Here is a 144,179-nt window from a genome sequence, read left to right as displayed (position 1 = left end):
CATGGCATGTGGGATCTTAGTTCCCCGACTAGGAATCGAACCTGCATCCCCTGTGTTACAAGGCAGATTCTTAACCACTAGATCACTAGCGGAGTGCCCAGGGTATTACATTTAGGTCTTTAATCCATTTTGAATTTATTTTTGCCTATGGTGTAAGATGATGCTTCAACATCATTCTTTTGTATGTGGATATCCAGTTTTCCCCGCACCGTTTGTTGAAGAGACAGTTTCTCATTGAGGGTTCTTGGTATCTTTGTCAAAGATCATTTGACCATATGCAAGGACTTATTCCTGCCCTGCAGTTCATTTTTTAATTCACTGAGGTGTCTATCATGATTACGTGACTTCTTTGTTCAGTTCAGTCACTCAGTCATGTCCGACTCTTTGTGACCCCCATGGACTGCAGCATACCAGTCTTCCCTGTCCATCGCCAATTCCTGGAACTTGCTCAAACTTATGTCCATTGAATCAGTGTTGCCATCCAACCATCTCATCTTCTGTCTTCTCCTCCTGCCTTCAATCTTGTATAGACTTCTTTGTATAGAGGCTAAATAGATGCCTGGCCTCTTGTATCAGTCTACCCTGAGTAGAAGTGCTCTACTATTTACTAAGTGTGTGATGCTAGACAATTTACCTTGCCTGTGCCTCACTTCTTTATCTGTAAAATAGGGATAATGGTAGAGTACCTCCCTCAGGATGGGATTGTGAAAATTAAATAAAATAAAGCCTGTAAGAAAATGTCTGATACATAGAAACTACTCAATAAATCTTAGCTATTATTATCTCTTAAATTTGCTTCTCTCATAATTTTACTAGAACACATTCAACAGAGTTATAGTTCCCTAAGGATCTTCAGATCATAGCAATGCCCTCAATTCTAGATACCAATACTATTCATGCCTCCTGTGCATTTTCATGATGCACCAACATTCAGGGGCTTTTTTTTTTTTTTTGGTTCACTGTGTGGCATGTGGTATCTAGTTCCCCAACTAGGGATCAAACACATGCTCCCCCACAGTGGAAGTGTAGAGTCTTAACCACTGGATAGCCAGGGAAGTCCCTTTCTTTCATTATTTTTTTTATTTTTTGGTGTGCCACACAACATGTGGGATCTTAGTTCCCCAACCAAAGATCAAACCCACATCCCCTCTGCATTAAAAGCATGGAGTCTTAACCATTGGACTACCAGGGAACTCTCCATTTTTGTTTTTTTGTGAATTCCACAGGACCACTTTTCTTGCAGCCTTCTACCTGTCCCATACTTTCCCTGAATATAGGAAATAAAGAATGATCAATATTGGAAAAATATAAAAGAAGGTAAAGGTCTCTGTGGCTTCTTAAAGTTGGTGTTCAGTGTGTATTGATCCATGTGCCTAAAATAGATCTGAAAAGGATCAGAGATTTTTCTTCCTATTCTGTGTCCACTGTGAAGTCATGGAGGTGAGGTCCCAGGTGGGAGGGGTAGAGGGGAACCGAAGCCCTTTGGTACAGCTGAGCTTGAAATTGAAAGGAAGCTGCCACAAAAATCTGCCTGGTAGTTAGGAAGCTGCACTGGCCACTTCCTTACCTCACTGATAACTGCTGCGTGAATATGGAGGGAACAAATTTAGGTTAAACGAATGTATTAACCGTGCTAGCAGCAAAACAAGTCAGAGCAAAGAGGAAAGTCACATAAATCTAAGCAAAGGTGAGAGTTAACACTGGTTCCCTCCCGTGTGGTTTGGCACAGCTGGAGTTAACTGGGTCTCTCTACCTTCCATTCTTTTCAGATTAGTTCTTTCTGTTAGAACCAACGTGCTTTCCATTATCTTTTGATCTCGTTCCCTTTCCATATTGAAGATCTCTGAAAATCCAGAGGTATAAATGTTGTTTATAAAAAATTTTCTTGTCCCAATATCAATGTAAATTAACCAGCTGTGCCTTTGATATCACTGTCAGCTAATCTCAATATTAGAAAACTCAGTTTTAATTAAATTGATAGCTATCTTTGATTTACATTATTTCATCCCAGAAGTCAAAGTGTCAACAGTGGATATTAAACATTAAGAAAAACTTTTTTTTCTTATTATACTTAATACAGTACATATCAGTATGTGATTATCAAATATATTAGAAGGTTAATACTTTTTAAAATGGAAACGGAAATGGAAGCCCACTCCAGTATTCTTGCCTGGAAAATTCCAAGGACAGGGGAGCCTGGCAGGCTAAAGTCCGTGGGGTTGCAAAGAGTCGGACATGACTGAGCGTACAGGACTCTTTTTTACAACCTTGGAACATAATGATTGCATTGTCAGAGAAAACGTTCGTGGATATTTTAAAAGACTCTAAATATAATTGAATATTGTTTTTGAAATGGGTGAAACTTCCGGATTATTCTAGAGACTAGCAAGGCAAGATGTTTTCTTCACTTTTCAAAAGTTTTTCTTATAGAAATAAAGAACGTATATCCTTTATGAGAACTTTGAGAAAGTCATGTTTAATATCCCATCTAAAGGGAGCTTTGGAGCTGGTTGGTTCCACAAATTCTTTGTTTTTTTCTTTCAATATTTGTTTATTTATTTGGTTACACTGGGCCTTAGTTTCGGCATGCAAACTCTTAGTTGCAGTATGTGGGATCTATTCCCTGACCAGGGATAGAACCTGTACCCACTGCCTTGGGAGTGTGGAGTCTCAGCCACTGGACTGCCAGGGAAGTCCCCACAAATTCTTTTAGTCATAATGTATGTCCTTCTCAGCATGTCCTGTCCACCCCCATCCTTCATCACTAATATATACTGGAGGTAGTTTTTCAAACTCCTGCTTTCTTTGTCCACATCAAAAACCTCTGTCCCCAGATAAAAGCCGGTGAGATGAAATGGAATGTGAAACCAGCTTGGACTGTGCCTCTTGTGAACTCTGTGACTTTGGGCAATTACTTCATCTCTCTGACCTTTCATTTCCTCCTTCATGGGATGATTCAAACTTCATGAAGTTTGTTGTGAGGATTAAATACAATAATACAGAGTGCTTACTAAGTCTATGTTCTTATTATGAGCATCTCTTCATTAAATTCAGCACCTCTGATGTCTATGTCAGTCTGATGAAATGCTTGTGAATGAATTCCTCTTTATTTTCAACATTTTCTTTTGTTCCTTTATTGCTCACTTACTATGGACCAGATACAATGATAGCTTCTGGTGATCCATGAATGAATAAGAGACAGACAATTCAAGATGCCGTTAGAGCAATAAATTAGGAGTTTGGGATTAACATATATATACTACTATATATGTACAAGGATCTGTTGTACAGCACATGGAACTATACTCAATATCTTGTAATAACCTATAATGGAAAAAAATCTGAAAAAGTATATATATACACACACACACATATAACTGAATCACTTTGCTGTACACTTGAAACAGACACAAAATTGTCAATTAACTGTACCTCAATTTTTAAAAAGTGCCCTCAGAGCCTCCCAGCTGGCGATAGTAGTAAAGAACCTGCCTGCCAATGAAGGAGACATGAGATGTGTGTTTGATCTCTGGGATGGGAAGATCTCTTGGAGGAGGGCATGGCAACACACTCCAGTATTCATGCCTGGAGAATCCCAGGGACAGAGGAACCTGAAGGGCTACAATCCATAGGGTTGCAAAGAGTCAGACACGACTGAAGCAATTTAGCACACACACACACTTTCAGAGCAGTAGAGGAGACAAATAAATGCTATAAAAGCCCCAGAATGGAAAGACAGAGAGTAAAAGAATTCTTTTTAAAAGAGAAAATGCTTGAGCTGCACATAAAGGGGAGAGAATGGGCAGCTCATGGTGTCTCCTTGGGCTTCTTCCTTATGAAGAGAGTGCTCAAGTTATCCAGGAATTTCTGGGCTTCAGTTGAAACCCTGCCTTCTGATGGCCTCCTTTCTCTGAAAACCTTCTGTAAGGGCTTCCCTTCCAGGTGGCTCAGCTGTAGAGTCTGCCGGCAATGCAGAAGACCTGGGTTTGATCCCTGGATTAGGAAGATCCCCTGGAGAAGGGAATGGCAACCCACTCCAGTGTTCTTGCCTGGAAAATCCCATGGACAGAGGAGCCTGGTGGGCTACAGTCCATGGGGTCACAAAGAGTCAGACGTGACTGAGCATGAGCACTTCTATAATAGGACTGCAACACAGAAAGGATAAGTTTCTCCTCTTCATGGGGAAATAAAGAAAGAAAACTGTTGTCATTCTCTCCATACATTTCTCCATTCGTCTAAGTGTGCAACAAACATTTGTGTCAGTGAAGTACTAGGCCCTGTGCTAGATGCTGGGGATTCAAAGAGACAAGAAACTCAGTCTAGAGAGAGAGAGAGAGAAGTTAGGTTGTTGCTCAGTTGTGTGCAATTCTTTGCAATCCCATGGACTGTAGCTTCCCAGGCTCCTCCATCCATGGAATTTTCCAGGCAAGAGTACTGGAGTGGCTTGCTATTTCCTTCTCCAGGGGATCTTCCCAACCCAGGATTCGAACCTGGGTCTCCCACTTGCAGGCAGACACTTTACCCTCTGAGCCAGAGAGAGAGAGAGAGAGAGAGAGAGAGAGAAAATCAAAATGGTAGTCTGTCTATAAGAGCTCTATTGGAAGTGTACTCGGGGGCGGGGGGAGCAGTGCTGGGGTGATCTGTTTTCCCAGTTTATCTGCTACTGTGCCATTTTGACACTGTAAGTCCTACATCCTAAGAAGCTGCTCAGTCCTGGACAAACTGGGACAACTGGTCAACCAAGCTCCTAGCCACAGAATAGGGCCCCTGATGCAGCCTGGGGTAGGGCTGGGAGCATAGTCACGTTAGAATTTGATGACGAGCATAAACTTAATGAAATACTAGATGAACGAGGACACAGGGAACATTTGTGAAGGGAATGAATTTAGCACGTAGGAACCAGATGACACTGAATTATGCTCAGGAAAACCCCGGCAATGTGCAAACAGTCCACGTGAAACCATCCCCAGTACGTTTATTAACCATAAAATTTATTTTTTAAGCTGAATCTGAATAATTGATAGCAAAATCTAAGTTTCCTGATTTCTTTTTTCCAGTTGCTCGTGCCCTGTGAATGCTAGGTCAGTTCAATCGTATTCGACTCTTTGCGACCCCATGGACTGTAGCCCTCCAGGCTCCTCTGTCCATGGGATTCTCCACGCAAGAATACTGGAGTGGGTTGCCATGCCCTCCTCCAGGGGTCTTCCTGACCCAGGGATCGAACCTTCATCTCCTGCAGCTCCTGTATCAGGCAGATTCTTCACCGCTGAGCCACTGGGGGCAGAACTTCATAAATTCAACCCCACTGTTTGTTCATCCCTGTGCCTCTCTCTGCTCCCCTCATCCAATTTGTGTTCCCATAAAATGCAATGTTCACATCTCACTTCTCAGCAAAAATATGAGATGTGTTGAGTGAATTCACATTAATAATATTTTAGCTAACAACACTGCAAAGAGCTCCACAGACCATTTACCAAGGAAACTAAATTATTTCAAATGCTTGTGTCAAAATAAATGAACCAAGGCTTTTCTGATGTAGCAGCCTAACATTTTATTGTGGGTATAATAAACACAGCTCCCCCCTCTCCAAAATTCAGCAATTCTTTATTAGGTTCTTTCTTCATTAGGGCAAATAAAACATGTTCTCCTATGGATTTTTCCATAACTTCTAGTGGAGGAATAGGGCATCTCTTTACTAAAGTAATTTAGACTAACATGAAGCTCTTTTCTAATAATAAAAAAGTGTCTTTAGAATAACTTAGAATTATTGCAAATGATAAGCAGAATTTATTAAGGTTATGAATCAAAGAGAAATGTTGTGTTGTTGTTGTAATTAAAGAAAAAAACCTTTAGAGGTTAATCTTTTCCCCCATATTTTGGCTTAGTGATTGAGTTCGGGTTTTTTTTTCCCCCCTCTCCTAATAGGTTCTCTTTGGTTCCAAGGTATTCCCAGCTGCTGAGAGTCACAAATTCTGCCTGAATAGCAGGGTGACCTTTTCAGAGAGCAGCCAATGTTTGTAAGCTCAAGTACAAAGAATACCAAGTTTACTGACTCTATCCTAGAGGAAGAAGAAAGCTCGTTCAAACCAGCTCTCTATCACCCCCTACTCCCATCCCTACCAGTCTTCCAACTCCTGCATCTTCATCCTGCCTGACCTTACTGGACCAGTAGAGCAGCCAGCTCCAGGGATGCCATAATTCACTCAGGCTCTTTGATGTCTTTAAAATTCTGTCTCAGTTTCCACTTGTCTTTTTTGGGCAAAGAAGCAGCATCTGGCACCTCCACTCTGTGGAATGTGGCTGTCTGCTCCTGGGAAAGGGGATCAAGAAGTAGCCATCCTGGGTTAGGAAGGCAGGTGACCTGGGTTATGCCTGTCCACTGCCAGTCTAGTCTCCCAGGTTACTTTTGGTCTGTATCTGGCCAGATGTCCTCAATTCCCCAGGCCTGAATACACTTAACCTTGCTTCTCCAAACTGCTTTGCATTCCTCACCCACCCCTAGATCCTCTCCATTCTCAGCTCCTAAAAAAAAAAAAAAGAAAGAAATCACAGACACTGCAGTTATCACACATCTTTTGACTGTTCATCACAGCTTTGCATGCTCCTTTCAAATTGTCTCTTCCTTTCTTCCCCTTCTTTTTAACCTCCCAATTCTGCTTTTTGGCAAACAACCAAAGATTTCTCTGTGCAACTTAAAAGAAATATTACAAGACAAACCTTCTCTCGGTAGAGAGCAATGGAATGATTTGCATACATAATCTCTTCCTGTGTCTCCTGCTAGCTAGCATGGGCCTTTTCGTCTCCAATCCTCATGGTCTAACAAAAGAATACATTACAGCACTACTGATGGAACATTACCCTGACAATCTTCTGAGGCACTGGGAGTTTTAATGGAAACCAAAGAGAAGTCAAGATTAGACAATTTCTTGTAAATGTATTTCTTTTTTCCTATATGCCCTCTCACGTATTATCAATTTTCTGACCTTCTTATTATTCAGTTTCCTAGCTGCCAAATAACACATCTAAAGCTGCTTTTGAGCCAATCTCTCATCAATGGAACTGTACTTGCTGTTAGAGAATTAAACTATTGGCAAATTGGTTATAAGGTGTTTAGGCTTATGATTTAAAGATTTAGTTAAATTAATAAACGATAGCAATTTCAAGGACTGAATGGATGCCCTTACTTAATATTTTGCCTCCTTCCGATTTCGTTGAGATGGGAAAAGTGAAAATGAAGGTGTCTATATAGTGCCATCTAGTGGCATACATGTTTAAAAGGTCTGGAGAAGGAAATGGCAACCCACTCCAGTGTTCTTGCCTGGAGAATCCCAGGGACGGGGGAGCCTGGTGGGCTGCCATCTATGGGGTCGCACAGAGTCGGACACGGCTGAAGCGACTTAGCAGCAGCAGCAGGAGCCTGGAGGGCTACAGTGCATGGAGTGGCAAAGAGTCGGACACGACTGAGCAACTAACACACACTTTCATTGAGGGACTGTTTAAATGAACCTAGAAAACAATTGCTGCTATTAGTATTAGGGTCTGATTTTTAGAAACTCCACACTTGATTCTAGTTTTGTTTTACCTCCTTTGGGGATATCCAATCATGGGGGCCCTTTTTGGCGTCATTGAGAAAGTTTTAATCGGCTTAGTGGAGAGCCAGAAAAACTCTGGAAATCCACAGGAACTGCTGCTCCACTGCTGTTTAAACTTTCTTGCCACTCCACTTCTGATTGCAAAACAGATTCTGCTGAGAAGAGAAAAATGTTAATAATCTAAGAAAACAGCAATGATCATACCACTGAAAATACAAAGATGCTCTTCTCTTCCAACTCTCCTCACTTAAACCTATTGTTCTTAAATGCTAACTATGTGAATATATACAAAGGTTTAATCAGTTATATTTATGAAAGAGATACGCTTTTACGCAGATAAGACCAGAGTTTGAAAAGCTGGCCTCCGCTAGCAAAGTTCAAAATTAATAAATATATTGAAAGAAACATATATAGAAAGAAAGTAAAAATTAGAAAAATGAAGCCAAATTAGAAACTATGGTCTAATTAATTTGTGTTTCCAAGCATCTGCATGCCCTTTTGAAGACTGATCTTGCATTTGGAATTGAGGCGGGCTTTGGTTTGTGGGCTTCTTCCAAGACCAGAATTCTGTCTTGACCCAAAGTACTTCTGGCTTTCTCAGAGGGCTCTCCTCTGGTACCAGCACTGAGAAGCTGATCAAATCTGCATGTGTCAGTCATCACGTGCTTCTTAGCTGCTGACCGAGGTTGGTTCTTACCATGCTGACCTCAGAGACCTCAGATGTGTTTCTCAGGCCCTCTTCCTGTTGTGCTTGCTTTCTTTCTGTCTTGATCTTGTGGATAAACTGACGAACACGAATGTAAACTGAAATATAAGACAAGCTGTGCAAGTCTAAAATGTTTTGAATAGGAGGTACTTGAACGGATGACTCAGCCCTCATAGAATGTCTGCTGAGATGCATATCTGTTGAATCAGGGTCAAGATCCCTAATTTCCCCAAATATCCCATTATCGGGGCATTTCTTCTTAAAGAAGTTCGGTCTACATCTCATTGTTCCCTGACATTTACAAAAGGACATCTTTGGTCTTAATCTTTTATTTTTTTATTAATTTATTTTTAATTGGAGGACAATTGCTTGACAATGTTGTGTTGGTTTCTGCCATACATCAACATGAATCAGCCAGAGTTTGTACATATGTCCCTTCTCTCTTGAATCTCCCTCCCACCTCCCACTTAATCTTTTCTTCATTGACGTACTGTTAACTGTGAAAATGAATATGACGAAAATGAATGTTTCAGGATAGAGGCTTTTAGAACACGGATTTTACTATCATTTTGCCATGTTAATTAGAAAGAGCTTAACTAAATGAGGTACACCTGTCTAAATTAGTTTTCAGTTAAAAAGGACTCAAAACCTCTGTTCTGAATTTTGGCTAAACTACTATCAAATTTGCCTTTTCAGAAACAGGATGCTGGTCTCTTGATCTCTGTGGTTTTAGAATCCCTCTACTCCCCTAACTCAAAGGTTCCCCTTTGTTGATGGCATTAGCAGCAGTCTCATAATTGCTGGTTAGAATTGACATGCGGTGAAGTTGAAGTGGTTGTTGGGCAAGTTGCTGTTAAAGAGTTTTAAATTAAATACCAGTTTGGTATCTGGTGTTCTTTGAAAGGGCCAACCTTCCACAGCAGGAATTTTAGTGTAAGAATGCCAAGCCATGCTCACTTTTTGTCTCCCTTCCAACTCTCTCCAGTGGTGCCAAGTTTATTATGGGTTAGAAACTGAGCAGGATCAAGGGCTTCGTTTCTAAAATGTAATCATTTAATGTGCATATAATTTTATGAGGGCAGTTGAATTATTTCATAATTACATAACCAGAACATGGCACATGCAAAGTTGTGATGAATGCCCTATCTTACAACCCTAAATATACCTCCCCATCCTCCACCCCCACCACCCCTGCTTCAGAAGTCTTAATCAAATCACATAGGGAGATTCAATTAAACTAATACTAGTCTGTGTTGGCATCTCTTTCTCTTCTCTCTGTGGGCATTAACTCAGAGTTTTCCTGGGCATATAGGAAGAAAAGCCTTCCTCCTGTGTCCTTTTGGTTTCTCTTAGTGCTTGAACTTTCCGGTAACCTATTAGACACTATTTTATGCTGCTCTTAAAAGTAGAATCATGAGGGACTTCCCTGATGGTCCAGTGGTTGAGACGCCCCCTGTCAATGCAGAGGGTGTGGGTTCAATCCCCGGTCAGGGAACTAACATCTCATAGGCCGATGGGTGCAGTCAAAAGGCTGAAAAAAAAGTTAAATCCTGAGACTCAGTAGTAAGATGCTCCTCTAGGAATCTCTCTCTCTCTCATGTGACTGGAGGAGACATAGATGCTAAGCTGTGGGCTTCATGCCCTCCCTGTGAAATAACTTTTCTCATGGAAACTGTTTGGAACACAGTACTGGGGCCCTGATCTGTTTCTGGCACGTAATTTTATTAATGAAAAAAAAAATAGCACCTAAAACAAATTCTTGCTTGCAGTAGTAGAAGATATCTACTGAAGAGAGTGAGCTGGTTTAACCAGGAACTAGAGCCATTCTCATTACAACGAACTTAGGACTGGCAGCAACTATAAGGTTGTTCCGGTTTCGTAAAACTAGAAACAAGTTGTGTTAGTTGCTCAGTCGTGTCTGACTGTTTGCAACCCCATGGACTGTCGCTCACCAGGCTCCTCTGTCCATGGGATTCTCCAGGCAAGAATACTGGAGTGGGTTGCCATGCCCTTCTCCAGGGGATCTTCCCTACCCAGGGATCAAACCTGGGTCTCCCACATGGCAGGCAGATTCTTTACTATCTGAGCCACCAGGGATCAGTTCAGTTCAGTCACTCAGTCATGTCTGACTCTTTGCGACCCCATGGAGTGCAGCATGCCAGGCTTCCCTGTCCATCACCAACTCCCGGAATTTACTCAAACTCATGTCCACTGAGTTGATGATACCATCCAACCATCTCATCCTCTGTCACCCCCTTCTCCTCCTGCCTTCAATCTTTCCCAGCATTAGGGTCTTTTCAAATGAGTCAGTTCTTCGCATCAGGTGGCCAAAGTATTGGAGTTTCAGCTTCAGCATCAGTCCTTCCAATGAATATTCAGGACTGATTTCCTTTAGGATGGACTGGTTGGATCTTCTTGCAGTCCAAGGGACTCTCGAGAGTCTTCTCCAACACCACAGTTCAAAAGCATCAATTCTTTGGCGCTCAGCTTTCTTTATGGTCCAACTCTGACATCCATACATGACCACTGGAAAAACCATAGCTTTGACTAGATGGACCTTTGTCAGCAAAGTAATGTCTCTGCTTTTTAATACACTGTCTAGCTTGGTCATAGCTTTTCTTCCAAGGAGCAAGCATCTTTTAATTTCTTGGCTGTAGTCACCATCTGCAGTGATTTTGGAGCCCCCACAAAAATAAAGTTTGTCACTGTTTCCATTGCTTCCCCATCTATTTGCCATGAAGTGATGGGACCAGATGCCATGATCTTAATTTTCTGAATATTGGGTTTTAAGCCAACTTTTTCACTCTCCTCTTTCACTTTCATCAAGAGGTTCTTTATTTCTTCTTTGCTTTCTGCCATAAGGGTGGTGTCATCTGCATATCTGAGGTTATTGATATTTCTCTCTGCAATCTTGATTCCAGCTTGTGCTTCATCCAGCCCTGCATTTCTCATGATGTGCTCTGCATATAAGTTAAATAATCAGGGTGACAGTAAACAGCCTTGATGTTCTCCTTTCCCGATTTGGAACCAGTCTGTTGTTCCATGTCCAGTTCTAACTGTTGCTTCCTGACCTGCATACAGGTTTCTCAAGAGGCAGGTCAGGTGGTCTGGTATTCCCATCTCTTTCAGAATTTTCCACAGTTGATTGTGATCCACACAGTCAAAGGCTTTGGCATAGTCAATAAAGCAGAAGTAGATGTTTTTCTGGAACTCTCTTGCTTTTTCAATGATCCAACAGATGTTGGCAATAATCTCTGGTTCCTCTGCCTTTTCTAAATCCAACTTGAACATCTGCAAGTTCACAGTTCATGTACTGTTGAAGCCTAGTTTGGAGAATTTTGAGCATTACTTTGCTGGCATGTAAGATGAGTCCAATTGTGTGGTAGTTTGAACATTCTTTGGTGCTGCCTTTCTTTGGGATTGAAATGAAAATTGACCTTTTCCAGTCCTGTGGCCACTGCTGAGTTTTCCAGATTTGCTGGCATATTGAGTGCAGCACTTTCACAGCATCATCTTTTAGGATTTGAAATAGCTCAACTGGAATTCTGTCACCCCCACTAGCTTTGTTTGTAGTCATGCTTCCTAAGGCCCACTTGACTTCCAGGGATAGTAATGGTTTATTATTTATTTATTTGTTTGTTTGTTTTTGGCTTTGGGGGGCCTTCATTCCTGTGCGTAGACTTTCTCCAATTACAGTGAGCGGGGTCTACTCTAGCTGTGGTGTGAGGGCTTCTCATTGTACTGGCTTCTCTTGTTGCAGAGCACAAGCTCTAGAGCTCTCAGGCTCCGTAGTTGTGGTGCACGGGCTTAGTTGCCCAGCGGCACGTGGGATCTTCCTGGACCAGGAATCAAACCCGTGTCCCCTGTGTTAGCAGGCAGAGTCTTATCCAGTGGACCACTGCTGCTGCTGCTGCTAAGTCGCTTCAGTTGTATCCAACTCTGTGCGACCCCATAGACAGCAGCCCACCAGGCTCCCCGTCCCTGGGATTCTCCAGGCAAGAACACTGGAGTGGGTTGCCATTGCCTTCTCCAATGCATGAAAGTGAAAAGTGAAAGTGAAGTCGCTCAGTCGTGTCCGACTCTTAGCGACCCCATGGACTGCAGCCTACCAGGCCCCTCTGTCCATGGGATTTTCCAGGCAAGAGTACTGGAGTGGGTTGCCATTGTCTTCTCCGAGTGGAACACTAAAGAAGTCCTATTAAGCATGTCTGTGATTCCAAACATATATTTCTAGAATGTCTAGGTTTCTTATTAAAATTTCCTGGGTTTTATGGACATAATTAGGAAATAAAAGGACATTTCATCTTACTAGACAGCTTCCTACTCTGAGAGCTCTCAGGAACCCATGACCCCATGTTATAGTTCTTATCCACAGGGGGAATTTTATGCTTCAGGTCCTAAAGAGAGGGCTTCCCTGGTGGCTTATTGGTAAAGAATCTGCCTGCCAATGCAGGAGACGTGGATTTGATCCTTGCGTCAGAAGATTCCCTGAAAAAGAAAATGGCAACTCACTCTAATATTCTTGCCTGGAAATCCTGTGAACAAAGGAACATGGCAGGCCACAGTCCATGGGGTCTCGAAGAGACAGACATGACTCGGCGATTAAAACTACAAGTAAAGAGAGGGTGATGGATGGATAGGGAGGAACATAAACAGATATTTGTATCTTCACGGCACTAGACTAGAACCCAGTGTCTATGGTTGTATTGTCTTAAGAGACAATTTAGCTATGTATTTTTAAAAAGGGGGGAGACAGGGGGATTCCTGTATGTTGGGGACAGGAGTAAGGCAGATGTGTGGGCAGGAACTGAGAAGGAAGGACAGATATGATGGGCTCCACTGGGAAAGCCATCCAAGCCTGCTTTAGACATCAGTCTCTGCTGGAAGAGACCTCGGTGTGAGGCAGTATAAATGCTGCTGACAACCTGGGCCTGAGGACTCGGGCACCAGGAGTCTACATGAGGTGCCTACGCTGACTGTACGTAATGCTGGGGAACTAGACAATCCGCAAATGGATCCACCTGTCTGGGAACAAGAGCTGTCTGAGGGCTTGCTACCACCTGTGTACAAATTACAGTGCTGTAAAATAGCTCAAAGACACTGAAAGGCCCAGGGACCCAGTGATATGAACTAATTCACCTAGTTTCTCATTGGTGTCACCCAGATCTTTTTGGTCCATTTCAACATCTTTCACAATTTTTTCCTACACTGGCAATCATGGAAATAAGAGATTGTTTTCTGATGCTCCCCTGAAGCCTATTCATCCTTCAATTCGTTTACAAATAACTCAATTTAGAAGTTTATTCTGATCTTCTCAATTGATTGTAGCTCTCTCTTATATTAATAGCTCCACAATTCCTTTGTCTCTTTCTCTCTGTTTTTCTTAAATATATATATTTTTAATTTTTTTATTTGGCTACACCGACTCTTAGCTGTGGTGCTTAGGATCTTTAGTTGCAGAATGTGAAATCTTAGTTGCGGCTGTGGGATCTAGTTCCCAGGCAGTCAGTCAGTCAGTTCAGTCGCTCAGTCGTGTCCACCTCTTTGCCACCCCATGAATCACAGCACGCGGAACAGGGATCAAACTTAGGACCCCCTGCATGCGAGGGAGGTGGTGGAGTCTTAGCCACTGGACCACCAAAGAAGTCCCTCCCTTATTTCTTTTTTACGGCAATATTTCATTTTACCATCCGTAAATGAAAAAATTAAACCTTTGGAGTGTGGGCTTTATAATGATTTAAATGAACAGAAGTTCTTCATGGTCATCCCTATGAGAAGATGAGAAGATTTTACTATGATTTCCTCCAGTGAAATTAGAAGTTTAGAAAAGTTTTTCCATAAAAAATGTGAATAAAAGTTTTTTTTTTTAAGATTTTTAAGAATACCTTTTATTTTTTGAAGTTCAGGTTAGATCCTGATCATCAGTTAATCATTTATGGATTGGTATTACCTCAAAATCATTTTCAGGTCATTCGGTATATAAACAGAGTTTAAACACTGCCTTCAAAACTAGAAACTGGGACCCAGTTTCTAGTTTGCAATCTCAAACTGGGATTGCACTGGGACCCAGAAGCAGTTGGCATCCTTGCATAAAAGACACTGGGTACCAATCATTTATTCACTAAAGGGGTCTAGAATCCCAGATTAAATTATTCACAGTTTTGATTCAATTAGCTTTTGATTCAGTACCTGTGTCTTTAATGACAAAGTTATTCCAGAAAAAGTTGAGCCCTGGAAAAGTTTACCTAGCTGAGATTCCCCTCAAGGGTTGATGTGAGTCACACAGTACTTACACTGGCAAATAAAACCACAGTGCATGTCTGCTCCCTGCGGATTTTAATTTGCAGCAACAATAAGCTGCAAGTAATGGGCCTTAGGTTAAATGGTTGAATATAAAGTTCAAATCAGAATTAAAACATCTTGTCTTGAAAAAGATGAGGTAAATGTCAGAGGCCAAATGTTCTGAGCAGCCTTACAAAAATGACAGCCCCCACCACAATCTAGATAGGGGCGTCCCAGGTGGCTCAGTGGTAAAGAATCTGCTTGCCAATGCAGAACACGCAGGTTCGATCCCTGGGTCAGAAAGATCCCCTGGAGAAGGAAATAGCAACCCACTCCAGCATTCTTGCCTGGAAAATTGCACAGACAGAGGAGCCTGGTGGGCAATAGTCCATGGGGTTCCAAAGAGTGGGACACAACTGAGCGACTGAGCACCAGCATCTTCTAGATAACCTGGGTTTATCTCCCCCCACAGATTATCTTCGTATGAATCTTTTCACTTGAATTAGTTCTTTCAATCCAGTTTGTACCTTGCACTCACAATCCCAGGAGAAAGGGACAGCAAATATGACCAGGAGAAAAAATTAAATTGTCAAAGCATGAATTTGCCAATCAATTTCTCCCCTTGGGGGTACACTTGCATCTCCAATACAGTGATCCCTGCCTTTCTCCCTTTTATTTTTTCATGCTTATGTTGTTGTACTTATTCATTCATATTTATTTAGTCATTCCTTCAACCAACGAATACCTGTTGGTGAATCAAGGTATAGAATAGAATCTAGGCTGTTTCTTAGTGGAGATGCTATTGGCATTTTGGAAGAGAAAGATCTTTTTTTTTATTTATTTGGCTGCACTGGATATTTGTTATGGCACACAGGATCTTTAGTTAGAGGATCTAGTTCCCTGACTAGGGATTGAACCTGGGCCCCTGCAGTAGGCACTCAGAGTCTTAACCACTGGACTGTCAGGGAAGTCCCTGGGGGAGATAAACCTCTGAGATAATTCTTGTGCTGGACTGCCCCATAAACTGCAAAACATTTGTCATCTCTCGGCTCCATCCACAAAGCAGTTTGTTCTCACTCCCTGAATATCCTAACCCCACTTCCCTTTCCAAACATTGCAGAAGAACCTGGGTATGATGTCTCATGGGAGGGGATCAGGATGAAGAAGACAAGGTCATGGTCCTCAAGAAGTTGGCAACCTCATAGAAAAACAGATGAGTAAATACGGTACAGCATGACACGTGATATGAGAAAAGTAAACACAGACCAGTGGCTCCCAGAGATATTCAAGAAGGCTTCCCAGAGGACAAAATGTTTGAGCCATGTCTTGAAACCAAATAAAATGCTCGAGAACAAATAAAAATGAGCTAGATGATTTCTAGGCATCACAAGAGGTCCAAAGATCATGCCAGAATTCAGAAAAGTGCTTTGAAAGAGCTACGAGCAAATTCGTCGTGACTGGTGCATGGAATTGGAGTTGGAGAGGGCGTGACTAGTAGGAGGTGTGATTGCAAGGAGGGTGTCCCAGGCTAGGCTCCAATACTTAGACTTTATCATGGGAGTGACATCATTAGATCTGAATTTCAGAAAGGTCACCCTGGAAAGGACTCTGGGATATAGATTAGACGAAATAAGACTGGAAACAAGGAAAATCTTTTTTTTTTTTTTTTTTTTTTGAGGCTGCTGGAGTAATTCAGGAGAGAAACGAAAGGTACTTAATGGATTTCGGTGAATACATCTATGGATACAGTAAGGGCTGCCAACACCCTCCAGCCAAAGACCACCAGGTACATATGTTTAGTTGAACAAGTTGGTTTTATTACTCACTGCAAAGGAATGTGAACGCTCACCATGAGGAACCAAGGGGTGTTTGCATAAGAGCATGTTAGAAGGAACCTATTTATTGGATTTGAGCTTTATTGGATTAATTGGGTAATTTGGGGGAGAGTGTAGGAAATGAGGGGTTTACTCACTACCAAAAAGTGGGGGCAATTCTATGCTTTGGGTATCTTAATAAATTATATCAGGAGGGTGGACTAGAGGGAAGATTGTAAGGAGGTAGTAGTCACTCTCATTAGCTGGAGGATGGTGATGATGGGTATCTTGTGTATTGCAGGGACCTTACTTTTGTCTCATTTTATTATGGTTTCCACTGTGTGAAGACTTCAAATGTTTGGCTGTGAGGGCAGATAAACAAGGTAATAGTTCAGTGGCATTAGTTGGGGTGAGTTTTGTTTGTTTTTTGAAGAAAGATACTTGATCAATAAGCCGAGGAGAACTGCTCAGTAGAGAGTGAATTGTGAAGGAGGGACAATAATGCAATGAGAATCCAGCAGACATTAGAGATCACACGTTTTCATTTATGAATTATACATAATTATTTAATTTCTTCTAGTAACACCCATCAGTCAAGATAAAGGGCAGTGGAGGACACCTGCTAGTTACTTCTTTAGTATTATTTCCCTCTTTCTAGTAGCTACTGATTTCTAGTTGGGATCCATGAGATTCTAGGGAAACTAATTCCCTTTCCAGCACCAATATGGAAACACAGAACAGAGTTTAAGATTATCAGTTTATCTGAATTACCTGGCCAGAGTGACTGGCTCATTAGTGGGCACACAACCTAGGACTTTTACCATGAATGCTGGGACACATATTTGTTTTTTCCCTGCTGGATATGATGGAAAAAAAGATTATTTCAAAATTTTAGAATTGTAAGGCTTAAGAGTACATCATGAGAAACGCTGGGCTGGAAGAAGTACAAGCTGGAATCAAGATTGCCAGGAGAAATATCAATAATCTCAGATATGCAGATGACACCACCCTTATGGCAGAAAGTGAAGAGGAACTAAAAAGCCTCTTGATGAAAGTGAAAGTGGAGAGTGAAAAAGTTGGCTTAAAGCTCAACATTCAGAAAATGAAGATCATGGCATCTGGTTCCATCACTTCATGGGAAAGAGATGGGAAAAGAGTGGAAACAGTGTCAGACTTTATTTTTGGGGGGTCCAAAATCACTTGAGATGGTGACTGCAGCCATGAAATTAAAAGACGCTTACTCCTTGGAAGGAAAGTTATGACCAACCTAGATAGCATATTCAAAAGCAGAGACATTACTTTGCCAACAAAGGTCCATCTAGTCAAGGCTATGGTTTTTCATGTGGTCATGTATGGATGTGAGAGTTGGACTGTGAAGAAGGCTGAGCGCTGACGAATTGATGCTTTTGAACTGTGGTGTTGGAGAAGACTCTTGCGAGTCCCTTGGACTGCAAGGAGATCCAACCAGTCCATTCTGAAGGAGATCAGCCCTGGGATTTCTTTGGAAGGAATGATGCTAAAGCTGAAACTCCAGTACTTTGGCCACCTCATGCGAAGAGTTGACTCATTGGAAAAGACTCTGATGCTGGGAGGGATTGGGGGCAGGACGAGAAGGGGACGACAGAGGATGAGATGGCTGGATGGCATAACTGACTTGATGGATGTGAGTTTGAGTGAACTCCAGGAATTGGTGATGGACAGGGAGGCCTGGCATGCTTCAATTCATGGGGTTGCAAAGAGTCAGACACGACTGAGCAACTGAACTGAACTGAACCACTGAACATGTACAAGTGGGATAAAATAGATCACATACCAAGGAGCAGGAACAAGCATGACATCTGAATTCTCAGGAGCACTGCTGCACACCAGAAGGTGATGGAGCGGTGCCTGGCCTGAGAACAAAGGCAACCCCAAGGAAGGCAACCTGAAATGACAAAGAGAAGCTTGATGTTGCTCACATCATTTGCACTCTAAGATGAAGCCATGTTGGAAGGCAGTTTTACCTTCGGTCTTCTCAGTTCAGATACTCTTCATTATTTACACAAGTGTGTGTTCATCTTCCTGTTACTTGTTATCTTGTCTCCAGCATAACTAAGGTAAGGAGTGAAGAAGGCTGAGGTGTAGGTTGACCCAGGATTACCACTGAGTTTGAGGCAGGCATGTGCCCCAAGAATTCAGGGAATTAAAAGTCATGGCAAGGGACTTCTTGGTGGTCCATTGGTTAAGCATCTGCCTTGCAGTGCTGGGGATGCTGGTTGAAAGATCCCCAAGTGCTGCAACTAAGATCCTACACAACCAAATAAATAAATACTAAAAAAAAATTTAAGAATGAAAGAAATGAAACACATTTTCTTAAATGAAAATATTTAAGAAAGAATAATAAATGAATGTAGACTCCATAGCCTTAAAAATATCTGGTCTTCCTCCACTAAAATTTTCCTTTTCTCTGTCTTCTTAGGGCCAAAGTCCATATTTCTCATGCTATTATCTAATTTAATTAAAGTCAAATAAAAACTATAAGTATTGCAGCATTAAATTTTGTGAGAATACAGGAGTCTAGTTTCCTGTTTCTAGTCCTTGGGTGTTAACATACCCACAGGGGCTTCCCAGGTGGCCCTAGTGGTAAAGAACCCACCTGCTTCGGCAGGGGATGTAAAAGGCACAGGTTCGATCCCTGGGTCAGGAGGGCATGGCAACCGACTCCAGTATTCTTGCCTGGAGAATCCTACAGATAGAGTAGCCTGTACAGCTACAGTCCATGGGGTCGAAAAGAGTCAAATGTGACTGAAGCGACTAAGCACGAAAACACACACACACACAGCACTCACCCATTCACTTATTCAACTTTTAAAAAGCAAGACAAGGCAAAATGCAAGAACGAGCTCAAGTGAATTTTACAGATGGCAAGTGCAATGGGATTTGAGAGGAAGTAGAAGGCAATCTGTGCAGTTCAGCTAATGTGGGGTGATTAGAGGAAATTCCCTAGGGCTCCCTTTTCTCTCATGTAATCCGTTAGCATGACAGGGGGCAGCAGGCTTAGTCTGTTTCTGATGTGATGGATGAGGAATCTTTTACTGGCTCTGTGACCTTGAGCAAGTCACTTAACCCCTTAGAGCATCATCTTTTTTATTATAAACCTTTTGATTGTAAGTCCCTACTTCTTTCTCAGGGTTTATTGCTGAGAAGCAAAATCATAATCAGAGACAAAGGATGTTAAAGTAACTTCCAAACATGAAAAACACCAAAGAAAAGTAGGCAATGATGATGATAATGAATGGTGGACCTCAGCTGGTCTAGAGGTACCATGACTATGATACTATTCACTATGTTTTGCTTTGTTTTTGTCTTTGGTCAAAAATCTAAGTATCTAATGGTGGCAGTTTTAGAAGACTTAAAAAGAACAAAGCCGTGAAGAAGAAATTGCTACACAAGTTGTAACATGTACCTCTCTGTCATCTCCATTTGGGGACAGGTCCATTGGGCAACGATGTAAATTTTTAGGAAGTGCTTATTCAGCTGCATTTTATCCACAAACCTAAAACTGGGATCAGGAAACAGATGGACACTGACAATGACCTTTTCTGTTTGGGACCAAAGAAAGCTTCCATTCAAATGAAGTTGTTCACATGGCTCTGCTCTTGTAAACTTCATAAGTTAATTTCTTCTTGCTCAGTTAAAGGCTGAGCAAATTAGGAGCCAATTGCCAACACCAGCAAGGATCCAAATCCACATGCACATTGAAGGTAAAGCAGTCATAAGGTCTATAGGGGAAATGAGGTCCTTAAGACCCTGGCTGTCTTCCTCCTTCTTTAACTTAGGCCAAGATAATTTCTCTGAGTCTTACTTCGGTTTTCTGAACTATGTGTTTCAGTCTGTTCTCTTGCTTTCTCCTCTGGTCCTGTGCCGGTCTTCTTGTCCACTCCTGATCTGCTTACAGTAGAGGGCAATTGTGCAGCTGCCTTTAATATCCCCCTTTCAGAGCCCTCACTTAACATTGTGCTTAAAGGCAGGAAGGAGCTTCCCAGGTGGTGCTAGTGTTTAAGAATCCATCTGCCAATGCAACAGATGCGGGTTTGATCCCTGGGTCGGGAAGATCCCCTAGAGTAGGAAGTGGTAACCCACTCCAGTATTCTTGCCTGGAGATTCCCGTGGACAGAGGAGCCTGATGGGCTACAGTCCATGAGGTTGCAAAGAGTCAGACACAACTGAGCAACTGAGCACAAAAGCAGGAAGTTTCCAAGGCTTGGTCTTCCTTCCATCTGAGAACCAGGATGGGTCACTCAGGGGGTTTAGGGAGGACCGTGCCGCATAGCGTGAGTGAGCTATAGAAGAAAAAACCCACATTCTGGACATGGAAGACATGCCAGAATTCTGGTTTCTTTGGGATTTCAGAATAACAACCTCAGAAAGGGAGGGCCACCGACTATTACAAGTTCCAGTCCTCTCTGCTTCTAGAGGTAACCAAGCAGCTACATTCAGGTTCAAAACAAAGAAATTCTTGAGGGATATTGTGTAACCTTATTACATTATAGCCTGATATCAATTTCTCAGTGGTTTCAGTGGGTAGAGATATGCTTTAGGCTTTGTTGATCACCCTTTTAAATCTCTCAGAAAATTAAGATATGCAATTGAAACCCTCAGAATAAGAACCAGCCAGCATTCAAAAGTGCAAACAACAGAGCCTGCATTGTCTAGTTTAAGCCTAAAAGGAATGTATTAAGATGTTGGGCAACTTATAATTTCTGAGAGAACCTTTATAATCAGGTTTATAGGCTACAGGGCCTGTAATAATTAGGCTACTGGGTTATCCAGTGAAGGCTGTATCTCTCTTGCTTCTGGACAGAGGAAAGGAAGCTTGTTCTTTTGCACTGTCAGTGCTGAATATGCAACTCAAGTTCTAGGACCTTCACCCTTTTACCTTTGAAATCTGAATGCTTTTTCTTTTTAAACTTTATTTCCATTTCTTTACTTTTTAGAAAAGATATTAATTTTTTATTTTTCAGTAATTATAGATTCCCAGGAAGCTGCAAAAATAGCTCAGGGAAGTCCCTTATACCCTTCACCCAGTCCCCCCCACCCACCCCCGCCAATAACTACATTTTATAGAACTATGCTGTGCTGTGCTTAGTCCCTCAGTCATGTCTGACTCTATGACCCCATGGATTGTAGCCCACCAGGTTCCTCTGTCCTTAGGGATCTCCGAGCAAGAATACTGGAATGGGTTGCCATGCCCTCCTCCAGGGGATCTTCCCAACCCAGGGATTGAACCCAGGTCTCTCTCATTGCAGGAGGATTCTTTACTAGCTGAGCTACCAGAAAAGCCCTTATATAACTATAGACTTGTGCACAGGTCTGTGCAAATGTATAGACTTTTTACTGTCTGAGCCACCAAGGAAGTCCAAGAATACTGGAGTGGGTAGCCTAACCCTTCTCCAGGGGATCTTCCTGACCCAGGAATTGAACCAGGGTCTCCTGCATTGCAGGTGGATTCTTTACTAACTGAGCTACCAGGAAAGCCCTTATATAACTATAGCACAAACCAAATAAGGAAACTCACTTGGTACCATCCATGGCCCTTATTCAGATTTTATCACTTTTATGTGTGAATTCATTTATGTATACGTGTGTGAATGTGTCTGTGTGTACCGGTCTGTGCAAATGTATAGATTCGTATAACCGTCACTGGAATCAAGGTACAAAACTGATCCATCACCATAGAAATTTTCTTTGTGCTATCCTTTCATAGTTATACCTACTTCTTCCTGTGGCTAACCCCTGGCAACTATGAATCTGTCTTCATCTCTATGTTTTCATCATTTCAAGAATGTTAAGTAAATGCAGTCATGTATGATATTTTAAGATTGACTTTTTTTCACTCTTCTCACTCATCTTATTGCCCTTCAGATCTATTTAGATTATTGTGTTAGTTAAGAATGAAAAGTTAGTTCCTTTCCATTGTTGAATAGTATACCAGGGTATGGATATACCATAGCTTGGGATATACCATAGCTTATTGAACAATTCACCCACTGAAAGATATTGTGGTTGTTTCTGGTTTGGAACTTTTACAAATAAAGTTGCTTTGAATATTCACGTAGTTTCCCTGATCAACTTTTAAACCAAGGTCTTCCTCACATTGACCCACTGACCCATTGGAGGTAGATCTGCTTGATAGAACCCAGACCAGAGTTTGTGCCCAAGGTTCCTAACAGACCTGCCTTATCATCATTAATCCCTATTGGTCATTTAGTACGATTAGTATAATTTCAAATATATACAGATCAGATCAGATCAGATCAGTCACTCAGTTGTGTCCGACTCTTTGCAACCCCATGAATCACAGCACACCAGGCCTCCCTGTCCATCACCAACTCCTGGAGTTCACTGAGACTCACGTCCATCGAGTCAGTGATGCCATCCAGCCATCTCATCCTCTGTCGTCCCCTTCTCCTCCTGCCCCCAATCCCTCCCAGCATCAGAGTCTTTTCCAATGAGTCAACCTTCGCATGAGGTGGCCAAAGTACTGGAGTTTCAGCTTCAGCCTCAGTCCTTCCAAAGAAATCCCAGGGCTGATCTCCTTCAGAATGGACTGGTTGGATCTTGCAGTCCAAGGGACTCTCAAGAGTCTTCTCCAATACCACAGTTCAAAAGCATCAATTCTTCGGTGCTCAATGATTTTAACGTATACAAACTAGAAATATATAGAGATTTTAACATACACAATAATTATGTACACATACAATTTCTAACATACACAAAGTAGACAGAAATATAAAATGAATACCCATGATCATCAATGAACTTCAACAATATCGTGATTCTGCCATGTCTTTCACTCATATCTCTACCCGCTCTCCCTACAAACACTCAATTATTTTGAAACAAATCCCCAAGCTATAATTTTATCTGTGAATATTTCAATATGTATCTCCAAAAATGAAGAACTTTGAAAAAACATAGCTAAAATGTCATTATTCCAATGTCATACTCTGGGTTCCTCCAGAAACTCGTAATATACCACAGACTTGAATGCAAATAGTCTGAGAGGAGGAGCCCCAGTAGGGAAAAGGAGGAAGTATAACGAAAAAGGGAAGGCTGTAAGTTAAACATGGATAGAAAGCTGCTCTGGTAAGCATTAACTCCTCAGCACCTGAGACAGTCAAGGGCTGGCCAAGACTTCAGCAGGCAGAGAAAGCCCTCAGGGAAGAAATGCAGATGCTGACAGCAAAATTCTGGAGAGCATGCACCTTACTAGTAAAGGTGAGTGAGTATGGGACCTGGGAACTTATCCTACATAGGCATAAAAACAATTAACAAGTAATCAGCCAGTGTTCAGATTTCCCCTAGTGTCTCATCATTTTTAGCATCTTACGTGTTCAAATTATGATCCAAATCAAGTTCATACATTGTAACTGATTTATACAATTTGTTTGAAAATTCAGACTAACTAATTTAAAAGATTTCTTTATTTTTGGCTGTGTTGGATCTTTGTTGCTGCGTGCAGGCTTTCTCTAGTTGCAGTGAGCAGGGGCTACTCTCGTCGCAGGGCATGGGCTTCTCACTGCGGTGGCTTCTCTTGCTGCAGAGGTCAGGCTCTAGGACACTCGGGCTTCATTGGTGCTGCTTGTGGGCGCTAGAGCTCTGGCTCAGCAGTTGTGGTGCTTGAGCTTAGTTGCTCCGCAGCACGTGGGGCCTTCCCAGATCGGGGATGGGACCTGTGTCTCCTGTGTTGCTAGGCAAACTCTTAATCACCTACACCACCAGGGAAGCCCCTGAGTTATACAATTTTTAAGTCAATTTTCCTCTTTTTATTTTGAAAACTTTAAATCAACAAATTTGGAGGAGTTTTACTGTGAACAACAGTAAACATTTTTAATATACTTCCCTTATCACATATCATCCTTCATCTTTTTCTCCAAATTATATTTCTTGATACATAGTAAATAGCAGGCATTAATTTACACTTAAATATGTTGGCATAAAACATTGCTAAAGTTCATATTGTTTACTATTTTTTTTCCTCTTGAGGTAACTTTTAAACAATGAAATGCACAAATTTTAAGTGCCTATCTGTTGTCTTGACAATGCATACAATTTTGTAATCCACAGCCCTGTAAAGATACAAAATATTATTTTTTACCAACTTGGAAAGTTTTCTTGTACCCTTTCCCAGACAATATCTATCCCTAATTCCTCAAAGGCAGACACCCTAACCTAATGTTGTTTATAATGTTTTCTTATTTTTCCTTCTAATGTTTGTAGGATCTAGAGTGATGACTTCACTTTCATTCTTGATACTGGTAATTGGGGTTCTTATTGAGAGACAATTACCCATGGGTCTCTGTTACCTGAAAACTAGGTTTACTTCTTGGTGGATATTGAGTCAAAAGACACAACCAAGCCAACGAGTGGGAGAAAGAAGAATTTATTACTTGCACCAAGTAAGGAGAATACCAGGGATTGCCCCCGAAGCACTGTCTCCCTAAATAGCAAAATTGCCAAGGGTACATGTATATTCAACAAAGGGATTGGGATGGCATATTCATATTCCTGAAGGGGCTTGAGCAGAGGAGAATTCAGCATAGAACTGGGGCAGCGGTTAAGAGAGTCCAAGTTTGGCTGACTGAAGCAGTCAGGAGGATCAGAAAAGGTCAGCCTTTGTCATTCCCTAGGTTCCAGTTGATCTGGTGGTTGAAGGCTGGAGGGAGCTTGAATTCTGCAAAGGAGCTCAAGAATGCCTCAGGCTGCTGCTGCTGCTGCTGCTAAGTTGCTTCAGTCTTGTCTGACTCTCTGTGACCCCATAGACGGCAGCCCACCAGGCTCCCCCGTCCCTGCAATTCTCCAGGCAAGAACACTGGAGTGGGTTGCCATTTCCTTCTCTATGCCTCAGGCTAGTCATTACCATTAACTGGTAGTCTTTATAAGTGATTTATTATCTCTGCTATTTTCACTTCTCTTGCCTGATATTAGTCATTTAGGCCTGCATTCTTTCGTTCCTTAAAATAATCACTGAGCCCTGTTGAAGGATGAGCACTGTGCAGGCTTAGATCACAGAATGGCTTAGGCCCCAAATGGCTTCTCTTGTGTCAAAAAAGCCTTACCTGGTTCTCTGTCTCCAGGAACCCCTACCCTATCTACTTATATGTCTTCATGTTTCTGCACATCTTGTGAGGAGGACACTGACAGCCTTTGTCCTCCACTGTCTTCTCAAGGTTGTTGTGTTGGTATAGCAAACAGCCTTGGTAAATAGCCATGGTGGCTTTCTCTGGAGCAGAGGACACAATTTTTTTACTATTTAGTATAATAAAGGCAATTTCTGTTTCAGGAGTAAAAACAGACAGGTCTACTTGCAATATATTTTAAAATACTGTTTTCCTTAGCTTGGAGTTCCTTAGCTGGGATGCTGACTCACTAACATTTGCAATATCTACCTGGGCCACTGTGTCATTCTTGACGGATTTGGGGGCCAAAGTGAAACCGTGTACCTCTGATTGGGAGTTGAAGCCACTCACCAGGACCTGAACCCAGCCGAAACCCAGACTGAGATTGAAACCCACAGTCTTTTAACTGAGACCACACCAGGTCTCAGGACTTAATGAAACTCAGGTTCTTGATGTCTCATTGCAAAAAGAATTCGGTGAGAGACAAAGTGATAGGTAAGAAGTGGATTTATTTAGAGACAGACACGCTATACAAACTGAGTGTAGGCCATCTCAGAAGGCAAGAGTGGCCCTGAAATATGGCATGGTTAATTTTTATGGGGGCTTCCCTGGTGGCTCAGACAGTAAAGAATCCGCCTACAATGCAGGAGACCTGGGTTGGGAAGATTCCCTGGAGGAGGGCATGCCAACCTATTCCAGTATTCTTGCCTGGAGACTTCCATGGACAGAGGACCCTTGCAGGCTACAGTCCGTGAGGTTGCAAAGAGTTGGACATGACTGAAGTGACTTAGCACAGCTTACAATCCTTCTACTCATTAGCCTGTGAAATTACCCAGCCTATAAAAATGTGCTGTATACTGTGCTTAGTCACTCAGTTGTGTCCAACACTTTGCAACCTCATGTACTGTAGCCCACCAGGCTCCCCTATCCATGGACTTCTCCAAGCAAGAATACTGGAGTGGATTGCTATGCCCTCCTCCAGGGGATCTTCCCAACCCAGGGGGCGAACCTGCATCTCTTATGTCTTCTGTGTTGACAGGAGGGTTCTTTACCACTAGCACCACATAGGAAGCCCATCATGGTGGGTATGTCACTTAGCTTATGCTGCTGCTGCTGCTGCTAAGTCGCTTCAGCCGTGTCCGACTCTGTGCGACCCCATAGATGGCAGCCCACCAGGCTCCCCGTCCCTGGGATTCTCCAGGCAAGAACACTGGAGTGGGTTGCCATTTCCTTCTCCAATGCATGAAAGTGAAAAGTGAAAGTGAAGTCGCTCAGTCGTGTCCGACTCTTAGTGACCCCATGGACTGCAGCCTACCAGGCTCCTCGGTCCATGGGATTTTCCAGGCAAGAGTACTGGAGTGGGGTGCCATTGCCTTCTCCGTAGCTTATGCTAATGTATTACTGCTGCCGCTGCTAAGTCGCTTCAGTCGTGTCCGACTCTGTGCGACCCCAGAGACGGCAGCCCACCAGGCTCCCCCGTCCCTGGGATTCTCCAGGCAAGAACACTGGAGTGGGTTGCCATTTCCTTCTCCAATGCATGAAAGTGAAAAGTGAAAGTGAAGTCGCTCAGTCATGTCCGACTCTTAGCGACCTCATGGACTGCAGCCTACCAGGCTCCTCCGTCCGTGAGATTTTCCAGGCAAGAGTATTGGAGTGGGGTGCCATTTACAATGAGTACATATTGAGGTTCAAGGTCCATCAAAAGTTAGATCTTCCACTATCTTGAATCTAGTTGGTTCTAACTAGTTTTTACCATGTCCTGTGGCTTTGTCATTCTTTTTTTTTTTTTTGGTTGTCCTGGGTCTTCATTGCTGCACACAGGTTTTCTCTAGTTACAGCAAGTGGGGGCTACCGTCTAGTTGCAGTGCACGGGCCTCACATCGCTGTGGCTTCTCTTGTTGGGAGCACAGGCTCTAGGCACATGAGCTTCAGTAGTTGCAGCTTTGGGGCTCTAGAGCATGGGCTTAGTAGTTGTGGCACACGAGCTTAGTTGCTCCATGGCACGTGGAATCTTCTTGGACCAGGGATCAAACCCATGTCGCCTGCACTGGCAGATGGATTCTTACACACTGTACCACCAGGAAGTTTACTGTCTCATTCTTTGAAAGGTTGTGCCCTGCTTCCTTCCCTCCCATTTCAAAAGGAAGTGATGCAAACATAAAGCTCATTCCATTTGCTGTGCCATGAACAATAAAGTCTTATCTCTGGCCTAGGAATCCCATTAAGTGTGCCAGCAACCCTGAAACTGTGATAAGCTAACTAGTTAGCTTTCTAAGTACGGTATAATTTCAAGCCTTTGAAATTCTTGTCAGTTCTCAAATTTTACTTTTTTCTGGATAACTAACTCTGGGTAGGAGTTGGTCAATTTTGCTAATCTTTTCAAAGAGTAATTTTCAGCTTGCTACTTTTCTTTACTTTTTTATGTTTAATTGAATTCTGATATTATTATTTTCTTCCCTTTCCTCACTTTGAATTCACATTGCTTTTCTTTTTCTAGCTTCTAAATATGGAACCATAAGTGACTGATTTTTTTTTTTAATTTTTAATTGGAGGATAATTGCTTTACATTGTTGTTGGTTTTTTCCATAAAACGTGAATCAGCCATAAGTATACACGTGTCCCCTCCCTCTTGAACCTCCTTCCCACTCCCCACCCCACGCCACCCTATAGATTGTTATAGAGCACCAGCTTGAGCTCCCTGGGTTATACGACAACTTCCCACTAGCTATCTGTTTCACACATGGAAATGCATATGTTTCAATGCTACTCTCTCACTTTGTCCCACTCTCTCCTTCCCCTGCTCTGTCCAGAAGTCTGTTCTCTAGGTGCTTGATTTTTGGTTGCTCTTCTTTACTAACATAAGTATTAAAAGCTATAAATTTCTGTATATGAGCACTACTTTAGCTGCATCATACAAATGATATGTTGTATTTTTATTTTTGTTGTTCTGTTTAGTTACTGAGTTGTATCTGACTCTTTTGCCACCCCATGGACTGTAGCCCACCGGTCTCCTCTGTCCATGGGATTCTCCAGGCAAGAATACTGCAGTGGGTTGCCATTTCCTTCTCCAGGGGATCTTTCCAACCCGTGATCAAACCCAGATCTCTTGCATTAGAAGCAGATTCCTTTTTTATATGAGCTGAGTAATATTCTGCTCAGTATATATGTTCCACAGAGAAGGCAATGGCACCCCACTCCAGTACTCTTGCCTGGAAAATCCCATGGACGGAGAAGCCTGGTAGGCTGCAGTCCATGGGGTTGCTAAGAGTCCGGCACGACTGAGCGACTTCACTTTCACTTTTCACTTTCATGCATTGGAGAAGGAAATGGCAATCCACTCCAGTATTCTTGCCTGGAGAATCCCAGGGACAGAGGAGCCTAGTGGGCTGCCGTCTCTGGGGTCGCACAGAGTCGGACACGACTGAAGCAACTTAGCAGCAACAGCAACAGCATATATGTTCCACACATCTATATCCATTCATCTGTTGATGGACATCTAGGTTGCTGCCATGTCCTAGCTATCGTAAATAGTGCTGCTATGAACATTGGGGGTCCATGTGTCTTTTTCAATTATAGTTTTCTCAGGGTATACGCCCAGTAGTGGGATTTCTGGGTCATGTTGTAGTTTTATAACTAGTTTTTTAAGGGATCTCCATACTGTTCTCCATAGTTGCTGTATCAATTTACATTCCTATCAACAGTGCAAGAGAGTTCTCTTTTGTCCACATCCTCTTCAGCATTTATTGTTTGTAAATTTTGTGATGATGGCCATTCTGACTGGTGTGAGGTGATACCTCATTGTAGTTTTGATTTGCATTTCTCTAATAATTAGTGATATTGAGCATCTTTTTATCTGCTTATTGGCCATCTATATGTCTTCTTTGGAGAAATATCTGTTTAGGTCTTCTGCCCATTTTTAAATTGGGATGTTTGTTTTTCTGATATTGAACCATTTGAGCTATTTATATGTTTTGGAGATTAATCCTTTGTCAGTTGTTTCATTTGCAATTATTTTCTCCCATTCGGAAGAATCAATATTGTGAAAATGACTATACTACCCAAAGCAATCTACAGATTCAGTGCAATCCCTATCAAACTACCAATGGTATTTTTCATGGAACTAGAACAACAACAACAACAAAATCACAATTTGTATGGAAACAAACAAAAAAAAGCCCTGAATAGCCAATGTAATCTTGACAAAGAAAAATGGAGCTGGAAGAATCAACCTTTCTGACTTAAGACTATACAACAAAGCTACAGTCATCAAGACAATATCAAGACACCAAGACACAAAAACAGAAATACAGACCAATCGAACAAGATATAAAGTCCAGCGATAAACCCAAAAACTATGGGCACTGTATCTTTGACAAAGGAGGCAAGAATATACAATGGAGAGAAGACAGCCTCTTCAATAAGTGGTACTGGGAAAACTGTATCCAGTTTCCTAAGACCATACCCAAAAATAAACACAAAATAGATTAAAGACTTAAATTTAAGGCCCCAAACTACAAAGCTCTCAGAAGAAAACATAGGCAGTACACTATTTGACATAAATCACTGCAAGAGCTTCTTTGACACCTCCTGGAGTAATGGAAATAAAAACAAAAATAAACAGTGGGATCTAATGAAACTTAAAAGTTTTTGCATAGCAAAGGAAATGATAACCAAGATTGAACTGCTTTTTTTTTTAACATTAAACTGATGGCCATGATAACTCATTCTTGAACAAAGCTGATCTAACACATGTATTTTCTGCTCAAAGCATCTTTACAGACTTCTTGGGCTTAGGAACACTTCAGCACTCCATTTGGGGGGCGCGGAGCACTTTAAAGAGCAAAATCATCCATAAAAAGCACAAGAATGCAAAAAACATGGCAATATATAAAGACACCTGTTTGCATCCTGAGAGTTAAAACAGGAAGGCAGAGCTTTGTCTTGTCTGATCCCATCTGGAACGTGCTGAGAACACCTGCAATAGGTGACTCAGAGCTTCCGCTGCCCTGAATCCCTGAATGTGTGTATCCCTGAATGACCGGGAAAGCTCTGAGTACTGATTTAGGGGTTACACATAAATTTTAGCCCATTGGTGAATTCACAAATACGAAAGCTGTGAAAACTGAGAGTTGACTATATTTCCTTGAACATTTTCTGTTTTTTATGTTCTTCCTTCCTTCCTAAAATTTTGTTTCCAATTGGCAGTATTCCCATTGAAGATCTTTAGCATCTCTTGTGGGCCAGTTCTTCTCTTACTTTTACTTCTTACAGTTACTTCTCTTACTTTTTGTTTCTCTAAAAATATCTTCATCTGCCTTCATTATTGAGGGACAATGTCCGGGTTAACAGTTTTCTTTCTTCTGCTCTTTAAAGATACTGACCTACTGTCATTGTCATAGGTGGCGCTGTGGTAAAGAAGCTGCCTGCCGATGCAGGAGACAGGAGAGATGCTGGTTCGATCCCTGGGTCAGAAAGATCTCCTGGAGAAGGGAATGGTAACCCGCCTGGGAAATTCCATGGACAGAGGAGCTGGTCGGGCTATAGTCCATAGGGTCACAAAGAGTGGAACACAACTGAGGCGACTTAGGACACACACACATCATCTTCATGGTTTATGGTGTGAAATCCACGGTGATTCAAGTCATTCTTCCTTTTATATAATACTACATCTTTCTTGGAGTGCTTTCTCTTCATCTTTGGTTTTCAGCTATTGGACTATGATGTTTCTGGGTATAGCTATCTTTGAATTTATTCTGCCTAGGTTCTGCTGAGCTTCTTTCAATCTGTAAATGTATATTTCTCACAATGTTAGTTTTCCTTTAATATTTGATGATTCTTAGTTTTGTGCTCATCTGTGCACAAAAGAGATTAGAACAATATTGTTTGTGGAGGAAGCGCTGTCTGTTGTGGGGAGGAATAAGACCTGTAGCCACATCTGAATACCTGTCTTGCTTTAGGGGTATGAGGAAAGGATGGGTCATGTTGCTGAACAGGAAGAGCTAGTAGGTAGTGTTGAGGTATAAGTTTCCTGATTACTCCAGGTTTCACCTTCTGCATGGCCACTGTCCTCTCTTTTAAACTGAGGGCCCTATATTCTACCTGGAGGCAAATATCCCAGCTGTGCTCATTGAAGAGGGAGGCTAAGGAAGATTCAGTTAGCTTATCTGCTCCTGCTGTGATAGTCCAGTTAATCACTTTTCGGCTTAGTATGAATTTCTTTCTGCTCCTGACAGCCACCCTGGATGTGGAACACTTTCGGCACTGCTGTTGTCTTTTGTAGCAGTCCTGTCTTGTTGTTTTGGGGCTGTTACTACTTTCTACTGTCCAATCCAGCCTCCTATCCATCTTTCAGAGAATCCTCCTAAGTTCTGGACCATCAAGAGCCAACGTTCTTATTTTCCAACGCACTCACTTGTGAATTTTAAAATTCAATTTTAAAGATGCTTTTCCTGCCAGGTCTAGAGATTTGTGGCATGCAGTATGTGCCCAGCCTGCATTTTAAATCCAACCTGTTTTTCTTCTCCTCCTCCCCAATCCCCTCTCCTCCTCTTCCTCTTCCTCCCACTCCCTCTTCCTCCTCCTCCCACTCCCTCTTCTTAAAGAAACAGTGGTGATAATCTGATTTAATCACATAGTTAGGCAAAGAAGGAACACAAGCAAATCTAAGTTAAGGTGGGCTGAGAAACGAGCACTACAAATTCTCGTAGTAAAGGGGGAATAGAGTTTGTCCTGATTATAAAAGAATGCTAAGCTTGACAAATCCATAGATTTGATTTCTCACAATTTTTGTTGCCTCATGTAGGCTGTGAAATGGTCTTGAATTTCTCCAGTATTTGCCTTGAATTTTTGGGTTTATTGGTGGACTCTGCTTTCAAGCTTTTATATTTCTAAAGTTATATTCAAACACTGCCATCTTGTGGGTCATTTCTTGGGTCTCCCAATCCCACCTCTCAAACTCGCTCATGCAAATATATTCATCCAGAAGGTTTCAGGGATATCAACGTTTGTTAGGCCCACTAATAGCAGTACTGAGATATATATGAAGTCATTAAACTTCATAAGGCCTTTATGAAGGAGGTACTGCTAAGCCCGTCAGAGGTGAGGAAACTGAGGCCTAGAGTGGTTGTATAATTTGCCTTAGGTCTCAAAGCTGGTAATAAGAGAAGTAAATTTTTATATTCAGACAGTTTGCCTTCAGGACCTTTGCTTGTACTGCACCCACATATAAAACTAATAAATCTAAAAACAACCCAGTGTGACACAGTAATATGAATAAGCTATAAAACTAGTAGAGAAGAGAGGATAACTGTTGGGAAAGGGCATCAGGGAAGGCATCACAGATTTGTGAGGAGGTTGCCTCCTCTAAGTGAGAATTAAAAGGATAATTTTCCCATTGGGAGGACGCAGCAGAGTCCATAACCCCTGGATCTAATAGTATAGAAACACCCTCAGTTCAGTTCATTCGCTCCATCGTGTCCGACTGCGACCCCATGAACCGCAGCACGCCAGGCCTCTCTGTCCATCACCAACTCCCGGAGTTTACTCAACCACATGTCGGTTGAGTCGGTGATGACATCCAACCATCTCATCCTCTGTCGTCCCCTTCTCCTCCTGTCCTCAATCCTTCCCAGCATCAGGGTCTTTTCAAATGAGTCAGCTCTTCGTATCAGGTGGCCAAAGTATTGGGGTTTCAGCTTCAACATCAGTCCTTCCAATGAAGAGTTATCTAATTTTATCTGCCACTGTACCCTGTCTTCTTTTGGGAAATTACTTGTCATTCTGCTTCAATTATTTGTTGTTTAGTTGCTAAGTCATGTCTGGCTCTTTGTGACTTCATGGACTGTAGCCAGCCCAGTTTCCTCTGTCCGCGGAACTTCCCAGGCAGGAATACTGGAGTGGATTGTCATTTGCTTCTCCAGGGGATCTTCCAGATTCAGGGACTGAACCCATGTGTCCTGCATTGGCAGGTGGATTCTTTACCACTGAGTCACTATAGAATTCTAATAAAAGCTGTCAGTCATGATGCCCTTACGGTTCACCTAATCTGAGACAATATCAGGGTACGTCAGGGGCCCTGAGATTTTTGTGCTTGAGGCAGAGGGCTCAGTGCTGTCTTTCCCAGTGGCAAAGCCGAGGTGGGTGTCAGAAAGCTGCTTCCAGCCAAGCGTTCTTACCTGGAAGGCAGTTTGGAGTAAAAGAAAATCAGGTCAAACAAAAAAGTTCTCATCATCTGTAGGCCAGCTGCATTGCTGATCTTCCGGTAGTGATAACCACTCTTACAAAACCTGAGCAGGTCTGGGTTATGGTTCATTGCAACCATACAAATTCTGATACTCTTTTTTCTGTCACCAGCTGAAGTAGGGGCAGTACTGTATTCCTTGTGTCTGTACAACTTCAATGGTAGCACAATACATTCTGATTATGAAGGATAGAACAATTAACATGAGAAAAATCGCATTTATGGAGTTTATTGGAAATGGTGTGGTTTAAACATCTCTGCAATGCTCTGTCTTGGTCTCATCTCAAGCTCCATTCCTGATGCATGGACTATTTTCCTACTTCTCTGCCTCTAAATCACTGTAATCTTCTAAAGCCATCTTTAGATTTCTTGCTTTAAGCCTAATTTAATTTTAAAAAATTGTTTCTTTTTTGGCCATACCATATGGGATCTGGGTTCTTAGTTTTCTCACTAGGAATTGAAACCAGTCCCTTGGCAGAGAAAACACGGAGTCCTAACCACTGGACCACCAGGGAATTTCCTAACCCTACTTTGGAGATTCCAGTCAACTATTTTTCTAAACTTCCATTTTTTTTAACTTAATGAAGTAACTTTAATTATTGCAAATAAAAATGACAAATTCAAAATGATAGAAATTAACAATCACCAATAACCCACCACACAGATAATAATTGCTACTAGTATAGTTCTCTCTCTTCTTTCTTCTATGTGTCAGCATAAAGAGAGTTTTTTTTTTAATGGCTAATTTTGATCTCTTCCTTCACTAACCTCATCTCCAATGCATTTTTCATTTCATTTTCCTAATCATTGCAGTATTCCATCCTGCAAATTACCAGTATCTTTGAAGACGTCTAATCTTCCAGGGAAATGGGGAGCAATCTCACATCCCTTGGCTTGCAGTGTTCTTTTTTTCCTGCTTCATCTTTTTATTATCTACTCATTCTTCCAATCTTAGTTCAAGTGTCACTTCTTTGGGAGCTTCAATTTATCATAATAATATTTGCAGTTTTTGTACAAGTTGCAAACAATTCTTATGTGTGGGATTATCTGGGTCTATGTAAGTGTTTTGTTCACTAATTGGATCCCTATTGTTTACAAGTGCCTGACACTGGCTATTGTTAAAATGAATGGAATAATTGCAATGGAACTAGAATAATTCCACTGCTAAGGAAATACTTATTTATAAAAAGTAACGTCTACCATTTAGGAAGTGTTATTGTGTTCCAGGCACTCTGCTAAGTGCAATATGTCTCTATATAATTACATTTTAACAATGGTAATTGCATTGTTGCTCCTATTTTACAAATGAGGAAATAGAGGCTTCTAAAAAGCCAATTAATTTGCCCAGAGACTGATAAAATATTTGATCTTTGGTCAGTGCATTTATTTACATTATTTTTCTTGCCATTGCTAGCTTTTTTGTGCATGAATATAAAAGTCATCATACATAGCTTATTTTCAAAATCACTTCAATGTTTACATTATAAACTAGTTTTTGTTACCTGTCAAAGAAGGGCACCTAGAATAAGGGGCAAAGAGACAGAACAGAGCTAGTTATTCTCTTCACGAACCAGCTGGATGTCTTTAGGCTTCCACAAGGCAGGCTCCTGAATGAGTTCAGCTGAATGGGCCGTCCCAAAGAAGACATTTAGTCCAACTCTGTCGTTTTACAGATGAGAGAGACTAAATGGCTTGTATAACTGACCACGTGGCAGAGCCGCACAGCTACCTCCTGACTTCGAGTTGTTTGTTCTGAGTCACCCAGCCCTCCCCGAACAAACATTGAACGGGCGCCTACTGTATTAGGCATTCCCAGGCAGGGTGTTTCTTTTTCGCTACCCTAATATCGATTATTGGCTGCTTGCTTTTCCTCCCTCATTTTTCACGCGACCATTTTAAAAAACAGCCCTTCCGTGCGGAGTTAAAGGGGGGCAAAAAGGATAGAGCCAGCCTGGCGTCAGGCAGAGTGGCGTGAGCTGGCGACTGGCGGGCCCCGGGTCGGCGGCTGGACCCGCAGAGCGAGGATCCAAGAAGTCCTTGACGCCTTCTGACCCAGGGAGTGACCCCCGCCCCGATCATCTGGGTGTGGGAGGGGCGATGCTGTCTCTCTGCCAGACCGCGCCCTGAGCTTTTCAGTGACCCCACTGGTAGGGCGTTAGGGAGGAAACTCAGGTGGCAGATGCCTACGCCTTTGATTTCTGTTGCGTGGTGACCAAGGCATCCGTCCAGGTTCCCAAAGTTCAGTCTCTACACCAGGGTTTATCGTGAACTGCTAAGTCTCCGGCTGTGGGGGCTAACAGGATTTCTCCTTGGGCGACAGCTGACGCGAGGCGGACATTTCCACCATCCCCCGTTGGTTTGAGTCCCCGACCGCGGCCTTCACCAACCCCGCCGTCCCCCTCCGCACACCCCCACCCGCCAGCGCTGGCAGTCCCAAGGCCGGCGGGGTCAAGTTCCTTTAGGGCGCCAGGGAAAGGCCACAGTTTCGGTGCTGCCACGCGAGGCCTTCTGAGCAGACACTAGCCAATCCTCAAGAGGCATACATGAGCCCCAGCCAATCAGCGCCCGTCTTATTCCTAGGTCCCGCCCGCGCCGGCCTTTCCTCCCAGACCCACTTCCCACCCCTCTGCCAGGCGCCTGTAGACGCGGCTGTAGCTGCAGCCGCCTCCAGAGCTGACCCGGGCCTGGGGATCGGCCTCCACTGGCGCCCTTCACTTTCTTCTGCTGCCTTCACTGAGGATGAGTCCCTGCGCTGCCGTGCGCCCACCCCGCGGAGACCACTGGCGCATTTTCATCTAGCGACTGGTGAGGGAGGCTTCGGCCGCGACGGGACGGTGTGATCTTCCCGCAGGGTGCGGGGGACAGCGGGCAGGGGACTCCGGGTGCCGAGGCCGCCGGGCTCCGCGCGAGGCGGCGCGAGGCCGGCGGTGTGGCCCGGGTCCCAGCGGCCACCTCCCCGCCTCCTCTCTGAGCTAATGAATGGTGTGTGCGGGCAGCGCGCTACGTTGCGGTTCTCCTGCCACGCCTTCCAGCGACGTCGCGCTGCTCGTTTCTGGTGGTTGTCTCGTGTCACTGTCCCTTGAGCCTGAATGTAAAGCCATTCTTCGAGGCGTCCATATCCCTCAGCCCCTTCGTCGCGTCACAGAAGTTTTCGTTCACTCTGGGGATGCTAACGATGAAGTGCAGAGTGAATCGACTGTTCTGTGAAAGGGACCCGTTCTTTTCTTGGGGGATGGAGGAGACAGGATAGAGGCCTTCTGTTCTTGTATCATGTTGCGGATTTCTAAAAAAAAAAAAGTTTTAGTTCAGTAGCGAAATAAGTAACCCAGGATATCCGTGATTCCGTATTTCCAGCGTAGGTAATAAAACGTAAAGGGTGTTCACCAGACAGGTCAGGAAGTAGAAATTGATGTGACACCTTTTTTTACCCCCCATGCATGGAAGGTAGTGGGTTTGAAAGTCAAAATTTATCAGAATTGATAAAAGAACCAGTGATGCTATGCCCGTGATGTCCAAATTCACATCCTGCCTTAGATCCTTGACCTTTTCACTGTCCCCCCCTTTTTTTTAAAAAGAAAACTTTTTAATTTTTATTTATTTATTTGGCTGCACCTGGTCTTAGTTGGGGCATCTGGGATCTAGCTCCCTGACCAGGGATGAAACCTGTACTCCCCGCACTGGGAGCCCAGCGTCCTAGCTACTGGACCACCAGGGAAGTTCCTGCCCTTTCTAATTTGAATTCCTTGATTTTTATGGATTTTAGAAACTGATATAGGGCAGAAAGAGCTGCTTTCTAAAAATAATTGTATTATAGATACTTGGAGAAAGTACAGATATTTAGTCAAAGCAGCTTATTTCAAGGAATTTTTAAAAATGGCTCTTCTATTATTTAAATTTATTTTTTTTAAAACTTGTGTCCACGGCTTTCAGTATGCTAAATTATACATTATGCTTCAAGATCATAAAGTTCAATAGACCATATTACGTAAAGAGCTCAGTGTTACTTGGTTAATTATTATAAATGATTTCGAAGTTAGCTTATTATTATTATTTTTAATCTTTTGGTTGTGTCCTGTGTCATGTGGGATCTTAGTTCCCCAACTAGGACCAGGGATCAAACCTGTACCCCCTGCAGTGGAGCCAGAATCTTAACCACTGGAGGGACCCCTAAGGAAATCCCTTTATTATCATTAATAGGGTGGTAATTCTTTGCCACCTCCAGAGATGTGCTTGCCCCCTAAAATTTGGGGAATTGTTCAGTTGTGAAACTGGGTTTTGTGCTAATAAAATGTTGAATTTTTTCTCTTGTACCCAGAGAATAATTGAGAAAACATTAGAATGAAATACAGTATTGATAAAGGTAAATTATTTCCTAAAGTAGTATGTCTTGACGTTTTAAAATTAGGTGAAATATTTTCAGGGCTTACAGAAGGAATTTAAAATTTTAAATATTCTTTGATTATAAGTCACTATAATTTGTAGCTTTGTAACAGTTAACATAGATACAAGTCTTTAGGGAAGATATTTTGATTTTAGAGAGCTCTTCAAAAAAAATAAACCTACTGGTTGAATACATATTATAATATTGTGAGAAATATAAGTTAGTATGGCATTCCCTTCCCTCCCTTCAGGAAAACTTAAAATTTTTGTAGGCAAGGTCTCCACTCATAAGGCAAGTTGTTTTCATTTTACAGATGAAGAAATTTGGATTAGGGAGATTAAGCTACTTGAACAGGGTTTTAGATGGTAGGAATCCAATTCTTTTTTTTTTTTTTTTTAAGTGAAACATTAGGCAGAAAAGAGTTGCGCTCTCATGGTAGTTTGAATTACTTTTTAGGAGCCGTTTCTTCCGGATTTCGTTTGGCCAGTCATTTTGATTTGCCTGGTTCTGAGTCTGTATTCAGTATAGCTTAGGAACTTCCCATGTGTGCCCGCTCATCTCTTAGCCAAGATGGATTCTAGTGCAGAGGCTTATGGGTAGCTGACATCACTTACTGTGAGGTGATGCCTCTTCCCTTTTTGACCTCTAAGGAGCCTTTCATGTGTAGTCTGCAAGGTCTCCTTGACTTTGAATGAGGAGTAAGTGGTCTTTTATCTCTTATCTGGGCAAGGCCCAGACTCTTCCATCGTCCTGCTTTTATGGAGTTTCTGGTATTTATGGAGTTTCTGTCTACAGGGGAGAAACTGTTCAGTTCAGCTCAGTTCAGTCAATCAGTTGTGTCCGACTCTTTGTGACCCCATGAACCGCAGCACACCAGGCCTCCCTCAGTTCAGTTAAGTTCAGTCACTCAGTTGTGTCTGAGTCTTTGCGACCCCAAGAAACGCAGCACGCCAGGCCTCCCTGTCCATCACCAGCTCCCAGAGTTCACCCAGACTCATGTCCATCGAGTCAGTGATGCCATCCAGCCATCTCATCCTCTGTCGTCCCCTTCTCGTCCTGCCCCCAATCCCTCCCAGCATCAGAGTCTTTTCCAATGAGTCAACTCTTCACATGAGGTGGCCAAAGTACTGGAGTTTCAGCTGTAGCATCATTCCTTCCAAAGAAATCCCAGGGCTGATCTCCTTCAGAATGGACTGGTTGGATCTCCTTGCAGTCCAAGGGACTCTCAAGAGTCTTCTCCAACACCACAGTTCAAAAGCATCAGTTCTTCGGCGCTCAGCCTTCTTCACAGTCCAACTCTCACATCCATACATGACCACAGGAAAAACCATAGCCTTGACTAGACGAAGCTTTGTTGGCAAAGTAATGTCTCTGCTTTTCAATATGCTATCTAGGTTGGTCATAACTTTCCTTCCAAGGAGTAAGCGTCTTTTAATTTCATGGCTGCAGTCACCATCTGTAGTGATTTTGGAGCCCAGAAAAATAAAGTCTGACACTGTTTCCACTGTTTCCCCATCTATTTCCCATGAAGTGATGGGACCAGATGCCATGATCTTCGTTCTCTGAATGTTGAGCTTTAAGCCCACTTTTTCACTCTCCTCTTTCACTTTCGTCAAGAGGCTTTTTAGTTCCTCTTCACTTTCTGCCATAAGGGTGGTGTCATCTGCATATCTGAGGTTATTGATATTTCTCCTGGCCTCCCTGTCCATCACCAACTCCCGGAGTCCACCCAAACCCATGTCCATTGAGTCGGTGATGCCATCCAACCATCTTATCCTTTGACGTCCCCTTCTCCTCCTGCCGTCAATCTTTCTCAGCATCAGGGTCTTTTCAAATGAGTCAGCTCTTCGTATCACGTGGCCAAAGTATTGGAGTTTCAGCTTCAACATGAGTCCTTCCAGTGAACACCCAGGACTCATCTCCTTTACGAGGGACTGGTTGGATCTCCTTGCAGTCCAAGGGACTCTCAAGAGTCTTCTCCAACACCACGGTTCAAAAGCATCAATTCTTCGGCGCTCAGCTTTCTTTACAATCCAACTCTCATATCCATACATGACCACTGGAAAAACCATAGCCTTGACTAGACGGACCTTTGTTGACAAAGTAATGTCTGCCTCAAATCCCCCCTGAGGGATATGAACCCCAAGAAATCTTTATTGGGAGGATGAAGGGCAAAGGTCTGTCTTCTCTAGCTTCTAGTTGGGGTCACAGAGCTCTTGTTCTGTCTCGGGGTGACTTCTGCTGTTATTTTGGCAGGATGTATTCCGAGGAGTGGCTGGTATCTCTCCATCACTGTCATCTTGATGCAAAACTTATAATTTGGAATAGAAAGACTTAATAATCTAGATTGGAAAAGTCAGGGGCCAAATATCAATAAAAGAAATTTTTGTAACCAGGGGCCCAAGCAGGAGTAAGAACCAGGTTACATTTGGTAGCAGTTTTGATCCTGGTCTAGATAGAGTCAGAGCTTGGGTTACCCTGTCCAGAGAAATGGAGCTATTTGGTGTGGTCATACACATGTTCTTTGTCCTGTTAGCCTAGTATGATTGATGTAGGTGTCACAGACCCAGTTAGAAGTAGTTGGACAAGTGACAGTGTGAATGTTAATAGACAAAATTGGTCACATTTCTTTTCAGGAGAGTAAGTCAGAAACCCAGTCTGGCCCTGGTGCTTTGGGGAGACTTGTAGCCAAGTGGCCATTTGTCTTGTTTTACCTAGGTAGGTTTTAACTCTTGGTTTGGTTTTAACATATGGGTAATGAGTGCTATTGGTCCCTGCACATGTGTTTTCTCGTCTTGTTAACATATGATTTAAAGCAAATTCATTGTCTAAAAATATAATAATTATAAGAGGAGGCCTTTAAAAAGTCAGGTTGTGGTCACCAGCTGCTAGCAGACATTCTTTTGAGACTGGTTGGTGGCATCCCAAGTTTGACACAGTTCAGAAAACTTAAGTTCTTAGTAATACAAGGACTTGTCTGAAATCTCATCCATAGTAGGAGCCCAATTCTTATGACTACAAGTAAGGGTAATTCTTTTCTGCCACACTATTCTAGTTCCTATTGAAGATTTCCTGACTGCATTTTGAAAGAGCAATTTGGGTAGAGAGAATAGGTAGAATCCACAGTTTTCTATCTGTGTGATTTTACATCAATTTACATCAAGCTTTTACATCAATTTCCTCTTTCTAAAGTAAAGGTAATATACAGGGCAATCAGTTCATTTATGTAAAGCACTATGCTTGTCCATATGAAAGTTCAAAAGGTGGTAGACGTAACGTTTGTAAACTGTGGACAAGTTGGCAGCCTTCTAAAGGTTTGAGTAAAAACGTTCCAAGCAGAAGGGACTTCAATATAGTTACTCCATTTTCTGATCTATATATATCACTATGTTTCTTTTTCCTTCATAACATTGTTTGGTACTTACATGTGCATGAATTGTCTCATTGATTTTTCAGAACAACTCAGGAGATAAATAGTTATTCCCTTTTTACAGGAAAGAGTTGAATCTTAGGTGATGGGTGATGTGCCCAGGGTAATTTATAACTTAATTAGTGGTGTATCTGAGTTACTAGCCCAGTGTTGTCTGAACTTTATGTGCTACATAATTGCCAAGTCTAACTGGCCTCCTCTTTCTGAGGTCACAAAGCTATTAATGCATGAAATATATTGTTTCATTTTGGTCTTAAGTATTTCAGAGACTAGCATGATCAGATTTGTGTTTTAGGAATATAACTGAACTCTTAACCAAGTGTATACATAGGATTATGAGCCATTGTTGAGGGCTCAACCTCTACTGACTGGCACCTTTATAGTGAAGCAGTCTTCAAGGTTAACCATTGCCTGTAGCTAGCTATACTCCTCCACTCAATTTCTCATCAACACTTCATCACATATAAAACAAATCTTCACCTTTAATTTGTTTGTTCCTTTTGTTTTAAATTTGTTTTCTCTGATTTCTAAAGTATTTACCCTTACTTTTCTTCCTGGCTGCCCAAGCCAGAAACCTAGAAGTTATCACCACATCTAATCAATTCAGGGTCCTAAATATGTTTTTGATTGCCCACTTTCATTATCCCTAAAGAAAGGCACATAAGACTGTCTATAATCTAGTGTGTCCAGTATATATATATTAGGCATTATGCATTTCTGTTTTCTGAATTTCTTGGAATTTTCAGAATGGACCAAGGTAATTTTAGTGCTTTTATATTTACTCTTACTTCTGCCTCAAATGCCCATTAACCCCAGGCTGACACGTGCTCATCTTAAGTCTTCGTTTATACATATCCTTTGGGAAATCTCTCTATCCCTCCTATTGACTCTACATTCCTGTGAGTCACTTGTTATATCTTTACCATAGATTTTTAATCATGAGTTTTTTTAGTACTTGCTTAAATTCATTCCCTTCTACTAAGCAGTTCATTCCCCGTACTAAACTGTGACCCACTGATGGTAGACTATGTACTAGATAATAAATCTTGTTCGGTCAATACAGTTGTTAAATGAGCTGTATTTTCACTCAAGTATTATCGATGAATATCGAGAATAGACTTTTTCGAATTATCTAGAGTAACAGTGAAAACTGTCAGTCGCTTAGTTGTGTCTGACTCTGCAATCCCACAACTGTAGCCCTCTCTAGGCTCCTCTGTCCATGGGATTTCTTAGGCAAGAATACTGGAGTGTGTAGCCATTCCCTTCTCCAGGGGATCTTCCCAACCTAGGGATTGAACCCGGGTCTCCTGCATTGTGGGCAGATTCTTGACCGTCTGATTCACCAGGGAAGCCCTTAAGCTCTTTGTATTTTTATTTTTGCAGTACCTTGTGACCTGTAGATGCACTGAGGAGGCAGCATAGTGTTGTAGAAATAGCTTGGACTTTACTGTGAAATAGATCTATGTTTGAATCCTGAATCCTAACTCTTTGCTGATAGTGTGATTTGGGTGGCCTACTTAACCTCTCTGATGTAAAATATCACATGCCTTCAATAAGTATTGTTCAAAGCATAGATAAGATTAACATTAGGCATTGGGCCAGGAATTTAGGGGAAACATGAGGGCAGGAGGCAGGTTTGAGGATTATGAGCACATAGGTTAAAGTAACATGAAGACATTGAAACTATCCAAGGTGAGTGAGTATGAATTAGGAAAGGATAACTCAGTGGAACACTGAGAGAAGCCCAACACTTGAATGTCAGGGGAAGGGAAAATGCCTTTGGAGAAGTGGTAGGAGAGCGAGCCCATGCTGAAATGCTTCAGTGGTTCCCTGTCCTTTCAGTACTCCTTGGAGATGTGAATGTGGTGGTAATGATTCAACAGCAGGGACGTCAAGTAACATTATTCCCAAGTAATATTTGGCAATTTGGATGTCATTGGTAACCTTGGTATGTATGGTTTCCTTGGAGGAGAGTGCTCGGAAACCAGTGACAGAGATATTGCAAGAACAAATGTGAGCTCTGGGATAAAAGTTATCTTTTTGTTACTGAAGAAATGGTAGTAATAAAAACTACTATTTGTGGAATATACATTTGGTGGCAGATACCATGCTGAGCAGCTTCATTTATCATTATAGTAACTCTGTGAGGTAGGTGGCATTGTCTCTGCTTTCAGGTGAAGAAATGAAGGCTTGGAGAGATTATTGTACTTTGTAGTTACATAATTGGTAACAGCTGGCATTGCTATATTTGAATTCAAATATGTAGGATTCAGAGAAGTGCCAGCTCTTAGTCACTTCCATATTTATGTTCATAGTACTCTGTATGTGCCTCTCTTGTTACATATTGTATAGCATCACTTTTATTTAGATTTAATATTCTTTTTTCCCTTTAAGTTTTTGAGTTATGTATCATAACAAATTAGGGAATTCTTTGCTCTTGTACCTTAATTATTGCATGTAGGTTTGAGTGACTGATGTAAGTGGTTCTTTTCAGGTATTAGGAAGACACTGAAAACACAAAATTTTAGAGCCTCAAAGGAATTAAGTACTTGTGACTGCTTTGCCACCTATCATGTTTTCCAGTTTAACATTTTAAACTACTTGAGGCTTTGGTACTTTGTCTTCATGTCTGCTAACTACCGAACACTTTGTTAGCTTGTTTACATGTAGTCTAGTGGAAACAGAACTGGAGCTAGAAAGAACTAGGAGTTCTCTAGTTCTGTGCTATCATTTCCAAATGGGGAAATCGTAATAGTTAGGAACCAGTTAGGTTTAGAAATTTATGACTTAGTGTGATTTGAAATGGGAGTGGAAAATATGGATTTGGAATGTTTTATGTCTGCTGCACAAAAGTTTTTCCTGTACATACATGTAAACTCACTTACGTCCCTCTAAATAGTCATGTAACTGTTTTTGCTCTGTCATTCATATAAATACAGAAGTTCCTTGATATCAGTCGGGTATTGGTTCTAGGACTCCAATGGTATAACAGAATCCGCAGATGCTTAGGTCCTGTATGTAAAATGCCTTAATATTTGCATACAAGTATACTTTGAATCATCTTTAGATATCTAAATACAATGCCAATGCTATGTAAATATGGTTAAACCTTGAACAACATGGGTTTGAAGTGCATAGGTCGACTTATACTTGGATTTTTGTTAATAAATGTGTACTGCAGTACTACCAAGATCTGCCTCTGAAATTGCAGATGTGGAGCTGTGACTAGGAGGGGCCTAGCATAGCGAAAGCTGGCTATGAGAGGGCCATTGTGTTGTTCAGGGTCAACTGTCGTTGAAAATGCCATGTAAATATAGTTGGTCAGCATGAGGCAAAATTAAGCTTTTGTTTTTGGAACTTCGTGGAATTTTTAAATACTTTCAATCCAAGCTTTGTTCGATTAACAGATGTGAAACTTGCAGATATGAAGGGCTGACTACATGTTTAAAATAAATTAAAATGAAATAAGTATTTTGGGAACTTAATTTGATACCTTGGAAAAGGTAATTTATGTAGAATTTCTCCTATAAAAGCTTTAAAATCTAGGCATTATAGATGGATTGACTACTCATTTAAAATCCAGAAGACAAAAATACTGAAAGGAGAAGATAATTAGGAGATGATAAATAAAAGGTGATGGAGAAATCCTTAGTGTGAAGTAGTCCACTCTAGATATAAAATTTCTAGTATATTATATTGGTGTTTAGTTTTCTAACACTGAAGAAACTGAAGATAAGTAGTTTATCAAGTGGCTGCTGCTGCTAAGTCGCTTCAGTCGTGTCCGACTCTGTGTGACCCCATAGACGGCAGCCCACCAGGCTCCCCTGTCCTTGGGATTCTCCAGGCAAGAACACTGGAGTGGGTTGCCATTTCCTTCTCCATCAAGTGGTTGACAAATAATATTTTATTTTTCCAGATCTGAAAGGGCAAAGCAAGAAACATTAGCATATTGGAAAAAGACTAGAGGCTCATGTATGATGGTTGAGTTTTCTTGACTTGCCTGTGGCCTCTCTAATCAACATATTAGCATTTATGTGTGTTTTTAAGATGTATGTTTATTTTAAAATGTGTACATGAACTTGGTAAAGCATTCAAAAGAGGTTTGTAGTAAAAAGTAAGTCTGCCTTGCATTTCTGTCTCCAGCCATGTTCTCTTCCCTGGAGCAACCACTATTAACCATTTTCTTGTATGTTCTTCTAAACATCTTTCATGCATATTTAAGCATAAACATGTGCTTACATATACATTTTCTCATAAGTAGTATTACACATGCATCTAGTTTTAAGAGACATTTTACAATTTATCTTGCAGGCTATTTCATATTAGAAAATATGTAGCTGCCTTTTTTTTTTTGATACATGAACAATCTTTTGCATGGACATACCTGAACTATCTTAACTATGAAGATTTTTTTCATGCATTGATGCAGTGACCGTTCTTGTACTTATGCCGTTTCACACATAGATATATTTTTACAGGATAAACTCTTAGGAGTAAAATTGCTTGAGTCAGAAGGAATGTGCATTTTACATTTTGGCAAATATTACTGAATTGCTGTCTCTAATAACTGTACTGGTGTACACTCACCAACAATGGAGTAGAGTTTCTATTTCTCCACACCCTTGTCTATACATAGTGATATCAACCTTTTTGATCTTTGTCTTTTTGATAAAATTAGTGTCTCATTGTAGTTTTAATTTACATTTCTTTTCTTTTGAATGAGATGAGTTTCTTTTTAAAAATTCATTTAAATCCACCCCACACCCCCTTTTTGTGTGAGAAAGTTGGTCATATTCTTTGACTTTTATTCTGTTGGTCTCTTACTATTTTGTATAGATGATATATTAAAGGAAAAAGTTTCCCCTTTTTTGTCTTTAAAGTTTTTTATGTATGTTTTAAACTGATGGAATTTATTGGAGTTTTATAACTTTTGTATTTTAAATCACATTTAGAGAGACTTTTTGTGCTTTGAGATTATAAAAAAGAGTCTCTTTGTTTTTCATCTAGTATTTTAATGTGTTATATCTTATGTTTGACCCATCTGGAATGTATATTGGTGTAAGGTATGAAATAAGTATTTATAGATTTTTTTTCCTCCCAGATAGCTATCCAGTTGTTTGGTTACTTGTTGTTTGGCATATTTTTAAAAATACTTATTTATTTAGAACCAGCACTGGGTTCTAGTTAGGGCACGGAGGATCTTTTTGTTGTGGCATGCAGGGTCTTTAGTTACAAGATCAAGTTTCTTGACCAGGGGTTGAACCTTGGCCCCCTGAATTGGGAGCATGGAGTCTTGGCCACTAGACCACCAGGAAAGTTCCAATACCTGCTGTTTAATTAACATCTCCCTCTGTGGTGAAGAACCTTCCAGGCAGAGAAAACAATGTTAGCACAGTACCTGGCATTTAGTAAATACTGACTGAGAAGAGTGTTGGTTATTGTGGTGGTGGAGGTGCTAGTGATAATGATTATTTAAATTCTTTTTTTAATTGGCTGCTCTGGGTCTTCATTGGTGCACGAGGGCTTTCTCTAGTTGCAGCAAGCAGGGAGTGCCCTTTAGGGCACGTGGGCTTCAGTAGTTGTGGCTCGTGGACTCAACTGTCTGCTGGAGGGCTTCAGAGTGCAGGCCCAGGAGTTGTGGCACACTGGCTTCGTTGCTTTGAGGCTTGTGGGAGTTAAACCCTTGTCCTCTGCGTTGGCAAGCAGGTTCTTAACCACTGGACCACCAGGGAAGCCTGATCATTCAGTTTTAAGGGGTAAAGTTTTCAAATGGGATTCCTATAAAGACAGTAGATTTAAGTGTGTTTATAGCTTGTGGAGGTATAACTGGTTAGAGTGTAGAAATACAGGAGAAAAGTAATGAGGGTTCTGGAAGAAAAGAGGCAGATTCCAGAGTAAGACACAGAAGTTAACCTTAAACATGAGACTGGAAAAACGCTGAGAGGATGGCTGATACAGATACAGAATACTGTAGATGTGAAGATGATGTCGATGCAAATAACCAGTGACCCATAGTAGGAATAAATGAGGGTTTTATTCCAACTCAGCTGCAGACTGTAGCCCAGGAAACAACATCTCAGTAACTTGGGAGGAGCCAGTATAAACATGAATTTTTTTTTGCTGGGAAATGCATACAGTCAAGCGTACATGTTGGTAAAAGAGTACTGCTAATCACAAATGACAGATACCTCAAGTAAATGATAGTAGTATTTCTCTGTGTGTGGGGAGGTGCGAGAATCTGGTCGTCTGACCTATCGTGGAGTCTGTAGATCCCCAGTGTAGATGCTTCATCCTGTTTTTCCCATCCTAAATTTTCCTCAGGACGTACTGTCAGTGGGTTACTGCAGTGGGTTGCGACTCAAGCTTTGTGTTACTGGATGGTGAGCCACACTCTTCTTTAATGGTAAAAGCAGATGTACAGTGTGTTTGACAGGCCATAAGACAGGCTGTTTTTAGTTAGCATAAATTTAAAGCCAAGTCATGTATAAGCAAGAATGACCTCTCCATATCTCAGTATGGGAAAATTTCTTCTATTAGTGAAAAGTTTTTGTTTTTTAAACCTGGTTAATTTTTTTTTTTTTGGCAACCACAACAGAGCAGATAATACAAAATGGTGGCCCCCTAAAAAACAATAATAAGGTGACCTCAAAATTCATTTCTTTGAAAGTTACATATGAAGTAGGGACAGGTGACTGCAGTTTCAGGGCTTGAAATCTCTTAAAATGCAGGAATAGCACAAAGTAATACCTGTCTCTTCCTTTCTGTCCTTTCTTCCCTTCCCTCATCTCTCTCACTCACACACACTCTCTCTCCTGTCAGATGACAAAATTTAAAAAAATTGGTAACAACTTCGCTGTTTTTTATTCAAGGGAAAATGACCCATGGATTGCTGGGAGTTCAATTCTCACTAGCAGTGAGGCAGGCTTCCAGGGGATTTTGGTCAAGAGAGAGAGAATTTTGCAGAATGTTGGAAGAGGCAACTCTGAAGGAGGGTGTGCTTGACTAGGAGGTGGGGGTTTCCTACTGAGGCGTGCAGGTCCTATTTTGTACAGGGAGGTGAGTGCACCAAAGCAGAGTTGGAGGATTGATTGGTGTTAGGTTTCCTGGATGGGTGTATCTGTAACTGTGGGCTGACGTAGGCTTGGGTTTGTGATACACACAGGGCCTGATTAAATGAATTAACTCAATCACTCCCCATATACATACCTACCCATAATGCCTGGATCCTGAAGTAAAGTTTGAGTGAAGTCAAAGAACTTAGGCATACCTCGGATGTGAGAGACCCTTCCAGTCATCTGTATGGTGACGTAGAATCCAGGCAAACAAGCTGGAAGGGGGCTGCCAGCTGGATCCACTTCCTTTCCTCCTCAACTTTCTCGGTGGGGGTGGATGGAGCCACCTTTCAGACAGGCTTATAGTCAAGCAGAACTCACCTCCCTCATCAAAACTGGGAGAGGAGGCTGAGCTTTTGTCGGTGAACCTCTTAACTTTGCCACAAATTCCATACGGAGAGTATCACAGGGGAGGAGGAGCAACTAAAGTCAGAGCCTGTCTTTGATTTGCTTGCTTGCTCTTGAAAGTAGGAATCAGAGGCACTTAAATAGGGGGATAGTTGTAAAATACTTGAGAAGAGTGAGAGAGATGCTGTATTTCTTACTTTGTTTCTCCTTCTCTTACAGGTCACCCTTGCAATTATGGATATTTAAAAGGATCAGACAGTGTGGAGGGGGAGTTCCCCTCCTCACTCCCCCTTGGTGCTTGACTTCAGGAATAATTTATAAACTGTGGAAAGTTTTCTTTTTTAAAGAAAGAACTTGTATTTGATATAAACTTTATAGAGCTATTTATAATTTTTTGATTTAAATGCCAAAATACATTGTACAAATCTATATAGTTTTATACTGTTGCCAGGAGGATTTAAATTACAACCCTAAGCAGGCCGTTTATTCTCTATCAGTCTTTCTGAATAGCAGCTTTGTGGCCTGGCTTTTTCATTTTTTAAAATTATCTGACTATTCTGAAGAAGGAAGCTGCATAAAAACAAATAGGATGAATTCCTCCATCCCTGACTGCACATCAAAGTGTCGCTCCCTGACGCATGCTTTGGATGTCCTTTCTGTGGTAACGAAGGGGAGTGAAAACCAGATTAAGGCCTTTCTATCCAGTCATTGTCACAATGCTGCAACCATCAGGGATGCCTTTGGTCGGAATGCCCTCCACCTTGTTGCCTCCTGTGGGAAAAAAGGAGTGTTAGATTGGCTTATTGAGAAAGGAGTGGATCCCTCGGTGAAAGACAAGGAGTCAGGATGGACAGCTTTGCATAGAAGCATTTTTTATGGGCATATTGATTGTGTTTGGTCTCTACTGAAGGTAAGTGTCATTTGTTTTTTTAAAACTTTTCGGTCTGGCATGTGTTTTTCTTAATCTCCACGAAGAGATTGGCGTTCTTATCACTTGACAAGAACTTGATATCTTTTATTGTAACCATTTTTAGAATTCAAATCTCATATATCCTTTTAATTTGAACTTTTTACAATGTGAAATTCTAAACATATACTAAAGTTTATAATGTAAACTATTGGCTAATTTTGTGTTCCGTATTTAATATGTCTCCACTGACTTTCTCCACCCCATGTTATTTTAAAGTAAATCCCAGACATTTTGTCATTTACACAGTACTATACATCAGTATTTTTAAAAAGTATGGTTTCCTTTTCTATACTTATATTACTAGCTACTTTAAAAGGCACTAGTTATTGAAATCATATAAGGACTCTGATTTGGGTAGTGTGTTCATCTCTTGTTTGGCTAGGGATTAAGTTTTTCCTGTTATTTTTGTTCAGTCACTGAGTCGTGTCCAACTCTTTGTGACCCCGTGGACTGCAGCACACCAGGCTTCCCTGTCCTTCAGTATCTCCCGGAGTTTGCTCAAATTCATGTCCATTGAGTCAATGATGCTGTCTAACCATCTTGTGCCCTGCAGCCTCCTCCTCCTCCTCCTGTCCTCAATCTTTCCCAGCCGCAGGGTCTTTTCCAGTGAGTTGGCTCTTCGCTCGCATCAGGTAGCCAAAATATTGGGGCTTTAGCATCAGGTCTTCCATTGGATATTCAGGGTTGATTTCCTTTAGGATTGACTGGTTTGACCTCCTTGCTGTCCGTAAACAGTATAAAAAGGCACATTTTTTATAGTTGTTTAAAAAATTAGTAATCAGAATCAGTTTTGCACGCGTGCTAGGGCGCTTCAGTCATGTCCGACTCTTTGCAACCCTGTGGGCTACAGCACACCAGGCTCCTTTGTCCTTGGGATTCTCCAGGCAAGAATACTGGAGTGGGTTGCCATTTCCTCCTCCAGGGAATCTTCCCAACCCAGGGACTGAACCCATGTCTTTGGCATCTCCTGCATTGGCAGGTGGGTTCTTTACCACTAGCACCACCTGGGAAGCCCAGAAAGTGTTAGTCGCTCAGTAGTGTCCGACTCTGCAATTCCATGGACTGTAGCCCGCCAGGCTCCTCTGTCCTTGGGATTTCCCAGAATCAGTTTATTTTAAATTTCCCATGAAGTAGATTAAATCTAGGCTTGTTGTACTGGTTAGACAAATAATGTTTTGAGATATACCCCGGTATCATTTCATTAGTAAATGCAAGTTAAAAACTGTCAGAAATCATGAGTTTTAAATTGCACAGTTTTTTTTTTTTTTAAACTTTACATAACACAGTTTGTTTTTGTACCGGCATTCAGTCATGTTTGTGGAGGACCAGAGAAGAACAAAGCAGAACAAAGTTCCTGTCCTCAAGGAACTTGTGGTCACATTGTAAGACATTAGGGACCTTATATTCTATTTTTGACTTCAAAACAATTGTTTGCATAGTGGTCTTTAGGTAGTAACATTTACTGATGAAAATTATTTTCAGTATATATTAATAGCAAAATGTCCTTTTTGGAGCTAAACTATCTAGGTCTACCACTTACCAAGTCATCTTGGATGAGTTACTGAATCTTGAACCTCAGTTTCAACTATAAAAAAAAGGATAATGATAGTACCATCCTCACTTTTTTTTCCCCAGTGAGTTTCAAGGAAGAAAAACTTTTCTTAAGTATTAATAGTACTATTAATTCCTATTATATCTAAAACCTTTGTATATCAGTTTAGTTCCCTTATTATAACCTCTTGTATAGGAAGAGTTAGGTTAGTAAGAGTTATAGCATCTGTCAGCTCTGCTTTGGCCTCTCCCTGTAGTTTCTGCTGGAAACTGGGTGACCACCGACCCTTTCAAGCCTGAGAATGGCCTTCGGGTTTCTGCTGTGCTAGGGTTTGCCATTCAGGTGTGAGGATTTGGGTCTTCAGTTTGAAATAGGTTCTGGTATGAATTTTGGACCTTCCCTCCCTTTGGCTTTCATTTACCTTTAGAAATCCTCTGTCATCCTTGCTGCCTTGGCCAGGAGAGGCCAGGACATTGTGCCTTGGGCCACCTTGCTCTTGGCTTGACTGTCTGATTTTCATCAAGCGTCCTTCTGATCAGTGATAGACATCCAACGTGGATGCTTCCCACTGATAAAATATCCCATAGAAACGTCTTTCTTCCATGTTGCTGTAATCCATCTGCATTTGTTTGGTCCAGACTTCTTTCCTTTCCCCTTTTAACTCTTCTTTAATTGGAAGGGCTGCAATGATAGAGTTGTTTGTTGTCAATTTCGCTTCTGCTGGCAACTCTAGCATTTAAGGTGTTATGGATGAGCAGGAAGAGACTATACAGAAAAGCACATTTTAAATGAATTACATTTGATAAAAACTTTATAGTATGAAATTGTAAAATTAAGTGCTAAAATTGTACAATAAATATACACCCATGCTGTCAGTTCCCAGTTGCCAAAGATGAAAAACCTCAGCAGAAACTTCTTATGGAAGAACTAGCTGAATCATAAGCGTATGTGGACTAAATGATAACCTATTTGTAAAGTATTTGGAACAGAAATTTTTCTTTAGTGCCTGATGTGTGTTAGGCAGTGATCTCAGTGCTAGACATATTGTAATGAAAAAAAAAAGAATCCTTTTTTGCTTTTTTTTTTTCATTATGCTTAGATGCTGTTTAGTAAGCTGGTGAATTTATCTCCTCTTTGGGGGATATGTAAAGAGTTGATCTTTAAATAAATGAGATAGACTACACACTGGTCCTTTACCTTTAGAGTTTAAAGTAAGCATATTAAAAAGTATCAGAGACCACCATATCTAGGGAACTCCAAAGGTAAAAAAAAGTTCCTAGTCCTTTATGCAGTTGGCGCTACTTAAGAAGATGCACATAGGGTCCAGTACAGTTTAGGATGAATTCATAAAACTGGTAAAGTAAAATCTGCAGGGATCTAAGTTTCTGGGATCCTATTTGTCAAATTCGTAACTTGGAACACTGCCCTGGAATCAGCCCTTTTTACTCTTATAAAAGTCAAAATTAGGTCTTTCTATGTGGATTTATTATATCTAACTTAGAAAATAGGCAACATACATTTTTAAATTTATTAAGATCTTATTAAAAGATCACTTCTGAATTTTGTTTTATTTGTTAGCTCACTATCTTGAGTAGTTTTTGTTCATTGACAATCCTTGTGAAATCAGTTGTCATTACTGTCTGGAACACAATGAAGTTAGAATTGGTATTGCTATTTACTTGCTAAATCATGTCCATCTCTTTTGCAATGCTATGGACTGGGTTTCCCTGGTGGCTCCGTGGTAAAGAATCGATTCTAGTTTATTAAAATTCATTGTTACAAGATAAGAGGAGTGTCCCTTTCTTAAGTAACCCAAAACAGTGTTCCAACATATTATGGTTAAAGTTTAAAAATTTCACGGTTCCATCTCAACCTATAACTCCAGTGTGTGTGGATAGGCAGGGATTACTCACATCAGTCAAAATAGTTGTTGAGGGCTTCCCTGTGTTAAGTGATTAAGAATCCACCCTCCAGTGCAGAGGTCATGGGTATGATCCCTGCTCTGAGAATATCCCATGTGCCACGGAGCGACTAAGTCATGCACCAGTACTACTGAGCCTGCCAGCCGCAACTGCTGAAGGCCATGCACCTAGAGTCCCTGCTGGGCAACAGGAGAAGCCGCCACAGTGAGAAGCACATGCACCACGACAGAGAGTAGCCCCTGCTCCCTGCGACTAGAGAAAGCCTGAGCACAGCAGCGAAGACCTAGCACAGCCCCAAATAAGTAATAAGTCTTAACAAAAAGAAACTTAGATTAAAAAATAATTGTTGAATGCCCTATTAAACTGTCAACAAATACTGTTATTTTTGAAAAGGAGTACATTTTGCATTTAAAAAGCTGTAATGTAATAGTAATATGAATTGAACATTGCACTTTCTCCTCTCCTCCCATTATATTTTAAAAGACAGTAAGTATGTACTAAGGATAGGGTATACTAACTGCCTTAAATAAATGGGATGGAAAATGTTCTATTTCATGTTTAAATTCTGGAGATATAAAACTATAGATTAAATTCATCCTTAAAACACACAAACGCACACTGTCACATTTATTTGTGGCCACACCACACATCTTATGGGATCTTAGTTCCCCAACCAGGGATTGAACCTGTGCCCTCAGCAGTGACTTAAGACACAGTCTAACTGTAAGTGATGAGACAATGCTCTGAAATTGCACGTAGAAAAGTTTAAGTGGAAAGATATAAATCACACAAATAGAAATAAAAAATATGATTGTCTTCATGTCAATAGTAGATATAACAGAATTTAAGTCAAAAAGATGGAGCATAGGTGATCACATTATATACAGTAAGTTTGAAAAACATAGAAAAAGTAAAAACTGTTGTTTGCCATCGTGTAGAAGTCTTTACACCCCTTATCTGGATGTGGAATTTGGTTCTTTAAATACCAAAAAAAAAAATGTGTATGTACATACACACACACTCTCAGAGTTGGGCCCTCTAGGTAACTGACCTGTGTTACCATGGAAAACTTTCATATCTAGTTCATTTAGATTTTTGTTTCATTTTTGTTTTAAATGTTGCTTCTTTACATTTTATGGTTCTTCTTTATTCTACCAAGAATTGGATATTTGATTTGTCTTAGTTTTCTTCTGTGTGAGAAATAAATGTTTATGAGCATAGGAGATAATTGTTATTAGGTGTTTATTTTTAATGTTCTTTATAGTTTGATCATCTAACTTGATAAATATAAATGTTACTGATTATAGATAAATAGTTAAAAATATATGCATGTATGTCTATATCTATATGCACATTTTTTCCTTTTTTAGCATGGTGTTAATCTGTATATTCAAGATAAAGAAGGCTTGTCAGCTTTGGATCTTGTAATGAAGGATAGACCAACTCATGTAGTATTCAAAAATACTGGTAAGAAAATTCCATAAATATATTCCATTAAAGTAAAGTTTTGAAAATTTTAAAGAAATTTTATTGTTATAAAAATACCTGAGAAAATTTTTGTGTGGATATCTGCAAAGACTTTTACTCTAATATATATAGGTTGATAACTTTGATTTTCTTTCAGAACACTTAGGTTTATTTTATACTTTTTAATTTCAATCTAATTTATGTGTATAAGAGTGAAAACACAGCCTTGAAGAAAGTAGGGAAAACCACTAAGTCATTCAGGTATCACCTAAGTCAAACCCCTTATAATTACACAGTGGAAGTGACAAATAGATTCAAGGAATTAGATCTGACAGACAGAGTGCCTGAAAAACTGTGGACGGAGGTTTGTAACATTGTACAAGAGGCGGTGATCAAAACCATCCCCAAGAAAAAGAAATGCAAAAAGGCAAAATGGTTGTCTGAGGAGGCCTTACAAATAGCTGAGAAAAGAAGAGAAGCGAAAGTCAAAGGAAAAAAGGAAAGAGATACCCATCTAAATGCAGAGTTACAAAGGATAGCAAGGAGAGATAGGAAAGCCTTCCTCAGCGATCAATGCAAAGAAATAGAGGAAAACAATAGAATGGGAAAGACTAGAAATCTCTTCAAGAAAATTAGAGATACCAAGGGAACATTTCATGCAAAGATGGGCACAATAAAGGACAGAAATGGTATGGACTTAACAGAAGCAGAAGATATTAAGAAGAGGTGTCAAGAATACACAGATGAACTATACAAAAAGATCTTCATGATCCAGATAATCACGATGGTATGATCACTCACCTAGAGCTAGACATCTTGGAATGCAGAGTCAAGTGGGCCTTAGGAAGCATCACTACAAACAAAGCCTAGTGGAGGTGATGGAATTCCAGCTGAGCTACTTCAAATTTTAAAAGATGATGCTGTTAAACTGCTGCCCTGAAGCAAATTTGGAAAACTCAGCAGTGGCCACAGGACTGGAAAAGGTCAGTTTTCATTGCAGTCCCAAAGAAAGGCAATGCCAAAGAATGTGCAAACTACTGCACAATTGCACTCATCTAACATACTAGCAAAGTAATGCTCAAAATTCTCCAAGTTAGACTTCAACAGTATGTGAACTTCCAGATGTTCAAGCTAAATTTAGAAAAGGCAGAGGAACCAGAGATCAAATTGCCAACATCCATTGAATCATAGAAAAGACAGTTCCAGAAGAACATCTACTTCTGCTTCATTGACTACACTAAAGCTTTTGACTATGTGAATGACAACAAACTGGAAAATTCTGAAAGAGATCGGAATACCAGACCATGTTGCCTGCCTCCTGAGAAACCTGTATGCAGGTCAAGAAGCAACAGTAAAAGCTGGACATGGAACAATGAACTGGTTCCAAATTGGGAAAGGAGCACATCAAGGCTGTATAGTGTCGCCTTGCTTATTTAACTTCTGTGCAGAGTATATCATGTGAAATACCAGGCTGGATGAAGCACAAGTTGGAATCAAGATTGCAGAGAGAAATAACAATAACCTCAGATACGCAGATGACACCACCCTTAGGGCAGAAAGTGAAGAAGAACTAAAGAGCCTCTTGATGAAAGTGAAAGAGGAGAGTGAAAACGTTGGCTTAAAACTCAACATTCACAAAGCTAAGATCATTACATCCGGTCCCATCACTTCATGGCAAAAAAATGGGGAAACCATGGAAACAGTGACAGACTTTATTTTCTCAGCCTCCAAAATCACTGCAGATGGTGACTGCAGCCATGAAATGAAAAGACGCTTGCTCCTTGGAAGAAAAGCTATAACCAACCTAGACAGTGTATTAAAAAGCAGAGACATTACTTTGTCAGCAAAGGTCTGTACAGTCAGTGCTGTAGTTTTTCCAGTAGTCATGTATAGATGTGAGAGTTGGACTATAAAGAAAGCTGAGTGCTGAAGAATTGATGCTTTTGAACTGTGGTGTTGGAGAAGACCCTTGAGATTCCCTTGGACTGCAAGGAGATCCAACCAGTCCATCCTAAAGGAAATCAGTCCTGAATATTCATTGGAAGGACTGATGCTGAAACTGAAGTTCCAGAACTTTTGGCTTCCTTATGCAAGGAGCTGACTGACTCATTAGAAAAGACTTTGCTACTGGGAAAGATTGAAGGCGTGAGGAGAAGGGGACGACAGAGAATGAGATGGTTGGATGGCGTCACCGACTTGATGGACATGAGTTTGAGCAAGCTTCAGGAGCTAGAGAAGGACAGGGAAGCCTGGTGTGCTGCAGTCCGTGGGGTCACAAAGAAGTCAGTCATGATTGTGATTGAACAACAAATAAAGGCAGCTAGAATTATAGCTACTGTAAAGTGATTGATGTCCATTGAGAAAGGACAGCATTTAAGGTCGAAGGGAAAGGAAGTGATTCTTCTATCCACATGCTCATTCTTGTAATGGCACTTATCTTTTCAATTTTTGTGCCCTGTGAGCTTTGTGAATGTAAATTGATTGAAAAGAAGAAGAGATGTAAATGGGGGCACTAGTTAATTTGCATTTTAACTAATGAGCAATCTAGGTAAGGACATGTTCTTCATTTTATTTCTGTCTTGGACACTATATTGCAAGTTACAATTATTATTCTATTCAAGAACTTGATAAGCATTCCAAAATAAAAATGAAGATTTATATCATAATTAGCTGTGATTTTTATCCCATTTTCATTTTTGTTGCCCTAATCCCTAGTGTGATTTTGCATCTATCAAGAGCAAAGTACTGGAAAATAATCCTTACGTAATAATAGAAAATAATACCATGTGCTTCATTTAGAACCTGTATATATGAAACGTTTTAATGATATTCTACATTTAAATAGTTATCTGTAATATTTTCCTGAGAGCTAAGTGAATATGGCAGGTGATATTTTACTCATTTGGCAGTTAAACCTTAGCTGCTAAAGAAACAAGGGTTCAACATGTTAAATTGCCTTCGTTGAGACAGGCCTGTGCTGATTTGGATCTTCTGATTTCTGTTTCTAGAGTGTTATAATAAATTAATAGATGGATAATTTAAAAGAAAATTTTAGTAGTATCTTTCTAAATACGGTAGTTTGGTTTTGGTAAAGAGTCATATTTGAAGTAAATTGATTTGTTCAGTATTAAACACACTGATACTTGTTTGAAATGTGATAGAATATAAAAACTCATTTTCATTTTAGATCCTACAGATGTCTACACTTGGGGAGATAATACAAATTTCACCCTGGGTCATGGAAGCCAGAATAGCAAACATCATCCAGAGTTGGTGGATCTGTTCTCCAGGAGTGGGATTTATATCAAGCAGGTATTTACTAATTCTTTTAAGATTTTGTTAATCATAGTTAGACTGTGTAAAGTATCATAAAACAATGAGATGTTTGTGCGGTATTCTTGCCTGGAGTATTCCATGGACAGAGGTGCCTGGTGGGCTACAGTCCATGGGGTCGCAAGGAGTCAGACACGACTGAATGACTAACACATTCACGTTTGTATAAGGGGCATTAAAAGTTAGAAGGCATTTTACAGATAGTTGGAGAAGGAAATGGCAACCCATTCCAGTGTTCTTGCCTGGAGAGTCCCAGGGACGGAGGAGCCTGGTGGGCTGCCGTCTATGGGGTCGCACAGAGTCGGACACGACTGAGGCGACTTAGCAGCAGCAGTAGCATACAGATAGTAGTTTTTTAAAGGTAGAACTTCTGTTGGATTTTCTAGCTTTTTTTTCCATTTAAAGTTCTTCAAATTGTTTCTCAAGTGAATTTGTTGTTGAAACTCAATTTGTTATTAGTTTTAGGTAAGTGAACCTGAGTTGTTAAATATAAGTAACTGTAAAATTTTAATTGATAATTGTAAAGGTTTTGCCTTTGTCCTTATGTCATAATCCTGGCTGTCTCCCTCTTCAGTGGATTTTGGTACTATTGACCCACTCATCTTTTTCTATAACGCTCTGTGTGTGTGTGTCTCTGTGTGTATAATGCATATCTAGCCTCAATGTTTCTTCCTCTTGAGCTTCATTTCTGTTGCACTCTGGATAGTCTTCAAAGTTTTTAAGTTTAACTAAAGTGTTAATTTTGCCACTAAACAACCTCTACTTAATAATTTTTAAAGCTATAAATCTCATTTTCTAAATCCGAAAATTACACCTCAGAATATGTCTGCTGAGTCCTTTTCTTCATTTTTTCCCCTGATGTAATCATAACTGTCATCCCCTTTTATTCCCCCAATTATTTGGATGATAAATTATATAGCCACCATATTTAGGGTCTCAGGAACAGGGGAGCCTGGTGGGCTACCGTCTATGGGGTTTCACAGAGTTGGACATGACTGAAGTGACTTAGCAGCAGCAGCAGCAGCAGGACACTGTTTTTCACACCAGAAGTCACTAATGTATCACGATTAGCAATTTAAAAAACGTAATAGAGTTAAACCCAAGAGAATATTAAAATTTGAGAGGGCAAGAATAGGAGCCCACATGAGAATAAAGAGTGACGAAAGAAGTAGAGAGTAGAGTGGTGTCCTGAAAGCTTAGAAAGGCACCTGTTTTCCTTTTCTGACTTGGTACAAGATACAGTCAGATTGGGTGAGGGGAGGTTTTTCAGGAGCAGAGATTTTTATGCAAATGTGAAGGAGCAATGGAGGCATCAGGGGTAATGGGGCTGTCTACATAACCAGGCACTCAGTAAATAGTGCCAAATACCACCTTCCTTCCTCTCAAACCTATCCAGTGTTTGTATTTCAACCCTTATTTTGTGGTTAAAAAAAAATCCTTTACATCCTTAATTTCTTCACAAAGTACTCAGTGTCCTTGTCTTAACTGAAATGAGCTGTGTCTTTGTATATACTGTTTCATCCTTTAACCCTACAAAGTGGAATATGCTCAATTCTTCAGATCAGGTGTCCTGATTCTGGCTAGCCATCTATTAATACAAAGACTTGGAAGGAATTGAGGATGCTGAAAGGACTTGGGACAGACCAGAGTCTTAAGCCTGGGGTCAGAGTCTCTAGAGAATGTGAGGGAAACTGTTAGAGCAGGGCTGGCTGTTCTTTCTCACCTACTTGAAAGCTTTTGGTAGACACTGCTGATCTGGCACCGCACTCCAGTACTCTTGCCTGGAAGATACTATGGACGGAGGAGCCTGGTAGGCTGCAGTCCATGGGGTTGCTAAGAGTCAGATACGACTGAGCGACTTCACTTTCACTTTTCACTTTCATGCATTGGAGAAGGAAATGGCAACCCACTCCAGTGTTCTTGCCTGGAGAATCCCAGGGACGGGGGAGCCTGGTGGGCTGCCATCTATGGGGTCACACAGAGTCGGACACGACTGAAGCGACTTAGCAGCAGCAGCTGATCAATCACAGCGCACACTTCCTCTCCCCTCCTCCTTCAGTCCCACTCTCTTCTTCCCCACCTCTCTGTTTTAAAGTAAATTGGGACAAGTCCTCAGAATTCACCTGTCAGCAGCCACGAATGATTGATCAGAGTTGAGGCACTTAGAAAGGCTCCTGTTTTCCGTTTCTGACTTGGTACAAGATACAGTCAGATTTGGTGAGGTAAGATTTTTCAGGAGCAGAGATTTTTACACAAATGTGCAGGAGTCACGGAGGTATCAGGAAATGGGCTGGTTGACTGTACCTTCTGATTCTAAAATACATAGAAGAATATAGAAGAATTGAGCATATTTCACTTGGTAGGGTTAAGGGTGAAACAGTGTACATGAAGACAAAGCTATATTTCAGTTAAGACGAGGACACTTAAGTATTTTGTGAAGAAATTAAGGACGTAAGGATTTTTTTGTTTTAACCACAAAATAAGGGTTGAAACACAAACACTGTGGATAGGTTTGAGAGGAAAGTAGTGTAAATTAGTAAGAAAAAAGGAAACAAGTGTTTGGCACTATTTACTGAGTGCCTGGTTATGTAGAGAGCTCCATTACTCACTGAAAAATAGCTGATTCTGTTGTACCAGATGAATTGACTGCTGTGGACAGAGATTATTGTTATTAGCATAATATATTCCTGATAATTAAGGTGAAAATCCATGATCAGTTGCCTCTTTAAAAAATTCAAAGGTTTTAAAGTTGAAGGTCTTATACTCTGGCGTTGGTTGTTTGATGTTGTTGTTAGTTGTTAAGCTGTGTGTGACTCTTTTGAGACCCTGTCAACCGTAGCCCGCCAGGTTCCTCTCTGTCCATGGGATTTGCCATACAAGAGTATTGGAGTGGGTTGCCATTTCCTTCTCCAGGGGTACTTTCTTACCCAGGGATTGAACCCTGCATTGGCAGGCAGATTCTTTGCCACTGAGCCACCAAGGAAGCTGAAGTTGGAAATTATAGAGGCGCTCTAATGTTGAATATAGGATTGAACAAAATGTATTCTAGTTTCATAAAATAATATTTCCTTTACAGATTTTAACTTTGTATTACAAATTTGAATACAATTTTCATAAAATAATATTTCCTTTACAGATTTTAATTTTGTATTACAAATTTGAATACAGTTTTTTATTTTTAGACCTTCTAGATGTTTGTGGTACAGCTAAATAAATGACTTTTTTGCTTTAATCAAAGACCCAGAGTCTTTGATAAACTTTCTTCTGTAAAAAACACGTTCTATAAAAAAGTATTTACAGAACTTGCCAAGTGGTTAAGGATATGTGTAAATAGCACTTGCAGTTCAGCTTATAATATTCTTATAAACAATTCTAGGATTTTTAAATTTCTTAATCCTTTTTTAATGTCCTAAGTTAGAAATATTTATGGATAGCATAAGAAACACAAATGCAAATTTTTTAAAGATAAAAGGATTTTTAAATAGTATTTAGGTAAAATGAGTGTACTGATGATGCCTTGAAAAAAGCTTGAAAATCAGTATAAATTATTTAAAGCCTTGTAATGATATTAAAGATATATTAAACATTTCAGAGATATGAAAAGGACATACTGTTTACCCACCACTGCCTCCATATAGGTGATATTGAAAAAATATTCTTACAGCATTTCTACTATTTTCTTTAGTAGTGTATCAATATTTGGTAATCTTTATACTTCATATTTAATTCTGTTCACTTCTTGTTGTGTGGGATTTTATGAAATTGGAAAACAATTGGTTACTTTTTGTATTTTCCTTTGTTTAGTCTCTTCTTGGTTACACGTGCTTAATTCCTTCTAAATTTATTTTTTTTCCCATCTTTCGGTGTTTTTAGACATAGTTTTAATATAGACCAGTATATATTTTAAATTTTTATTTCAGAAAATTTTAAACATGTACGGAGTAGAGATAATAGTATAATGAATTCTGATGTACCCATTATCTAGCTTAAACAATTAGTAATATTCTGTTATTTCTTTTTATAAAATAAAGGATATTTTATACAGAGACATTTAATAATATTCTCTTGTTTTCCTGTAGGTGGTGCTTTGTAAATTTCACTCAGTGTTTCTGTCTCAGAAAGGGCAGGTTTACACCTGTGGTCATGGTCCTGGAGGACGATTGGGCCATGGAGATGAGCAGACATGCTTGGTAATTGAAATGTCTCTATACAGTTTAGGTAACTTTGGTAAAATTTGATAGATTGGAAGCTTCACTTAACTAAATTTTTTTTTTTTAACTAACTGAAAGGAGAAAATAGTATACCAACTGATAATTGATTTTAAAAGATCAGTTACTTTCCTGGTATATTGTGTTTAAAATAAAGATATTTATTTAAAATAAATATGTAAAATTCTAAAGCATCAAAAAATTTTTTCTTATAGGAAGTATTGAGTCGGGAGATATAGTATATAAATAAGCTTTAAAATATTTCCATAGTTGAAGTTTTAAAAGTAGTTTACTAATTGTAAAACATTTTTCCTGTTGTAGTCCAGGATTTATTCATTTTTAACTTCTCATTAAGGTATTTGTGGTCTAAAAATTGAGCCAATATTTTCATTATATAATCACAAAATTGAGTCAGCTACTGAAACTTAGTGCTAATTGGGAAAACCTAATAATCATTACATTCAGGAAAATACCTTACTAGTTTATTTTTAAGTAATTTTTTTTTTGAGGGGACGGCTGGCATATTCATCGATTAAGAGGTCTTTAAAAAGGAGAGAGAGCTATAATAATTGCTTCTATTATTTGAAGGGTATATTATGTGCTAGGCATTGTTTATGCTTTCCATTTAGTATTGTTACCTTGATTTAAGCCTTAAACAGCCTTGTGAAGTTATAGCCTTATTATCCTCATTTTATACATAATGACAATAGTAATAATAGTACTCATTTATCAGTTGTTTACTCTGAGCCAGAGATGGTTGTTTTGCACTTACCAACTCATTTACTCCTTATATTGATCTTATTATCATCCAAAATACTATTATTATTTTGCATTCAGATGAAGAAAATGAGAGAAGTTAAGAGATTCCTTTGATATCAAATAGCTGGTAAATGCAGAGAAGGCAATGGCACCCCACTCCAGTACTTTTTCTTGCCTGGAAAATCCCACGGACAGAGGAGCCTGGTAGGCTGCAGTCCATGGGGTCGCTAAGAGTCGGACACGACTGAGCGACTTCACTTTCACTTTTCACTTTCATGCATTGGAGAAGGAAATGGCAAGCCACTCCAGTGTTCTTGCCTGGAGAATCCCAGGGACAGAGGAGCTTGCTGGGCTTCCGTCTATGGGGTCGCACAGAGTCAGATATGACTGAAGTGACTTAGCAGTAGCAGCAGCACCTGGTAAATGGCTGGATTAAGATTTGAACCCAGAAGAGATGACTTTAAAGGAATATAATATTGTTTGGTTTTCATTGAAGGGCTGTGTTGATTCCTGTATTTTCATTTATTGCTTCACTCCACCAGTGAATACTTTGGTTAAAGAACACCCTTTGTTCAGACCAAACAAATTTGCACTTGGTGTACGATGTATGATAAGGGCTCAAAATCATTTATCGAATCCAGTTGTTTTATTAAAATGTCTTACTGGGATTTTGTATTTTATTTATAAAGCAATGCCCATGTCCTATTAAATTTATCCCCCTCCTTCAGCCATATAGCAGTCATGTCATTTGGGATATAATATCCTCAGATTCTATTTGTATATTTTATATAAATGGTTAATGTAATATTTCAAAGTTAATTTTATTTTGTAGGTCCCTAGGCTTGTGGAAGGACTGAGTGGTCATAATTGTTCTCAAGTAGCGGCTGCTAAGGATCATACTGTTGTATTAACTGAAGATGGATGTGTTTATACATTTGGTCTAAATATTTTTCATCAATTAGGACTCATTCCTCCGCCTTCCAGTTGTAATGTACCCAGACAGGTAAACTTTTCTTTTTTAAACAATAATGTGACCATTGCCATAAAACCTATATGGACAAAAAGATAGAAGGTGTTGATAAGAGCAACTTATTTTACCTATAGTCAATGGTATATGTTTCTTCAATGGTATATATTTTATTTTTCACAGGAGAAATTGAGCATAGTACAAATTAAAATTTGTTTGGAGTGAGAAAGAAGGAAAGCACTTGGGATATTAGGCAGCAAACTGCCTTTGATTCAAATTACAAGTGGTCACAAGCAGAGGGGGATCCAGATATTTTACAGAGGAGGATCCAGATATTTTGCGGAGGGGGATCCAGATATTTGGGGTTTGAAGCTTAATTTTGAGGCCCTCCTTAAAAAAAAAAACACACGAATTTTTTATAAGTTAAAAATGGGCCATGCACATGAGGTCCCCAGAAGCTTAAGCTTATTGGCTTCATGGTCAATCTGTCTCGGTGCAGAAGTCACACCTGGCAAGTCTATTTGAGGGAACATAAGCCTGAAAGCCACTGTTCTGTGTTCTGTTGTCCCTTTTTCTGTTGTACAACTACCAGCAGAAGGTGGCCTTTCCTCAGCTTCAGGGACCTAGTACACAGGACCTCAGGGCTGGGGCTTTAAATTAATATATTACTAGAATCATCTACTGGGGAAGGAAATGGCAGCCCACTCCAGTATTCTGGCCTGGAGAATCCCGTGGACAGAGGAGCCTGGTGGGCTGCTGTCCATAGCGTCGCACAGAGTCCAACACGACTGAAACAACTTAGCATGCATGCATGCATTGGAGAAGGGATTGGCAACCCACTCTACTGTTCTTGCCTGGAGAATCTCAGGGACAGAGGAGCCTAGTGGCTGCTGTCTATGGGGTCTCACAGAGTCGGACACGACTTAAGCGACTTAGCAGCAGCAGCAGCAGCAGAATCATCTATAACGTGTGTTTTCAACTCATAAAATTTTGCATTCTGGTATTAAAATTCTTCATTGGTTTAATTCTCTGGATTTAAAATGATTATTAGATGATTAGATTAATAATAATCAATTATTAAATGATTATTTAAAATGATTATTAATAAAGCTTTAAAATCCAATGCTTTTACATTCTGGATGGCTAGTGAATCAATAGTAATTACTCCAAGATAATTAGAGGTAGTTTCCGATCTGTGGTACTTCTTAGAAGATCCATTTTCCTCAACCAACTATGGAATGTGTAGATATTTAATCATTTTTTAGACTTCTTTAGGAATGGTAGCTTTTACTCACAATTTCATTCTCTTTGTCTGGCTGTCTTGGAGCTCTGGGTTGTTACAGACATATCCAGTGTTCTTAAGTGAGGGCAGATTTGTGCCCCAGAGCCATTTGGCAATGTCTAGAGACAGTTTTAGTTGTTACAACTGGGGGGTAGGGGTGGGGTTAGTGGTACTGACATCTGGTGGACAGAGGCCAGGGATGCTGCCAAACCTCCTATGACACAGTCCCCCACAACAACCATCTGGTTCAAAATGTTAGCAGTGTTACTGTTAAGAGACTCAGGATATGTCAAATGTAAAAGTACCATGTTTTCTAATAAGAACCAGAATGCCTGTTGTGTATATTGCTTGTTAACAAAAGTTTAATGGTTTGTGTAAAGTTTTTTATATGTTAAAACTGCTGATTTAAGGTGGCTGCATCAAAATGTCTTATGTTCTAAGAGGAGTTGGGGTCAGTATTAGTGCTGAGATCTATTGGTGATGACTGTCTTTAGTACATGAAGGGGTTACTGGCAGCAAGTATGCCCTGTATTTGCTACCCTGGTCTGCTAGATCTTGTGCAAAATTCCGTTAGTTTATAGATACATAATAAACTGAAGCCTTACTTGTCTTTGAATAGATGCAGGCAAAGTATCTGAAAGGAAGGACAATCATTGGAGTAGCAGCTGGCAGGTTTCATACTGTGCTGTGGACTAGAGAGGCTGTTTACACTATGGGACTAAATGGTGGACAACTGGGTAAGAAATCCAGGATGACAATATCTGAAAAATAAATTGTGTTCTTAAAACGGATATTTTGTGATTTGTTTGCTTATGTAATTTTTTAGGTTATTTACTAGATCCCAATGGAGAAAAGTGTGTAACTGCTCCTCGTCAAGTCTCTGCCCTTCATCATAAGGACATCACTCTGTCTTTGGTTGCTGCTAGTGATGGGGCTACTGTCTGTGTTACCACAAAGGGAGATATTTACTTACTTGCAGACTATCAGTGCAAGAAGCTGGCTTCTAAGTATGTATATTTCTGTGAAAGAAACATACCTTAATAATTCAGCTCTTCCAGCAAATATCTGAGTTTCAGCTTTATGTTATTCTCTGATGTGTCAAATGGGAACACTGAATTGCCTAAGATGATAATCTTAATCTTTTGGCAAATGTTCAGTAAATATATGTAAAAGTTCTTTGTAGGGTTGTAAAGAGTATTTCTGAATTAAGATAACATATGGTTAAATATGACCTATAAGTTTCCCTTTTTTATGCTTTAGGTGCACAGAAATAGATTAATCATAATTCTTGGTTTGTGACGCAATCATCTTTGGTTCATGTATAGCCTTTATATATTACACATTTATTTTAAAACATTGTTAATCATATTCTGTACCCTCTGCTCAGTCCAAGTATTTATACCTAATTGGTGTATTTTTATATTTTTGTATAGCCAGTTTTTATCTGATAACATATTATAGTAGCATGTGGTAAACAAGTAGTTGGCTGTCTAATCAAAAAGTCAATTAAAGCAGGGAATTATAAAACTTAAGGTTTAAGTATAAATGAGTCAGCTGGAGTTCTGTCTTTTGTGCATAAACCATATTTGCAATATGTTCTCTCTTCATTTTGAACGACTTAAGGAGCAAGTGCTTAAAAAACAATTATGAAGTAAGTTAAGGGCAGAATCCTATATTTTTCATACATTTTCAGTATTTAATATAGTTGCTTAATCTATATCTGATTTGACAGTAATTTTTTGCCTGTCATATTTGTTGCGTCATTTTAAAGTATTATGCTTTTATAGAAAGTGTTCTTCTCAGACTACTATTTTGTTGGTTTTACATATTTCATTATAAGTGTAGTAATAAATACAAGTAGGGAAATAGATCTTTGAACAGATACAGTAGCTCAGTTAGTGGGAGTAGGCGTGTGTAGGAATTCTAGAGAGTAGCCATCCAACTTTTAAAGTAATCAGGGATTTGAACTGAAATGCAACAGAATGTGCTTTTGCTAATGTCAGTGAGATGGTAACTTCATGAACAGATACCATTATGAACAGAAGATGTCAACCGTCAATACACACAACTTATCTTCTGTGTGTAACAGTTGGAAAGTTACCAATTGTAAGGTCATATTTCAGTTATAAAAATATGAAAATGTGATCAAACATGTTTCTTAGAACTGAGTTATGTAGGTTTCTTTCTGAGCATGAGATGATTTATGGAATGTAAGAATTTGTTTTTGCTTTGCATTTATAAAACTTAACCTGACAACATTAAGTTACATAAATATGTTACATCCAAGTTTTGCCTAAGAAAATTCTTTTGTTACAGAGTAGTAATTTTGAAAAGAAAAACATTTAAAAATATTTAAAAATTTTTATTTTATTTTTTTAAAATAAAATATAAAAATATATTATAAGTTAAAATGTTAAAATATTTTTAAACATTTAAAAATATCTGAAAGAGAGGACAGTCATTGGAGTAGTAGCAGCCGGGTTTCACACAGTGCCATAGGCATCACATGTGTACATATGATGAAATGTGTAATGAATTGACTAGTGGATGGGTTATTAAATTAGCAATACTAATTATTTTTATAGTAGCTGTATCTATTTAAAGTTGTCCATATTTGAAATAAGGATTTCTGTTTCGTTTTGAGGTTTAAATTTTTTCTGTTAAGAATGCAGATAATATATAGGAGCTTTTTCATTTTACCAGTTATTTAATCTGGGCAGAATGTGTATGTTAGCACATGGGGTTTTAGATATATAGGGTGTATATCTGAGTAGGTAGCAACTTGCCATAGAAAGAAATGGTCATTGTGTAGGGGAAACTCATAAAAGGAGGGACTAAGGATACCAAAGGTCAAATCACCTTACTTACTTTATCTTTCACAGCAATCACCCTAAATTATTGTTTGATAGTAATTTATTTAAAATTGAGCTTGTATAGTATAGCAAACATATTCATCTAGAATTTTTTTTTTTTCATTCAGACAACTGAACTTGAAAAAGGTTCTTGTATCTGGGGGGCATATGGAATACAAAGTTGATCCTGAACATTTGAAAGAAAATGGGGGTCAGAAAATTTGCATTCTTGCAATGGATGGAGCTGGAAGGGTGAGTATATATTTATGCAAAAGCTTAGTAATCTTGTTCTCAGTTGACAGCTGTAGAGGACCTGATAATGTAAAACTGTGTTGCTATGATAGGGATTCCTGCTGACTTGTTTCCCTACTTGTTTTTGTCCCTACTTGTTTTTGATGTCCAATACTAATTGGTTTGAAATAGTAATTGGTATTTCAAAGAAAGTATGACATTTCAGGTTGCATAGTACTGCCTTGTTAAACTGTAGTTTAAAATTTCATTTGTTGTGTTTAAAATAGAAGTAAGGGATTTGATGAGTTATTTGATATATACACCAAGTATTCAAAAATGATATTGAATTATATAGATATGAGGTATATAACTACTCTTTTAAAAAGGTAAAAAACTAAGCTGGCAGTATTAAAAATACATAATCAGAAATTTTCTCTCAAATTTGATCTTAAATGTACACAAAATATTATATATACCGAGATTATAACTGTCATATAGAAAATATATGTATTTCTGGATCTCTATATAAAGAATCTCTGGGACTTCCCTGGCAGTCAAGTGGTTAAGACTCAACAGTCCCAGTGCTGGGAGCATAGGTTTGATCCCTGGTCAGGGAACTAATGGCACCCCACTCCAGTACTCTTGCCTGGAAAATCCCATGGACGGAGGAGCCTGGTAGGCTGCAGTCCATGGGGTCGATAAAAGTCGGACATGACTGAGCGACTTCACTTTCACTTTTCACTTTCATGCATTGGAGAAGGAAATAGCAACCCACTCCAGCGTTCTTGCCTGGAGAATCCCAGGGATTGGGGAGCCTGATGGGCTGCTGTCTGTGGGGTCGCACAGAGTCAGACATGACTGAAGTGACTCAGCAGCAGGGAACTAAGATCCTGTGTGCCACCTAGTGCAGCCAAAAAAAAAAGCCTCTCGTCTCTTTTCATTTAAGTAAATAGAGTTATAATTTTCATTTCTTTGATAAAATTGTCAATTAAAAATATGTATTATACATTAGCGGAGAAGGCAATGGCACCCGACTCCAGTACTCTTGCCTGGAAAATCCCATGGACGGAGGAGCCTGGTGGGCTACAGTCCATGGGGTCCCTGAGGTTCGGACACGACTGAGCGACTTCACTTTCACTTTTCACTTTCATGCATTGGAGAAGGAAATGGCAAGCCACTCCAGTGTTCTTGCCTGGAGAATCCCAGGGACGGGGGAGCCTGGTGGGCTGCCGTCTATGGGGTCGCACAGAGTCGGACACGACTGAAGTGACTTAGCATAGCATTATACATTAGAAACACTGAATAAGTTTTACACTGTGACTGGAAAAACCGATTGCTATCTGCTTTTTGTTTATAAAATAAAAATATACAATAAGTGTATTGAGGTTTTATAAATTGCTATAAAAATTGACATTTTAGAAACTGAAGAATTAATCATAAAACTCCACCTACTGGTACATTATAGGAATAAATCTTCTGTGATTGATCATTTTATTTGAGGGAACTATCTTTAAGAATTAGAGATCTAATTTGTAGTAAAAGAAGGAAGCAGAGGCATAGAATTACATTTAAAAAGTTGAATATTAAAAACATTTGACTTTGGGATATAGTTCATGTACAGTAATAGAGATCTAGCTTGTTTATACATGTGGATACTTACTTCCTGTAAAATTAATAACTTTAAAAATGACAGGACAAGCTCTGATAGTATCAGCTGATCAGTACAGTCTATATTTTGTGTACATAACTTGAGTGACCTTGGCAGATACCATTCTGTGCTTTAAGATTCTTAATTATGAGGAGATTGAGCTTTTCAAGATCAGTAGTAGTAATTTTTCAAATGAAATCGTGCTTGGAATGCCTGTCTATGGTGTAGATGAAAAAAAGGTTTGCTGCTCTAGGTAGAGCTGGATTGGAAAGCCCAGCGCCTGGTCTCTTGTCATTCTCAGTCCTCGAGTAGCAGCCCCTTGGCCATTTCTCGGGAGCACTAAGGCTGACAGAACGATGTGGAAGCTGCTGAATTCTGTGATGATTGTTCTGTCTCTGAGATTTTGTTTTACTTGAGTTGTGTAGACATCTTTTTTTGTTCCCCTTGAGAGTAAAGTTCGGATTTTTGTAGGGTGGTTTTCATTCTTCTTGTAAATATTACTCTTAAGTCTGACATTCAAGTTTTAGCATTAAGAATTTGGTTTTCTTTAGCATATTGTATGCTAAACATTGTAGTATATGTTTGCTCCACATGAGTAACACTGAACATTACTTCTTAAGAGAAGTGTCTTTGAAACATTTTTAATGCTTCATGTTTGCTTGATGTATTTTCTGAAAGATACACCATCATGGCTTTTATATATATATATCTTATACTATGGAAAAATGAACATTGGAGCATACTGAGAGCTCTTAGTTTTTGAGATAAGATCTGTTGATTTCATTTTTTGGTTGTTCAGATGCTATATTGCTTTCTGTTCCACTGTAATTTGGTTTTATCTTAGGTATTTTGCTGGAGATCTGTCAACAGTTCTATGAAGCAGTGTCGATGGGCTTATCCACGCCAAGTCTTCATTTCTGATATTGCTTTAAGTAGAAATGAAATTCTTTTTGTCACACAAGATGGAGAGGGATTTAGAGGGAAATGGTTTGAAGAAAAAAGAAAGAGTTCTGAAAAGAAAGGTTAGTTCATATATGTAAATGGCATGTAAAAGTACCTTCTGGCTAATGTTTAATTTTGTACTTACTTGTTATTAGGTTTAACTGACAAATGTTACTAGGTTTTACCTCTATATCTCTTCTTTTGATTTTTTGGTTTGTCTGTGTGCAGGTAAACAAAGGGAATTTAATCCACTTAAATCCTAAATTTTCAACCTTATATCTGTTAGTATGCCCTGAAATCATGGTACATTCCCATCAGTAACAGAGGCAGAGTATTGCTAATCTCTAGTCTTGGCTCTAGGGACAGGGCAGTATAAAATTAAAAACAAAAAACAACAAAAAACTTTGGTTTTTTGGTAGATTTGAACAATCTTCCAAATTCCTTTTTATCCCCCTCTCCCCAAAATGAGAATTGAGTGGCTTATGCTTCGGGGGTGTTTTGGGGGGTTTTTTGTTTTGTTTTGTTTTTTGAATATATAAAATGAAACTTTTATAAGGTATTTTAGGATTTAGAGGAAGATTACAGGAAGAATAAGGTTTTAATATTCATTGAGAATTTTAAAACTTACAGGTCGCTTTATTAAACAATTACTGAATAATTGGAGGCAAGTTTTATTCATTTCTTGATGAATATAAAGGAGAGCTTTAAGATGCTAGCATGGAAAATAGGAGTTATTCATTACATTATATAGTTCATTTTTTATTTTCTGACTATGAATTTACAAACTTGTGGATTGCTTAACATTGTTTTTTTTTTAAACTCTAGTAGTAGCTTTTTTCTTTCATCCATAGTTAGTAATCTGTTGATTTTTTTTTTTTTCCTTCCAGAAAAAGTAGAATTCATTGACCTCTTCACATCTCATTCCTTCCACCCTAGCCCAAGTCACATCAAATGGTCACTGGAAAAAATGTTTCCTTTTTTCAACTCGTTTCTTTTTATTTATTCTCTTACCAGAGTGAGCTTTTAAGATCTGATCCCAATTTACCTGTGTTTAAAAACTTTTTGATGGTTTCCTCACTTCTTGAACATGGCCTACAAGGCTCCTGCTCTGACCCTTGTCTGCATCTCTGAATTCCTCTTGAGTTCTCTCCCTCTCATTACCACTCCAGACACTCTGACCTTCAGGTATTCAGTCTTGTCCAGTTGTGGTTAGTCCCAGGGCCTTTTCTGATTTTCACATCTCAGCTTAATTTATGCTTCATCAGAGATGTTTTTACCAATTATTTAAACTTGGTTACCCTGTTTAACTTTTGATGTTCTCTTTGTATTTTTATCTTGTAGCTTATTTTTACTTGTTTTTATATATTTATCTTTGTGATTAATTTTTCTAATGTTGGTCTCCTATCATAAGATGGCAAGGACCATGATATATAGTCATTATATCCTCACAGTGAAATCAAGGTTTCTTTGTAATCATTAGCATTCAGCATATTTCCTTCCCTCATTAAGTCATCTATTGAGTGAACAAATCAGTTATTATATGCTAAAAGATACATAAAGAACATTTATAATTACTCAGGAAATTATAAACATATTCTTCAAAATTATAAAGCCACAAAGGAATGATTTTTGGATAGTTAATTGATTTGTAGTATTTATTTCTTTATAGATTACACAAGTCTGTAAACATTTAAGGTATATTTACTATGTGCTGGATATAGGGCTAGGTTTTAATGATACAAAAATATGTAAGATGGGCCCCTGTTCTCAGACAGTCACAAGTTTGTAGGGGCAATAGATACATTTACAAATATTTGCAGTTCATGGAGACAGATACTAATTTGCACATAATAAGTCTTTTAAGAACATAGAAATTGGAATAACTGAGTGTCAGGAAGATTAGTAAATCCCTGTGAATAAAAGAGAGTGAATTTGAGAGTAACCAGAGGCATTTTGACTTGTGTTGGAGTCCTTAGAATTGTGTCTTAGTCATAATTCGTGGTCTAAAACTGAATTCACGTTCTCATGCTTATGTGTCTGCTTTTCAGTGTTTTTTAAGTAAACGGCTATCTTTCACACCCCATTTTCCCTCACCCTCTATAGCCGATTGGTCACCAAGTTTTGTCACTTCCATCTCAAATATTTTTGAAATCTCCACTTTCTCTAGTTTCTTTGCTACAACCTCAGTCTTAAGTGTTTATTCTTTTTCTCGACTCTTAGTTTTGTCAGTGATCTCTTTGTCTTTATTTACTTTAAACATTTTTCATACTACAGGCAGAAACATTTACTTGCACGCACATGCCATATTTTTCTTTCATATCCTTGATCTGACTTGTACTGATAAAATCATTTGTTTAACATCTGTCTTCTCTGCTTGATTGTATACTCCAAGAGTGTAGAGGCATGCTATCTATCTTGTTTACTACAGTATTACTAGGGCTACACTGAAAAACACTATGTCACCATAGCACATGTGGTCATTCAGATATCTGCTGAATAAATGGAAGGAAGGAGGAGAAGAAGGGAGGAAGCAAATGACATTTTTAATGGAAGCTGAGGAATTTTTAAAGGTAGTATAGACATTGTATTTGCCTTTTAGACAACTTTGGTTGCAGTGTGGAGGACAAAACCATGAGTAACTGAAAAAAAAAGAAAATTAAAAAAAAATCATGAATAATTGAGAATTGACCCACCAAAATTTCTTCTCAGACAAATATATATAGGGTGTAAATTATGTTGAAGAGAGAGAAGATGTAGTTCTTCAAAAGGACTTAACACAGACAAAAGATTTCTCTGTTCTAATTGTTTTTCTATTCCATTTACTCCTAAATCGTTTTAACAGTTTTAATAAAGCCTTGATTAATGAAAGCTTATTTTTTTCTTTTTAGCAGAGATTTTATCAAACCTTCATAATTCCTCACCAGATGTGTCTTGTGTCTCTGATATAAATAGTGTATATGAAAGAATTCGACTTGAGAAACTTACTTTTGCCCATAGAGCTGTTAGTGTCAGCACAGATCCAAGTGGATGCAACTTTGCAGTCTTGCAGTCAGATCCTAAAACAAGGTAAATGTACACTTGTCTATATTAAATTTCATTTTTAGAAGGAACAGTCATTGGGTTTTCTTTTGTTTTCATTAGCTCCTGGTACAAATTTAATTGAATAGCTGTTGTCAAGTCTTGTAGAGACTTCAGACATATAATCCTATTACTAGGTTAACTCAAAGGTGGAATTTGTTCTATTGGAAGTTATGAGTGTTTGTTTTAGCTTGTAAATGGATATTTATTGAAAATATTGAAGGTAATATGTACATAGCACACAGAATTTATTCATGTCTTTGGTACTTCATGATGTCCTGTAGGTTCTCAGATTTTGAGAAATATAAATATTTGTTACATAGTTTACAAAAATTTCTGACCATTGAGTACAGTGGGAAATGATAGACGAGTAGTGTAGAGTCATGTGGAGGGCATTGTGAATCTCAGTGCACATCTTCTGTCACATTAGTACAGAGATGACAGGTTTAAGATAAATATCAAGGGTCTTACTGAAGAGGGTAAAAAGTCCTAGACACAGGATTCCTCCTGGTTTGCCCAGGTCTGTCCCACCTTGAGCACTGAAAGTTTCCTCTCCTGGGAAACTGCTCAGTCCCAGGCAGACCAGGGGAGTTGGTCACCCTACCGAGGAAGAGTGAAACGTACATTGGGAAGGTATGATTGCGTGCTTACAGTTCTGAAAGAACCAGGGGTATGGACTGAGGTATGTGTGTATATTTATCTTTATTTCCTTGAGTTGCTAACTTATTCTGGGATCTGGGACCTAAAGTATTTATTTGCTGTTCTGTATATATTCTCCACTTGTGACATGAAAGAATATAAAACAGGAAAAGGTTGAACACTGTACTGTACTCTTTTTGAATGTTTTTAGTAATACTTTTAAAAATACATTTAAAAAATTTCTCCAAAAGTCATTCCAATTTATGTTCTAGTGTTTCCCTATAGAAACAGAAAACTCTCCTTTCAAAGGAAAACTTAATTCTTATCATGTTAGTTGAGGGGAAATAAAATACATAAAGGAACAGAAAATATTTAAAGGGTATCTAAAATTATTCTTTTGGAAATGTCTTATTCTTATTGGAATAAGATGCAATATTCTTATTGGAAATGTCAAATGAAAGATTTTCTAAGTTTAATAAGTAAAAATGAAATTATACTTTAAGGAAAATTGCCTAGGGATGCTCTTGGTTTTTTGTGTTTTCTTTTTTTTTTTTCATTATTTTGAAGGTAAAAATAATTTTTGTTTCATTTCTAGCCTTTATGAAATTCCAACTGTGTCCTCCTCATCCTTTTTTGAGGAGTTTGGCAAGCTGTTGAGGGAAACGGATGAAATGGACAACATCCATGATGTGACATTTCAAGTTGGCAGTAGACTCTTCCCTGCACATAAATATATTTTGGCAGTGCGTTCTGACTTTTTCCAGAAATTGTTTCTTTCGGATGGTACCGCATTAGACTTCACAGATGTGTACCGGAAAGATGAAGATTCTGCAGGCTGCCATCTCTTTGTGGTAGAGAAGGTTCATCCTGACCTGTTTGAATACCTTTTGCAGTTTATATACACAGATACTTGTGACTTTTTAACTCATGGCTTCAAACCAAGACTAAATTTAAACAGAAAACCAGAAGGATATCCAGGCACTCCAAATTGTCATTCGAATAAAATGAATTCCCATGAAGATAATCAGAAGTCAGCATTTGAAGCTTACAAAAGTAATCAAGCTCATACAATTAGTGAAAAGCAGAAGAGTAAATCCAAATCTTCCAAAAAAGTAAAAAGTGTTGGGGAAGAGGATCCTGTAAAAATGTTGCAAAATGTCGCAAAGAAATTTGGTTTCAGTAATTTAAGTAGTAGGTATGACTCCTCCTTAGTATCTATTCATGTACCTCATTATGCCTTCCTTTTAGAAATTCTGCTTCTTTTTTTTTTTTTTTATCCCTGCTCAGCTTTGCTTTGCTCCTGCTGCTGATCTTGGTCCTTCTCTTCCCCTCCCCACCCATCTCCATCCCCTCCTCCATCCTCTCCTCATCTTCCTTTTCTTTTCTCTTTCCTTCACTTTCCCTCTCTCTCTCCTTTTCTCTCCCCCTCCCCTTTCTGTTTGGATCTGTTTCTTTCTTTTCAGGGACCTGTTTCTCTGTTTTCTACTAAAGCTATCTCTAGGATTCCCTGGATTAAAACATTAAAGGATAGAAAGGCTGTTCATGGATTTGAACTCTCATGGTGTCTCTGTAACAGGGATCTGGAGTGGCAGGCAGTGTCATATTCTAGAAAGAGTACTGTCTTTGGAATTAGACCTATATGTGCCTCTTAGCTCCACTGTAACCAGCCTAGGGCAAATTTCTTACTTCTTGAACCTCAGTTTCTCAGTAGATAAAATGAGAGGGATAATATTTACCTTATGTTATTGGTGTAGTTTGGTCATAAAGCATGTGTACAATGCCTGACAATATTTGTCATATTAACAAACCAGATTTTTTGGAGTTCTCTATTTTTAAGGTATTTATGTTGCCTGTGGCAGTATAACCTTAGTTGCGGGGCAGGAGCCAAGGGAGGAGAGTTTATCATGTTTTCTAATTGAAACCATGAAGGGTTTTGTGTTGTAGCTTTCACTTGTTTTTTTTGTCAGTAATGATGTTTAACACATTTTAAATACTAAGTAAAATTGAAGGACACTGTATGACTGCTTTATCACAGAGTAGGGGTTTGCTGAGATACTCTTCTAGGTGATACAAATTATATAATCATGTTTAGATGCGGGCTCATTTGTTGGATTTTTGTTGTTTTGGTAGGGGAATATAGTCACCAATTGTTACTTTTTATCCTTGATAGGTTAGATGGAGTCAGATATGAAAATGAAGAAATTAGTATCATTGCCAAGAAAACTGGTAGTAAACCAAAGCTAAATCAGAAAAAATGGTAAGTTAGGAAATGAAGATAAACTTTTCATCTCTAGATTTTGGGGCCCTAACTGGAAATAGAGCTCTCTTTATTTATACATGTATGCAGCAAAATGTGTATGTGGATACCCTGTTACCTTTATTAATCTTTTTCATGTCTGGAAATGCTGGAGAATTATTGAGGCAAATGGATAAAATGTTAACTGCTCAGTAAGACATAGAGTTCATTTTTTTTTTTTCTGATTACTCTCTAATAAAGAATTAAAAAAAAATTTCCTAAATTTTGTATTTTTTTAATAAATAGGTAATGATGTTAACCCAGAAACCAAAATAATTATGCCTCTTCTCTTCATCATTATGAAGATTATTTCCTTTAGTATAATTTTGTTCCGTAATAAGTATATTATTCTAAATATGTTTATTATTAAAAGTTTTTATTTTTAGGTATTTGTCTCTTGTAGGTAGAAAATTTTAGAGAAAAACCTGGTTGTATATAGACTGTGCTTAGCACAAAATAGGTTGTACAAATAAGTGAATTAATGACCTTTGACTGTCATGCCCCTTAGTGTCATATTAATCAGCACCTGGCCTGTATTGAAAAAGGAAAATTAGAAGGAAGACTTTTTTGAATATTTGTCTGTACACAGTTCCTTTTACAAATACTATCTTCGTTATAAGGCCTTATTTTTTTCCCTAAAGTGGAAGGAGATAAAATATTTTATTTGTATGTATACCCTCAAGTTGTTTGTTATATGCCACCTTTAATTAGGAGAAAATCAAAAGTTAAGACAAATCCTAAAATTGCTTTTGCTTCAATTAAACTTTTTTTTTCCAGTTCATTTTTATGTGATGTGACCATGAAATCAGTGGATGGAAAGGAATTTCCTTGTCATAAATGTGTTCTTTGTGCTAGACTTGGTAGGTGTACTTTTTGTTGGTTGCAGATTTATTTGTTTTGGTATTGTTGCCTATTCTTAATTGAATTTTTTTTTTTCTTTCAGAATATTTTCATAGTATGCTGAGTAGCTCATGGATTGAGGTAAGATTTAAGTAGAAACCACATAGGCTGCTAATTATGCTTTATATTTTTGGGAAATTATATACTAAAGAAATTTAAAAAAATTTTTAACTCAGTTTTTCTTTTGTATTGACTTTATTTATGCTTAAATTGGCTGGAAAATAGCAGTGTTTTGAAATTAAAGTTGTTGCAAAATAATTACTTAAATGAATTCTCCATTATTGTTTGGAGTTATATTTGCAATACCAGTTTGTTTCTTTTTTCTCAGATTTTCTTGATTCTTTTTCATGTTACAAGGCATTTTAAAATTAAATGTATCTCATTTTAGCTTTGTGTTTTAACATTATATTTTTTTGCATTTGATGTGATTCCTGTTGAAAGTTTTTCATAGTGATCACCTCAATCAGATTGTAGTGTTATTTTGTAGTTGAAAATTAATTGTTTTACTTTTATTTAGGCTTCCAGTTGTGCAGCTCTGGAAATGCCAATACATTCTGACATACTGAAAGTTATTTTGGACTACCTCTATACTGATGAAGCTGTTGTGATAAAAGGTATTAATAAAAGTTAGGACATTTTAGATATTTAAGATACAGTTTAAAAATGATAAAATTACACAAATCTTATTTTCTGCTTTAATTGAATTAATCGACAAAGGCTTAAATTTAGAATAAGCTATACAGATGATTACTAACAGTGAAGGAATGGAATAGAAAATTTTCATTACCTACATGGAAATGAACTCTATAAGAACTGTTAATAATGGTTGAGATTAGATTTAACATTTTCATACCCAGCTACTTTTACATGATTGAGATGAAAAATTGACAACAGAGAGTATATATAGTCTTGATAGATAGTCTACAAAAGTTCTTTCTTGTCTGTTTTTCCCCTCATGTGAATGTGTCTGAAGTATAGACTAATAATTGAACTGAAATTTATAAAGAGATGCATTTATATACTTTGTCAGGAACACACCCGTGTTTTATTTACCAGGTGTCTTTAGTCATAGGAGTGATACACTATGTGTTCTGTTTTTTGTATATACCAAGTTTTCTTAATCAGTTTGTTGATGGACATTTAGGTATTTCTGTACTTTAACTATTGTGAATAATTTTGCAGTGAACATGGGAATGCAGGTGTATCTTCAAAATCCAGATTTCAGTTCCTTTGGCTAAATACTCAAGATTGGGATTACTATATCATATGATAATTCTAGTTTTAATTTTTTGAGAAACTTCCATACTCTTTACATAGTGGCTTTACCAGTTTACACTCCTCTCAACAGAGCACAAGAGTAACCTTTTCTCCATATCTTCACTTGTTACCTTGGTTTTGTTTTTGATAAAAGCCTTCCTAACAGGTATAAGGTGACATCTTCTTGTGGTTTTGATTTGCATTTCTCTGATAAAAAGTGATATTGAGCACCTTTTCATTTACCTTTTGGCCATTTGTATGTCTTCCGTGGACAAATGTCTAAGATCTTTTGCCCATTAAAAATAAAGTTTTTATTTTATATTGTACTATCGTTGATTTATAATGTTGTATTAGTGTCAGGTATACAGCAAACTGAATCAATTATGCATATATATGCATCCTTTTTCAAATTCTTTTCCCATTTAGGTCATTACAGAATATTGAGCAAGATTCCCTGTGCTATACAGTAGGTTCTTGTTGGTTATCTATTTTGAATATGGTAGTATGTATATGTCAATCCCAAACTCCCAATTTATCCTTCACCCCAGTTTTTCCCCTTTGGTAACCAGAAGTTTGTCTTCTAGGTCTGTAGTTTTGTTTTGTTTTGTTTTTGCTATTGAATTTATATGAGTTCCTTATATATTTTGGACATTAATCTCTCATGCTTTGCAGTTGTTTTCTCCCATTCCAAGGTTGCCTTTTCTGTTGACTCTTTGGTGTGATTTTTGGTTTCATGGAACACCACTTGTTTATTTTCGCTTTTGTTACATGTGGTTTTGGTGTTACATCTAAAAAATCATTGCCAAGGCCAGTGTCTAGGAGCTTTTCCTGTTTCTTCTTCTAGGAGTTTTTTGGTTTCAGGTCTTAGATTTAAATCTTTAATCCATTTTGAGTTGATTTTTGTCCAGTTTCATTATTTTGCATGTGGATATTAGTTTTTCTCATATCCTTGACTGAAGAGACTGTCTTTCCCTGTTTTGTATTCTTGACGTTCTTGTCAGAGGTTAATTGGCTGTATACATGAAGGTTTATTTCTGGCCTATTTTGTCTCATTGGTCTACGTGTCTCTTTTTATGCCAGGGTGTTCCTGTATTGATTACTCTAGCTTTGTAATAGGACTCAGAATTTCTGTAATAGAAATCATAAAATATGACAACTCCAGTTTTGTTGAATTTTTTCATATTGCTTTGGCCATTTATGGTCTTCTGTGGTTCCATGTAAGTTTTAGGATTACTTTTTCTGTTTCTATGAAAGGTACCATTGGAACTTTTATAGGATTTCATTGAATATGTAGATTGCTTTGGGTAGAATGGGCATTTTAACAATATCAGTTCTTCTAGCCCATGAACATGAAATATCTTTCCATTTATTTGTATCTTCTTTAATTTGTTTTTTCAATGTTTTGTAGTTTTCAGTATGCAGATCTTTCATTTCCTTGGTTAAATTTATTCCTAAGTCTTTTATTCTTTTTTGATGTGATTGTAAAGTGGATTGATTCTGTAATTTCTCTTTCTCTTAGCTCAATGTTAGTGTATAGAAATGCAACAGGTTTTTGTATATTGATTTTTTTACCCTGCAACTTTATTCATTTATTATTTCTAGTAGTAAAAAATGCCACCAAAATACTATTAGAAATAATAAATGAACAAATTTACAGGGTTAAAAACAAATATACAAAAACCTGTTGCATTTCTAATTTGTTGTCAGTTTTTATTATGAATGTATACTGACTTGCAAAGAGTCGGACACGATTGAGCAACTGAACTGATGTTGAATTTTGTCATGTGCATTTTCTGCAACTATTGAGATGATCATATGATTTTTAACCTCTATTCTGTTAATGTTGTGTATCATCTTTATTGATTTGCACATTTTGAACTATCCGTGCATCACAGGTATAAATCCCACTTGATCATGGTGTATGGTCCTTTTAATATGCTGTTTAATTATGTTTATTGGTACTTTATTGAGGGTTTTTATATATACACTCATCAGGGGTATTGTTCTGTAATTTTCTTGTAGTGAACTTGTCTGTCTTTGGTAGCAGGATAAGGTTGGCCTCATAAAGTGAGTTTGCAAGTGTTCCCCCCCTTTGGTTTTTGGGATTAGTTTAAGAAGGATTTGTGTGTTAATTTTTCTTTAAATATTTGGTAGAATTCACTGATGACACATTCTGTTTTTGAACTTTCTGATTGCTGATTCATTCTCCTTATTCTGTTATTAGTCTGTTCAGATTTTCTATTTTATTATTCAGTTTTGCTGTGTTTCATGTTTCTAGGAACTGATCCATTTCTTCTAGGTTGTCCAGTTCATTAGCATATAGTTATCCATTATAGTCTCTTATGAGCCTTTATATTTCTGTGATATCATTGGTAATGTTTCCTCTTTGATTTGCAATTTTGAGTTTTTTTTTTTAGTCTACTTAAAGGTGTGTTAATTTTCTCTTTTCAAATAAACAACTCTTTGTTGGTCTTTTCTCTTGTTTTTCTAGGGTCTGAATCATTGGTTTCTGCTCTATCTTTAGTATTTCCTTCCTTCTGCCAAGTTTGGGCTTTTTTATTCTTTTTATAGTTCTTTGTTGTGTAAAAACCTTCAAAGGTTGTTCTTTTGAAATCTTTTTTTTAGGGCATTTATCAGTATAACCATCTTTCTTAGAAATTCTTTTGTCCTTTAAATTTTGATATGTTGTGTTTCCCATTTTCCTTTGACTCAAGGTATTTTCTTTGCTTTCTCTTTCTTCTTTGACTTCCTGATTATTCAAGACCATTTGTGAATTTTCCAGTTTCTTTCCTATTTTTCTAATTTTATGCCCTTGTAGTTGGAGATGATACTTAATATGATTACAGTCTTAAATTGTTGTTTTGTGGGTCTGCACATGGTCTCTCCTGCAGGGTGTTCTGTGCACACTTGAGAAGAATGTCTGTTTTGCTGCTGTTGGATGGAGTGTTATATATATGTCTGTTAGGGTGATTTGGTCTATAGTGTTGGTCATATCTGCTGTTTCTTTATTAATTTTGTCTGGGTTATTTATTCATATTGAATGTAGAGTATTGAAGTCCTCTATTATTTTAAAAAATATTTATTTACTTATTTATTTTTGGCTATGCTGGGTCTTTGTTGCTGCACATGGGCTTTCTGTAGTTGTGGTGAATGGGGATTACTCTAGTTGCAGGGCGTGGGCTTCTCATTACAGTGGCTCCTCTTGTTGCAGAGCACAGGCTCTCGGAGCATGGGCTCAGCAGTTGTGGCTTGTGGGCTCTTGAGTGCAGGCTCAGTAGTTCTGGTACATGGGCTTAGCTGCCCTGCAGCATGTGGGACCTTACCAGACCAAGGATCAAACCTGTGTTCCGTGCATTGGGAGGCATATTCTTAACCACTGGACTACCAGGGATGCCCAAAGTCCTTTCTGTTATTGTATTCATGTCCATTTCTGCCTTCAGCTTTTAATATTTCCTTTATATAAGTGCTCCAATGTATCTAATATAGTTTTTTCTTTGTTGTTACAATGAGGCTTACATGTAATGCAATCATGGAACTGGAAGTGTTAGTGGCTCAGTCATGTTTGACTTTCTGATTCCATGGACTGTAGCCCACCAGGCTCCTCTGTCCATGGGATTCTCCAGGCAAGAATACTGGAATGGGTTGCCGTATTCCCTTCTCCAGGGGGATCTTCCCAACCCAGGGATCAAACCCAGGTCTTCTGCATTGCAGGCAGATTCTTTATCATATGAGTCACCAGGGAAGCCCTAATGTAATTATAACAATCACAACTTTTTTCTGTATTTCTTTTAATTGATGTATGGTTGATTTACAATATTAGTTTCAGGTGTACAGCATTGTGGCTCAATATTTTTATTGATTATGCTTCATGTAAAGTTGTTAAAAAAACAATGTCTTTATTTTTCTCTACTATACAATATATCCTGTTGCCTTCTCATTTTATACATAGTAGTTTTTAACTCTTAATCCCATAATGTTGTCTTGCCTCTCCCCTTTCCCTCTCCCCAATGGTAACTACTGCTTTGTTCTCATTATCTGTTTTTGTCTTTTTTATTTACATTTGTGTTCTTTAAATTCCATGATTCCACATAGAAGTGATAACATGAAGTATTTGTCTCTCTGACTTATTTCATTAAGCATCAGAGAAGGCAATGGCAACCCACTCCAGTACTCTTGCCTGACAAATCCCATGGGTGGAGGAGCCTGGTAGGCTACAGTCCATGGGATCACTAAGAGGCAGACATGACTGAGCAACTTCACTTTCAGTTTTCACTTTCATGCCTTGGAGAAGGAAATGGCAACCCACTTCAGTGTTCTTGCCTGGAGAATCCCAGGGATGGTGGAGCCTGGTGGGCTGCCATCTATGGGGTTGCACAGAGTCAGACACGACTGAAGTGACTTAGCAGCAGCAGCAGCATTAAACATAATAGCCTCTAGGTTCATTATTGAAAATGACAGAATTTCATTCTTTTTTATGGCCAAGTAGTATTACACTGTATGTCACACACACACACACACACACACACAGATACATGTATGTATACATACCATATAAACACCACATCTCCTTTATCCATTCATTGGTTGATGGTTTTTTGGGTTGTTCCCTTTCTTGGAAGGGGACGACAGAGGTGAAATGGATGGATGGCATCACCAACTCAGTGGACGTGAGCTTGATCAAACTCTGGGAGATGGTGAAGTACAGGAAAGCCTGGTGTGCTGCAGTGCCTGGGATTGCAAAGAGTTAGGCACAACTTAGTGACTGAACTACACCTATCTTGGCTGTCATTTACTGCTTAATTTTGCATTCAGATTTTCTTCACTCTTAGTTTCCTCCCCCTCTGATATTATTTCTTTTTTTCCAGGTTACCACTGATTTTATTTTTTTTTTTATATACCACTAAAGCATTTATTTGTTGAATTACTGGAATATACTTGATTTACAATGTTGTGTTAGTTTGAATCAGTTATACATATACATGTATCCACCCTTTTTTAGATTCTTTTCCCATGTAGGCCATTACAGAGTATTGAGTAAAGTTCCCTGTATTAATAGGAGATCCTTATTAGTTATCCATTTTATATATAGTAGTGTATATATGTCAATTCATATCTTCCAGTTCCATTATTTCTTCAAATATTTTGTCCTTTCTTATTTGCTTCTGTGAGTCCCCTATGTATCTTTTTATAGTATTCCAGAAATCCCGTATGCTGTTTATTTTTATTCAGTTTTTTTTTTTTTTCCTGTTCTTCATATTGGATCATCTCTGTTAACCTATAGTTTCTGTCTTTATTGATAGTCTTCATTTCTTGAGATGTTATTCTCATACTTTCTTTTAAATTTTTAGACATGATTTTTTAAATTTGTTTTTGGACATATTTAAAATAATTGATTTAAACTCTTTGTAATAGTTCAGGATCTTGGCATTCTTAGGGACATTCTCTTGACTTTTTTTGTTTTTTTGCCTATAGGCCACACTTCACGTTTCTCTTTTCATCTTTCATAATTGCTGGATATTAGTTCCCTGACCAGGGCTTGGCAGTGCAATTGCACTAACCACTGAGCCATCAGGGAATTCCCATAATGTAGCAACTCTTGAAATCAGATTCTCTTTCTTCAGGGGTTATTTATTTTATTTATTTATTTTTTCCTGTTTATTTAGTGACTTTTTGAAGCTAATTCTGTCAGATGGATATTCTTTGTCATATGTGACCACGGAGGTCTCTGCTTATTCAGCTAATAGACAGAATTTTCCTTAAATGTCTAAACCAGTAAATTTCCCAGCCTATGCCTTGGAGTTCTTTGTGTGTGTTGTGGCATGGCTTCAACTCTTAGGCAGGCAGCCTACAATTCTGCCTTAGCTTTTATTTCCTGCTTTTGCAGAATCTGAAGTTCAGACAGAGGTAAGAGTTTGGGGCCTTCCTAAGTGTTTTCTGGGCATGTCCACAGTCCTCCACGTTTGTATGGCCTTCTAGATTCACAGGAATATGTTAAAACTTTTGAAAGCCCCTTATGGACACTTGTATTAGTCAGCTTAGACTGCTATAACAAAATAACAGACTGAAATTTATTATTCATAGGTCTGGAGGCTAGAAGTCTCAGACCAAGGTCTGGCAGGATTCTCTTCCTGTCTTATACACAGGTTATGTGTATTACCTTGCTATTATGTCCTTACTTGTGTTGTGTAACAAGCCTCTTGTTATGTCCTTACTTGGCTTTTCCTCAGTGCTTGTGAGTGTATTTGGAGAAAGAGTGAGAGAGCACACACACGTGGAACAGCTTGTTGGGGAAGTATGGATAGATCTCTGTCTCATAGAAAGAGACTAATCTTGTCAGAGCAGGGCCCTACCCTTACGACTGCACCATGTGAATTTTCAGGGGACACAAACACTCAGTCTTGACAACATCTTTTCCCTGAGCTATTCTTTTTAAGTTTTGACCTGCCTCTTGTTTGCTCTGCCCCTTATCATTGTCTTGGACAGCTTCAGTGTTAAACAATTGCTATTTGTTTTTAATAAATACCCTTTTCTGAGGCTGTTCACACTGGGTAAGCTTTGAGTCAGGTCAAATAAACCCCTACTAGTGGGGTTCCAGGAAACTGCCAGATGGGTTAAGTAATAACAGTTATTTGATAATGTTGCCCCACAACTGTTCTGTCACCTCCAGTGTCTGTACCTGCTTATTTCAGCCCATGGTTGCAGGAGTGATGGCTTTCAGGACTACTGTTGAGAATGGAGGAGAGTAGGATCTATGTAGGAGGAGCCAGGGTGTCCCAAAGCTCACTGTTGTTAGCAAGATTCAGCCAAGTTTTTGGAGTCAGTGCTCCCTGATTATTGTGAGCCTTTGGCTAATTTCTAGAATTCTGAAAGAGTTGATTTTTGATCATCTTTTTGTAATAATTCTCATTGCTTTGGTAGAAGAGAAGAATTTTTGAAGTAGTCCTTAGTCTGCCATTTACAGTGACTTCACCTCTCATTTAATGTTTTTTCTACTTTAATTTTTTTTCTTTTTAACCATTTTTCTCTTCCTATGGTGGTGTTTTTTTTTTTTTCCTATTTATATTGCTATTCTGGCAGTGACTCGGGGGCATTGCTTAAGGTCATTAATAGTACACTGGACCAAGGTTATGTTAAATTAAGGAACTTCTCTATAGTTTACAAGTACTCTTAGATGACCAGATCCATTTTAAATAAACCTAGGAGCTTTATTCACCTCCGTCGTCCCTCACTGTGTGTGTGTGTGTGTGTGTGTGTGTGTGTTTTAACATATACCTGTATATTATCTTTGATGATGAGAATTGACTTTCCCCCCTATTAGTGTAACAATAATGAGAGATTTTAAATAAGGCAGGCATTCTAGCCCTTTAAGACAAAAAGAGATCTACTCAAGTTGCCCATTTTATGGTCTTAATGTAAACCAGGGCATTTTGGTGTTTTTTTTTTTTTTTTTAAACAGTTTTCTACCTATGAGATAGAAATATTTTGATGTTATTACTGTTTATCATATTTACAATTTCAACATTTAGAAACTAATCATCTTAACTCTCTTTTGAAGTGTTTTGTAGTATCTTAATTACTTGGACTTTTTTCCCAGGTATAATGTTTACAGAATAGTATGAGTGACACTTTTTTATTTTTTTCTAGAATCTCAAAACGTGGATTTTGTTTGTAGTGTTCTTGTGGTGGCTGATCAGCTTCTCATATCTCGATTGAAAGAAATTTGTGAAGTAGCATTAACTGAAAAACGTAAGTAATTTTGAATTAGAATCATAGTGTTTTCTCAGGTTAATTCAGGATTTACGGTATTTTATTGACTTTATGATGCAATTTAAGTAAAATGCCTGTTTTTATATCATGAAAAATGTCAAGACAGTTAAAATTATTTCTTGTCATCATTTGTAAGCACATCAGAGATGTTAATATGTGAATACATGTAAATCTTATAATTGAAATATGTTAATTTTTTGAAATATCATAAAACTTGAATAATAAAGATGGCATGAAATTATTTTGCAATCTGAAGGATGGGAGTTTGAAAGTGGAAATTCTTTGCACTTGCCCTGGTCTGTAAGTCTACACTTAACTACCCTGTTATTTGCTGCAATTTTTTTTTTTTTTTGAGCCACATTGTGCAGCTTACGGGATCTTATTTCCCCATCAGGGATGAACTTGCGTCCTTGGCTATGCAAGTACAGAGTCCAAGCCCATGGACTGCCAGAGAATTGTATTTGTTGGAATTTTTATGTAACCATCCCATCAATGTATTTGATCAAAAGTATCTCTTTTTCTGAAGCTCTTAATTCTCTCTCTGCTTATTTCAGTTATTTGCAGGACTGTCATTCTAACACTAAACTTTGAAAGCCAAAGTTATTTTTTTATTATTTTGTGCCTTACATTCAAATTGCAGCTGTCAAAACTGATCAGTCTCTTAACTATGTTAATCACATTTCCCCTACCTTTTTATTTCCACTGTCACTGTGCTAGTTGAGATCACTGTTACTCGTCCCTTCTGTGTAGTGTCATAGTAGTCTTTTAAGTCCTCTTTCTCTCTTCTGACTTTTCTTTCTTTAATCTTCCTATAGGAAGTGGTTAGTGTCTTCTCCTATTCATATGTTTTTAATTGCTTCCTCTGAGATAATGGTTAAATTTCCTTAGCCTGATACAAAAGTTTCTTGGCTTTCTAATCTTATTCTTGTTCTCCTTCTTTGCCTCTTAAGAAAGTGTGATTTTTCTGATTTGTACTTGCTAATAGTTAATCTTAGTTCAGGTATCTTATTTACTCACTTAAGCTCTGTGGAGTATCTTCTTCTTGGTTATCAAAAAGAGAGCAACAGCTATGATCTTAAAAACCAGAAAAAGGAAATACAGTTGTCCCTAAGTGTCACAGGGGATTGACTCTAGGAGTCTCTGCAGATACCAAAATCTGTGGATGCTCAGGTCCCTTATGTAAAATAGCATAGTATTAACACAGTGAATACAGCTGGTCCTCTGTGTGTGGAACTTGCTGGTATGGAGGACCAGCTCTGTATTAAATAAAGGATAGGTATAAATAGGTATAAAATAGCAGTAGGTATAAAATATACAAATTGAGGATATTTTCAGTTGTTCAGTCGACTTTCCTGGCATCCTTTGGATATTCTTTCTTGGCTCCTGCTGCACAATTGCCCCTGTTAATGAATTTCTTGATCATCTTAGAATCTAGCAAGAGAAGGATTCAACAGAACTTTGGTGTCTGTTTATTGGGCAGTCCTTGAAACCAGCTGAACAACTCTTTATAAAGTTTTTATATGATTCATTTTTATTTCTGTGAAGTGGGAGACTTTGGGTTAATCATTAGTTGAGACTTTGGGTCAGTCCAGAGTGAGGCAGAGATCATTATTGTCTGCGTATAACTTTTGACTGAGTTACAGGAGAGAAAGAGAAAGGAAATGGAGGAAGCCAGGTGTAGAAAATAGTTGTGTTTTTCTGTTGGCTGGGGCTCAGAGTAAATAAGAAAAGGGGATTTCAGAAGCCAAGTTACATGTTAGGTAAGCAGAATATTCTTGGACAGTCTCCAGTAAAACATACTTCATATATACAGTTACAAGAATTATAACAAAATCTAACATCTTTTGTGCACTATGTCAGATTGTGCACTGGCATGAGTGATAATACAGTAATATTTAAATGTACTTATTTTCTAAATATATAGTATGTGTTTATATATGTAAATATACTCACATAAAGTCTGATAGTTGATTTAACATAAAAATATTTTATAGAATGATTCCTTTACTTTCTCTTAATCATAAGTATATTGTTTTAGTTTTATAGAAGAGGAAATAACTATTCTGTGATATGTAAGTGAAAAGGAATGTTGTTTATCAGTGAAAGTTAAAAGTATTCCAAAATATTTAGGTGGAAGATTGTTGATTCTTACGTGTTTGCTTTTAGATGACACTGAAATGCACCTTTTCTATTTTCTTTTGCTTAAAATTTTGTGTGTATTTATTTTTCCTCATAACGAATCATTTAAAATTACTTTGGCATATCGGGTTGGAAAATAAATTCTATATTTGCCCTAGTATAACTTTTTTTTAGCAGAACAGTACTTTCAGTTTTCCTTCTTCTAAATGTTCAAACCTGACAAGTTAATAAATAAATATATTTCATTTGCAATAGTTAAAATGCCTTTCATCTTGTTTTATAGATCTTTTCTTCCTTTGTAGTTACCCTTAAGAATGCTGCTATGCTACTGGAATTTGCAGCAATGTATAATGCTGAACAGTTGAAACTCTCTTGTTTACAGTTTATTGGACTGAATATGGCAGCTTTACTTGAAGCAAGGTAGGTTGAGTATTATATACAGACTGTCGCAAAAACATTTATATATAATAGCAAATATGTTAGTAATTTGAAACTAAATAACAATAAATCCTAACTTTGTAGAAAAAGTGAAAATGTAAGACATTTAATCATTTCATCAGTATTTGGATGCATAATATATGCCAGCCATTGCTACAATACTACAGTGAACAAATGGAGAATATCCTTGCTCTCAGTGTTATAGGAGCTTACATTCTGGTTGGAAGGTCATGGGACAATATTACCACAAGTATATTTGTATATATATTCGTATCACTCTGCTTGTTTAGGCTAATTTGTAATTATGTAGTTGTTACCTGGGTTTTGGAAACTATTTGTAATACTAATTAAGTCAGCATTTAATTACTTCACATATATTTATGCATATGATTTGTTACTGGTTGATTTCTGTTTTCTCTTTGTATTTATTCTCTTTTAAGATTTTCCCTATACTACGTATTGATTCTTTGGTCAAACTTAGTGTGCAGCAGATGGCCTGAAAAATTTAGTTGGTCTGGTTTATTGCAAGGTGGTACATGTGTTCAAGTTTTGATGGTAATAGAATATTCATTATGAAAAATGACACATGTTACATGAAAAAATAAGTTAAATATTATATCCTATGTTATAAGCTAATATTTCACAATATTGATGTTTACCTGGATGAAAAGATTTTGATAAATGCTAATGATTTAGGAGTCATGGACATTTTAGAATTAGAGGAATCTTAGGAAATTTAATCTCATTCTTTTCAACTATTTTAGCAGTGGAATTTTTTAATGAAATAAATTTACAGATTCATTTTTTAGTGTAAGGTCAAGATTTTATTACATTTATTCACTATAAAGTCAGTGATAAGAAGATGAGTCTTTTCGGTGAATACAGAAATTTCACATTAGAATTTTTGGTGTCAGTTGCATTTTTAAAGTCAGTCTCCAAAAAAAAAAAAAAAAAAAAATAAAGTCAGTCTCCAGTATAATTCTGTATTTTGCTTTAATTGTAATAATAGGTAACACTTATTGCCATAATAATAGTTATTAATAATAATAGTAATATAATAGTAGTTACATAATAATAGTTATAATAATACTACCATGTGCCAGGCAGCATTCTAGAAGTGTTGTATGGATGCTCATAATTTTCATGAAAACCTTATAAAGTAGATTTTTTATATCCTCATATGAGGATGAAAAAAACCCATGAAACTTCTTTTGCAAATAATCAAGAAAAACCTTGATTCATATAATTAGAAGTAGTAACAGTTGTTTGATAAGTAACTTTTCAAAGTCAGGATGATTTTTAATAAAACTAATTTCAAAACATGTTTGAAATAAAAGTTTTCTACCTTTTTATAAAGATGAATCACTAAGATATTCTTAATAATTGACATTTACGGTTCTATTTAGAAAAAATTCTTATGGGCGTTTAATCTTTGTTACTTGGTGAAAAATGCTTTCTAAATACAAATTAATAGTATGGGATGTTAGACAATGTCATTTAAAATGCCTCTGGTATTTTAGTGGCAGAACAAAGGTTTCAGAATAAATTCATTTATTTTTGCTGACATTAGTAATTCTAATCATAGCAATTTTTTCTCATTATTGCCAAATTAAGCTCTTTTAATATGTGAGATAAGAATCAACCACAGTGTGAAATGAACACCATATCTAAAATATGATGTTGGAAAATGATGTGTCACACTGTTTTTCAAGTATTACGTTGTGACAAATTTGTCAGCTGAAGTATTAAGGGTGGCACATGTGCTATGTTGAATAATTTTACGTAAGTAGACTTGCATAAGTTTCATTTAAATAAAGATTTGTTTGTATAAATGTAAACATTTATAGTCAAATACGTGTTTTTCAGAAGTGTAAATAAACATGCAAATAGATGTTAAGAAAGGAGAGCTGCATCCAAATTGATGTAGCATCAGAAGTTAATTATCTTCAAATCCTAAAAAAACTGGAATGGTACAGATTTGAATGTGCTTGCTCCATATTGTTGTTTAGTTGCTAAGTCATGTCTGACTCTGCGATCCCGTGGACTGTAGCCCACCAGGCTCCTCTGTCCATGGGATTCTCTAGTTAGGAATACTGGAGTGGGTTGCCATTTCCTTCTCCATGTTTTCATGTTAGTTGTAAAATAGTTTGAAGTATACTTTGGAATGAAAACTGATTTAAAATTTTACTGATCCCTCAAAGTATCAGTAAAATTCCTGACAACCTCTTTGAATTCAGTTGAACTAGTCCAAATGTCATTTTATACATGAAGATCTTAAAACCTAGAGAGATGAAGTGAGTTGCTCAAGGTCATGTAGATAATTAGGAACAATGATAATTCTAGATAGAATTCAGGTACCTGATAGGCCATTGTTCTAGCAATATAATACTCTTTTGTAGGATTATAATTAATTAATTATACTAATTAATTATATATTACATATGATTATAATACATAATATTAATTATTACTCTTTAAGGATTTTAATTTGTAGAAAATGAAAGTTGAAAATTTATATTTTATTATGATAGAAAATATTTTTCTATTATTCGTAAGAGTTGCTTGAGCTTTATTCAGTATGTTTGTCTAATATGTTTGCTATATATTTGAAATATATAATCCCACATACTTCCCAAAAGAGTTTGTTACTGTTGACATATTAAAAGAAATAAATGTTACTTACTCAACAATATAAAATGTCTCTATATATTTGAAAATCTTACCAGGTGTTAAATTACTTGAGTCTTAAGATAGAATTTTATAATTTATTTTTTAGATCTCTTGATGTTTTAAGTGATGGTGTTTTGAAGGACCTTTCTGTGTTTTACCGGAAAATGGTAAGGTTTATGTTTTTTTTCAGTTACAGTATCAAGTAAAGCAGTATATTTCGCCCAGCTTCTCAGTAGAACAAATTCCTAATGAATTCTGATTCATTAGGATCTTTTAAAAATGAGGACATAAGACTTAGGTACCCACTGTACAGGAAAACATGATAATCAAAATTAAAGATTTTCAATGATAAAATTAATGTCTATTTAAATTGCTTTATAAACGGAATTTATGGAAAGCTTCAGAGTCTTGTTATTTTTTATTTAGCAAAGATCCAGAAATTATAAAAACATGGGCTTTTAATGGTTTTATTTATTTTTATTCAGGTGACATTGATTTATAATACTGTATAAGTTTCATGTGTACAGCATTATATTTCTGTTTCTGTATACTCTATAGGTTGCTTCCAACCAAAAATTTAACTTCTCTCTGTTAGCATATGGTTGATCCCTTTTACCTGTTTCAACACCTGCTTTTCCCTCTCATAATCACTACTCTGTTCTCTGTACAAAGGGAATTTTGGGGTTTAGTTTGTTCATTTATTTTGTTTTTGTTTATTAGTGTTTCATATTCCATCTATGAGTGAAATCATGCAATATTTGTCTATCTCCATCTGACTTATTTCACTTAGCATAATACCCTCATGGTCTATCTGTGTCGTTGCAAATGGCAAGAGTTCATCTTTTCTCATGGTTGAGTAGTATTCCATTGTGTGTATATATATATGTGTGTGTGTGTATGTGTATTTATATATGCAAATGCATATAACACAGGTTCTTTATTCATCCCTTGATGGGCACATACATTGCTTCCATATCTTGGCTATTATAAATAATGCTGCAGTGAATATAGGGGAGCATATATCTTTACTAATAAGTGTTTTTGTATTCTTTGGATGAATACCCAGAAGTGGAGTACCTGGCTATAATATGCTTCAATTCAGTTCAGTCAGTTCAGTCACTCAGTCAGGTCCAACTCTCTGCAACCCCATGAACCGCAGCACACCAGGCCTCCCTGTCCATCATCAACTCCCGGAGTCCACCCAAACCCATGTCCATTGAGTCGGTGATGCCATCCAGCCGTCTCATCCTCTGTCATCCCCTTCTCCTCCTACCCTCAATCTTTCCCAGCATCAGGGTCTTTCCAAATGAGTCAGCTCTTCGCATCAGGTGGCCAAAGTATTGGAGTTTCAGCTTCAGCATCAGTCCTTCTAGTGAACACCCAGGACTGATCTCTAGGATGGACTGGTTGGATCTCCTTGCTCTCCAAGGGACTTTCAAAAGTCTTCTCCAATACCACAGTTCAAAAGCATCAATTCTTTGGCACTCAGCTTTCTTAATGGTCCAACTCTCACATCCATACATGACTACTGGAAAAACCATAGCCTTGACTAGATCGACCTTTGTTGGTAAAGTAATGTCTCTGCTTATTAATATATTATCTAAGTTGGTCATAACTTTCCTTCCAAGGAGTAAGTGTCTTTTAATTTCATGGCTGCAATCACCATCTGCAGTGATTTTGGAGCCCAGAAAAAGTCAGCCACTGTTTCCACTGTTTCCCCATCTATCTGCCATGAAGTGATGGGACCGGATACTGTGATCTTAGTTTTCTGAATGTTGAGCTTTAAGCCAACTTTTTCACTCTCCTCTTTCACTTTCATCAAGAGGCTTTTTAGTTCCTCTTCACTTTCTGCCATAAGGGTGGTGTCATCTGCATATCTGAGGTTATTGATATTTCTCCCAGCAATCTTGATTCCAGCTTGTGCTTCTTCCAGCCCAGCATTTCTCATAATGTACTCTGCATATAAGTTAAATAAGCAGGGTGACAATATACAGCCTTGACGTACTCCTTTTCCTATTTGGAACCAGTCTGTTGTTCAATGTCCAGTTATGGTAGTCTGTTCTTAATTTTTTAGGAATCTCCATCCTTCTTCTCTAGTGACTCTACCAATTTAAAGTCTCATTAACAGTGTATGAGGGTTCCCTTTTCTCCACATCCTTGCCAACACATGATATTGTGTTGTCATTTTGACCCTAGCTTTCTGATAGGTATACAGTGATATCTCAGTGTAGTCTTGATTTGCATTTTCCTAATAATTAATGATGCTGAACATTTTTCCATATGCTTGTTGGCCATCTATATGTCTTCTTTGGAAAAATATGTATTCAACTCCTGTCTATTTTTTAATCAGATAGTTTTCTTGTTAAATATACCATTGAATTCATACATATGAGTTGTTTTTTGATATATCATTTGCAAATATCTCTTCCCATTTGGTAGGTTGTCTTTTCATTTTACTGATGATTTCCTTTGCTCTGTAGAAACTAGTTTGATGTAATCCACTTTGTTTATGTTTTTGTTTTCCTTGACTGAGAAAACATATCTAAAAAGATACTGGGAGACTCATATCACAGTGCCTGCCACCTATGTTTTCTTTTTTAGGACTGTTATGGTTTCAGGTCTTACACTAAAGCCTTTAATCCACTGTGAATTAATTTTTGTCTGTGGTGTGATAGTGGTCTAGTTTAATTTGTTTTGCATGTGGCTGTCCAGTTTTCCTAGCACTATTTATTTATTGGAGATTGTCCTTTCTCCATTTGCTCCTTTGTTATAAATTAATAGTCCATATATGCAAGCGTTTATTTCTGAGCTTTAATTCTGTTTGGAGATCTTTGTATTTATTTTTCTGCCAATACCATGCTGTTTTGATTACTATGGGTTTGTAATATAGTTTGAAATCAGGGCGTGTGATACCTCCAGCTTTGTTCTTTTTAATCAGTGTTGCTTTGACTCTTCAGCATCTATTTTGGTTCCATATAAATTTTAGAACTTTCTGTGAAAAATGTTCTTGGGATTTTGATAGGGATTTTATTGAGTTGGACTGCTTTAGGTAATATGGTAATTTTTCCATTCCATGAGACTGGAATATCTTTCCATTTATTTGTATTTTTCTTGAATTTCTTCTGACAGTGTCTTAGAGTTTTCAACATACAGATTTTCCACCTTCCTGTTTAAATCTTTTCTTAGGTGTTTTATTCTTTTTGTTGTGATTGTAAATGTGATTGTTTTCTTAATTTCTTTTTCTGATACTTATTCTTAGTGTATAGAAATGCAACAGATTTTTGTATGTTGATTTTTGCATCCTTTGCTTTGCTGTACTCATTTGTTATTTCTAACAGATTTTTGGTGGAATGTGTAGAGTATCTATGTATGTGTAAAATCATGTCATCTGCAAATAGTGACAGTTTTACTTCGTTCTTTCCAATTTGGATGTCTTTTATTTTTTCTTACCTAATTGCTCTGGCTAGCACTTCTAATACTGTGTTGAATAAGAGTGTTGAGAGTCAGCATCCTTGTCTTATTCCTGATGTTAGAGGATAGCTTTTAATACTTTGCCACTGAGTATGTAACTTGTGGATTTTTCATAAATTATACCCACTTTATTGAAAGTTTTTATCCTAAATGGGTGTTGAATTTTGTCAGATGCTTTTTCTGCGTCTGTTGAGAAGATCTCGTGATTTGGGCTTTATTTTGCTAACGTGGTGTATCACACTGATCCATCTGAGGAAGTTGACCATTCTTCCATCCCTGGTATGAACCCCACTTGGTCACGTGGTATAATTCTCTTGATGTGTCATTCAGTTCAGGTTGCCAATATTTTGTTGAGGATTTTTATATCTGTTCAGCAGAGATAAGGGCATGTGATTTTCTTTCTCTGTGTTGTCTTTGTCTGGTTTTGGTATCAGGGTGATATTGGCCTTATAGAAGGAGTTAGGAAGCATTCCCTCCTTTTCAGTTCATTGAAAGAGTTTTAGGATAGGTACTAAATCTTTGAATATTTTGTAGAATTCACCTGTGAAGCAGTCTGGTCCTGGATCTGTGTTTTTAGGTGCTTTTGGATCACTGTCTCAATCTCTATACTCATGATTCATCAATTCAGATTTTCTGTCTCTTCATGATTCAGTCTTGGAATGTTTTATGATTCTAAGAATTTGTCCATTTCTTCTTGGTTTTCAATTTTTGTATTCTCTTATATTCTTTTACATTTCTTGGTGTCATTTTTTCTTTCATTTATTTTATTTTATTTATCAGGCCTTCTCTTTTTTCTTTGTCTAGCTAATGATTTGTCAATTTTGTTATCTTTTCAAAGAATCAGCTCTTACTTTATCTTTTCTACTGTCCTTATATTTCCTTCCTTCTAGAAGGTCTTCATTTCCTTTGGTCTTCATTTGTTCTTCTAGTACCTCTAGGTGTAAGTTTTTCTTGTTTCTTGAGGTAAGCCTTTATTGCTACAAACCCTTAGTACTGCTTTTGCTGTTTATAGATTTTGCTATATCATATTTCCATTTGTCTTCAGGTAGAATTTTGTTTCTCCTTTGATTTCTTCAGTAACCCAGTTGTTCTGTAGCATGTTGTTTTTTACATATTTGTAATTTTTCTATTGTTCTTGTTCTTGATTTCTATTTTCTTATACCATTGTAATCAGAAAAGATATTTGATAGGATTTGGGGTTTCTTAAATCTGTTCAGACTTTTGTGTCCCAACATGTAGCTTATCCTTAATTAACTTTCATGAGCATTTGAGAAGAATGTATATTCTGCTACATTTGGATGGAATGTTCTTGTTCAAATCTGATTTGTCAAATATATTGGGTCTGATGTTTCAGTTAAGGCCACTGTTTCCTTGTAGACTTTCTTTCTAGATTGGTCTGTCTGTTGATGTATATGTGAAAATCGCTCAGACATGTCTGGCTCTTTGTGACCCCCATGGACTATACAGTCCATGGAATTCTCCAGGCCAGAATACTGGAGTGGGTAGCCTTTCCCTTCTCCAGGAGATCTTCCCAACCCAGGGATCGAACCCAGGTCTCCCACATTGCAGGCGGATTCTTTACCAGCTGAGCCACAGGGAAGCCCATTTCTTGATGTAAGTGGGTGGTAAATACTCCCTACAATTATTTTGTCACTGTCATTTCTCTCCTTTTGGGTTGGTTAATAATTGTTTTATATATTTTATAGTTCTTAGGTTAGGTACACATACATTAGTAACTTCAATGTCTTCTTGATGAGTTGTCCTCTTTATAACTGTATACTGACCATTTTTTGTCTGTTACATTTTTCGGCGTGAAGTCTATTTTGTCTGGTATGAGGATGGCTATATGTGCTTCCTTTTTGCTGCCATTTGCTTGGAGTATAATATTCCATCTCTTCACTTTGAGCTTGTGTTTGTCCTTACAGCTGAGGTGTGTCTGCTGGAGGTAGCATATAGTTGAGTCCTATTTTTTGGTGCATTCACCTAGTCTCTGTCTTCTGATTCATGAATTCAATCCATTACATTTAGGGTGATTATTGATAGATAAGAACTTCAGTTCAGTTCAGTTCAGTCACTTAGTCGTGTCTGACTCTTTGCGACCCCATGTATCACAGCACGCCAGGCCTCCCTGTCCATCACCAACTCCTGGAGTTCACTGAGACTCACGTCCATTGAGTCAGTGATGCCATCCAGCCATCTCATCCTCTGTCGTCCCCTTCTCCTCCTGCCCTCAATCCCTCCCAGCATCACAGTCTTTTCCAATGAGTCAGCTCTTTGCATGAGGTGGCCAAGGTACTGGAGTTTCAGCTTTAGCATCATTCCTGAAATTTTATGTTTTGTTTTTTGGTTGCTTGATATCTCCATTGTTTCTTTTTCCTTGTGTTTTTGTCATTTTGGTGTGGAGGTTTCTTTGGTCTTTTTCTCAGTGTTTTCTTTTTTTATGTTTCATCTCTCTGCTCTGTAACATAAAGTTTTGTGGTTGTCCTGAGCTTTGTAAAAAACGTCTCATAGAAAAACAGTCTTTTCTCTGCTGATAGTATGTTACCTTGCTTTACCTGTTCAGTTTTTCTCATCTTCTTTTTTGTTTTTGCTTTCTCAAATTGTCCCTTTTTATGTTGTGAGTTTGCTACCAAACAGCAATGGCTTATAGTTTTTTTTTCTTTTTTTCTCCGTTTAACCTTTATGCTCTATAGTTTCCTGGTTCTATTTATCATCTTGCTCAAAGTTTTATTTACTTTTGTCTCTATTAAAGTACTGCTTTCAACATGTCTTATTATGCAGGTCTAATGTTGATGAACTCCCTCAGCTTGTTCATTGGAGAAAGCCTTCTCTCTCTGTCATATTTAAATGGTATCTTTCCCAGATAGAATATTCTTGGCTCACAGTTTTTGATCTTTTAATATTTTGAGACTGTCATTTCACTCCCTCCTTGCCTGTAGAGTTTCTGCTGAGACATCTGTTGATAGCCTAGTGGAGGTTCCTTTATAGGCCACTGTCCTTTTTACACTGCCTGCCTTTAAAAATCTTTGCTATTGACTCTTAGCAATTTTATTATTTATTAGTTGTCTTGGAGAAGGTCATTTTGTATGAGGTAATTTGGTGTTCTCTTAATTTTATGTACTTGTTTATCCAGTTCCTTCCCCAGATTTGGGACTTTCTCAGCTGTTATTTCTTTAAATAAATGCTCTGCTGCCTTCTCCCTCTTCTCCTTTTGGGTTACTGATTACCTTAGTGTCATCCTTCCTAAAAGAGATAGGTCTTGAGGAATTTCCTCATTTTTAAATATTTTGTTCCTCATTTTTCTTATACTTGTATCATTTCAAGATTTCTATCTTTGAGCTTGCTATTCTTTCTTCCATATATTAACTCTATTTCTATTTCTTTCTAATGCATTCTTTATGTTATTTGTTGGATTCCTCAGTTCCAGTGTTTGTTTGGTTCTTTTTTTAGAGTTTCTATCTTTTTGGTAAAGTATTTCTTCTGTTCATTAATTTTATTCCTGAGCTCATTAAACTACCTTTCTGACTTTTCTTGTAGCTCCTTGAGTTAGCGGCTATTTTGAATTATCTTTCAGTTATATTGAAACACTCTGTGATTCAGTTTGGTTTCTGGAGAAATATTTTCTTTTTTGTGATATAGTGTTATAGTGCTTGTACACGGTGCTTGATGAATTATTCCTCTGCAGGTGCATTTGAAGTTAAGGATAGGTTGGAAGTTAGAGTCCTTACTTTTGTTTTCCAGAAGGTGGCATTATAACACTAGGTTTTGGTTTCTTCCCTGTGTTGCGTCCGATTACATTTTCTAGCTGGCACTTTTCAGCTTCCGCTGGCTCTGGGAGAAGTGTGCCTCAGTGCCGTCACGATTCCTTCTGTGCCTCCCTGATCCTTACTGCCTTTCTTCGGCCAGAGCTGCTGTCATCATTGGGATGTTGGGCCCTCCCCAGTGTCTGGGACTCTTTGTGACGGTCTCCTCTGCATAGGGGGAGGAGGAGCATGAGAGTGGCAGGAGGCACAGTTTCACAGGCATCTCTGCTGTGTCTGCTGTCGTATAAGGTTTCTGGGCTCCTCCACAGTGGGAGGTGGGGGTTGAGGGCTGGGTTCCAGGACCCACTGCCACTGCTACCTAGCAGCCTGTGGTTGTGAGCGCCACCACTCCTTTCAGGAGGCTAGAGATGTGTGTGCCACCTCGCCTGCTGCTCCTCGGGTCTCTGAAGCTGTGGACTCAACTGCCGTGGTTAGAGGCCCAGGATCACAGGCACAGACTCCACTCCTAGTGGTTCTGCCTCCTTCCTCTGTGTGTTCCAACCTACACCTTTAGATGTACAGATGTGTGGAAATCTCTGGTGTCCTAGTGTGTTGGACAGGAGCACCTTTCTTGAGCTCTGGTTGTTTTACTGGTTGTAGATTGAAGGGGCGAGAGAAAGGTAGGTGATGTCATTCCTCTACACATTTTGTAGAATTTATAAGAAAAAAGTAACATCTTTTTTCTTATAGATTCCAGCAATGGAGAGAAGAGTCATTACACCATATCAAGATGGACCAGATATTAGCTATTTGGATGTAGAAGATGGAGATATCTTTTTGAAAGAAGAAGTAAATATGGAACAGAATTACTCGTAAGCTTTAGATTTGGGTTTTTGTTTTTTTTTTCCGTTTCTTTTCTCCTTCCCCCATTCCCAATCTTGGACACTGTTGGCACTTTTGTATTGACACTGAAAGAAGATGTGAAAATTAACATAGAAAATAGGTATTTATGTTCATTCTTAGCTTTGATATAAATGCATAATTAATATTTGCAGATATGACAAAATTAAGCATAAAGGAATATACCCTTCCAGTTTAATATGTTGGGTTGAATAAGTGCAGTTATCTTCGGTACCTTTCCAAACCCTACAGAGAGCATAGTAAAGAAATGAAAAAGGCATATTGTGCTAGAGTAGAGAGAACAGGAAAGGAGTAAATGGCAGTCAGGAGATGTTAATGTTTTGGAAGTTGGAAAGTGGTTGTTGAGCAATAATGACTTAGAACAGAAAAGACTAAAACAGAATTCTTGACAGGCTTAAGAATTAGAGGCACTAAGTTTATGAGTGCACATGGTTGGATTTCAAAAAGCATTGTTAGAGAATTTTTCAAAAAGCATTCATCTATTCCTGAACCAAATAAGTGCCTCTTCTCCATCTTGATAGAAGAGAAAAGGTTTGCCTTCTGGGGAGGGTGAACCAAGGGGATTCATCAGCCATTCCTCTAGATCCCTCAGTATAGAGAACCCTACTAGTTCAAGAGACATGACCTATAGTGCCTGGCATTTGGGAGTCCTCTGATAAAATATTCCAGGTTCTACATAATCTCCCTGTTGACTGTTTGACAAGTCAGGTTTAGAATTTCCAGTCTGTGTTTCAGGCTAGTTTATCAGCTGATTATAGAATTACTTTCCCTTTACTTGGTAAATGACCTCTTAAAATTTTGGGATGTTCAAGTAATTTACTACATGTAAGTATGAGTGTATATATATGTAAGTATATAATAATCTGGAGAAGGCAATGGCACCCCACTCCAGAACCCTTGTCTGGAAAATCCCATGGATGGAGGAGCCTGGTGCTGCAGTCCATGGGGTCACTAGGAGTTGGACACGACTGAGTGACTTCACTTTCACTTTTCACTTTCATGCACTGGAGAAGGAAATGGCAACCCACTCCAGTGTGCTTGCTGGAGAATCCCAGGGATGGGGGAGCCTGGTGGGCTGCCGTCTATAGGGTCGCACAGAGTCGGACACAACTGAAGTGACTTAGCAGCAGCAGTATAATAATCAACTATGTTGCTCTCTGAAAAGTTCTTCTTGGTTCCAGGAATTTTTTTTAACCTCTTTTCTGGAGTTTGATGGTAGCTGTTGGGATACTTGATATTTATAAATATCTGACATGGATGTATGATGTGTTTCCACATTAAAAGTTATCATAAAATTAACATTGACTTAAGTATATTATCCTTTACAAAATAATAGTATTCATAGCTGACCTGTGTTAACTGGGGATAAATTATATAATGAGATTTAATATTTTTGGATGAGATAAGATACTTATATCCTCATAGATAGTGTTATTTTCCCTTTCCTGGTTAATAATGCTTAATTCAAAGAATTAAGCAGCCCCTGAAATGCTTTAAAAATTATCACCAAATATTTCTAGTTCCAGATAGTTTGTATGTGAACATGTACAGTATTTTACTTCTCGAAGTATTTTCATATATACCACCTTGTTTCTGACTTCCACAGAAATACTAGAGCTACAGTGTGATAGGATTATATTGAAGTTTAGTGGAACTCTGGGCCATGTAGATAAATGGGACTCTAGAGCGTGTGTATTCTTCTGTTTTCTGTTTGACCAAAATGCTGTATTCCATTGCTCAAAATTTCATTGTTCTGTTTTACCTCTAACGTAACTTTTTAAAAATGACTTTTATGTTTGCTTCCTTCCTAGGGAAAGTATGGTCAAGAAGACAAAAACAAAAGCAAAAAAGAAGCCACGTAAACGGTCAGATAGTTCTGGAGGTTATAATCTTTCAGATATTATTCAGAGTCCACCATCTACAGGTGAGTGGAACCTATTTGAGGGTGTATTTTCTGATCTAATCTTTCAAGACTCTATTCCTTATCTAATTCATTTAACATGTGTTGAATACTATTACATGCTGTCTGCTGGGTCTACAGAAACAGATAATCCTTGTCTCAGGGATGCCACAGAAAATGGTGTGTGTTGTGGTTGAGTACTCTGATATCTGCTCTGTGAGCACAAGAGAGGCACACAAAGCAGTCTGAGAAGATCTGTTAGAGGATACATCTGTTAGAGGAAAGTGATAGCTGAGCTGGCTCTTGCAGAGTAGAGAGGTTAGTTAAGAAGAAGAGGCAGGTTGACATGGTAAGAGAATAGGGCAGTGTTTCAAGCCTAGAGACAGTAGAAAGATTGCACATATCTTATGCATACAGTTCAGCTTGGCTCAGCCATATCAGATCTCTGCAGATAGGAGATAGGTTGGAGAGAGTCAGACTTTGGAAGACATTAATTAATAATACTATCTAGTATTACAGATGGAGAAGGCAATGGCACCCCACTCCAGTACTCTTGCTTGGAAAATTCCATGGACGGAGGAGCCTGGTAGGCTATAGTCCATGGGGTCGTTGAGAGTCGGACACGACTGAGCGGCTTCACTTTGATTTTCCACTTTCCACTTTCATGCATTGGAGAAGGAAATGGCAACCCACTCCAGTGTTCTTGCCTGGGGAATCCCAGGGACGGGGGAGCCTGGTGGGCTGCCGTCTATGGTGTCGCACAGGGTCAGACATGACAGAAGCGACTTAGCAGCAGCAGTATTACAGTCTACACTCAACTTTCCCTACTTGTCCAAAAATGTTTTGATAGCCTTTTTTGTTTTAATGTAAAAGAAAATCTAATGTCTTACTAAGATTGACATTGCCTTTGCTTATTAATGTTTTTTTAGTGTTTTTAAACTAGAGTAGCACCCCCTCACAGCGTTTTGTTCTGTTTTCAGAAGTTGAGGCCAGTGGTGGTATAGACTGCCCTATATTCTAGATTCATCTGATTAGATCTAAATTAAGCTACCTAAATTTTAAGTTTCTTTAGATAAAACTTTGAAGTGTAAACAAATAATGACACTACAATATGGCTTCAAGGAATTGTAGGTGTATCTATAGCAGTAAGACAAACTGGTGCAATTTCTATCCACAGTATATTCTTTCATAGTCAGCTTTATACAAACAACTTAAGTACAAATGAGGTATTTGATATGTTTGATAAATAATGCAAAGAATAATTGTTTTAGGTAATATAAAAGATATTTTAAAAGATAGCTAATATAAAGGTATTTCTCATTTACTACATATCTTGATTCCTATTTTAGGATCTTTTCAAGTTTAAAATTCTGTGATTTTTCATTCTCTGTGTTACATGAATTACCTCACATCCTTAGAAGGAAGCATAGGTACATTGATGGGAAGATATTTAAATGGATAGACAATCATGGAACTAGTGATTTTCCAAATACCTAAAGGTTTATGGAAAAAGCAGACATTTGGTTTGTTTTAAACGATGTTATTGTTAGCACATGTGTTAGAGTCATAGCATTTCAGAGTTGGAAGAGACATTAGTAATGAACTAATTTATGCCCCTTCCTTTAAACTTGAAGCAAGGTCAGAAAACGTTTACGTGATTTCAGGTAGTAACAGAAGTAAAATTTTTTTTCTTGATTTCCCTTTGGTATTCTTCCTGCTATAGTACTCTTTCTGTAGCCAAAGCAAATAATGATTGAAAGGTTAAATTTAATGGCCAAAAAAAAGACCTATTCTTGAAGAAATTTTGAGTTTGAGGCTAATTTCTTCAAGGGTAGTTGTGTGAACGCTTAATTTTTGTGTTGATCCTTAAAGTTAGAAGACATTATTTATTAGATTAATTTATATTTGAATTTTGAGAACATTCCACTAGTAAATTATACACTTTCTTATAAAAAGAGTAGAGTTTACTTATTTTTGTCTTCCTTTTTTATCTTTATGGGGGAAAATATTCTGAGTCACTTCTTAAATTAGATACCAAATAACAATCTTCCTTATAATTAATATGTAATTGAAATGAATAAAACTTGTTTTAAAACCTCCATTTCAGTTTTTTTACTTCATTAAATTATTTGGTTCTTTAAATGTAATTCATGTATGTTTAATGTATATGTGTTTAAATGTTTAAAAACTTTTTACCTTTTAGGATTGTTAAAGTCTGGTAAGACCAATTCTGTGGAGTCTCTTCCAGAACTGTTGACATCAGACTCTGAAGGAAGCTATGCAGGAGTGGGTAGTCCTAGAGATTTACAGTCTCCTGACTTCACAACAGGATTTCATTCAGATAAGTCTGAGGTTTGTCTTTGTTTTTTAATGCACTATTTTCTTCAAATTCTAGTCTAGAGACAGTTTAGTCTCTCATTGTTTTTACTCTAAAGTGAAAGTCGCTCAGTTGTGTCCAACTCTGCTACCCCATGGACGATACAGTCCATGGAATTCTGCAGGCCAGAATACTGGAGTGGGTAACTGTTCCCTTCTCCAGAGGATCTTCCAGCCCAGGGATTGAATCCGGATCTCCCGCATTGTAGGCAGATTCTTTACCAGCTGAGCCACCAGGTAAACCCAAGAACACTGGAGTGGATAACCTATCCCTTCTCCAGCAGATCTTCCTGACCCAGGAATTGAAACGGGGTCTCCTGCATTGCTGGCGGATTCTTTACCAGCTGAGCTACTAAGAACCCAGCTTTTTTTTACTGGGCTTTTTAACAAGTGTTTTACTCTAAAACACTCCTCTAACTGGTTTATAAAATATATATATATATAAAAAATTAGTGACATAATACCTGTAGTATTAATTTTCTCAAATTTGCCTAATGTTTCTACTCTTAAAGATTTTAATGGCAGTGTTGAGCTCTTTATGATGTTATATTTCTAATCTTTCTACATTAAATATAATATTGATGTAAAGTATAACAATACTGTATAGGCAGTTGAAATATATGTGTATATGTAGTTGCTCAGTCGTGTCTGACTCTTTGCAACCCCATAGACTGTAGCCCACCAGGCTCCTTTGTTCATGGAATTTTCCAGGCAAGAATACTGGAGTGGGTTGCCATTTCCTACTCCAGAGATCTTCCTGATGCAGGAATTGAACCCATGTCTCTTGTGTCTCCTGCGTTAGCAGGCACATTCCTTACCAGTAGCACCACCTGTATATTCATGGCTGGATTACTTGAAATTTATTTTGTGGAATGTCAGTTAACACCAGCTAAAAACTAAGGAAAATGATTTTAAAAATGAGCTGAATTACAATTACAATTTAGTATCTTTTCTCCATGATATTTAAGAACAATGCAATCTGAAATAGAGTTCTTCTAGTCTAGCATAATTGACACCAAGCTGCTGAATTCCTAGTCTGGTCAACTCTGGGGAGGCCATATTTTAGACATCTCTTAACATTTTATTCCATAGTTGTTAATCTGTAGGGAATGAAAACCTCTAACTTACCAGATATTTTTTTCTAACCTCTGTGCTTTCACAAAACATATCAGAATATCTAGAAATTTGTGAGACCTCAGAAAATGTACCCTTTATTAAGAGTCTTCTAGGCCTCAAGGATTGATACAAAACAAATTTTTATTAAATTTTTTTATGTAGAGTAAAAGTTTGGGGGCAATTCATATTACACTAAGGTTGGTCTGGAAGACAGTTGAGGTTTAAATGAAGGTTGAAGTGCCTTTCTAGCAGTAATAGAAGAATCTATCCTGGCAGTGGAAATAACTATTTCAGTAACTTCCTTGACCTCTTTTAATAGCAATAGTTTTAGCATCCCTTTTGAAGTGACAATATTATTTGGCTTTCATTTTATTCAGAGTCCTTTAAGTATATTCAGAGTGAATTGTGTGACATTTATACGAAACTTTAATTTTTTTTCTTCTTCAAATCATGGACATTAATTTTAAAGTTACTGCTTCATATCTTATTTGAACCACTTATATTTATTAACATTTTTCCTTAATGCTCATGTAAATAGGGCTTTAATATGCAGATTTATTTCCCTAAAAATTATTCCCAAAGCTTCCAGTAATTAGGTTATAGCCACTGAGGATTTGAAAACTGATCAAGATACTAACCTATAGAAGAAGTGAATTAAAAGTGCTAGATGATTATTGTCATAAAATTTTATTCTTTAATATAGTTTAACCAGTATTTACTGAGTACCAACTGTGTGTAAACTGCTATGCTAGGGGTACCTGTTATTACTCAATTAAAAAAAATTTTTTTTTTTCCTCCAGGAGAAAATTAAATCGTATGTTAATGGTACACCTCCTGCATATTTTAGGGAAGATTTAAAACCATGGGAAAAATCACCAGTACTTAAAATAACTGCTCCACAGCCCATTCCCAGTAACAGAATTGATACTACAAGCTCTTCCAATTGGGTGTCTGGCTCTTTCAGGTAGGATTTTTATTTTGTTCTGTACTGTACTTGTTAGTCAGCAAAATATCATTCATTTTTAGTCAAATGAAAATTTTTAATGGAGCTCATCTAAAAACATTAATATAAATTTCTAATATAGAGAAAATGATCTAACTGCATACAAATTACTAATCAGCTAAAATAGGCTTTTTTTCCAGACAAAATATAGTTGCCTTTGTAGTGTCATTAATGAATACTAGTAAATCCTCCGTAACAAAGACATACATGCACACAGTGCCTTGATATCACCATTTTTTTTTCTAATGAATAGTGTATATTAGTAAAAACACCCACTCAGGAAGACCATTTTGTCTTTTATAGGCTTACTTTATCTTTTCTTTAGCACATTAAAGGATATTTAAGGTCTCATAAAATGTGTTGTTATTCACGGTTATTGTCAGAAGATACTCATTTAATGTTATACTGTAGTGTTAATTTGCCTATATATTCTATCCATAATTTTCTTTTATTTAGAAAGTGCAGTTTTTAAAACTGAAGGAGTAAATATAATTAAAATACAGTATTCTTTCAAAATGCTTATTGAGGTTGTTCTTCATCTTTATTACCTAGTATGGTTTATTATAGGCCTAAAACTGTTAATTGCCTTACTAGTTATACTATCATCTGGACCATTTGTGTAAATATTTTGAAATATGCTCTATTGCACAGTTGGAATAAAGATTATGATGTCCTGGTTTATGATGGTTCATGGTCTAAAGATAGTCAGAAAGTAGTTGCAAATTTTTTTGCCTAAGTAAACATACTTGTGGGAACACTTGGAAGCATCTTCTAATCATTAATGTTAGACTTACTTATTAAACATGTATCACTTAACATTTGACTTTAGATACATTTTAATTATTACTTATGTATGTATATATAAAAGTAGCTTTCATTTATGAAGTTGACCACAGCTGACAAAATGGACCTAAACTGTCCTCTCATTAATAATCTTATATATAATTTACAGTTTCAGTAATATTTGGGTAGTAATGAGCGGGTTGTAAAGTAACTTTTATATGTCTTTTAGTCCTGTCAGCCCTCCTGTCATGGATCTCAGAACCATCATGCAAATTGAAGAAAGCAGACAAAAATGTGGAACTACACCAAAGACAAATTTGGGGTTGGTTACAAAATCATAAAAAGGAAAGAACATGTTGTATTATAGTTTTGCCCTAAAGAATTAGAAAGACCTACTGGACCTTTCCTATTATTTTTCTGCATTTGATGTTAAAGTTAGTTCTAAGCTCTTTTCTATTAATAGGTAATTTAACCTCCATAACATTATTTCTTAAGTATGTGCTAAAGATTGAATTGGGTTGATAGTCCAGCTCTTGTGGAATACAATATTATATGCCAGAAATTGGCCTCTAAAATAATCAGTATAGGCTATTTCTGATACAAGTATGATGCACACTATTACAAGGGCTTATTGTAGCTATTACTTTATCCTTGGTAGTATAAACTGATTTTATATATATACATATGGTCACTGTTGAAACTTGTGGTCATTTTGATCTACTAATAGTAAAATTTCATCAAATAAACACAAAGCAATATAATTACCTGTATTCTTAAGTAGAAATTTCTAGCAAAATTAGTTTTTATGGAATTAAACTTTCTCAGAAGCAGTAAAACTGATTGGTTTAATTTAATTTCTAGAAAAATGATTTCTCATGGAGTTAAACTTTCTCAGAAGCAACGAAAAATGATTGCATTGACTACCAAAGATAATAATTCAGGAATGAATAACATGGAAACAGCTTTAAGTGCGCCTTCAAAAATCCCCAAGCCAGCGAATGCATGGTATGCTCTAATTTTTATTAAAATAAGCTTTGTACATTAGCTTTTAAGGTGGTTCTTGGCTTTGGGTTTTTTTTTCCCCTCCTGTTTTTTCAAATATTTTGTTTCCCCTTTGCTTTTATGTTATGAATCAGACCTTGGGAAATACTTTATTTTTTTGTTTGTTTTGACAAGTATATCATGATTTTCAAATTTTTTTCATATGTGTAGATAAAATTTCTTCTTGGTATTTTAATGTTTATTGCTAAAGTAATTTGAGAGCATTATTTTTTCATTGTTTTATAAAAATAATATATATCATGGAGAAGTTTGATAAATCTCTTCTAGCACCCTAATTTCTTTGCACATTCCCTGTATGTATCATGTTATTGTAGCTTGTCATTGTCACTTTTAAGCAGGGCTGTTTACTTAACAATATGTTATATAGTTTTCTCCATTAGAATTTAACCATAAATGCAGCATTAATAGGAATCATTTCCAAAGAGTTCAGATGGCAATTTTGAGATATGTAAAATAGATTGTACTTCCTGCTTCCCTTGCATCCTCCTTTTTTGGTAACTAATATCATAATAGACTTAAAAAAAAAAAGTCTATTTTTGGCTGCACTGGTCCTCCTCGGTATGCACGGGCATTCTCTGGTTGTGGCGTGTGGGCTCAGTGGTTGTGGCCTGCAGACTCCAGGGTGTGCAGGCTCAGTAGTTGTGGTACTTGGGCCCCGCTGCTCTGTGGCATGTGGAGTCTTCCTGGACCAGGGATCAAATCTATGTCCATGGGATTGGTAGGCAGATCCCCAGCCTCCATACCACCAGGAAAGTCTACTAATAGAATATGTGGAAACCAGTTTTAGAGGAAAAATACATGGAAATATGAAGGGCAGGAAAAAACCCTGTTGCTGTCCCAAGCATAGAAGAGGGTACTAGAGATTACCCTTGACTGGGGGGAGGGGAGGGGCGTGGGGAGATCCTTTCATTGCTTCTAATGCCACTTTTTTCCTATTTGTAAGAAGAAATATTTTTTCCCAATTAAAATGCAAATTATTTTGAAGAGAGTGGCAACTCATTTTGATTGCCATCAGGAAGACTACATGTCAGAACCACTAGTAAATATAAAACTTGATCACAGAAAAAAAAAGACATGAGAAAACCCAAGTGAAAAAGAAAAGAGTAAAACTTGAGGGAATGGGTTTAATAGAATGTTTCGATTCATTGGTATTTGTTGTGTAGCTTCTACATGCAAGGCATGTTCTAGTTTCTGATAAGGCAATATACAAAAGTGATTTGATCACTGCCTCTGTTAGGTTTATGGAGTAGATGGTAACAATAACCCTGTACACGAGACAGCAAAAGAGACACTGATGTATAGAACAGTCTTTTGGACTCTGTGGGAGAGGGAGAGGGTGGGATGATTTGGGAGAATGGCATTGAAACATGTATAATATCATATATGAAACGAGTCGCCAGTCCAGGTTCGATGCACGATACTGGATGCTTGGGGCTGGTGCACTGGGACGACCCAGAGGGATGGTATGGGGAGGGAGGAGGGAGGAGGGTTCAGGATGGGGAACACAGGTATACCTGTGGTGGATTCATTTTGATATTTGGCAAAACCAATACAATATTGTAAAGTTAAAAAAAAAAAATAGAGTTACTGTTTTTCCTAAACAAAAGTATGGAAAGACCAGGAAAAAAAAAACTTCTTAAATTAGTTCTCAAGATACTAAACATATTGCAATTTGAGCCAGTTAACTAAGCACATGTGGAAGCTTTCTGCTGTCGTGTCAGTCATATCTGATTCTGTGACCCCACAGACCAAAGCCCACCAAGCTCCTCTGTCCATGGGATTCTCCAGGCAAGAATCCTGGAGTGGGTTGCCATTCCCTTTCCAGGGGATCTTCCCAACCCAGGGATCAAACCTGTGTCTCTTATGTTTCCTGCATTGGCAGGCGGGTTCTTTACAACTAGTGCCACCTAGGAAGCCTGAGGAAGCTTTGGGCTTAGTAAATACAATTTCAGCCATGCCATAAACCAGTTTCCTTATTAAAAAACAAAAAGTAAATGAACAGAAAGAGGAACAAAACAGTGATCACTCAAGTTGGGAAATCCAACTAATAGACTTAATCCAACTCTTGTTTAGAGCCTATTTCAAACACCAGAGTTCATTCCAACCCCAATAAAGAAATTCTCTTTTGACTGGTTAAGATTCACAACAGAACCATTGTATGATTGTAGTTCCTTTTTTACGCTTTTATTTTTTCCCTGGAATAACTAATAAATAATAATAATTGCCTTACTGGGAAACATCCCAGATTACTTATGACTTTTGTTTTTTATTGGAAACATTTTCATTTAGAACTCTTGAGTTCTCTGGTCTGAACTAGGCCTTTTTCAGGCATGCTTAATACCATGATCTTGAGACTTCTCTTAATTGTCATTCTGGGGATTTCCTTTGCTTCCCTCCAGTGTTTGATCCCCAGTTTCTTAGAGGCTGTGTTTTTTTATTTCTTGGCTTACTCTTTGATTGAGGTAGCACACTCCACATCAAAACTGGTAGTTTTCTGATAAAGAGTATATAGGATGTACATTTTTGGAACTCTTATAACTTTGAATTTGTTTTTATTCTCGCCACCCTTGACTGATAGGTGGGAACAGAATTCTGAGTTGGAAATCATTCGTAGAGTTCCTTTTTCTTATTTCTGTTGGGAAGTCTAATGCCATTCCAATTCCTAACTCTTAATATGTTACCAGTTTCTTTCCCCGCTTCCCCCTTTTTATCTCTGGTGTTCTTAAATTTCATAGTGAAGTGCCTTGATGTGGGTTTTTGTTTTTTTTTTTTTTTGATACATTATACTGGCTACTTGGTGGGCTCTTTTATTAATTGTGAAAAGCTTGTCTAGGAACATCCAAGTCTAGGAACAACTTGTATACTATTTGATACTTTCTTCCTTACTATTTTCTCTAGAAATCATATTAGAAAAAAAAGGAATAGATTTGTTTTTCTGAGGATGTCTCTTGTAAATGTTGGTCTTTGTTTTTCTGAGGATATCTCTTGTAAATGTTGGTCTAAATAAAGTTGGTAGAATTTAAAGTTTGCTCAGCTTTGAAAAAAGTAGAAAATTAATACAAAATTAGCATTTTAATTTGATTTGATTTACAGATTGTATATATGGAATATATTCATTGCTATAGTGATTTTTTCCAACTACTTCTCAAAGGGACATCTTCATCTCCTGATGAATCATCTAATGTGATTTTTCTTAATTATTAAAGGATGTTTTTATTGTTTTTTATCTTAATAACGGGCTTCCCTGGTAACTCAGCAGTAAAGAATCCACCTCCAATATAGGAGGTGTGGTTTTTGACCCCTGGGTTGGGAAAATCCCCTGGAGGAGGAAATTGCAACCCACTCCAGTATTCTTGCCTGGGAAATTCCAAGAACAGAGGAGCTTGGCGGGCTACATACAGTCCATGGGGTTGTAAAAGAGTCAGACACAACTTAGCAACTAAACAACAACTTCTTAATAATAAGCTTAATGTGCAATTAATTAGCAAATCACAAATTAGCCCTTTAAGTCTACCGGTTGTGGTAGGGAATTTACTTAGTTTGTTCACCCATTCAGTCACCTAGTCTGTATGATGACTTCCAGTATGTAACAGTACTCCTGCTGCATGCAATTAGGTGTGACAGTGTTAAATATGAAAAATAACTGGTTTTTGCATTACAATGAAATTCTAACCAGTTGACTTTTAAATCTGTTGTGAAAACACTAAGTGTATATGGGAGTTGATCACTTTTCATTATCCTTTATTTTACTTGGAGAAATAAAACTACATTTTTTACCAGCCATCTTGTGTGAAAGAATGCACGATCTTTGTGGCCTGGCTGTATGAATGTAACTTCTTCCAAATTCCATTTTGAGCTAACCTATAAACTAAGTTCAGTTGCTTAACTTTTTAGCTAGAAATTTTGCTCATTAAAGCACAATTTTTAGAGCTTCTTTAGTTGAGAAAAAAAATGTTGATTAATTTTTTATGTGGGTACAAATGCTTCTTAAGTTTTTCTGTCTGCTAAAATGGAAAAGAGCCAGAGCCTTTGAGTTAGGAAAGTAAAATTGTGGGAAATCAGACATCAGACACTGTTTCAAATTATGGCATGATCAGTGGAAAGAATAATAGAATTCATTTAAAGAAGTCTGCATAAGACATTTTATAAGTGACCACTATGCATGATTAATAAACATGCGAATATAAGATATCTTGTAAGTAAGCATGGCTACCTACACTTATTCTTAAGGAGATGGTATAAAATAGCTATGAAAGAAAGAATTTTTTTTAGGGTGTACATTATTTATTACATCTAGAAGTTTGCAAATTACCACTAAGGTGAATCTGACGTCTTGTGGTTTTTACACAGATGATGGTGAAGTTTCTGTATTTAGAGACATGAATTACTTACAAAAGACATTCATCAGATTTTTTTGGCAGAATATTTGCCAGCAGTGTTCCCCGTGACTAATAATACAAAGTACTTTATAGCATAGTTGTGTTGTTTGCCAGTAGAAACTTTCAGGTATGTGTACTTTGGGGAGGAGAAGAGAGTTGGTAAGGAAATGGGGTGTGGTTCTTTGTGTTTAATTTTTTAACGTTCTGCCCATGTATGTCCTTTGAAGAAAATTTTGTGATAAAGTCAAAGTCAGGTAAGTTCCTTTTGAAGAAATATCTTTAACGTGAATGCCTTGGTAGGTCATATTTCTGATAAATCTGTAAAGAAAATCTCTTTCTTATGATTAAAGGACTTTGCATAGGGTGAATGATTTTCTGTGAACATAGTAGTACAGTGATTAAGCCTGGTAATCAGGAGTCAGCCTTGCCTGAACTTTAAAATGTGGATCTATTGCCTAGCAGTGTGAATTCAGATTAAGTCTTTAATCTGATTTTCCAGTCTTTCTCTGTCAGAACAATTTTTTTTTTTTTATTTTTAAACTTTACATAATTGTATTAGTTTTGCCAAATATCAAAATGAATCCATCACAGGTATACATGTGCTCCCCAACCTGAACCCTCCTCCCTCCTCCCTCCCCATACCATCCCTCTGGGTCGTCCCAGTGCACTAGCCCCAAGCATCCAGTATCGTGCATTGAACCTGGACTGGCATCTCGTTTCATACATGATATTTTACATGTTTCAATGCCATTGTCCCAAATCTTCCCACCCTCTCCCTCTCCCACAGAGTCCATAAGATCAGAACAATTTTTTAATCTTTCTCTGTTTTCTTGTTCATAAATAGACTAAAAACAGGACCTATTTCACAGGGGTATTGTGAAGAGTAAACAGAGTTAATGAAACACATTTAGAACAGCACCTTAAGCATTATATAAGTATTAACCATTAGTGTATAAATAAAATGTAACTTTATTTGTAATATTTTCACATGATTGATTTCTTTAGCATGTATTGAGTTATTGGTGAGTTTTTTTCCTTAGGAAAACCTTATGTGAGGCAGTCCTATTTAATTATTGAGCAGATAGAAATTTGATAGAAGGTTTCAGCTGATTTTGTTATGAATAGATGCTTATTAGCTCATACCAACAAAACTAAGTGTGAATCATCATTTTCCTTCCATCTTTGGCACTTTATAAGGAGTATTATTTTGATTCTTATTGAAGCCGGTGATAGACTAGATGGCCAAGCATGAGTTTTGTGATCATTAAGAACTGGGTTTGGATCCCAGTTCTGCATATCTCCGGTGATTTGAGGGTCATTCAAATGCCTCAGCTTTGGTTGTGCTCTTTTAAATTTAGGTTGTGATGAAAATACTTAAAGGATTATTGTTGTAAAGATTAAATGAAATGATGCATATAAAAGTGTTTTGGTGGTTAGGCCAGAATCAGATATATGTTAATTATTCACATAAGAACGTTTCATGCAAAGATGGGCATAATAAAGGACAGATAATGGTATGGGCCTAAGAGAAGCAGAAGATATAAGAAGAGGTGGCAAGAATACACAGAGGAACTATAGAAAAAAGATCTTCATGACCCAGATAACCGTGATGCTGTGATCACTCACCAAGAGCCAGACATCCTGGAATGTGAAGTCAAGTGGGCCGTAGGAAGCATCGCTATGAACAAAGCTAGTGGAGGTGATGGAATTCCAGTTCAGCTATTTCAAATCCTAAAAGATGATGCTGTGAAAGTGCTGCACTCAATATGCCAGCAAATTTGGAAATTTCAGCAGTGGCTACAGTACTGGAAAAGTTCAGTTTTCATTCCAATCCCAAAGAAAGGCAATGCCAAAGAATGTTCAAACTACCACATAATTGCAGTCATTTCACATGCTAGCAAAGTAATGGTCAAAATTCTTCAAGCCAGGCTTCAAAAGTACGTGAGCCATGAACTTCCAGATGTTAAAGATGGATTTAGAAAAGGCAGAGGAACCAGATACCAAATTGCCAACATCCGTTGGATCATTGAAAAAGCAAGAGAGTTCCAGAAAAACATCTACTTCTGCTTTATTGACCATGCCAAAGCCTTTGTGTAGATCACGACAAACTGGAAAATTCTGAAAGAGATGGAAATACCAGACCACCTTACCCCACCTCCTGAGAAATCTGTATGCAGGTCAAGAAGCAACAGTTAGAACCGGACATGGAACAACAGACTGATTCCAGATTGGGAAAGGAGTATGTCAAGGCTGTATATTGTCACCCTGTTCATTTAACTTATATGCAGAGTACATCATGCGAAATGCCAGGCTAGATGAAGCACAAGCTGTAATCAAGATTGCCGGGAGAAATGTCAATAACCTCAGATACGCAGATGACACCACCCTTATGGCAGAAAGTGAAGAGGAATGGAAGAGCCTCTTGAAAGTGAAAGAGGAGAGTGAAAAAGCTGGCTTAAAACTCAACATTCAGAAAACTAAAATCATGGCATCTGGTCCCATCACTTCATGGGGAAACAGTGGAAACAGAGACTTTATTTTCTTGGGCTCCAAAATCACTGCAGATGGTGACTGCAGCCATGAAATTAAAAGATGCTTGCTCCTTGGAAAAAAAGCTATGACCAACCTAGACAGCATATTAAAAAGCAGAGACATTACTTTGCCGACTAAGATCTGTCTAGTCAGAGCTGTGTTTTTTCCAGTGGTCATGTATGGATGTGAGAGTGAGAGTTCATAAAGAAAGCTGAGTGCTGAAGAATTGATGCTTTTGAAGTGTGGTGTTGGAGAAGACTCTTGAGTCCCTTGGACTGCAAGGAGATCCAGCCAGTCCATCCTAAAGGAAATCAGTCTTGAATATTTATTGGAAAGACTGATGCTGAAGCTGAAACTCTAATACTTTGGCCACCTGATTCAAAGAACTGACTCATTTGAAAATACCCTGATGCTGGGAAGGATTGAAGGCAGGAGGAGAAGGGGACGACAGAGGATGAGATGGTTGGATGATATCACTGACTCAATAAACATGAGTTTGAGTAAACTCCGGGAGTTGGTGATGGACAGGGAAGCCTGGTGTGCTACAGTCCACAGGGTCGCAAAGAGTTGGACATGCCTGAGCAACTAAACTGAATCCCTGAATTCAGATAAGATAATAGATTTTAGAAGGCTTTGCTGATCTTTTATGGGGAACCCCAAATAGTTTATGAATTTAGTCTGGTGTGGATTTTATGGTTTCTTCAAAGTATGAATTTAGTTTTGGGAGGAATTAACTGGTTAGCATTTGTATTCACTTTGTTTTCTGAGGAAATAAAATAGATGAAATTAATATCCGACTCAAATTTTTTATATTGTTATTTATAATATTGACTTAAGGATTTCTGAAAATGATGTTCAGGATTAATAGCAAAAAAGTTACATTTCTGGATTAATTTTTCTAAATCAGACTTTAGGAAGGAAGGATATTATGCCTGTTAATTGACTATATTTCTTCATATCAGAATTTGTGTTCTCATTGTCTTGTTTTCTTTAAGCAAATTTTGTTAAATGCTGTGAAAACTGTGGATAGTAACATACTTACATAGCATTTCTGTGTATCAGGTACTGTTAAATATTTTACCATAAATTAACATTCAATCCACATAGCAACCTTTATAAGGAGGGAGATGGTAGTAGTATCTCCTTGTCTTTGACTAAGGTTACAAACATTTTTTGTTTTGATGTAGATGTTTCCTTAGTTTAGCTTTTGTGATTAAGTGTCTCTTTGTATGTGGGTAAGGTACAGGGCAAGGTTTTTGTTTATTTCCCCATGCAGATACCTAGTTGTTCCAGCAGAACTTACTGAAAAGATCGTCCTTGCTGTATTTTATTACTTGGCAGTTTTGGTGGAACTCAGTTGACCATGTATGTGTGGGTCTAGTTCTGGACTCTACTCAGTTCCATGTGACTTACATACACGTGTTTATGCCCATATAGACTGACTTGTTGATGATAACTTTTTATAAATATTAAAATCAGATAGTGCAGTTTCTCTGATTTTGTTCTTTTTATTCAGAATTATTTTTTTCTATTTTTAATTTTGACCACATTTATATAAATCTTAGATTTGGCTTGTCCAAAGAAAAAAAGTTCTTTGTCAGATGTATGTTTTACAGATATTTTTTATTTTCTTAATGATATCTTCTAATGAGCAGAAGTTTTTGATTTGGTTAAGTCTAATTTATCATTCCTTGATTTGATGGTTATTGCTGCTTATGTCCAAAGAAACCTTTGCTTGCCACCAAGTTACAAAGATAATCTGTTTTCTTTTGGGGCATTTAGCTTTTATGTTAAGTCTGTAATTCAATTTTCTTCTAGGACATTTAGCTTTTACATTAGGTCTGTAATTCATCTTGAAATAATTTGGGGGGTATGGTGTGAAATAAAGGTCTTTTTATTTTCTTCTATAAAAAAACACTTTTCCCACTTGTTTGCTTTGGCAATTCCATTATTGAAAGTAAAGTAACTATCACATGGGGTCTGTTACTGAGTTCTCTAATCTGTTCCATTGATCTGTTAATAATTATGTCAATACCACACTGTCTTGATTACAGTAACTTGTTTTATCTTCTTCCAGTTTTGTATTTCTTTTTTAAGACAGCATTGGCTAATCTAGGTTTTTGTATTCTCATATAAATTTTAGAATCAATTTGTTAGTTTCTACAATAAAAAGCTGGTGGGATTAATTCAGTTTTTTAGATGCAGGTCTATACAAATTTTCTATTTTATTTTTTGTTATCTTTGATAAGGTATGTCCATTTCTTATAAATTGTCAAATTTATTTGCATAGTTATTTATAATATTTCTTTATTGTCCTTTGAAATTGTTATCTTGTATTATCTATTGCTTTGTAACCAATTGCCTTAAACAGTAGCTTAAAACAACCAGTGTTTATGGTCCTTTGGGTCAGGAATCCATTATGGCTTAGCTTGGTTAATGCTTTTTTTAATGTAATTAAGTGGGGGACCCCCCCCCCCCCATCACATTAAAGATGTCTCTCTTTTGACTTTCATTTCTGGTAAATAACCAGGTGTTTTCATACTGTGTTGGATTTCTGCAGCTGCTTTTAAGATTTTTTTTTTGATCTCTGGTTTTTAGCAGTTTGCCCACTGTGTGTATAAGTATGTTCTTTTTTACGTTTTTCTTCTTTGGGGTTGGCTAAAATTCTTGAGTCTGTCACATTATGGATTTCACCAGATTTGGAGATGGCCAAATTAAATATTAAATATCCAAATATTCTTTGGATATTTTTATCTGCCCTATCTCCTTTTCTTCTGGGTGTCCAATTACATTTAATATTACCGTAAGTCACCATGGCTGATTTAAATCAATAAAACTTTTTTAATCAGAAGAAAAGATTGAAAACATTTATCTTCAAGTTTAGACTTTTCCAGGCTTGCTGTTTCACCCCTCCAGTGAATTTTGTTGTTGAATATTAAAGTCTTTGAATTTCTGTTTTCTTCTTTTTCATAGACACTTTTCCTCTGCTGAGCTTATTTATTTATTCTTACCATATTTTTTGTTGTTATCTGAAGCATAGTTATAATGCTGTTTTTAAAAGCATTGCTAATTTCAATATCTGGGCTATCACCCATGTTTATCTCCATTGATTATTTTTTCTTATCACAGTTTTGATTAGTCTGTAACTGACAGCAAAAAGCCAACATCACATTGAAAACTGTAATTATATTGCTAAAATTTTTGGTATGTATTCACTTCATTGTCCCCTCACCACTTCCAGCAACAGCCTTTTAAGAAAAATGAGTATTTTTCCATGATCTTTGTTGTCTTTCTACAGGGCATCTTCTCAACATTCAGTTTCATCCAAGTCATTCCGGGATTTCTTAGTAGAAGAAAAGAAATCTGTTACTGGCCAGAGATCAGGAGATCATGTCAAAAAAGTTTGTTTTAAAGGGATTGAAAATTCCCAGTCTCCAAAAGTTGTAAGGTAATAAACATTTTCCTACCTTTAAATGTTCTTATAGTGGTTCTATGTTCTAAAATAATCTTTAAAAATTTATAAGGCAGGTTTTATACATTCTTTTTACATTCAAAATTAACATGTTTATTTTTAAGATATATTTGGATAGTTGGCTTAAACAATATATATATTTAAAGTATATAATTTGAAGTTTGGCATATATATACCTTTGTGAAACCAGCATCACCAGTTCTTCAGGTCGCTGACTATTAACCACCATTCACAGAAGTTTCTCCATGCCCCTTTACAGTCCTTCCCCATCCTGTCTTGCAGCTCTAATCTGAATTCTGTCATTACGGATTAACTTTTATATTCTGTTGTTTTATTATATCAGTGGAATCATTCAGCACACGCTTTTAAAAAAATCTCTTTCACTTAGCATACATTTTGAGATGCATCCAAGGTTTTTTGAGCCTGTTTAGGTATTTCCATCTTTTTCTGTAGCTGTTTGTGATACTGGTTGTCAAAGTCCAATGTATTTTGAAAAGATGTTTCATATTATAAATGCCTACATGAAAACCTAGATTAAAAGTGGTATTTTTAAAAAGTTTCCCCACCATGATTAAATTCTCTTTTAATTATTGTTCAAAAGAGAACAAACATTCTTGGGGCATTAGATAGGACAATGTTGGTAGGAAAAACTGTTTCAAGTAGGTTGACTAAATGGAGTTTTCTTTTTTCCCTTATTTCTGCTAATATGACATCTCCTATATATTATACTCCCTAGAATGTTTTAGACAAAATAAAAATGTAATTAAAAATATTAGTTGTGACCAGATTAATAATTTTGTTTTTCATAATGATTAAGCAGTTTTTCACTGTCAGATTCCCCTCCCACCCCAATTCCTTTTTAAAAATCAGATCTTTCATCCAATTATAACATATCAAACAGGTAATATAAACTTCCCTGACCCGAGCGAAGAGGGGTCTAGAACCATACTACTTTACTGTCACCTTACCTGTCCTGTGAGCAGCTCCTGAGGAATGTCAGAGTCTTCTAACAACACTGGAAAGTGCAGGTTTAGATGAACTGTTTAAACATAGTTTTGTTGTTTTTGTAACTGGCTTTCTTGTTACAGATATGTATATTTATGACTGTAGTTTTTGAGCCTTTTACTTATAGTACAGAAAATCAGATTAGAAAGGATCTAAAGAAGTCATGATCTGTCTCTAACTTTTCAAATACTTTTGGCAGTGTAATGTTATTTTAAAACAAAAATCTTAAATCGAACTCTAATGTGTAAAACAGATGCACCTTTTTATATAATGTTTACCTATGATTAAGGGAGAATATTAAAGCTATTGTGATAGGCTTATAAATACAAATTGGGTGCAGTGTAAGATGTCTTAATATTAACAAATATTAGCTGATGTGTATCAGACATTATAGTAGATACTGCAGTTACAATGGTGAACAAAATTAACATAGCCCCTGCTCATACAGAAGAGACCAACCTTACACAAAAGTGACAACACATTATGAAGAGGAAGTTTATCAGCCTCGATATTCAATTTATGTCTCATATTTTAATTGTATAGTATTTATTTTCACTGTTGTCCGGTTCCTAAATCATGTCTGACTCTTGTGACCCCATGGCCTGTATGTAGTCTGCCAGGGAAGAATACTGGAGTGGATTGCCACGCTCTCCTCCAGAGGGTCTTCCCGACCCACGGATTGAACCCACATCTCCTGCATTGGCAGCCGGATTCTTTACCACTGAACCACCAGGGAAGCCCATTTATTTCAATTAGGATCTTCTAATAAGTCATTATGGGCTTCCCTGGTGGCTCAGCAGTAAAGAATCTGCCTGCTAATGCAGGAGACATGAGAGACACGGGTTCGATTTATACCTGTACTTGTATCTTAACCCAGTTCCACTAATGAAGGCTTAAATTACTAACTGTCTTTCTTTTTCTTATGGATCAATGTTTTCCTTTTAAGTAGATTCTTCCCATTTGGTTTTGAATATGCACAGGTGTCTCACATGTGGAGTGGCGGGGGGTGGGGGGTGGCGAGGGAAGTCAAATCCCTCACTCAGCCTCCTCACTTTCTTCTAGAATTGTCCTGTTGTTCCCAATTCCTTGCTTCCTTCACAGCCAGATTTCTCAAAAGAGCTGTCATCGCCCACTTCTTTTTATTCTGGCTTCCAGTCCCACAACTAAACTGAAACAGTTCAGGATAAATTCAGAAGTAGCCTCCATATTGCCAACACCATGGGTTTTTTATATGACTCATCATACTTGAAGTTCACTTATAGGTTATCTTTTCATTTCACTTATGTTCTGTGTTGTTTCATGAGTTTCACTGTTCAATTATCAGCTATACATGAAAGACTGAAATTGCCTGTCCACATCTGGCATCTGAGCTTCAGACTTAGGTCTCCATCTGCCTTGTTTGATATTGCCATCCTATTTGAATGTTCAGAAATACCTTAAACTTTTATGTCCCAAACCAAATTGAACATTTTCCTCATAGCCTTCTCATAAAAGCAAAAATACAGCCAAAACACAAACCCAGCCTATTCTTGATTTCCTCAGTAAATGTCATTCACAAGTTTTACATGACCATCGTCCTCAGCTATATCCAGTCTGTCAGGACATGCCAGTTATATCTCTTTAGTATTATATCCATTTGTGTATTAAACTATCTCCACTGCCAATACCCTTATTTAGACTACTTTAATCTTTTACCTGGGCTGTCTGAGTAAGCCTGCTAACAAGTCTTGCCATAGCCTTTTATCCTTCTCTATAGCATATTTGGCTAGTGTTTGTGTATTTTTAAATGCAAATCTTACCTTGCAGGATAAAAGCTAGAATTCTTATATGGCCTTCAAGGCTTGATACAGTCTAGCTCCTGTCAACCTCTTTAGCTTTTAACATGATCTCTGTATTTTAGCCTTGACCTTGTAGTTTCTCAAATGCCAGTTACTTCTTCCCACTTAACTGCCTTTTGACTTGTTGACTTGCTTCTTGCAGTCTCTGTTCAGTCAAATTCTTTGAAGAAGCCTGACTTCTTTTACTGGGTCAGTTTCCTGTTATATGCCTTCATGGCTCTTGTCACTTATCACATTTACCACAGTTTGAGTAGTACCCCCTTGTCTGTGGTTTTCTTTACATGGTTTTGGTTACCTGCTGTGAGCTATAGTGTGAAAATATTAAATGGAAAATTTCAGAAGTAAACAATGTTTTCAGTTTTATATTCTGCACTGTTCTGAGTAGTGTGACGACATCTCTCCCCATCCTGACCGTTTCCGCTGATCCATTTTACCTGGACAGGAACCGTCCCTTTGTCCAGTGTACCCTGCCCGCCAGCCATTCAGTAGCCGTCTCAGTTATCAGATCAGTTGTTGGGGTTTCAGGATGCTTATGTCCAAGGAATCTTTATTTTACTTAATACCAGCCCCAAAGCACAGGAGTAGTGATGTTGACAATTCAAATATGCCAAAGAGAAGCCATTTAAATGAAAGCTTCAAGTGGGGGGGTGGGAAAGTGGAAAGTTCTCAACCTAATAAGGAGAGGGGGAAAAAATAATTGTATCTTTAGGGTGCTAAGATTATGTTATAAATGAGTCTTCTACCCATGAAATTATAAAGAAGCAAAAACTCATGCTAGTTTTGCTATCATACTTTAGAACATAGAAGTAAAAGGCATTATGTTCCTGTAAGATATTTTGAAAGAGCCATAGACCACCTTCACATAACTTCTATTACACTATATTGTTATATAATTGTTCTCTTATGGTTGTAAGTTTCTTACTGTGCCTAATTCAGAAATTAAACTTTACCATAGGTATGTATGTATAGGGAAAAAACATAGTGTGCACAGGCTCAGTACCATCCGCAGTTTCAGGCATCCACTCTAGGGGACTAGGAATGTATTCCTGTGGATAACATGAGAACTGTTGTAAACTTACTGTTGGGGTGATTCTTTGTTTACTGTTTTTGAATCGTTGTTTAGTCGCTAATTCGTGTCTGACTCTTTTGTGACCCCATGGATTGTAGCCCACCAGGCTCCTGTGTCCATGGGATTTCCCAGGCAAGAATATTGGAGTGGGTTGCCATTTCCTTCTGTAGGGGATCTTCCTGACCCAGGGATCAAACTGTCTCTTATGTCTCCTGTATTGGCAGGCGGATTCTTTACCACTGAGCCACCAGGGAAGCCCAGTGTTTTCAAATACTAGTCTTTTAATGTCTGTGTTCAGCTGTATGTTTAGTGGGAGCAAGGAAGATTGACCTTTGCTTATCACTGATTAGAATGTTTCCTAGTGTGTAGTAGGTGTTCAGTGAGCATCTGGTGAATGAGGGCAAGAATAAATGAAACAAAATTGCTCTTATTTCAAGTAGCATTTGTTTTTAATGTAATGAGCTGTATTGTTTGCCTTGGATGTATAAATGTCAAGGTGTGAATGTTAAGATTGTTTTGTAACATTTTTACATTTTAAGTATTGAATGTATTTTTAAAATTTTCTAATTTTCTCTATCTTTTAAAATATTAAGGATGTGTGGTTTCATAGTTGATCGCTAGGGTGTGCTATAACACCAGGCTATTAATTGTGAAAAGTGGTTTGTGATGTTATAGTGCTTTAGACATTTTAGTTACAGGAGTGTATGATATAGTATCTTGCTATCCATAGCTTGGGTGTTTGGCAAGTGGAAGTTAATGTTTTAAATAGTTTTTTGTCTTCTGGTCACTGAGAAAGAAAACAGCTTTGATTTCATTTTTAATTTCATCATAGAAAATATGTTACTATAAGAGAGCGGTATTTAAGGAAATGATAAAATATAATAAAGTAGAATATTTATTAATTCAACAGATTATGGGACACTTGATATACATATTCTGCTGGCATCTCTGGGTGTATATATAAAAGTATAATACACAGACCCAGCCTGAAATATGTTTGAAATCTGGTTGGTAAATCTAAATACGCATACATGGAAGTTAACTGACAGAACAAAAATACAGTGTAATATACAGTGTTAAAGAAGTCACACAGCAGTATATGACTATGTGCTGTATGAGTGGTTCAGAGAAGGGAAAACGACCATGGGCTAGAGCTGTCCAGAAAAACTTCATTGAAGAGGAAAAGTTTGAGCGTTAGTTCATAAACACTTTTCCTATTCAATCTCAAATATTTTGATCATTATATTTATGGCTATATATTTAAATGATTATTTATATTAACGTAACATAATGATCAAATGGCCATATATTTATGGGATTTTTAAGAGAGGAGAAAGGGCAGTATAAACAGAGGAAATAGTGGGAATTAGAGCAAGAAGCCAGGAATACTTTAGGGACTCAGTGGCAGGGATGCAGGGCTCATCTCAGGACGTTCCACAAAAAATACATTCTTGTCTTCATTCTTGTCTTAATTGTAGAAAATGTGATCATTCCCCAGCCCCAGGCTAGGAGCTAATAAAAGAATGGCAAAGTTTCTTACTGACGTGAAAAGAGAGGTTTATGCACTTTGTGTTTGTTTATTGTTACTTCCGTGTTCTTTTTCATTTTAATGTGTTTTCCTTCATTTTCCTTTCACTTATAAATACCCCCTTACGTGCTTCTAGGCAGAAAATATGATCTTGCATTTCTAATTAGTAAGGAAAACTACATGTGAGATAAAATTATATCAGCTCTAATTTTATATAAAATCTCTGTAATTGCAATAATACAAAATTATTTTTAATAATTGTCAACCATGTGAGCAAAAAGTAAGTTTTTCTCTTGAAGTCTAAATTTGGCAAGATTAATGTTCTTCACTTTGAACAAAAATCTTTGAAAGGTTTTAGCCAGCCCTTTTATGTTGCTTTTATTTCCAGAAGGCTAAATTTTATAAGATTATCTGTTGGGATGTCTGTTTCTATGCTGCAAATACCTGAGGCTTAATAATGCTGTTATTTATTATTGGAAAGCTTATACTCATTTTGTATTTGTTTAGTCATAGCTCTATTTAGCAGTTTTACTTCATTCTAAGATGAAATTTTGATAAAGATGTTTGAGTAAATTTATAATTAATGATGTTATCCATTGGAAAATCATTAATGAAAACAATTCTAACATCGTACGAAACAGATATGAGTTGGGTATAATTCTTACAGCAGTCCACTGTGAACCTTTCTGAAATGAGAACAGTAATGCCTATCATATGGATTTGTTACAAGGATTATATCAGGTAATTCATGATAGTACTTTATAAATTATATAATGTTAAGTAAGTTCTGATTGCTTGGCTTTAACAAGACCTATACAAGATACTTTAGTCCTTATATTCAGTTCTGTTTGCAGAGAGAAAAGGTGATATTTGAACCAATCCTTGAAGAATTAGAAGATTCTTGTAATGGACTGTGCTACAGTGTATGGAAAATACTTTGTATTTTGAGTGAAAAAAGCCTGGATTTGAGTTCTGTCTTTACCATTTACCCAGCTTGCTAATCAGTCAAATTATTGAATATTCTTTGAGTATTTTTAATAGTTTCCTAATCAATATAATAGGAACAATAGGTGCGTTCTTCAGAGTATTAGAAAGATTAAATGAGATAATGTGTATGAAAATAGACTCAGTAAATTTGTTTGCCCACACACACATCAGGTTTAAACATTTTAATTCTTAGTGCATTTGTACTCTGACCCTTCTGTTTCATTTTAACTTTATTTCCCTCTTAAACTCTTAACCCAGTCATTCAGTTCATTGAAGAGACCAACCTACCTTTACTTAAGCCAACAGTCTTGAAGTGTTCCCGGTATTTGTATGACCAAGCCCCTTCTCGGTGCCACTCTCCTCAGCTTTAACGTCATTTCCTCGGTGAAGCCAGTAGTGTATATACCCTTTTCCATATTATGTAATTTCTCCTGTGAATTCATAGTACTTGGTACATATTGATGTAAATATCAATTATCTACTCTCACATTTCTTTATCATTATTTAAATACCTTTAAAAAAATCTTTTACCAGAGTGAAGAGAACTAGGTTTTAACCTGATTTTCAGTACGGTAGTCTGATATATACCCAATAAATGTGCATAAATGAATCAGAAAGTCAGTATTTTAGGCCCCATTTATTCTTGCTCTATTTGACTTTCTGTTGTAAAGCCCATCTAGACCTACATTTGATTATTGTTGAAAGAGGGCAATCGATTAATCTAAGTAATTTCTATGTATCTTTCTAAGCATAAAATTCCACAACTAGGGCTCTCTCATCGTTTCTTCGTTCATTTTTCTCCTTATAGGAATGCTTCTCACCTCCCTCATTCTATACCCTTTTTATTGTCTTCTCTGTGAGGCCTTCTCAGATGACCAAATCTATTTGGTTGTTTAGTCTTTACAGTCAGTAGATCTTTAAGTTTGTTTTCTTAAATTCTTTTCTGTTATGTCATTTTACATCTTGGTTCCTCATCTAGTTTGTGAGTTCTTAGTGTGTTTTAAATTTCTGTTCTATCAGCCACATGTGAATCAGTGAAGTTAGAACACACCCTCTCACCATATACAAAAATACACAAAAATAAACTCAAAATGACTTAAAGACTTGAACATAAGACATTATACCATAAAACTCCTAGAAGAGAACTTAGGCAAGACATTCTCTGACATAAACATACCAATGTTTTCTTAGGTCAGTCTCCCAAAGCAGTAGAAATAAAAACAAAAATAAACCTTGTGCACAGCAAAGAAAACCATAAACAAAATGAAAAGATCACCTATGAAATGGGAGAAAATATTTGCAAACGATGTAACTGACAAGGGCTTAATTTCCAAAATATATAAAAAACTCATAAAACTCAACAAGATAAAAATGGGCAAGATATACAGATGGCCAGTAGGCACACAAAAGGATGCTGCTAATTATTAGAGAAATACAAATAAAAACTGTAATGAGGTGCCACATCATACCAGCCAGAATGGCCTTCATTAAAAAGTCTACAAATAACAAATGCTGGAGAGGGTGTGGAATAAAGGAAATCCTCCTACACTTTTGGTGGGAATATAAATTGGTGTGGCCACTGTATTGAGATTGCTCAGCAAACTGAAAGTAGAATTACCACAGCAATCCCACTCCTGGGCACATATCTGAACAAAACTGTAATTCAAAAAAATACATGCCACCCCTCTGCTCCTAGCAGCACTCTGCACAATAGCCGAGACATGGAAGCAACCTAAATGTCCATCTACAGAGGAAAGGGTAAAGAAGATGAGGTACGTAGATGCAACCGAATTCTACTCACCATAAAAAAGAAGGAAATAATACCATTTGCGGTAACATGGATGGACCTAGAGATTATCATAAAGTAAATCAGACAGAGGAGAAATACCATGGTATCACTTACAGTGGAATCTAAACTATTACAGAAACGAACCTATCCATGAAATAGAAACAGACTCTCAGACAGAAGACAACAAACTTGTGGTTCCCAAGGAGAAAGGGGATGGGGGAAGGATGGTGTGGGAGGTTGGGGTTAGCAAATGTAAGCTATCACATATGAAATGGATAAACAAGGGCCTGCTGTATAGCACAGAAAACTATTCAGTGTCCTCTGAAAAACCATAATGGAAACAGTGTTTTTAAAGCATGGAATGTATAGATACGTATAACTGAGTCAGTTTGCTGAACAGCAGTAAGCAGTAATGAACATTGAATGTCATCTGTACTTGAATAAAACAAATTTCTGTCGTATCTGTAATCTCTGGGGTATCAAAGCAGTTTCTGTATTTTTGTTGCTCACAGTATTTATACTATTATAGTCACACAAAATTTGGCTACTGACTATCGTGTTTTTATATGTTTTGAAACTTCGTGCTAATCTGTCACTTTTGTTCATAAAATGTTATTAATGTAAAACATTCTTCATAGAGTTGTCTATTTTCTAATGTTTGGTTTTTTATAATAAATTGGCTATATGAATGTTATTAGAAAGAAACAGACCTTTTTTGGGGAGTGTAGTTGATTTAGTGTTGTGTTAGTTCAGGTATACAGCAAAGTGAATCAGTTGTACATACACCCACTCTTTTAGATTCCTTTCCCATATAGGTCATTACAAAGTATTGAGTAAAGCTCCTTGTGCTGCACAGTAAGTCCTTCTTGGTTATCTCTTTTATATTCAGTAGTGTAGATATCAATCCTGATCTCCCAGTTTGTCCCTCACCCACCCCATTTCCCCCCTGCTAACCATAAAGTTTGTTTTCTACATCTGCGACTCTGTTTCTGAAGAACAGACCTCATATCTTGTAAGATCTTCCCCCATGGTATTTTATACACATAATTTTATAGTTATCTAGAGATTTTTGTTGTTTTATTTACAATTTCAAAGGTAAATCTGACTTCATAAATTAATTAGTCTCGAGTTAGAGCCTTGCAATTCCTCCCCTGTATTTCTATTAATAAGCAGTTTTACTCATGTTACTAAAAGCTTTAATCTCCAGTTTTGGCATTTGTTTTGCAGATGTTCTGCTCATGGTTCCCCAGGACGAGAAGGCAACCACATTTCAGATGTACCACTTCCGGACAGTCCCAAGTAAGGTTAATTGATCAGCTTTGGGACCTCAAAGCTAGACTTGGTTTGGCACTGGGAGAGAACACTAAGAATTGAGAATAGTATCAAATAGAAATGTATCATCTGAATACTCTCTGCTCTACAGTTTGAGTCATCTTTCAGTTATATTGCTTTGCTCTATTCCACTTTTTGGTGTCTCCAAACCTTACAGCACTGATTCAAATAAAATATCAGTTCTCCTTGTTTCTCTTTCTCACCTTGTCATTCTGTTAAGTTTAAATGCAGAAGCTTCCAGGTCCCCTTATGTTATAGGTCACAAGGAGACAATGCGACGCTGGTAAAGAGTATTTCAGGGGAGATTTTATGTGCAAAAATTTGGCAAGCTGACTGAAAGCTAATTATTCCTGTTCTTTCAGTCCCTGGCTGTCTTCTTCACTGACCGCTCCTTCCGTGGTAGCACCAGTCACTTTTGCATCTATCGTAGAAGAAGAGCTACAGCAGGAAGCAGCTCTTATCAGAAGCCGAGAGAAACCCTTGGCTTTGATTCAGGTAAGTAACGTACCTTTTTGGGTTTAATTCAGGGTAAGATAACCTTTTTGGGTTTAATTCAGGGTAAGAACTAGTTACTGTATTTCATTCTTAGGTCTTAAGAAAATTGTTTGCTTTGCAGAGGTGCATGTATTTAGCACATTAAAATGTAAATGCAATGTAAAACAAAACTGAAGCATTCAGCAAATATTAATTGAAGGTATTCAGGATAATAAATTTAGAATAAAATTATGTAAAGCTAATATTTTTAGCACTGGTGATGCTTTGGACTGTTTTAGTTTTTGAAAGTGACTGGTAGAGAAGTGGCCTTACCTAGCTCTCCACCTGGCTTCTGTATCAGTCAGAGTTCATAGGTTGTAAGCCACAGACACCCAGCCAGGCTAACTTAAGGAGAACAGAACTTATTTGAGAGACACTAAGATTCCATAGACTTAGCTGAAAACCAGAGAGCCAGGCTTAGGAAACAAAGACTCGTGGTTGTCCTGAAGAGCTCAAAGAGCTAGACAACCCGTACAATAACAGGAAGTATCTCACGGGGTGAGAGACTGCAGTGAATGGATTCCATCAGCTATCTTCAGTTTCTTTTTCCTTCTGCTCAAGATTAAAGTCAAGGAAAGATGGGTATCTGATTATTCTAGCTCAGGCGTCAGCCCTTCTCCTTGCAGGATACCTATTGTGCTGTATTGCAGGCATAGAAAGTGGTAATTCAAAGAGTAAAGCAAGTTTTCTTCCCTTCCTCCTTTCAGATTGAGGAGCGTGCAATACAGGATTTGTTGGTTTTCTATGAAGCATTTGGAAACCCTGATGAGTTTGTCATTGTTGAAAGGACACCACAGGGACCACTGGCAGTACCTATGTGGAATAAGCATGGCTGCTAGTTCACCGTGGAGTTGAGATACAAGTTTCATAAATCGTGATTGTTACAAGTAAATGCTGTGGAAAAAGAGTTCATACAAATTTGGTAACCGATCATTCTGGATAGGATATGAAAGGATATAATTTCTTTACTGAATTTTAAGTATATAATGTTTGTATGATTAAAAAAGAAATTCTTCAGAATTGTGATTTTAGTAACTTTTATGTAAAAATGTGTGAGGAAAAACTTATTAGCTTAAGTTTAAGTAGAACTATTTCTTCTGAATAGTCTTAAAAGGAAAACATGAGTGATTGAAGTGTAAAATGTAAGAGTGATGGATTAAAAATAATTAAAAATTCATTTGGGATGAATAATTTAGAAGAGTTTTGCCAAATACCTTTTTTTTTTTTTTAGTGTGACATTGATGAGCTTCAAGTAGGAGCATCAGCCATTACTTCTGATCTGTTAATGGTCAAAATTTTGTGTTTGCTATAGTAGTTTTATGTCTCCATTCTTGTGTCTTTTTTCATCAGGCTTTGGGTGTTAGCCTGATTTTTAAAGCTTGAGCTTTTTGAATGCCATATTATTTCAGTTTGAACAGAACATTCTCCATTTTACATTAATCTGTGGAGTACTGTAGAAAGGAAATAAAACTATTCTGAGCAGCTTAGTCTAAGATAAAATTAGGAGTCATTGTGGGGATTGTTTTTGATAGGGAGAGGAGACCTTATAAAAAGCCTAATTGTGAAAGAATCAGTTCCTAAAGGTGTTAAAATTTTCTAAAATAAATGCTTAATTATACATACAAGAATTGAATAGTGTGGAAAAAGTTTGGTTTATAGTTACCTTTGCACTGTTACATAATCAAATTTTCTGAGCCTGGATTATATGAACAGACAGAAACATTGTTTTCTTTACAGTATGCTGTTTGGGTTGTTTTTGAGTGGTTAAAATTTTAAAACAACAAATGTTAAATCTGCTCCGGCGCCTAGACAAATTGCAAAGGTTAATGTTTCTGGGAAATAATAAGCCTCGGGGAACATACAGGCAAATCACTGTTGTAATTAGATTGATGAAATATGGCTGAAATTAACAACACTTGAGCTTTTTAGCTCTGCCCAAAGCAGCAAACTTGTAAGCAAATGTGCAATAAAAAATAATCTTGATCCATTTCACTGTTGATGTGTGTTTGGTATCTTGTACTCTACTGACATCTATTATAGGAGGAATTACCAGTGATTCTTCCTAATATCATGTATTGTAGCCACTAATTGAAAGGGCAGTTTTCCTGAAATGCATCTGTGAAAAGTTTTATATTATATACGTGTGAGTAAATTGAGAAAAAACAACTTTTGTAATGTGTTATTGATGTTGCTGTAAAGAGATTTTCTGAAGTAATTTTACTGCATTTGAACCTCTGATTCTTCCATGCATTGTGGCATCTTTAAAGATTGCATAAAGCGATGATTTTCCTGGTGTGCTCCATGCTGCCTGGGAAGCACCCTAAGAGCCTTTAGTGGATGGGATGTGAAGGAGGGGCAGGGGCTGACCAAGTCTGTGGAGTTTTAGGTCTTTACCAACCTCGCTGAGGGTAATTGCACTTTATGACCTGTTTTATATAGTTGCTGCTGCTGCTGCTAAGTCGCTTCAGTCGTGTGTGCGACTCTGTGCGTCCCCAGAGATGGCAGCCCACCAGGCTCTCCCATCCCTGGAATTCTCCAGGCAAGAACACTGGAGTGGGTTGCCATTTCCTTCTCCATTTCTATAGTAGAGTAGTATATAAAACTTCATTTGGCGGGAGTGGAAAGAGTTCTTTTGCTATTGAAATGAAAGGTAAGCACTGCTATAAACTGATTCGTAAATGATTGCATGAAAGCAACCTGATACATTGTGACCAAAAAGCCAAGGGAAGTAACGGGTTTTTTCCCCTAACATTATTCAGCCTACAATAATTAATTCATCTTTAATCTTATTAATTGGAGAAAGTCTTAAAACTCCAGAAGTGGGCAAGTTAAGGGATGGGTGGGATGAAGAGGTTTTTAAGATTGATGACAACATTTGTAGAACTCCTTAGCCTGGAAAGTTGTTGACTGGATGGAGAATTGCTGGGGATAGAAGTGTCAAAGCAGTATATGCTTAAAATTTGCAAAATCAAGAAGTCTACGAGTTAGATAAAGTCATATTTTTGGACAAAATACTAGGAGTTAGGACTTACTGTAAAGAGGAGCAACAGTAGATACAGTCAATTGAGAAAGGTATTGCTACTTAATAGCTAATATCTGGGTTTGTTCTATAACTCTTCTGGAAACTGGGGTATATGTTTTAGTTCATGAGAAGGGGGTTGATAGCCGATTCATATAATTTTAGATTTGAAGAAGCCTAATAGATCAACCCTATATATCTTTTTATTGTATAAATTAAAGAGTGTGAACTCCAGAGAAAATGAGTAATGAGAATTCTATCTTTTCAGTCTGGTCCGCTTACAGCTACAGCAGACTGCCTCTTTCTAATTATCTATAGTAATTTAGCCAAGACTAAGAAAATATTAAAAGACACTTAGTAAAAATAATCTGGAAGCTTCCAGAATTATCAGTTTAAGAGCTATTTTCAGAAGCTACCACAACCTTCCACCAAGGAACTGGGGACAAGTGATCCAAGATATTCATGGTAATGTTTATGTGTATCTTTTGCTTGAAAATGACCATCAAACTATATCTTAGACCCTATACATAGTTCATTTTCTTACATGTTGTTACTTGGCAAAGCTGAATTTGTTTCACCTTTCCCAAACTTTCTGATCTTTTTTATTTCCTTCTCTTAATCTGTCATCCTCCTAAGTCATAAACTTCTGAATTCTTTGTCTCTTTCACCATTTTGCCCCTACATTTACTGTCCAACTCCTTTCAGTTCTGTCTCTGCAAATCTTTTATCTAATATTTTTCACTTCATTCTTACCAGTACTGCTCTGTTGTATGTCCTTAAATCTCCCTGAAAGTTCTGAAACTTTTTGGTGTTAGGATCCCTTTATAATGATTAAAACTTTTGAGGACCCCAAACAACTTTCACTTACATTGATTACATATCATGTATAATGTATTGCAAGTTACAACAGACTGTAAAATTTTAATTCATTAAAAAATCATAAACCAACACATGTGAACATAAATAACATTTCTAATGAAAATGTAACTGTTTTACAAAAACAAAATTACACGAGTGAACTTGTTTTATATTTTCATATATAAAAATATGTAACTCAGTATTTCAGGTTTAGGTCTTTACCACCTGGTTTAATAGAGGACCCCTAGACTCTCTTATCTATTTCCACATTTAATCTGGTATGAAAACAAAAGTCATATAGTCTGGAAACTTGAAAGATTGAGATTGAAAAAGGCAAATAACATGAATAGTTTTGACCTCGCCAACTCCTGAAAGGTTGAGAAAGTGGTCCAGTTAACTGCCAGTCCCTTAACTGCCACCCTATTCTCTTTCTCCTGGTTCAAGACATTCAACTCTTTAACTTTCAAAATAATATCCCTCCCCAAAGCATATTTTCCTGCTCTGAAAACTTAAGTTACTCCCTCTATACTTTGCTCGCCTTGGGCTTCCAGTGATTTTTTTTTTTAATCTATATGTATATATAGTGGTGGAGCCAAACCTGGCCTCGTGTTTCTCCCAGATAGGCTTAAAGTTTTTCCATGCATATTTCTACCTAAATTTTTCTTTCTCTTCACCTATTGACATTCTACCCATCCATGGTAAATGCAACCCCAGTTCTATTTTTCTTAGAAAGTTTTTGTTTTTTCCTTCTCATACCACCTCAAAAAGTAAAATAGAGTAGCATACATGGATCAATTATGTTCCCATTTCCTCTGAACACTTTGTCATATTCTGCCATTATTTTTGTTTTTCTGTTAGTCCTTATCTTTTACTGTTACTTATAGTTTGAACGCATAGAACTAGGCACTCTTATCTTTCTTGTGTGTACTTAAATCATTAAACTTGAACCATTACACAGACGTAAGTGCACAAGAGAAAAATATTTAGTTCAGTGGTTTACCAGGAGGTCAAGAAATGGACCATTAACAGCCCCTTGGAAAAGAGGTGCTGGATTTGATTTGCGAGTATTTCATGGAGGATTTTTGTTTCTGTAATTCATGATATTGGTCTGTGGTTTTCTTTTCCTCTTTTTTCTACCTTTAGTTTAATGATGGCCTCATAGATTGTTTTCAGTAGTCCTTTTTTCCTGTGTCCTGGAATTTGGATATGGATTTTGTGGAAAGGTTTTAAGTTACTAATTCAGTTTCTCTTTACATGTTATACACCTATTGAGATTTTCTATATCTTGAGTCAGTTTCAATAATGTGTATGTTTAGGAATTTTTCTAATTCATCTAAATCGTCTAGTTTGTTGTTATAGAGTTGTTGATAGCATTTACTTCTAATCCTTTTAATTTATGTAAAGTTGGTGGTGAGGTCCCCACTTTCATTCTTGATTTTGGTAGTCTGTTTTTCTTTTTTTCCTTGATCATATTAATTTTATTGTTTTGTTCAAAGAACCAACTTTGTGGTTCCTTTAGATCTTTCCCTGTTGTGCCTGCATCATCCTTGGTCTCAACCCTGATCTTTATTATTTCTCTTTTTCTGCTTGCTTTAGGTTTAATTTGCTGTTCTTTTTCTAGATGTTTAAGCTTAGATTATTGATTTAAGGTCTTTCTTCTTTCTAAAACATAGGCATTTAAAGCTATAAATTTGCCAGTAAGCACTGCTGTAGCTGCATTCCATAATTTTTTATATGTTGTGTTTTCATTTTCATTCAGTTCAAAATATTTTCTGATTTCTTCTTGATTTCATTTTTGAAACAAGGATTATTTAAAGTATATTGTTTAATTTCAAAATATTTGGGAATTTCCCCCCAATATCCTTTTATTGTTGATTTCTAATTTGTTAAATTTGGATCTTGTATTGTTTCAGTCTTTTAAATTTATTGAAACCTGTCTTACCATCTAACATATGTATAATCTATCCTGGAGAAAGTTCCATTGTATTCATGAGAAGAGTATGACTAAATTGATATCAGCCTCTTATGAAATGATAGCTTCAGGACTCTGTATGATTCTTACATTGAGAACATAAATTTGTTGCCTAAATAAAGGACAAGGATATATGCTGAAGAACAAAAGGGATGGATGATTCTAGATGTATATTCTATTTGTACCTCAGACCCATTCTCTGTTCTTTTCCTCACTACTGTGTCTTAATAGGGTTGAACTCTAGGATTTTACCAGCCAGGATTAGGGAACCTCTGGTTTCTGGTTATATTAGCCAGTTTGGAACACTAGGCAAATACTGGTATATTGACAGGAAGAAAAGTTTTTTTTTTCCCCTGCCCTTTACCTCCATGGTATTGCTATGGGCTGTATGTCTCTCACGCAGCTTACAGCTCCTCAGGTAGCTCACTCTCCACACAGCACTTTCCCTCCAGATTTGGTTTCCCTTCACCCATTCCGTTCTAGGACTGGCAGAAGATCTCCCATTGTTTCCAGCCCAGGTTACTGCTAGTATCCATTGCGACCACACTTTTATAAAGAGTCCTTCAATAGTTTCCCAAGTTGAGAGTGCTGTTTCTTGTTAGGACTCTTAACTAATTCAGAGATGATCCAAGTAATGGAGAAAAGTAACAGAATGTAGAGGTTTTGATTCCAGCATGTCATTTAGAAACTTGGCAGTGAATAGATAGATGCGTGAGACACAGAAATAATGGTTAGATGGGGCACTTGTTTTGTGTTTTAAAAAATGGAAGTCTCTGCATCCAGACAACAGGAGGTGGGAAGTCAGTGCTTATAGAGGGTGCTGGGAAAAGAGGAAATAATTACAGAATGGGGATGAAGATGGAAGCAGCAGTACAAAGTAAAGCTTGTGGGAAAGGAGAGAAGTGCTATCTGTTTCTCCTAAACTGCAGGGAAGAAACTGGATAATCTCTAATCAGTGGTTCTCAGATTGTCTTCACATCAGCAACATCAGCATCACTGGGAATTTAAGAGAAATGCAAAGTATCGGGCTCCACTCGAATTCTATGGAATCCAAAATGTGTAGAGTGAATCCCCACATCAGTGCTTCAGCAAGGCCTCCAGGTGAATCTTATGCGTGCCATGTTACTTTAACACTAAAACCAAGCAAAGATGCCACAATAAAAGGAAGCTACAGGCCAATATCCCTGATGAACATAAAGACAAAAATCCTTGACAAAACATTATGAAACTGAATTCAGAAATACATGAAGAGGATCATTCACTATGATGAGGTGGAATTTATTTCAGGGATGCAAGGATGATTCAATATCTAATCAATGTGATCTACCACAAAGTGAAGAATAAAAATCATCATCTCAGTAGATGCAGAAAACATTTGACAATCCAACATTCATTTGTGATGACTCAACAAAGTGGGTTTAGAGGAAAAGTACTATATGACAAACTCACAGCCAGTGTCATACTCAACAGTGAAAGGCTAAAAGCTTTTCCTCTAAGATCAGAAGCAAAACAAAGATGCCAATTTTCACTACTTTTATTTAACAGAGTTTTGGAAGCCCTGGAGCAATTAGGCTAAATAAATAAAAGGCACTGAAATTGGAAAGGAAAAAGTAAAATTTCACTATTTGCAGGTAACATGATATTATTTACAGAAAACACTAAAGACTCCACTGAAAAGCTATTAGAATAAATGAATTTAGTATACTTGTAGTGTAAGAAATCAACATATAAAAGTCTGTTGTGCTTCTACACATTAATAAAGAACTGTCAGAGAAATTAAGGAAATCCCATTTATAATTGCACCAAGAGGAATAAAATACTTCAGGATAAATATAACCAAGGAGGTGAAACACCTGTTAAAACTAAAATACTGATGAAAGAAATTGAAGAAGATACAAGTGAAAAAATATTTTGTGCACATGAATTGGAAGAATTATTGTTAAAATATTCACATTACTCAAAGTATCTACAGATTCAACGCAATCCCTATCAAAATTTCCATGGCATTTTTCACAAAAATAGAACAAACCTAAAATTTCAATGGAACCACAAAGAACTCAAATAGCTAAAGCCATATTGAGCTGGTGGCACCACACTTCTGATTTTAAAGCTATAGTCATCAAAAGTAGATACACAGGTCAACGGAACAGAATAGAAACCTACACATATATGGCCAATTAATTTATGACAAAGGAACCAAGATCATACAATAAGACGTGTTGGGGAAACTGGACAGCATATGCATGAGAATGAAATGACTACTGTCTTATATAAAAAATGACAACGGATTAGATTTAAATGAAATATGTGAAACTATAAGATTGGAAGGGGGGAAGGTGGTAGGTAGTCTTAGATTTGTCACCAGGAGCAAGGGTAGTGGAAGCAAAAACAAAGAAGTGGGACTACATCAAACTAAAAAGCTTCTGCACAGAAAAATAAACCAACAAAATCAAAAGGCAACCTACTAAATTAGAGAAGATATTTTCAACTTATATATCTGATAAGGGAATAATAGCCAAAACGTATAAAGAACAAATGTATAAGAACATACAACTCAGTAGCAACACAAAGACACAAACTGATTAAAAAATAGGCAGAGCACCTGAACAGACACTTTTTCAAAAAATACTTAACAGATGGCCATGAACAGGTCTCAACACTATTAATCATCAGTGAAATGCAAATCAAGATCATAATGAGACATCACCCTATACCTGTTAGAATGGCTATTATCAAATAAACATTTTGGCAAGAGTGTGGAGATGGAGCCCTTGTGAGCTGTTGGCATGAGTGAAACTGGTGCAGCCACTATGCAAAATAGGATGGAAGTTCCTCAAAACACTTTAAAAGTTACCATATGATCCAGTAATTCTGCTTCTGGGTATTTACCTGAAGAAAATGAAAATACGCAGCATTATTTACAGTAGTGAAAGTAAGGAAATAAACTAAGTGTCCACCGACGGATAAAGAAACTGTGATACACACACATACACACACACACACACAGAGTGGACTATTCAGCCATAAAAAGAAGGAAATCTTGCCATTTGCAACAATATGGATAAACCATGAGGGCATTATGTTAAGTGAAATAAGTCAGATGGGGAAGGCATATACTGTTATATGTAATTTAGAAAAACCTAAAAAAAACCTGAGATCAGAGAACAGATTGGTGATTGCCAGAGGTAGGAGGTGAGGGTTGGGCAAAAGGGGTGAAGGGATCCAAAAGGTACTAATTTCCAGTTATAAAAAAAATAAGTCATGGGGTGTCATGTACAGCACTGTACAAAATTTTTGTGACTAGGTATGGTGACAGATGTTAATTAAGTTCATCCGTGGTAATCATTTCACAGTATATGCGAATGCTGAGTCATTTGGTTGTACACCTGAAACTAATGTTTATGTCAGTTATATCTCGATAAAAAATTTCCTAGTGCCATTCTTTTTTGCTTGAAAATAAAAAATACCAGCTTGGGGTTGGTGCACTGGGACGACCCAGAGGGATGGTACGGGGAGGGAAGAGGGAGGAGGGTTCAGGATGGGGATCACGTGTATACCTGTGGTGGATTCATGTTGATATATGGCAAAACCAATACAATATTGTAACGTTAAAAACTTAAATTAAAAAAAATAAAATATAAATGGCTCAGGCTAAGACTGGAAAAAATTATAGGGCTGAACTCAATTTCAAATATTCAAGATAGACCATGACTTCTTAAGTAATCAGATACTCTGTTTTACAGTCTCTCTTCACCCATGTTTTATATATGTTTATGTGCATATAGAAATAAAGATACAGAGGGAAACAATAGAATGGAAAGACTGGAGATCTCTTCAAGAAAATTTGAGATATCAAGGAAACAATTCATGCAAAGATGGGCACAATAAAGGACAAAAATGGTAAGGATCTAACAAGCAGAAGAGATTAAGAAGAGGTGGCAAGAATATACAGAACTGTACAAAAAAAGGTGTCAGTGACCCGGGTAACCATGATGGTGTGGCCACTCTCCTAGAGGCAGACATCCTGGAGTGTGACGTCAACTGGGCCTTAGGAAGCATTGCAACAAACAAAGCTAGTGGAGGTGATGAAATTCCAGCTGAGCTATTTCAAATCCTAAAAGATGATGCTGTTGAAGTGCTGCACTTAATATGTTAGCAGATTTGGAAAACAGGGGCCAAAGGATTGGAAAAGGTCACTTTTCATTCCAATTCCAAGGAAGGATAATGCCAAAGAATGTTCAAACCACCGTACAAGTGTGCTCATTTCATATCCTAGCAAGGTAATACTCAAAATCCTTCAAGTTAGGCTTCAGCAATACACGAACCCAGAATTTCCAGATGCATATATAAACTGGGTTTAGAAAAGGCAGAGGAACAAGAGATCAAATTGTCAACATTGATTAGATAATAGAAAAAGCAAGGGAATTCCAGAACAAACATCTGCTTCACTGACTATGCTAAAGCCTTTGACTGTGTGGATCACAAGAAACTGTAGAAAATTCTTAAAGAGATGGGAATACCAGACCACCTTACCACAGAAACCTGTATGCAGGTTAAGAAGCAACAGACATGGAACAATGGACTGGTTCAAAACTGGGAAAGGAGTACAATAAGGCTGTATACTGTCACCCTGGTTATTTAACTTTTATGTGGAGTGTATCATGTGAAATGCCAGGCTGGATGAATCACAAGCTGGAATCAAGATTGCTGGGAGAAATATCAACAACCTCCGATATTAGAGTGGTAACTAATGGCAGAAAGTAAAGAGGAACTAAAGAGCCTCTTGATGAGAGTGAAAGGAGAATGAAAAGCTTGCTTAAACTCAACATTCAAAAAACTATGGCAAAAAAAGGGGGAAGAAGTAGGAAGAGTGACAGATTTTATTTCCTTGGGCTCCAAAATCACCGTGAACAGTGGATGGCCATGAAATTAAAAGATGCTTGCTCCTTGGAAGGAAAGCTGTGACAAATCTAGACAGCATATTAAAAAGCAGAGACATTACTTTGCCAACAAAGGTCCATCTGGTCAAAGCTACGGTTTTTCCATTAGTCATGTAGGGAGGTGAGAGTTGGACCATAAAGAAGGCTGAGTGCAGAAGAATTGTTGCTTTCAAATTGTAGTGCTGGAAAAGACTCTTGAGAGTCCCTTGGACAGCAAGATTAAACCAGTCAGTCGTAAAGGAAATCAACCCTGAATATTCATTGGAAGGACTGGTGATGAAGCTGAAGCTCCAGTACATTGGGTCACCTGATGCGAAGAGCTGACTCATTGGAAAAGACCCTGATGCTGGGAAAGATTGAAGGCAGGAGGAGAAGGGGATGATAGAGGATGAGATGGCTGGATGCCATCACCAACTCAATGGACATGAGTCTGAGCAACCTCTGGGAGATAGTGAAGGACAGAGAAGCCTGGTGTGTTGCAGTCCATGGGGTCACAAAGAGTCAAATACGACATAAGGACTGAACAACAAATGTCCATAGAAGCTTTTTAGATTCTGTGTGTGTGTGGTGTGCATGTGCCCAGTGATCCCATGGACTGCAGCCTTCCAGGCTCTTCTGTCTATGGAATTTTCCAGGCAAGAACACTGGAGTGGGTTGCCATCCATTTCCTACTCTAGGGGATCTTCCCAACCCAGGGATCGAACCCATGTCCCTAGAGTGCCTGCTTTGGCAGGCAGATTCTTTACCACTGTGCCTCCTGGGAAGTCCTTAGATTCCATACCTAGTACAATTATCTTTAAATTTGAAGTTAATTTGTATAGATAATGAAGAAGTGGATACATTTTAAATGGTTGTTAATAATGCAAATGATTTTCCAAGTGCTTAAAATTTTTCTTTAGCTATGGAGCTTAATGTAGTATTTTTGTATTTGAAGCTCCTAAAATATAAAATCCTGTAAACATAGTCCTTTTAAAATAGATGGTATTTGAAATAGATGGCAAATATATTGTCCCTTTTAAAAGATTCAGCCAGGAACTTCCCTGGTGGTCCAGTGGCTAAGAATCCGCCTACACTGGGTTCAGTCCCTGGTCTGGGAGGATTCCACATGCTGTGAGGCAGCTAAGCTGGTGCACCACAAGAGAAGCTATTGCAATGAGTAGCCCACGCTCTGCAACTGGAGAGTAGCCCCTGCTCGCCACAACTAGAGAAAGTGCCCTCGCAGCAACAAAGACCCAGCACAGCCAAAAATAAAACTAGTTTTTAAAGATTCAGCTAAAAATATTAAAAGAATCTATAATCCTTTCATCTCTATGTGAGATGATGGAAAAAAAAAAAAAGGTGATGTAAACTTTTACTTACAGCAACTTTGTAGGCACACTTTAGTGTGTACTAGAATTTCTAGTTTTAGGATAGAGAAAAGACATCTTCCCCTGTCTCTTGAAAATCACCTCTAAATGCTAAGAAAAGCAAGAAGCAAACATACAGTTCATTTTTGATCAAATCAGGAGATATCTCTAAGACTGCCCCACAGTGTAGGAAGACAGAATGAGTGTGGGCCCATCAGACTTGTAGTAGAATGGCCTGCACTTTTATTAGTTGATTATAACTCCATAAAGCCCCTGTTCTTTTAAGTATTTTCTCCTTTTTTAGTTGGTTCTGATTTGAGCTCTTCTGGGTCCAATGTATCTATCCTGAGTTTTTAAAAAGTTTCCCCCGAAGAGTAGGCTTGGTCATCCAGTTTGATAAATTTCAGTAATTGTGGGTCAGCCAATAGAACTGACTTGTAATAAACATCAGTATGCTGCGCGCTCATGGCCCAAGTCATCTCAATATCAGGCTGACCCCAAAACAGCATCTCGCTGGCTCATCACCATTTCCACTAACTGCTGCCATGTTGCAACCCACAAAGCACAGCCTCACTTTCCCTGGAGTGATTGTGTGTGTGTGTGTTCTTTCCCCAGTGGACTGGAAAGGGCAAGAACTAACTTACCTTGCAAAAATAAGTACTGGAGATCTACTATTTTAGCACAGTGCCTATAGCTAACAGTATGATTATATACTGAAAACATGCAGATCATGTATTCTCAAAGACACATGCAAAATACTATTTAGGGGGTGGGAGGAAACTGGGGCATGATGAGGGATTTGTCAGTGACCTCGATGGTGGTGGTGCTTTCACGGCGTCTTCTCATTTCCAAACTCTTCAAGTTGTATAAATATGTACAGCTTTTTATGTATCAATCATACCTCAATAAAGTGGTTTTTTAAAATAAGTGGAATTAAAAAAAGAAGGAACAGGAGAGCTGAAAGTGATACCTCTGAGCTGGGGTCGGGAGCCACTTGGCACACATCTTTTCAGCAGGGTTTGACTTCTAAGCTCTGCAAGTGTATGTTAGTGATAAAATTTAAAGATTGTAAAGTTAACTATAACCTCAAAAATGTAGTAAGTAGATAGGTGGCTTTATAGAAAAGAGAACCAGGCTTAATTTTTGCTCAGTATAAATACTGATCTACCCTGTATTTAATCTTAAAATTTGAAACTACATAAAGCAAGTGCCCTGAACTTGGTTAGCATGAAAGTTCGAAATATTAAGCCAAGTTTCCTCCATAAAATAAGCCCCAGTTTCAGAAAACGTACAAGACATCTGTCTTCACTCTATGTTGTAACTGTATTAGATATTTTAAGGCAAAAATCTGTGGTGGAGTGTAACAAACATTTATTTATATATATATATATAAATCTTATTCTTAATCCTGAATATACTTTTTCTTAATTTATTTTTAATTGGAGAATAATTGCTTTACAATATTGCACTGGCTTCTGCCATACAACAACATGAATCAGCCATAAGGATACCTGTGTCCCCTCCCTCTTGAGCCTCTCCCCCAACACGCCACCCCATCCCACCCCTTGGTTGTCACATGGTACCACACTGAGCTCCCTGTGTTATATAGCAGCTTCGCATTGGCTGTTTTACATAACGGTAATGTATATGTTTCAATGCTCCAAGTACACTTCCAACTTGTTAAAGCTAAATTTTGAATCCTATAATGATGTATTAATTATATGAAGAGAGGTAAATTGTGGATTGTGTTAGGTTACTAATATATGCCACATAGTGATAGCGGCAGAGAAATGCATTTGAACAAACTCTTTTCTAATAAGCGTATTAATTGCTGGGTCTTCCTATATGGACTATCTGGGTCAGTAAAGAAAATAAATCCAAAGCAGACAGTTAAGAAAGAAAGTTAAAATTTATGAATGCTTCAAGTTGATTTCTATTAAGGTTAAGCAGTTTTAAAATGGGTTTTAAATTTCGTGTTTGATTTGAGCCTCAATTCTTCTTTGGGATTGCTCTTCCAAGAAATTGTGAATCCTAAAAGTATTATGAAATTAGAAGCTTTTTGTAAGTTACTGGGATAGTAACCAAAAGTCCAAATTTCATGTTTTGATATAATTAAAAGTCTTCATATGAGGCACTGTCTTTCATATTCATAAGTAACATGGGACATTGGTTTAGAATTTTCAAGTTGTGAATTGTATCACAACTGTTAGCTTAAGAACTGGAAAAGGTAACTTTTTAGGTTTTTCTTTAGGCGTTCTGTATGAAGGCAGTAGGTGAGTAAATGTTTAAACAGAATTACACAAAGTGCATTTATTTTGTTTTCTTTTTATTGTGAGCCAAGTAGCTTTAAAAATTCAGAAAGCAAAAACAAAGTTCTGTTTTTGTTTTATAAACCTAGCCATAAACTTCAAATCAAGCTAAATTTTGCTATACTCCAGTATTTAGCTTATTCTAATGACCCAATTTAAAGTTCTGGGAAACAATGTATCCTAGAATATTATAAAATTATGTTTTATATACCTTAGGATGAAGAGGAAGTAATCTGTATCCTCATTGGAAAAAATCATTTATTAATAAGATAGAAAATAAGAGCATCTTAAGATCAATTCATAAACAATTTATGCCTAATATTAGTAATTGTCCTAATTTAGACCCTTTCAAAGTATGCTCTAGGTAGAAATTACAGACAGTACTATTAAAAATAAACACAGTATTCATTACTGTAACTCAACCCTGAACTTCTTGCATAATATTTTGAGGAAATAAATCTTATTTTCCTTTAATTTTTAGAGAAAACAATTTCTTAGCTATTACACTCTAAA

General features: G+C 37.6%; 1 protein-coding gene across 2 annotated transcripts; it reads left to right on the top strand.

Moving 5' to 3' along the window:
* The first annotated feature begins 36,248 nt into the window (after positions 1-36,248).
* On the top strand, positions 36,249-131,209 carry IBTK (inhibitor of Bruton tyrosine kinase). Of its 2 annotated transcripts, none has more exons than XM_061427292.1 (29): positions 36,249-36,599; positions 49,285-49,975; positions 54,880-54,976; positions 58,164-58,288; positions 62,389-62,499; positions 64,109-64,279; positions 66,145-66,262; positions 66,352-66,532; positions 68,506-68,629; positions 71,101-71,278; positions 74,090-74,264; positions 75,511-76,110; positions 77,086-77,172; positions 77,989-78,071; positions 78,155-78,192; positions 78,629-78,725; positions 87,013-87,114; positions 89,577-89,694; positions 92,489-92,549; positions 100,347-100,468; positions 102,329-102,441; positions 104,621-104,769; positions 106,710-106,873; positions 107,925-108,017; positions 108,557-108,700; positions 118,967-119,116; positions 128,584-128,655; positions 129,051-129,183; positions 129,930-131,209. In XM_061427292.1, the coding sequence occupies exons 2-29, from the start codon at positions 49,469-49,471 to the stop codon at positions 130,059-130,061; spliced, it is 4,245 nt and encodes a 1,414-aa protein (XP_061283276.1). In that variant the 5' UTR covers positions 36,249-36,599; positions 49,285-49,468; the 3' UTR covers positions 130,062-131,209. The 2 variants fall into 2 exon arrangements, with proteins under 2 accessions (XP_061283276.1, XP_061283275.1); XM_061427291.1 differs by having other exon boundaries at positions 74,087-74,264.
* Positions 131,210-144,179: the final 12,970 nt, after the last annotated feature.

This window comes from Bos javanicus, chromosome 9 (genome assembly GCF_032452875.1).
Source record: "Bos javanicus breed banteng chromosome 9, ARS-OSU_banteng_1.0, whole genome shotgun sequence".
Classification (NCBI taxonomy): Eukaryota; Metazoa; Chordata; class Mammalia; order Artiodactyla; family Bovidae; genus Bos; species Bos javanicus.
Note: the sequence above shows the minus strand (reverse complement) of the source record. Positions and strands in the feature narration are given on the sequence as shown.

What these genes read in the sequence shown, in the direction of transcription:
- IBTK (XM_061427291.1), top strand. Translation starts at nt 49,469, where the DNA reads ATGCCAAAATACATTGTACAAATCTATATAGTTTTATACTGTTGCCAG. An exon ending in ACTAAATGGTGGACAACTGG is followed by an intron (nt 66,263 to 66,351) that starts GTAAGAAATCCA and finishes GTAATTTTTTAG; the next exon opens with GTTATTTACTAGATCCCAAT. An exon ending in TGGGTGTCTGGCTCTTTCAG is followed by an intron (nt 106,874 to 107,924) that starts GTAGGATTTTTA and finishes TATGTCTTTTAG; the next exon opens with TCCTGTCAGCCCTCCTGTCA.